This window comes from Patella vulgata, chromosome 4 (genome assembly GCF_932274485.2).
Source record: "Patella vulgata chromosome 4, xgPatVulg1.2, whole genome shotgun sequence".
Lineage (NCBI taxonomy): Eukaryota > Metazoa > Mollusca > Gastropoda > Patellidae > Patella > Patella vulgata.
In genome coordinates, this window is record NC_065882.2 from 69,585,285 (window position 1) to 69,714,335 (window position 129,051).

Here is a 129,051-nt window from a genome sequence, read left to right on the forward strand (position 1 = left end):
CTCTCTGTAATAGTGTTTTCCAACATCCCTGTATGTAACTGTTTATTAATAATACAAAACTTTGATTTAGTGTGTGGTTTAATATTTGTGTATTTCCTTCTTTACTTAAACATACATTATACAAGAGCTAACTCTGCCTATTGTAGGTATTTCTTTAGACCTGGGCGGGTTGGATGGCCGAAGGGTTAGCACGTGCTAACCATAATTAACTCTCGGTGCTATCTTATGTGTCCGACTTTCATTGGATTTGAATCCGATCTGCTGTTCAACGCCCACTGATGATTAAACGCAAGAATGGATAATCGAGACTTTGTTAATTAGAGTGACAGCGGTAATAATGACAAACGAGACTACATTGATTTTAAAATAAAGTTTTCTCGGCTTATATTCCCTTTACATTATCTAGTTTTTAACTATTATAGTGAGAACAGCCAGCTCTTTATCTATGTCTTACATAAGGCATCTTCAATCAATATCATTAAAGCTGCGTTATGCTAGAGCTAAATCATGCTATTGCAGGTCTTGTTCTGGCTTCAAATTTTATACAAATTATTATTTAGACATTTACTTTTTCACATGACAGGTCCAACATCAACTCTCTAGAACATTGGACGGCTGAGTCATTAAGTGGATTAGACCATGTCTGCCATATTTTCGCTAATCGAGACTTCGAAGCGTTTATTATCCTAGTAATGGTTCTTGACAATCGAGACTGTTTATGTTGTTTCTTGCCAAAACTTCAAACATTTATAACTTCGATCAGAATAAAGTAATTGATCTGAAATCCTTAGTATATTCATTTTTAATTATATGTACTCTTCAAAAAAAAGTAGGGGATATTCAGAAACAATACAAAACTGCAGAAATGCACTGCTGTTTTTATTAGAGGTGACCTGTGTATGTTAATAACAGGCCAATTGCCTACACATGAACATAAACAATTCATATGGGCGGCTTATCTGACGGCCCCATTTCACTCCAAAGAGAAACACCGTCAAAAGTGAAAATGGACGTTTTTGATTTTTGTCTTAATAATGAGTAATTGCTCCACCAATCCTCAGACATTCAGCAATTCGTCGTGGCATGCTCCTAATCAACCGTCCAATCACGATTTGGGGCAATCTGACCCACTCCTCTTGCAGTGCCACGGCCAATTCTTGCAGTGTTGTCGGTTGACGTTGGCGTCGACGAACACGTCTCCCGATCAAATTAAACGTAAAACACTAAAGTAAAGATACACTAAACAGTAAATCGTATGCATGAACCGATAGGAACGCAAACATGGATAGATAAAGCAGAACGCGTTTTTTTTCGTCAACCCTTCCTTGAAGTGACAAATTTGACAATGAACCCCTCCCACGTGTATGGCGCTATTGCGTGTCGCATGTGCAGCACAGTGGTTCTGTTGGCGCGATAAGTTCTTCATCTGTGAACATACTCTCAAAGCATGTCAAGTGTCCATGACCATCATATCACAATCTGCATAGGTATTTGCATAGGTATCCCCTACTTTTTTTGAAGAGTATATTTAGATTTTAGTTACAATTGCTTGCGCTCGCGCAGTGCACATTTTTGGTGCAGGCATTTAGGGTGTAAATAAATACGCGTCGGAACTTAAGGCTGTTGATAGGTTGAACTAGTGGTTACAATATCAATGGGGAGAGTTTCATACGTTGTATCATGTTTTCACATGGTCGGACAGTCGTAGAGAGATGAAGTAAATTATTGGGATGAGTTTATTCGTTTGGAAATGTATCGGTAGATTGGCCTTTAACTTGCCGCTTTCGTGACCTTGGCATTTGATTTACTAGCAGGCTGGAAATAAAGTGTATCGAAGAACTAAATTTCGTTTGTTTTTTTTTTAGGTTTTTTTTTTGTATTTTGGATGACAGAAACTACTGAGAATCATTTACAAACATAATTATGATATTTCTCGGTATGTTTCGGGAATTTGTAAAACATGATTAATATTTTTAAAAGATGAATGAACGGAGCATAGCGATGGGAGGTCCTACTTTGAAACTAATCCAACAAATAGCCTTTGTTCCGATGCCTAGATTTAAAAATGTAATCCCCATATTCCCTTTTAAGGATACTTCGGAAATGACAAAGTGCCACACCCCTTTTTGGATTTGGGCCTATTTATCTTACTCAATTACTAGCCTGGAGGTCGGGTGTTCGATCCCTGCATTGGCCGAGAAAGTTCATCCAGATTTTCCGGCGTGGTTCTCCCTTGTCAGTGATGCAGGACGGAGGGGCTGACAAGGAAAGCTGTCTAGTCGTTCGGATGGGACAAAAAACCGAGGTCCCGTGTACACGTAAAAGATCCCTTGGCAGTTGGAATTCAATATAAGAGTAGGCCGTAGCGCCGCTGCCCGGGCAAAATTTCCTTCATAGCACATTGTATGGCGTATGCCCGTCTTCATTAGCCCAGGTTAGGAGCAGAAAAGTAGGACGTTAAACCCCATTTCATTTCTTACTCAATTAAAATGATTTTTTCCCCAATAAAAAATACTTCTAATTTTGTGCTTCTTTGATTTATGTAATATAAACGTAAGCCTTCGTTAAGTAATAATAATAAATTTAAGATATTAAAATTTAATTTCAGATAGGCCTATAAGATTTTTCAATAACAATTTGAGTCTTTGATTTTTATTTCCAAGATAAAATGCCTCCAGTTCGAACACTGTTTCACTGTGTGCTTTATGATTTATGTTCAGTTAATTAAAAAAGGTATCATTTTTAAAAAATAAATAATGAATTATATTAAAATTGAATTTCAAATAGGCCTAGGCCAATAACATTTTTCAATGAACAGATATGGGCTGTTTGGTTTATTTTTTTACAAATAATCTTAACCCACAAACCAGATAAGAGTGAATACTTTGCATATGGCATGTCTTATATTGTAGGCCTTTAGGCCTTCTAATACCTAGATATGACATTGACCATTTTTGTCTGTTAATTATTTTAAATATGGTATTATTTATACTTAAATCATTATCTGTCGCAATAGGTCTAACAAGTAAGCACTAATCAATGTTTGTTAATTTCGTGATTTTAAGTTATGAAAGGGAGACGGCTGTCCTAACTTAAAATTAAATTTAGTTAAAATTGTCCCTAAAATGGTTTGTGAAACACTACTATTGTTAGTAAAGATAAAATTTTAACATAAAAATAAAATATTATTTTAATGGAATTTATCTAAATTGCTTAAAATCGATTTGTGAAACACTACTATTGTTAGTAAAGATAAAATTTTAACATAAAATATTATTTTAATGGAATTTAGCTAAATTGCTTAAAATCGATTTGTGAACTATCTTAAGTTAGATGAAATTTTAATTTAAGACGATTTTAAGGGGATTTAGGTTTTTGTGAAACAGGGCCCAGCTCTTTATATAATTCTTACATAATGCATCTTTAAGTTCGCATCATTTGTTGCTGAAAGAAATAAGGTACAGAGCCAAACCTCAAACCTGGAACCAAGTCAAATCACAACATCGGAGGAAATGGGAGGGGTTTAACGTTCTACTGTTCTACGCCGACTAGGGTAATAACGATGAGCACGGGACCTCGGCGGTTTTTTGTCCCATACGTTGTCCTTTGTCAGGTCCTCCATCCTGTACCCCTGACAATGGGGGGAGTATGTTGGAAAATCCCGATGAACTCTCTTGGCCAACACCAGGTTCGAACACGGGACCTCAAGGTTACCGAGCCAACGTCTTAATCATCGAACCACCGAGACTCCCAACATCGGTGGAACTGATAGATGTTGGTATCATAATCATGATGATAGATACGTCTATCTAATCAACAAGTACATTACCAGATAAAACCGCTATTGATGAACTGCGGAAAATATATAATTCGAGTTAATAATGAAATTATTTTATTTATTTGAGAACATTCTCATCTTGGAGGAAATCTATTAAGATTTAATATCCTATATCTGATTAAGATTGCTTCAAGGATTCCATTTTAACTAAAAGATCGCATTCTTTTGTTACCGGAAGACTAATAATATTAAGCTTCACATGCCAAGGGTCAAGTTGTAATAGCTGAAAAAGAGAATGAGAATCTTATGTCTGGCAGTAAAACTGAAAAGCGGCAGAAGGGAAATCAGCCGACTGGACCTTACGTCATCTCATTCAATCTGACTTTGTTGAGATGTTAGCTGGTAGCGTTAAGTCAAGATTGTCCTTTACACTGGTTAGATGAACAAATAACCGGTGGTGAAAATTAAAGTCATTTACCAACCTTCCTTGTCTCGGTGTTCTTAATCTTTTAATACTGTATGTGTATAATTGAAAGGCCTAGACTATTATTGATTATGTATATACCACATCAACAGAGACGACCACTACATATCGTTTGTCAAGCCCTTTACCACAATATTGAGTCAGACGAAGAACCATATTTCAATATTATGACGATATTTGCCGAACAAAGCCGGAGAAAGGCAACCGTAAACGTGAAAGGGCGAAAAGTCTCTGTATGACACATTAAGAAATTGATGGAGTTTCCATTCAATGTTGAGGGTATAAATTTATCTCGGTGTATTAACACAAGCGTGTCATTCGTATAAAATAACTGGGCGCTATTCAGCCAGGAAACATTCTTACTAATTGGCCTCTCGGTCCATCCCATAACAGTTGCTTATTGATTACAGGGTTTCATTCCATTTGTCGGAGAGTTTTACAGCGCGCTATTATTCTTACCAAAACCAAGAAACGTTAGCACTTTTTCAAACTTCTAAGTGTTGCTTATTGTCCCTAAGGGGATCCTAAATCCCGAAAAGCCTGAATTCGATGAACGGCTTACAACACCCAAAAGACCATCTGAATTTGGTAAAATGTATTTGCGCCCATCAAGAACTCCTTCTGGTAACTAACTGTTAAAGATTTAAGAAAAAGATCGTTGATACTGAAATGTTTCCCTAAAATCAATAGACAGTACGGTAACTATTGAATAAACAGTGAATTTCATTACCAACAAAATAAAGTCCGCGACAGTTTATTACTATGACTTTTTTCTGTTGGTTTTATCAATAGTAGATTAAGATTCAATCTCGTAAATTTTAAAATGAGTACTAAGCTAAAGCCTTAATATTCACAGCTTTTTGCACTAATCTAATCTGTAAAAGTTGTCAGGTCTCTATCGATAAGATCGAGTTAAAATTAAGTCAAATTAAAGATCGGGGAGCTTATAAAGTTTGAATACCTTAATCTTGGTTAACCATAATAACCATAATCTCCTCTCGTAAAATTAAACGCGATATTATTTGAAAATAATCTACGAAATATCCGAAGGCGCTTATGAGAGGACACTAGGCGAAGGATATGTTTATTCATCAGATCTGTCATACATATAACAAAACAAAAATTGTAATTTCGCGCTTTTTCAAAAATGATCTATGCTAATTAAAATGGTTGACGTGTTAATTTTCAAATTTGTAAATAATTTATAAGAGTTGATACTACCTTAGTACTAAAATATAGTGAATTTTCAAATTCATATAATATATAATTTGGAAGAGCTGATACTACCATAATACTGGAATGTAGTGAATTTTCAAATTCATATATTTGAAAGAGCTAAAACTATATTAGTACTGGAATATTATTCTCAACGAATTGTCATTTTATATATCCTTCGGGATGTATTGTAGCAATAAATCTATATTTTGGCTTTTTGTTTTAAAAATTTATTGCGTTCAGACAGTTCGGTACCGGATCGTATCTTCAGATACTAGCTAAAATTAATTAGCACTCAATTTATTTAGCAAAAAAAAAAACGGAGAGTGGGTGTTTGTTTCAAACTTCAGGATATTGCAGACGCGGGGGGTTAAAGGTGGTCAAATCTATTTTATGGACTTTTATTGAATAAAAAGAAACGAAAATCTTGAAAAGACACAGATAACTTTAAAACGTGAATGGTTTTATCTTGCCTTATTTGAATTCTAAATAGCTATTGGCGTTAAAGAAGGCCAACAAAAAACAATATGGATGGGATAGTCATAGTTTACATTCTGTTGATTGAAACGGGATTTAATTTCCGTTAACTAACAAAGAAATGATAAATGTAAACGTTGTCTTCGATGTATGTCTAGATTGAAATCAATTGTGATGCATCAATAATATTTAATTAATTAACTCCTGTTCACTGAATTCTATATAATATGTCTGTAGACGTAGAGTGGATATAGATATATATCTTTGGTTATTCAGAACGTATTTTAATGGTTCATTAGATTTAATCATTTGGCTTTTTAGAAAATGAATGATTGAGTGTATTTATTTTTATAATACGAACAATTTATATTACGACCCCTTCATTTACTCTTATTTCTATCAATTTTTGCATAGTTATATATATGTTTCGGTCTGGTAGACATTTCAGGACTTCCATAACTCAGACAATACAGTATAGAGAGCACAAATGTCAAAACTAAACAGGAGCTGCGGTTTCTCATTTGGACCTGGGTTCGATCCAGGTCGTGGCCTAGAAAGTTCTCGGGATTTTCAAGGATCGCAAGGACAGTGTCTAGTCGTACGAATGGGACGAAAAATCGAAGTCCCGTGTACACATTGGCTTGCACGTAAACTAAATGAAATGAAATGGTGTTTAACACCCTACTGTCCGGAAAATATTTACCCCCTAGTACACTGCTTGATGAAATTTAAAATGACTGGTAAAATAAGTAAAACTTAAATTCAAAGACAATACAACCTATTCAAACGAGAAGTGGTACCTAGTGTTCAATAAGAGTCGACATACCCGTTATTGCTTATAGAGAATGTCACAAAATGCATGATGATCGACCTCATTTTCACCAATGTGAACCAGATCTTCACTAATGAGATTTTTATCGAGACAATATCCTTTTTAAATCATATATGGTTAGCCGAGTTTCTCAATTACAAATGTTTGCATATTATCAACCAGTGTGAGGATTCTAAGATTAAAGAAAATATTTTATCAGACCAACCTACATATTCCAAAGTAACCAGTTCATCAGTTACACGAAGCATACGTAACTTCGTAAACGATAAAATTGTTGCACCAAAGCTACGGTAACCTTAAAGTTTGGCCATAAACGAAGATTTAAATATAAAAATTGGTGTTACTTTCATCCAGGTAAATAGTTCATGGGAATAGTTTTTGATCTAAGGTATTTTATTTCAGTTGACGGTATGTGCCTAGGTTTTAACGTAGAGATCCACACCCATCCAATAGATATTTCACCCTGTCTGAAATATTTTTATACTGTCTATTGTTTTGCTAACAACCTTTCGATGCTGATTTTAGTAATGGAAGTTTACTTCTTGGGATTTTTAGTCTGCATGTCACCATTGTTTATTTTCAAAACGCATTGCAATGAAGGAGAAATGTCTTATCGTTCGTTACATCATTAACCCTAAAATAACATTATTTAAGATTATAGAAGATTTTTTAAAATGTTGCATTGCCAAAACTGAGATATACTTATTTTATATGACAAACAAATCTTAACATGGCATCTATGTTACATTTAATTCAGCTACGTGAGCAAACTAGCGTTTACATTCAAGATATTTTCCTGATGCAAGTAACTCGGTACAAGGGTTGAAGTGTCGAACAGAAGTCGATGAATCCAACATCGGGCGAAGCGTATTGGGTGTCCAGTAGTCTTCAACTTACTACCGAGGGATTTCCGTGATGTCATTTTCAACACGACACAAATCGTTACATAGTCGGAGCCATAATTGCAATCCGAATCCCGGTGCCCCATCGCCAGACCAGTGGTTCGAGATAAGATGGTAATGCGTAAATATGGGAAATATTAGCCAAAATAACCGCATATTGCACATTTATTTGCAGTACAAGCACTTAATATAATATATTTGAAATTAGGTCTTAATTTTGTAGTAATCGTTTGTCGATAACACTTAAGGTGATGGAAAAGTGCCACCATCTTGTTACAAACTAGATCTAACACCTGCAGAGGTGAAGGCAAATAGAGAATGGTGGTTCTTGAATACCAAGGTCCAAAATAAAATAAATCTCTCGCAATACAATTTTCCCGTTTAAATCGAACGACAGCGTGTCACTATCTTGTCCCATTGTAGTAACACCATAGATAAAGCGATAAAAATATCGGAGATATAGCTATCATTTTCTCAAGTACTAGTGGGATTCATGTAGCACTGTAGTCGAGAAATATATTTTCGACAAGCCTTCTTGTTTTCATGTTGAGTTCAACTTGAATATTTCTTTTCATGATTCAGAGAACTATCTGTCAACTAACGATGCAAACAATCATCAAACTGACAACGCTGACTGGAAAATGATATCGATAGCCAATGTTTTCATTTACCATAATTATACACAACTATGTCAAATATCTGTAAGTATTAAAAGCATTGGTACATTTTATAAGCGTTAACATATTGCAGACCAACTGTATCAACGAGTAAAGTACTAATTTATATATATATGTATATATATTTGTTTTTAATTCATTGAAAACAACTGTGAATTCGTAATATTAAAAAAAAATCATTCATTAACATATTGATGTAAGAATCACTTCCCAGTGGCGTGCAGGAGTTTGGTGATGTCTTGTATCAACTCCTTAATTGCATATCCGCATATCTAGAGCATAGTGAGAAAGGAGGCATTTTCAATATGTAAAAAAATTATAATTCATATTACGTTGGGCAGCTTGTACAATAAAGTTAACAATAATGATTCAAATTTCCAAGATCACTTTTTGATTGGATGCCTCCATGAAATCGATGCCCGTAGCCGTCTCACCCATTTCCCCCTCCGCTCGCCAGTGCCGTTTCCTGAGAAGCCTTAAAACGAAATGGAGAGTTAATTAAAGATGCACTACTTATTTTATCCCTTATTCTGTCGACACCATCGACAGACCGGGTGACATATCTTAATGGAATAGGTCATTTGCCTTCTTTTGCAAGGACAGTCACTTCCTTCAGCATCTTGATTATCCATCTGGAGAACTTCAAAATCGATTAAACGATATGTCAACATAGAAAACCATGATGGCTACCGGTTTCAAGTGGTAGCAAATGTCTTATAAAATATGTGTTCGTACATTTTGTAAAGATTATTACTTATTTATATAAACAAAAGTATTCTGGGAGTTGGTATAGAATTTGTTAGCTTAGTATTATAAGATTTGGGGATCACGGTGGCTAAGTAGGTAAGACGCTTGCTCGCTAGCCAGGAGGTTGGGTGTTCGATCCCTGCATTGGCCTAGAAAGTTTATCCAGATTTTCCCTCGTGGTTCATCCTTGTCTAGTCATTCGGATGGGACGAAAAACCGAGGTACCGTGTACATATTGGCGTGCACGTAAAAGATCCCTTGACAGTTGGAATTCGATATAACAGTAGGCCGTAGTGCCGCTGTCCGGACAAAATTTCCCTCATAGTAGAACAGTACTACGTTAAACCCCATTTCATTTACTTTAATTTCATTATAAGATTTGTGAGGCAACGGGGTTTCCCCACATTAATTATTAGGCCTAGTATGTGTGCTGTTGGTCCAAAATTTAAAAACAAAAACATGCATTAAATTGATTTGATATTTATTGGGGGGTTTTCTTGCAATGTCTGTGTAGTTTGTCTTGTCCGCGGGTTTGTCTTATTGGTTTTGTTTCCGTATAGCGCGTACGGTCCTTCTGCACTTACTAATATAGAGTAAACGAAGTCGTGTCTTGACTTTAGAATGTTTATTGTATCTTAAATATTGGATATTGGGATCTCATGTTTTCCCTGTAGTATAAAAACATCAATATGGATTTAAATAGACCATTATTGAATTCTAATTCGTATTTTTAAAATTTCGATTATGGAAAATATTGAATTAAGCGGTTTAGCTGCTTTAAGTCAAATGATGTTGTTTGTGGTACTCTTTACCAAAAGAGTATTAGAAAAACTTGAAGACTTGTTAATTATTGTAGGGGAGCCACGGTGGCTAGGTGGGTAAGGCACTGGCTCGCTAGCCTGGAGGTCGGGCGTTCGATCCCTGCATTGGCCGAGAAAGTTCATCCCGATTTTCCGACGTGGTTTCCCCTTGTCAGTGATGCAGGACGGAGGGCCTGACAAGGACAGCTGACAAGGACAGCTGTCTAGTCCTTCGGATGAGACAAAAAACCGAGGTCCCGTGTAAACACTGGAATGCACGTAAAAGATCCCTTGGCAGTTGGAATTCGATATAAGAGTAGGCGATAGTGCCGCTGCCCGGGCAAAATTTCCCTCATAGCACACTGTATGGCGTATGCCCGTCTTCATTAGCCCAGTATAGGAGCAGAACAGTAGGACGTTAAACCCCATTTCATTTCATTTTGTTAATTGTAGTGTGTGGATTCATCTATGTAAGAGTTTTGATATTTCCCATGTTGTGTTGATTACAGTCATTATTTTAGATTTTCATTTTTTATTGTTTTTTATAGATACAATGTGCCTTTTTCGGTGTATTCCCACGAAGGCGCAGTTACAGAGCGTGACCAAAATTAATCCTTCCCGTGAAGGCGCAGATATCGACTTGTCGGCTTTCGTTTGAAGAGAGGCATGTTGCTTTTAGGACCCAATTAACGGTGTTAAAGATTTTATGAATTTATGTTCACTCTGAACCAACAACACTCTGGAAGGATGGCATGCAAGAATCAAGAAGCTAGTTGGAAAAGCCCATCCGAATGGTTTTGAAATGATCACATTTTTACAACAAGAACAAAATATTAACCACCAAGGAAGAGATGTAAAATATGCTCAAATCCAAAGCCAGCTGAAGGAATTAAAAGGAAGACACGAAGAAGAGGAATTGACTTTAGTCGAGTATTTAGACAAGGTGTCTTATTTGGCGAAATTAAATTATTTTTTGTTATAGTGTAATTATGTTTTCATTTCTTATGCCGAAAATGATGCTAAACTGTTGGTTGATTAGTTACATTGGGGATTATGAAAGTGTAAATTCTTATCATAACGATCTATAACACCATTGTTACGATTTTAATCCATTTTAATCCCTAGATGCTGGATTCCCACGAAGTCGTCGAACACGACCTAGTTTAATCCGTTACGGTCAATAACTGCGCCTTCGTGGGAATAAACCCCTTTTTCATGAACCCTTCTTTCAAGTTTCGTCACAAGATAGTGCCACCTTAGTGTTATATATTACAAAAAGCGCATGAAAACTAAGTCAAACAGTGTTGAATTGTATTCATAATTTTAAAGGTTAACTAATCGCAGGTAGGGCAGCTCGCCCGAAGTGAAGGCTAAGTCAATGTTCGGCACACTCCCTTCAATGTTTTGTTCTCATTCGATTGACCATTCTTTTGTAACAGTTGCCGCATCTATTCTATTAAACATCTATTTTTCCAGGGTCTTCTTTTAAAGGAACTTGCTCCAATATAATTTTTGCTTTTCAGTAAGTGGCCATGTGAGATATTCCCGTCTTGGTAATCTTGTCAGTAAAATGTTTTAGCGGATGAATGAGAATTACCGATATTACTAGATATATATTTGTTCGGATGTGACGAGGTATCGATTACAAATATTGTGGCATTTGGTATCAAAACGTGGGGTTATACCGTGTACACGTTGTATTACACGTAAAAAGAATCCCTGTCAGATTGAGTTCCATACCGATGAGGTGAAAACGGCGCTGTCTGGACAAAATTTCCCTCATAGCACAGCGTATGCAATTTTTCACTATCCCAATTGGTTTAGAACGTAGGGACGTTAAACCCCATTTATATGCGTCATTTGCATTATTCGGACAATATTAAATATTTAATCCACGCTCAAATGTACTTAGAGTGATTATTTTAATAAAGACATCAAAATCAAAATATTAACGGCAGGAAATCTCCCAGCTTCGATTCGATCGCATCAAAAGAATGTTTATAAGAGACGATTGCAGATTATAGCTTTTGTTTGATCATATTTCGCTTATATTGTCTGCATATCGTGGATATGTGTAACCGCTTAGCATTTCGAATGAAACATATTACATAACGCGTAAACCCAATTGCATTTTGGCCGGTTAGAATACAGATTGCAACAGCACTGCTTAGAGTAACAAACTGCGCTAAACACTGCAATTGCTATGTTCAGTGCACCACTGCCTGTGCTAAGCGTTTGTATTATACCAAAATTAATACGTTTTACAAGCTTGTTGCATCCTCCGAGCATGATTCATTCTTTAACAAATCCATGGAATATAATTGGTTAATCAGTGATTTAACCCCGTGCTCCTACAATATAGATTAGGTTTATATTCCAAAATAAAATAAAATCTAATTTGTAAAAGATCCTATGCATATTTAACGATCGGTGCATGTTATTCTATTATTTAATCTCCAAGTAGTTTTATTACCTCCCCCTGCTGTGTTTGATTGACGCCTATTCCATTGTACAACTTAACAACAAAAAACATATTAGAGTTCTCTGCCTTGTGCCATTTTCAGACAATCAAATCCAATATGTCGACTAATTTATTTATCTTCAATTTGTATATCCTCCTAATTGGCTATTTCTACGATATTGACATTGAAAAGATTCTGTAAAGAACGGAATGATTTGCCAATTACACGGGACTACTTTCTCTCTTTGTGCTCGCGGATTAAACCAGTAATTGACTCATTGAGACGACGGATGAATATATATTAGTTCATATATATCTTTTGTTCTGTGATAATGACTAGATATGCGAGACTGTGTATATACAGGCTTGAATTAATTTCTTCCAGAGACACAATTGGTAATAGTAAACATCAAATACATCTGCATATTATATCACATTACATTACTTTGTTAAAGGCACAACATGTCAGACCGTTAATATGTAATTGAAAATTTAATATGTATTATTTTCATATAAAGAAGGGTGCTATCATGTGATTAGGCACATCTGATTACCAAAGATGGCGTAAAATCAATATAAACCCATGTCAACTTGACCATATAACTTTAAGTTACACATGGTCGAAATGAGCCGCGGTGGCTCAGTGAGTAAGACGTTGGCTCGTGTCTCGTGTTCGGACCCGATGTTGTCCGGGAAAGTTTATCGGAATTTCCCGGCATGGTTCGTTCCCCTTGTTAGCGGTGCAGAACGTATAGTCATTAGAATGGGACAAAAACCGAGGTCCGGTGTATACATTGATAGTAAAAGATCCCTTGACAGTTGAAATTCAAATAAGACTGTTTTTACAGTGCACAAAACTCGTACCATTAAAGTGGAGATAGGCATAATCCCATAAAAAAAGAAAAATAGATTTACTTGCTGAGATCATTGTTGATTTAACAAAGATGGTTGCAGATATACAGGTCGAACCGGAAAGGATGTCATATGTTCCGAAGAAGGTTTTTATTTCCGGGCGAGGCACAACGTGTCCTCCTGTTCTTTGATAAGATTGATAACAATCCCACACAACCCAGTATTAGAAAGGGTATCAAATTTAATTTTCAACTTAAATATTTTTACCGTTCTCTTGTCTGATTTGCCCCTACACACAAGATAAACAGATAAAGGTTAAGAATACTCAGTCTGATTAACAGATTATATTTCGTTTCGGCTTTTGACCCTATGACGTCAGACATTGATTAATCAATCAGCGTTGACGTTTCTAGTTGTTTACCCACAGGTCCATGCATCGCACGCCAAGAAGTCGCCGGAACAGATGGTTTCATTGGCTAATCCTACACGCCATCCAGAATGCAGGTTTTATAACACCTCTTCCAGATCCTAGCGTAGTACAGACAAATAAAACGAAATTCTGAACTATATAAAAAAAACGAAATAGGATCTGCGTTTTAATCAGATTGAAAAATACTTTTTTAAAAACTTGGTCGGAAGAAATGCCATTCCTGTTTATTTTGACTCGAGAATAGTGCAACTTGACTGGCAGTCGTAAAAATCAGATATCTCGCTTAAATATTGATCTTATCGCCCTTTGTCTAAAAGTCGAAGACATGCGAGTCTAGTTTAATATAGAAGACAAATGTGTCCATTTATCCCAAAAATAAAACAAAATGATTTGTGTCAGGGTAGAATACAATGTATTTATTAAATGACCAATTATTGTTCTTTAGATAAACGCACACAACGAAACGTTTCGTGAACTCCTTAAATAAATGAGAAATGACATCAGATGTTCCATAAGGTTGTATCAACTCAGTGCCTATAAGTAAACGTGACTGTCCATTGATCAATAATGCCACACTATATTTTTGAACATTATCGACGGTTACTGAAGTCGAGTTTATGGCGCCGTTTTACATAATAATAAAACTATGGGAAACCAGTAAAAATTGATGGCGTGTGTCGCCTATGTTCGGAGATAAAACTGGTAAGTTGGTGTCATAACTTAGATTTTCCAATTCCGCGGTAGTATTACGTGACTTCTAAATAACATGAAACAGAATTTAACCCTTTACTTCTCTGCATCAGGGAGCCACGGTGGCTAGGTGGGTAAGGCGCTGGCTCGCTAGCCTGGAGGTCGGGTGTTCAATCCCTGCATTGGCCGAGAAAGTTTATCCCGATTTTCCAGCGTGGTTCCCCCTTGTCAGTGATGCAGGACGGAGGGCCTGACAAGGACAACTGTCTAGTCCTTCGGATGATACGAAAAACCGAGGTCCCGTGTAAACATTGGAATGCACGTAAAAGATCCCTTGGCAGTTGGAATTCGATATAAGGGTAGGCGATGGTGTCGCTGCCCGGGCAAAATTTCCCTCATAGCACACTGTATGGCGTATGCCCGTCTTCATTACCCCAGTATAGGAGCAGAACAGTAGGACGTTAAACCCCATTTCATTTCATTCCATTTCATTTCATTTCATTTCTCTGCATCAACTGGGCTGGTAAGGACGGGCATACTCTATTCAGTTTGTTATTTTGCCCAGACAACGACGTTTCGTCGGATTCTAATTGTGATCTGGGACTAGTGAAATGAAATTTGGTTTAACGTCATACTTTTCTGAACCATCAGGGATAATGACGACGGATGGGACTAGTTATGGACGGTCAATACTAAGTTGGGATACACTCATGTCACCCGCGTTGTTAAAGTATGTCTTAGTCCTTACCAAATAGCCCAATTGAAACTATTAACCCGGTTTTAAAGATGTACATGTGTTTGGTTAAATAATATTTAATATGTCATTCGTCTTAAATACATTAACGTATTAGTGAACGCGTATTCTCATGTTTATAGCATACAAGTGTCGTGGTTTAACTCGGTACCCGGTTTGGTTTTGTATCAAATAGATGCATAACCGATGTAGTTTTTACGGAATACCATGTGCAAAGGACCGAATTAACCCGGACTATGTTTCCACCGATACAGTTAGCTATTAGCTGTGATGGTTGATAGGTGTCATGTGCGAGGCAGTGTGTGCTCACATGATACTACTTCGTATTTGAAGAGTTCATATAACTAATAGATTTATGCTGTAGTATTGTGTTTCTAAGCGGCATATTGCTTTGTTTGAGAGAACTTTATTTCGTGTTAAAAAGTGATTATAAAAACGAAAAACAAGACAAACAGTAATTTTTAAATCTGTTAGAAAATAATATCTATTTGTGAACTATAACCTAAGGAAAGGTGTCACCATGATCAATACTTCCAATAGGAAGTGGCATCAGATGTTTAGAAACAGTGGCAAATCATTTCTCGTTAGTAGCACTACTGAGCTATAGCGGTAGAGACGACACCCTTGGGTCCTATAAATCCTCAAACACGACCATCTATCAACTTATTCAAATATTGGAGTACCTGAAAAATCAAACGGGTCAAAAATAACAAAAAGGGTGAAAAGTTCCAAAAGGCCCAAGTGGCATGTAGTTCTTATTCGTTATTTAAGTTTCCATCGAAGTCCATTCAATTACATGTTCTTATGTCGTTGGTTCGTGGGAGGAGAAGTGGGTAGGGTTTGGATTTGTCACAAGAACACAAATATTTCATTTCTGCTTGACCTACATGTATATCTAACTACTTCTTTAAATGAAGACTATCAATTCCGAATCCGAAGGTATGAATCTGCGAATAAAACTAGTACTAGTAACAATTGTGGATTCTCCAGGCACCAAATGGTGGTCATTTAACCACAGAGCATGTCGGTCTTTACAAGAATCTGTGAATTAGCCGAGTGGTATGGAATCTTTGAATTTTTAATGCTGGTCATTCACTGGGCATACACTGGGCGCAGGCTGTCTCTGTGTGACTCTTAATCTGGAACGATTTGGATTTGAATTCTTGGCAATCAACCACGCCATATGACATCAGCGACACACTCGTTTGATCTATGTGGTAGTTATCTTGTTTGATACACCATGGGCTTATGGAATAACTCGAGTCTATAATTTTATTTTTCATATTCGCTACACATATCATATAAATATATGGTTAATGGGTCGAACAAATAACATAGTTATCCTCGTAAATCAACCGACAATTCGGTTTGGACGCACCTGGACTTTGTAATTGTTGTTTGTCTTGATCCTGGGCTTACATTTGTTACTGAAAAGCTTACCATACTAGAATTATAAAATGGGGTTTGCAATCTGTATTTGGACCCAAAGGCTTCAAAACTACAAACGTCAAATCACAGATAAAATTGAAGTCGACACTCGACCCACAGTCAGCTTATCTCTCTCGTCATAGAAGAACCGAAACAGCATTACTGTGTGTGCCTGATGCTGTAAAATCTATAATGTTGATTCGAAATAGATAATAATATGAGTGTTGGTTTTTTTGGATCGGTCATCAGGTTTCGATACCCAATAGATTCTTGGATCTGGTCCATTCTAAAATTGTTTTCAGCATTTCTCATTTGTGGAAGGTGTCAACAGCTAGCATGTGGTCTCCCACAAGGATCTGCTTTGGGCCATATGATCTTCACTATACATACTAAATCTTAGGGTCGAAAACTGCTGATGACTTCTGGCTTACTGACACATTCATTCCGGTTGATTAAGATAGTTTTGAAAATAAATTTTGACATCGGATATCTTCCAGCATGATGAAACTCAACAATGGAACAACTGCACCCTAAATCTATCAATATTTAAAAAAAACCACACAATTCCAGTGTCTACAACCGTAAATAATATTTGGGATTTTTTAGACTATCTTTTTAGATTTGAAGATCATGTGAACAACATCTCTAAAATATGACATTACTATCTATGAAGGATCGGGGCCGTGTGTCATCTCACAACAAGAGATAATGCTGCTGCCCAGAATTGACTGCTGTAATTCTTTACTAACTGTAATATTAGTCACAAACAAGTATTGGTCCTGTGTTTGAAGAGGGATTTAGTTTGAAATTGTATCTTTAACTTAACGATCTATTAACAAATCTGCTCCAGGTTACTGCCTTCGATAATATTGTCTACAGAGATATTATACAATAAATATCTTTTTATCATGATTTCCTGCTTAAATAGCCCATAAAAGGTTTTGACATTTGATAGGGTCTTAATATGTAAATAATGCGATGTAATTAGTGCTTTTATTCTACTGCCAATGGTTGATGTGCTGTCATCGTAATGTAGCTTAACTCCCGCTGGACTTTAGTTAATATAAAACCATACGGCCGTAGACATCTTTCTCTCTATAATTGTGACAACTAGTGATTGATTCTTTATCACAAAGATTTAACAAGATGCAGTTTTCTTCCTTTTACAATATGGGTTTGCAGGTCGAAATTTACGAACATTCTCAAACTATAGTCATACGGGCACATATCTTCAACTTGGCTATCTAATCTATTTCTTCCTCAAATCCTCTACGGTCGGAAAATGTTACCTCGTTTGGTTTAAGAATCAGTTTTGGAGTATATTTATGTTATTTACGGTCACCGCTCAAGGGATTTGAGAGACATTTTAGTAGGACATGACCAACGTGGAGATTAATGAAGTTTCTGCATGTTAAGACCGTCAGATTTGTAGCTGAAAAGAAAATACAAATCGTCTGATTTACATACTTTTTGTAGACAGCAGTATTATTTTGATGCAAGTCGACCGTTTTAAAGTTGAGACTGTCAATTCAAATAAAGATATATTTTTATATGTATTTATCGAAAGTAAACATGGAATTACTGGTACTTTATATACTTTAATCTCTGTGTGTATAGACTTATGGCTGGTAAAAACGCGATGAAAGGTATAAATAATATTTTTACAGAGAAAGTGTTGGGTAATTTTTGTGCACGGCTTAACTCTCTACGGAGTAACTTCCATATCCGAAATGTAAGATATTATACTAGTTCGAATCATTGCTTAATTAATAGTTGAGAAAAATAAAAGAAATAAAGAAATAACTAATTGCCGTACAAATTACACTGCAATCAAAACTATTAATTAAATTCATACATCCAGATGTTGCCAATCAAAAGTACTAATTACGATCGTATCGCTAAGTGACATAAATCAAACGTAAATTGTTTTTGGGGTATATACTCACATAACTTTTAACCGTTAATTTTATATTGTACATCAAACGGTTTTAATTTCCGTTCGTTGTGTTTAAAACAAGATTAATGCAAAAGTTAGTCAATGGCAAACAATGTGCATCCAGCTCTGTGTCATGTGCATCTAAGAGAATTTCTCAAAGGTTACATCTAAGAAAATTATTCTCAAAAAACATAATTTTACTGCCAATCTGACAAACTTCTAAAGTCAAATTTATATTGTGTTTGGTGTTATTATTCCCTTGCGTTTCGTATCATAATTGTTTGATTTCATAAAGAATGTATTATCAGATTTTTAACACTCCAGCAGAAATTTTTTGATCTTTGAACGGAAACATGGAAGTTCGATTACTTTATTTCACACTAAAATCGTGAAATTGACAAGGGAATGCTTATCATCGATTTCAATATCTAAGGTTTAAAGATTTTTAACCCATCGGGCCAAAACTCCGCAAAGGGATATCTAATTGAAAGGGTTGCTCTTGTTGTTTCTAACGGTTTTCTCTATCAAATGGCACCACGCTGAACAACTTACTGTGGCATGCAGCTTTTTTTTTGTTTTTAGGTTGAAATCTCATCAAATATTCCATTGATATTCATTATTTTTCTGCTGTACGAAGTGTTTTGATGCTATTTGATGACACTATCTTTCAATGCATTTATCGTCAAATGTTTGATGAAAGTGAACACAAGACCCATAAGACCCTATCGCCAGGGGGTTGGTTCAATAAAGAAAAAAATAGACTATATTTCAATTGATCTCTGTTTTCAATGGATAACTAACATTTCTTCTGTCCATTTCCATCAAACATCACTCTTTTAATTTGTATTTCTATTGACCCATATTTCCTAAGAAAATCTTGTTTCCTCTGATCGAACTTGCCCCTCGCTTTTCTTCATTTCTATCCGCATAGAATTACACCGCTTAATCGTTAGATGGCGCCAGCGGCTTACACGCGTGTGGAAATCGACTAAATGTTCACTTGATTGAGCGAGCCCATACCAGTAAGGTAAAAAGGCCGGTCTTAGTGTGTAATAATGCTTTAGTATCGTAAACATGTGGAAAACTGCCCCAATAAGTATCATAATACTTACTTTGGGGACTTTCTTAAAGCAATGCTCCACCAACGACAATGCAAAACGACTTTACGATGACTTGTTGAGGAAAAGGGGCTACAACAAACTCATCAGACCCGTTGGTAACAACAGCGATAAACTTACTGTCAAGCTAAGTATTCGACTTTCGCAGCTTATAGATGTGGTAAGTAAAACGATATATATACTTTATTTACATTATGTACACAAAAACTTCAAAATCTGTGTTTTTGTTTTTGTAAAAATTTGTGTAAAGAAATCCTATACTTTTATCGATCAGAACAAATACTGTACCATAACAACTAACACGTGCAGGGCCACATATGTATAGTATATATTAATAAATGTGGTATTTTTAGAAACGGTAGCATATTGTATATCTATTAGAAACATGTAAGAGAAGATATTCTTTAAAATGTAGTTATTTTGTTATACAAGTTACAATAGAAAACTTGTTTACATTTTGTTATTGTGTTATTACCCATATCTTATTGTCAGCTATGTTTGTAAATATAAACTTTTCTTATATAACAGATTTGTAAAAAGTTTATGTAAATATCTTTCATATTGATTAATTAAGTCTCCCATTATATAGCAGAGGGTGAAATTTGATTATAACTAATACATTTATACATTTATAGTTGCAGTAACATATTGTAGACTGGGGCGTGTCTTCCATTTGTTCTATATAATAAAGTAATTATGCCCCTTTATTCAATTACATAAAGTATGTTAAAATTTGGTTATAACTTATATCCATATATAGTTACAGTTATATGTTTTGAGTTTTTCCATGATTATAATCATGTAATTGTGTCCCTTGGGGTTATTTTTGTTATTAGTTTTAATTTGTTTATGTGCATGAAAGGCAAAACCCATGAATCAATTTTAATAAATCAAAATAATGACAGCAAGGTAATAATAAACATCAACTACAAATAAAGCAAATTAAAAGTAAATATTATTTTGTACACAGGTTAACACATTAACATTAACTCTCTGTGTGTAAAATAAATACAAAGTATAAAGTTGTCATTGTAATGCATTAAACAGAGCTATACAAACTTTCGTTTTATATTTAAAAATGTGCTGTGGCATCATTCTTAAATTGATTTGACATAGATTTAAGTTATAAAGTCACACAATATTTAACTTAAGTTATGGTGGACATAAATATATGTAAGGTTTCAAATTATTACCAAATTGATTTGATATACATTTATGTTATAAAGTCACACCATATTTAACTTAAGTTATATATATGTAATGTTTCAGATTATTACTAAATTGTGGGGAAAATTGGAATTGGTGAAGATATACACGTTTCTCGATATTTCGAAAATTAATTGCTCAGTAATGACGTTATTTATTAAGCTTATGTAATTGACGAATCAGTGCTAATTAAAATTAATAATGACAGAAACAAATAATACTAATTTCAATTAGTATAATTGTTAGTCATTGTGTTAAATATAAACAATCAGTGTTTAAAGTCTTATATCTGTTAATCTTAAGTAATAGTTTTAATAGAATACAGAAGAATAACCGATCAATACACATGACTAATCTTTGATCATAACAACAGTTATCTAATTCAATATTTGTTATTTATCGGTGGATTAATCAATTAAGCGGTTCTAGTCATGTGTTAATCCACGAAGGCGCCAAATCTATTAATAGAAGCTTAAACACGTGGTACTAATTATATTTTACTAATACATAGATTAAAGTCTAGATTTACAATAATCGGTTCAAGTGGATGTTATGAATAAACAAGTTTTAACTCGAAATATCAAACAAAACAGTTCTTTAAGAATCGAAATCTTTTTGACTTGAACAACTATTATTAAAGTTATTATGAAGTAATTTGTTTTTACATAACGTCAGATGAGTTATTACGTTTACAGTTTTTGCATATAACGTCAGTTGGGCTATTATGTTTACGATCTTTGCATGGAACTGGACTGAAATGAAACTGGGTTTAACGCCATACTGTTCTGCACCGACTGGGCATACACCATACCGTGGACTTTGACGGAAATTTTGCCAGGATAGCGGCGCTGTGGCCTACTTTTATTCCGAATTCCAACTGCTAAGGGATATTTTACGTGCACGCCAATACGTACACGCATGGTACCTCGTTTTGTCGTCAATCTGAACGACTAGACACACTTCCTTGCCAGGCCTTCCGTTCTGCACCACTGACAAGAGGAAATCACGCCAGAAAAATCCGGAGAAACACATTGCATATAACGTCATTTGGGCTTTTACGTTAAAATTTTAAAGCCCCCGTCTCAGTTCAATATAGCATACATTTCGAAATGTATATAATTTTAAAGACCATAGTTCATATTTGTTACGAGTAATGACACATGTCGTCCACGAGGCGGAGTATGCTTATTCATATACAATGCGTTATATCACTTCTTATTAGAATAGTTAATCTCAGCGTACATTCTTACCCCTGGAATAAATTCAGTGCAGCGCTTAAAATACGTTTCATCAAGATCAAAAGATACTTCCATCAAGTGTTATCAAGTTTACATCAACTGCTTTATATATTATATTGCTTGATTAAATTTTAAACTATATTACAAATTGCTAGGGTTGTTAGATGATTAAAGATAGTACAACTCCTCAACCATAGTCGTGCTGCATCCTAAGGTCTGTCATTGAGTCAACTGGCGTGGTTTCGATTCCCCGGTTGTACGTGACAAGCAGTAGGGTCGCCTGTCAAACCTCGTGGGTTTCCCCCAGCCCCCCCCCCCCAACTGCTAGTCCCGAAATGGCCTAGTTTGTGTCGAGTTGACGTTAAACCCGATTTCTCACTCTTTATCCACCATAGTGTAAAATGACGTCACTTCAGTTCCATTATGGGTATCGTCAAGAGTTTATATGAAATTTGGCATACTCTTCCGAATCACGCAAAACTGTCATGAAAGTAAACACATTGTTGGTATATACCTAGAGATGGCGGGGACAGTGTCTTGTCCCTATATTTTGAAAGTAATTTGATTTATTAATGTCGTGATACACATTTATATCCTTATTCATCTTCAAATGACCTTGGCAAAACCCTGCTGATCTGTCATTATACGACAATTAAGCAGCAATTTAAGTATCAATCCATTTCCTCTTGGATGGTATCTATTTCCTATTTTAAGAAAAGATTTATAAGATAAAAGGTGTGTTTTGAAATACACTAGATGATCAACCCATCATCATTAGGTAATAATAGCTCAGGAAGTCCAAAACAATAGGAATTCGGATTGATTTACTTCCCAGCGAACCACTGACTACCTTCGGAATTAAAGTGTCAATCTCGATGATATTTTGGAGAATAAAACTGCTTAAAGTTGCAATTTCATATTATTAAGTTATATTTTTAAAATGTATTAAAATAAAGCCTTAAAATAGATGGTATCTATAAACAGTCCTACCTTGTTAAAGAATAATCCTATTAATCCTATAATTCACTATTGCCAGTTGAGAAATTGGCAAAAATATCATTTTCATCGACAAATTCAAACGTTTGAAGTTAGCTACTCCATGGTGGAGAATAGAAAACAAGGGAGGTAATTGTGTTATTATTTCCGGTGTAAATGAGTTTTAAGTGTGAGAATGACACCTATGATCGTATAATAGTGAGTTGACAACCTATTAAGCAAAAGACATAGAAAAAATTATGTTTTGACTTTCTTAGAAAATATGAAATTGTAACTTTAATGTTGTGTTAAAAGCCCTTAGAACCCTCTACCTTAGTGCCGAGGAATTAACGCAATATACGCGATACGTTTTCAAACATCTTTAACCCGTCCGTCTTCATCTAGTGCCCCAGGTTGTATTATACGGTGTCTGGATAAAACCAAAATTTTATTTTATAAAAATAACGTGTAGGTGGAATTTACCTTTGGCTATCATGTACAGCACGTGGGTAATGCACTGTATATGCCTCTAAAAGAATGGCAATAGATTATCGGGTCACCCAACAAAAAAATTGATCCGAAATATTAAAAGGGTTTCGTGTCCGGATAAACGGTTTTGAAGTTCACGTTCAAACAACTCAATATTTTGAGCTGAAATTTTGAGAAAAGGTAAATATACCATTCCTCTATAGTTCGGCGCTTAAATTCCATACATACATGGACATTTATTTCCGATACTCAGTTAAAATCGGAATGGTCCCTTTAATGTATACTGCCAATTTATATTTCCGAATCTGTGGTTAGGTATCAGAAGGCAGAGATTCTTAAATTCCCAAGTTCTATTAAATTCCCTAGTTCTATTAACTTTCCTATAAATTCCCTAGTTCTATTAAATTCCCAAGTTGTATTAAATTCTACCTCAATGACTAAAGCATAGAAATTCATACTCACTAATAATTTGAAAAAAAAACCAACTAATTTTTATTTTGATTGGCTTTGACTGTAATCATAGCAGCGAACGGAAAGTAATGAACTTTTTGACTGACTGGCATTAATCTTTCAAAAGACCGAAAGTCTGATGTTTTTGCCTTGGTTTTTATTAAGTTCTAAATGTACATGTGGTATATTAACTATTTCGTGTTCTTATATTGCCTACCAAACCAATAACCAAATGCTTACGTGTGATCCGGCAACCTACACTATTTACACAAATATATTGATACAGATTCAATATCAAGATTGGGATCCCTCCATTTGCATCTGTCAATCACATTGTCGTGGAAATGTCTTTTGATTCCAACCACTTAAAAAATAATCTAGATGAAGCAAGCTGGCTGTGCTGTTTGATTGATCTATCGAGATGGAACACTCACGACGAGTAAGAATGGTTGGAGATTAGAGAAATCGTATAACTGTGCCACTGACAGATTTTGTGTGGTTCAAATCATCGACCTATAACAAACAAAGAATTAGCCATTTTTAAGTATTCCCTAAGTAACCATCACTGATTCTTGTCGTTACTTTGACATTTTTCAGAAATGGCTGCCAAACACAAGCTTCTGAAAATAACGGTCATCAAAAGACCAATGAACTACACGCCATCAGTTTAGTGTTTCTTATGAAAGCTTTTTGGCTTTATATATAACACACCATGATATACTTAATTGTCAGAAATGTATTTTTTATTTCTATCATTTTTGCCGGGATGTGTGTTGGGCATCTTTGGTTTACGAGCTACAATCTATGTATGGAAGCCTGGACGTCTGGTGTTGGATCCCATGCAGTGTTGGCTGAGAAAGTTCAGAAGGGAGACCCTGCAAGGAACAGCGTCTTATGTTTCGAATGGCACAAACACCCAGCGTTCAGTGTACACGTTTGCGTGAATCTAAAGATACTGTTGGAATTAAAAAATAAGAGAATGTCGTAGCGCCACTATAGGCGAAACATTTTCCTCACAGACACTACATTAACGTTTAACCCAATTTCATTTCGAGGGCGACACTTCTTGGGGGCGGCAAATCATGTAAGTGCATACCAGAAATGCCCTTATAATATTTATGGACTAGCCCCCTTGGAGACGTAGTTACTAAATCACTGCTCCTTCCCCAAAACCTGTTTAAACCAGTTCATATTTCAGCAAATAGAGAGGGTAGAATTCTGATTTTTCCAGGATATATTATAGGATTTTTTTTATCAAATGGAGGGGTGAAGGGGAAATAAACATAGCAATTTTACATATATAAGTTGATTTAATAAATGGTTATTTAGATAAAGTGTTATAAGTATAAAGGATTGTATTTTTAAATTTCTTTAATCACAAAAAGTCAAATAAATGAGCGGAGGCACTGAACAAAGCAGTTACAGTATACAGGGGTTGGATTCACTGAAACCTTTGCCCTGGGGCGCCGCATGGGCTTGTGACGGGCCCTGTTTGTTAGTCCAAAATGACCTAGTTTGTGTCTAGTGAACGTTAAACTATCTCTCTCTCTCTCTGTCTCTCTCTCTCTCTCTCTCTCTAAAGAAAACAATCAAATGAAATGAAGAGGTTTGTAAACATTCAATACAGAAACATAGCAAGTACCAAAGATGCATTTAAACATGTCCAATGAAATTAAGAAATACTGTTTTAATATTGAATTCAAATGTGGGATCATAAAATACAGCTGTCGGAGTGAAAAGTTCCAATCACTTTGGCTTGCAAAATAGAGGAAAATGGGATTCCATACTTCATATAATTCCGACGATAAACGAAACCTTTCTAACTAACGGTAAACACTTAAACAATCGTGCCAACGGTGAACTTTTTTTCTGGAGTTATCCATATAAAATGATTAAACACGTAGAAATCCAGATAAAAAAACTATTTGGAACTCAATTTCTCCAATTATTTACTGGGAACCGACAGGAAGGTATGGTTTATAGAAATATGTTTTTATGGCGTTATGATGATTGACAGTAACGTGTTGATTATAAAAAAGATAGTAGCAAGAGATAATCACTATTCACCACTTCTAATAGCTGTTCAAATATCCAAATTATATCGTTAGAAACCACTAAAGGTGGCAAGTAGGCGGAGAAGATGATACGGTTGCCAACACCGATAGTTTCAAGAGTTTTATAAGTTTCACTCTGCCGTTTTACACAAAGTATAGAGTTCTACGCATATTTGAAGATTCATTGAATTGTTGTTATTCGATCGATTCTGTTATTGTAAAAGATTTAGACACAAGATAAAGAAGAGATTTACTATTTTATTTATGAACATTACAAGATTCACAGCAGAACATTTTAGGTATCTAGACCCATTTTTTTTAAATAGTGCCCGAAAGAGTAAGGATGTCTTGACATAATATGCGATCACATAATTCGCTTGACCGCATGTGAAGTGTGTGGCTAAGACGGCCGGGATAGAGGTGAGTAGATTCCCCGAGGTTTGGCATATGACCCTCCCCCTTACATACAAACCTGTAATAGAGAGCCCCCCCCCACACACACACACACACATTAAACAATTTTTAAGCCACCAAACTTTACCAATGGCATATCTGATTACAGCATAAAATAGACTACAGATGTACTGATCATCAAATTATTCACCCTTGACCCAGACGAAGAGTTACCGTACTGCTAGTCGCTACAGACACGAACAATGTCAACAACAGTGATGGTGGAGCGGCCATGTTGGATGAATGGCTTTACAATAAAATTAATAAATATACATGTAATAAAGAAGTGCAGCAGAAACGGTACGCCCCGGAGAAAATGGTCAACATAAAGAAGGGGCAGAACATGGACTCTTTGTCATTGGTAGAAAAAAATACCCTTTTCAGCAGATCCACATCGTCAAAAAAGAGATGTGCGATCTTTTGGGCTGCGGGACCGACGAGAGAGAACCTGATCAACATTTCGGTAGCGGCTATTGGTGCCCAACGATATGGCGACGGAGTTGAAAGGGGAGACTGGAAACGAGAACGATAGAAGAGACGGAAACTGAGGACTTTCGGGTATATCTTGTTTGTGGTAATAAAAGTGAATTGTTACTATTATTTTGGGGCGTTAGACACTGTCGGTTACGTGGGTATTTATTTAGGAAATAATTAGGGTAAAGCAATATTTTGTGGAATATGGTTGGTAAGGAACGGTTCTGGTTGGAACATTGCTTGGTTTTGTCTGACACGTGAGGAATTGTTACCGGTTAAACATTGCCCGCGAGGAATGGTTTAGGTGTATCATTATCCGTGACGAATGATTCAGGTTCAAGCATTCGCCGCCGAGGTGTGGTTTAAGTCCGTGATTCTATTTTTCTTTTCCCTTTTCAACCAACCAAACTTTCCCCACACAATGAGATCATAAAGGCCGAGTGGCGGTATGCACAGGAATAGGGATATTAGTCAAATATCAAAATGGCAGTTTGGGTGGTTCTCCATTCAATCAGGTAACGCGTTTTCCGATAGTTTTGGTGAACTAATCCTTACACTGAAAGAGACCATCTCTACCCCCCCCCCCCCGGCTCCAATCCCCGAACTCTCACTGATTGGAAACCACTGTTTAAGCCAAGCTTTTTCAAACTGAATCATTGCCTGTGAGAAATGATTGAGGAGGAGCATGCGGCTATGAGAAATGGTTTTAGGTGAATCATTACTTGTGAGGACTGAATGGGGTGGGAAACATTGCCTATGAGGAATGTTTTTATAGATGAAGCATTGTTTGTGATAAATGTGTGTTGGGTGAAATATGTATTGCGAGGGAAAAATATATATTTCAATATGATGGTTTTAAGAAAAAGAAAAATATAAAGATTATGTTGGCTTTTGTTGTATTATTAACGAAGTTGTGGTGGTGGGTTGGGGGTGTAACCGGGACAGAGAACCTTGCATATTGTGTCCAAGTACATACATCTACAGCGTAAGGGTGGATACTTAGAATAGAAATGCGTCTTTAATTTATAATATTCACAAAGTCAAGATGTTATCAATATTGCCATGATCACATGGAATCGATTTACAGATCTCTAGAACTTCTGAACCCCCTTCATCATGTTTTCTGATATTTGACAAAAGATATGACTTGAATAACTATCTATTGACATCAATAATCAGAATGTCTGGATTTGTGTTTTAGTCTATTTGAACATGTACCGTGTGTAGGTGGATTAAGATATTATCGATATTAACTCCTTTGCACTCATATTGATACGAAAATAAATAGTGTACTATTGAATAAATCGTTGTTCCTACACATATATTTTTTTCTTAAAGCCAACAGAAATATGAGTTTTGCGTTGTACACCTATTATCTAGATTATAAAACCAAGTAGAAAATGTGTGGACAAAAAAATAATTAACAACGGCAACTATTTGAAATACAGACTCATGGATTGCAATGTGATAACGTCAACATAAAGTAGGAAAATGGCGGGAAAAGGGATTATTCTGCTGTTTAACGGAAGTTAGAAGAGTGATAACTGTCTCGTTTTTAAACCACTTTCTGTTGACCTTTCACAGATTACACACATAAATCTTCTTTACCTTGATATATTTGATTTTCCACTTTGTTCGTCGGTCCGGGAAATAACTGAATATATCTAAACATACAAAAGATGTTGTGCATTCTATAGAGAATTGCTTCCGAAAAAGATTGTTTTGCAACATTATCACAAATTGATAACGCTAACGACTTCTTGGGAATAATTCGTACATTTGAATTACATGATTTTGGGGTCTTTTGTTTTTAACAATACAAGGAATAAATTTCAAAATGATTTTATACTAATAGGAAAAGAAACCCCAACATATTTTAGAATTGCTGCAGCAAGTAATTTTCATATCATCAAGATGAGGATTATGATGCTGATAATGGTCATCATGATTGTGATGGATAGTCACACATTGTGGCTACTGACAAGTTCTTAATAGGAATAAAAATAATTAGTGTGATGATGATAATTAATGGCGAACAAAACATATTGAATACATGACTCTTGTGACCACGTCAGTCGTTAATCATCCGCCATCTTTATACAACATGGCGGCCGATTAACGGGGGAGCGTTCATTAAGTTAAAATGCCTTTGATTGCTGGTCCCCAAACTCAATTTGATGATCACCATAGATCTAATCAAATGCCACATTCAATATTGGAATCTGGTCTCAGTAGGATATCGTTGGTTCTATCGCTAGTGCCACTTTTCATTTCAATCTTAATAAAGGAAGCGAGCGTCTGATGGCGTAAACAAGGCTATCTTTATTCACCAACTTACTCAGCCTTGTACAGAAGACGACTAGCTTAACTATAATTGCATATAGTCTATAAATAGTCAATATTAGCATCATGATGATCTCAGTTTCTGCAGATTTACGATGCCCTTTGTTTTTTGCCGTCATTTAATTAACCGCGGACTAAAATAAAGACGACTTCAATTTAGAAACATGTTTTTGTCTCCCAGAAAATCTCTCTTCGCTTAATTGATGAATATGGAATGAGAAATAAAAAAGGGAAGAAGTTCGGATTCACTTGAATTTCGTTATCTTTATTGTTATTCCCTGGCGAATAAAGCTTAGGTAGTGGCATATTCTGATATTTAAGTGCCGTAAAGATTACCGGAGTAATATAACGTTATATAATTAATAGTACTAATACAGTAATATGCTCATTTATGGAGCAAATGCGTCGTACATGTAAATTGGACGTTTTAAAACAGAAAAATCCTTCTTCGAGGCCCGCAAAGTCTCTATTTCCTTTGGAGACTGGCATATATATCTGTAATCCCACGCTGACGAAAGGGTATTCCGCCATTGAATGCCAAATGCTAAAAATCCAGAAACTATTTTTAAAAGATCAGATACTGGTAAAACAAATCCCAACTAAACTAAGTCATACATGGGCAAAGAGCGTGCGGATAGGAAATTCAAATTTAAACAAAAATAACATTAAATGCGCCATGTGTCAATATTACAATCAACACTGTCAAGATGGATGGATTTGTCTGGGAACACTACAGGAAACAAAGAATGAAGAAAGGTTATATTATAGTATTACATTATTCTGTGGGGAATACGCAAGAAGCGCACGAATTCATGAAATATACTATAACCAGCCACCAGGTGAAAGTGAATACACCTCTTTAATAAAGATTTATCCTATGTATATTTTCTCTATGGCAAGATTTAAGACAAATGTCTAGGAATATGAAGTAAATTGTTCTTTTAATCAATTGGACATAAAATCTGGTGGGATTTTACGTCTATTTAATATCTTTAGCAAATCTTTGTTCGACGACATATGTTGCTGATTATAAGTCTAAACCCAGTATTATCGGAGTTCTTTTTCGGTACAGGACGACAGATCAGATGGCCTAATTCGTAGTCAACGCGATTTATTTTCTATTGGTAAAGATTCTTGTCTCCGGCCTAGAAATTAGAATGGTGGAATCGTATCATAAGACATCGGTCTAATCATATTCTGTTAAAGTATTCTTTTTCTTGAGAGGTATTGGCTGTCACGAGTAAACAGGATAACTAGTAGAGTTACATTTGACTAAAACCCAACACCTACTTGGACCGACTCTACATCTCTTGGTACTTGTAATCCATCAAATTCACCATTGATTTAATCTCTGTTTTCAATCTGTTCAATACTAAAACCAATTTCGCGGGGTCAACCACGAGCGTTACTCTGACCACATTTACAACCTAGAGTTTATTGCACTCCTTTCAGTAAGTTGATATTTGAAGACACCAATTGGTCTTTTTATAATTTATCAACCTTTTCGTAATTTCTCATCTGTTCTGTTGCCATAGTTGATGGCCCATAAAAAAAATCCGTACAGCTGAGATCTGAATAATTATTCTAAATCAGACGGAATCTTTAATCTTAGTGTTGACATCAGACACGTTGTAGTTTGCAGCCCCTTTGAAAGTGACAATTTAAGCATATATAGCTATTTTAGTTTGATTTATCAACACGTTTCCAATGGTTGCCCGTAAACGTTTTTACAATCCAGATCTGAGTAATTGTAGAGCGTCAATTTCTCTCACTTGTTACACTAACCTTGTGAAACTTGCATTTAAGTAAATTGAAGAACTGTTCACAAAAGATATTTATTTTTCACACAAAAGTTATAAATCTTAGAAAACGAATTAGCTAATGGAGGTGTGTACTTTATTACAAGAGTTAGGACCACTTGTTGGTGACAAGATCTTTTGTATACCAGGACCAGAAAGCATTACATTACGATTCCTTAACAAAATTTGCAAATTTATCATTGAATAAAATATTTATTTTGTAAAAAATTAATTCATCTGTTGACAGGGAATTTTCCCCTAAAATTTTCTTATTTTATCTGAATTAGAACTTACACATTTAAAACTATCCAACCTTCTAAAACACTCTGAAATTTAAACGGATATGTACGATCGTTTAGGCCATCTGATACCACATCTCATATGAGGCGTTCCTATGTACATTAGTATTAGATTAAATTGATGGCTACCATCTTCTGAAATATGTTTTAGAACACCGGATACCACTTCCCACGCCAGGTGTGGTTTAGGATTAGATCATCCCCAAATCGCGTAATACATATCGAAAGAAAACATGGTTTAAACGTATGCTAATGATATATTACGGGTGGGTGGGTGGTATAGTGGTTTAACGCGTGTGCGTGAAATCAAAAGATCTGTCATCGAGTCAAGCGGCTTGGTTTCGATTCTCCGGGAGTAGTATCGCCTGTCTAACCTCATGGTTTTTCTCTGGGTCCTTCGGTTTCCTCCCAATGCTAGATACCCCTACCCGCAAGCGAATTATTGAAATAAATTTGTTAGTCCCGAAATGACCTATAGTGTTGTCGTATTCTTATCAAAACAGGGGGGTTGAATGGCCGAATGATTAGTGCGTGTGCGCTGTATCATAAGGTCTGTCATTGAGTCAACTGGCGTGGTTTCGATTCCCCGGTTGTACATGACAAGAAGTAGGATCGCCTGTCCAACCTCTCTCTCTCTTAACAAAGCCGTTTAAAACTATGAAAACTTCAGACACGGCACTAACGGATTCTGTTGACAAGAAAGACATATTAGATATATCCCAATGATCCATGCATGTAATAGTTTTCATCTAGCCGCCATTATCTTCTAATGTCTCAACTACCTCTTAACTTTCTTACCGATCATCTGAAGAAGTTGGAACTTTCTTATAATACCACCTCAGACGGACCATGATACTACATTGTGAGTTCCTCTCTTACTAAGTTAAACCTTTCTGTTAATTGACTTAATTGATTTTTCATCCATCTTTTGTATGTTAACATGTCTTCATAGTATTCTTATTAACCATGAAATAAAGCCATTTGATGTAAATGAATACTTTGAATATCACTTGAAGCTAAATATCTGTGATTTAGGTCAACTAAAATGATGGAACATGTTGAACTGATTTCATATTTCGGTTGCCCATTTTAGAATCGTTTTCGGCTTAAGCTGTCGACTGTGGGACATTGGATCCGCCAGTGGTTTTTTTGCTTTTAAATGTAGACAGATACATATTCCGCAAAACAAATCACTAACAGTTTATGTTTTACTTGTGTATACCGAATTAAAATAAAGTTATATACCATATACTTCATTAAAATAAAGGGGTATACTGTATTATAATAAAGTTATAGACCCTATACTTCATTAAGATAAAGCGGTATACTGTATTATAATAAAGCGGTATACTGTATTAAAATAAAGGATAGACCCTATACTTCATTAAGATAAAGCGGTATACTGTATTAAAATAAAGTGGTATACTGCATTAAAATAAAGGATAAACCCTATACTTCATTAAGATAAAGCGGTATACTGTATTAAAATAAAGTGGTATACTGCATTAAAATAAAGGATAGACCCTATACTTCATTAAGATAAAGCGGTATACAGTATTAAAATAAAGTGGTATACTGCATTAAAATATAGCCAGTTGTTGTATACAGTCATTTGATGTATATAAATACTGTAATCGCCATGTAAAATAGAATGATTTGAGGTACATAAATAAAGGTATATAGTGTATGTATCCCACAGTAAAATAAAGTCCGTTGATATAAATTTATGTCAATTTATGTGATATTTGAAATAGTTTGAGGATATAAATAAATACTGTTGATGTAAATACTAGGAAATACTGTAGTGACGTAGAATAGAGTCAGTTGATGTAAAACGAACTGGCGGTATCTGTTGATATCATGTAAATTAGATTCCGTTCTTCAACCCAGATGTCGCTAGGTATTGATAAAACAGCATAAGTCTCGTTATTCATCCAATCAGCCACTATAACAATCAATAAACCCATTTTATTTTTCCTTTTCTTCTTTCTTAAAGTCACTTCTTTTACACAGAATTCGGGTCCACTTGATGAAATATGTCCACTCAACGCCTCTCCTTATTTCGTCCATCTATTTATTTACAGTTTGCGTGGATCTACTCGTCCTGTAGTATGGACTCTAGTATTAGCTCTTGAGGATAATTTGTCAATGTTGATTGCCATATTCTTTCTGTATCGCCTCACTTTTAAATAAGTTCCTTTGATATATTTGGGGCGATGAAATTAAGTAGATCAACATAAATTTTTCAAAATCTATCCAACAATTATCGATTAACATTGTCAAGTTTCCGTATCAAACCCGTGATGACGTTTAACGAGGGCAAATCTGGTGTTGAGAATCACGACGAAAGCGTGTTAAATTGAACAGTTGTTGAGCGAATTATCCCACACGTCAATGTGTAACACTGTCAAATTGTTGGGCGAATTATCTTACATGTCAATATGTAACACTGTCAAATTGGTGAAGCTACATGATAGACGAATATTTGCTAACACATGTGCTACGAAATGAAATGTCATCTCGTCCCATGATAATTATACTCGTATAAAACCGATCACAGATGTGACCGGCTGCCATCAGATATATAAAGTCGATTCTCACTTTAAGTCAATCAATCTACACAATAAAGTTTATTTTGGGTAAATTCGTCGGTTTTCTGATTAAACATGCAATGTGTATTTACAACTTTGAAATAACTACACACACCATCAACTAACAATTACAAATTTCACAAGTCATGTCAAACGGTGAAGCCATATTCGTATCTGGAGAGCATGCGCAATAAATACTATCGGTGTAGACTGGAATAACCAGATGCTAGAGATTGCCATTTAATTGTTGAGACTTCTGACGTATTTCGCCGAACATAACTGATTTGAAATTAGAGTAAAAACGGAAACGATTGAATGTAAATCAGTTTATATACAATCATATTACATTATTATATGCGTCGCAACCCATTTGTGTCACTTTCTAGGTCGCAAATATTAGCGATTTAGCTCATTTAAAATTACATAATAGCAATAGTAATTGTCACCATTTTTGAGTTAATGTAAGTATGAATGATTTTCTGTTGAAGTAACTTCTTTGATTGGCATTTAGTAACTGAACATATTAACACAAGGTACAATTTTATGGATACACAATTATTTAGTATTAAACTCAATAATTGTCTATCAGTAAAAGTGTTTTTGTGTTACGATAAATAAGTTTCGTATTTGAGATACATATAATTTTGTAAGTATTTGACTGCAAAAAGTAGAAGTGGGGCTGACTGAACCACAGTACTTTTCATTCCAGTAAATCCTAGTATATGTATTCAAATATTATACCGACATGTATTACCCATTAAAATATTATTTTCAACATTATGCAAATTAAATTCCGCAAACTTCACATCCTCCATTTTTTATTTTATAAAAAAACAGACGCTCTTAATTTTAGGTTGTTAAGCAACAGTGGGGAATATTTGGACTATTTCGACTATGACCCTAAAAGCAATAGTAGAAATATATTTTGACTATGGCCCTAAAAGTAACAGTATGAAATATTTTGACTATGACCCTAAAAGTATCCATAGGAAATATCTTGACTATGACCTTATAAGTAATAGTAGGAAACATTTTGACTATGATCCTAAAAGTAACAGTAGTAGCAGTTGGCAATATTTCGAGTCATGACCCCTAAAAGTCATGCAAAGTGTAAGGACATGTCGGATGGACAGCTTAAAGTAATTAGCTGGTCATGAAGAAATATATGTGTTGTTTTTGTAATTTCGATCTTGTCTACATTTTTGACATAGCTTTCTGAAGAATCGCAATCAGTTAGATAAACCCAAAGAAGAACTTCCTGTATCAATCACATCCTTGTCTTTTCATTAAATGATAATATCTTCCAATTTTAGTTCTGCTCGTTCTAGTGGTTTTTTTTTGTTTTTTGGGGTTTTTTTTTTGTTTTGTTTTTTAAAATATGATTCACCATGGCATTGCCCTTAATGCAGTCATCTCAATTAACACGGACAGTCGCCACAATCCATACCACTGACGTATCTGATAAGCAATAGTCGAAAGCATAGAATACAAACTTTAAAGGGCCCATCCCGATTTTAACAGAGTGTCAGAAATAAAAGTCTATGTACGTTAGAATTTTAAGCGCCAAACTATAGAGGAATGGTATATTTATCTTGTCTCAAAATTTCAGCTCAAAATATTGAGTCGTTTGGACGTGATGCCAAAACCGCTTATCCGGACACGTAATCCTTTAAAGTTTTCGGGCCAGTTTTTTCGTAGGGTGACCTGGTAATCTATTGACGTTCCTTTAGAGACATATACAGTGCATGACCAACGTGCTGTACTTGACAGCGAAAGGCAAATTTCACCTACACGTTATTTTTATAAGATAAAAGTCTGTTTTTTCCAGACACCGTATAATACAGCTTGAGACACGTATCACGTATATTGATTTGGTTCTTCGCCCTAAGGTAGATGATTTTAAGGGCTTTTAAAACAAAATTAAGCGCTTCTATTCTCCAAAATATAAACGAGATTGGCCCTGTAAGTTACGCATGTGTAAGCTAAATAGATCTATATAGTACCCGTGTTTCTTAAAGTAATATGTGATCAGGATCTGTAATATCTTGGGAAATTGTAGGAGGCGGATATATTTTTTTTATTTCGGGGATGGGAAGGGTATTTACTAAAACTGAAATTTGTGAGTAGAGTTTTCGTTTACTTAAACACTGAAATGAAATGGGGTGTAACGTCCAACTTGTCGGCACCGACTGGTTTGCATAAACAAATTGTTGTGTGCTTTACTATTTGATACACATGAACAAATACACTTGTTACTATTTGATACATATGCACAAATACATTTGTTACTATTTCATACACATGCACAAATACATTTGTTACTATTTGATGCACATGAACAAACCCGTTAGATTCAAAACATTAAGCAAAGAAATATCTTATATAAAAATCTATGTTTTTCAGCACGAGAAGGATCAGGTGATGACAACTAATGTATGGCTGAGACAGGTGAGTTTTTCTGTACAGTAATCACAGGTGAAAACAGGAACACAACTCTTCCAAGATAGCTACCAGTCATCGTCTAATTAACGCGTTTCTCGTCATCACGTTTGTCAGGGAGTCTTCACACCAGATAAATAACATCTTAGAATGGGTTTATGTTTTATAGAAAATGAGTTTCATCGATAAGTGTGAGGGGTTACCGGTAACTTTGTGTAGTATTTATGATACCAATTAAATCTAGGACGTCTTTTGAAAATGTCGTAGTTGTAAATAATTTGCTTAAAGGGGCATTATGTAAGATTAGATAAAGGGCTGGCAGCTTTCGCTATAATAGATCAAAATTGATAATGAAAAGAGAATATGGTGAAAATTTCAGTCAAATTACTCGCTCTGAGCCAATTTATCGCCTTTACAGTAACAGAATCTGTTTACAATATAGAGTGTCCGGTGGCATCGAAAGTTGGTTATGATCTTGGCAAGTTAATTAATGTCTAATTAATAATTTATATAACATTTGACGCATAAAGAAAGACCTGCAATAGGCAAATTTAGATCTTGCATAATGCCTGTTTAATAAAGGAGCAGTTTACTTATTAGTATTTTTTATTTGGATAACGTTGGTCTGGAAGCCGTTGGACAAGATAAATACCATGTGCGAACAGGGTAGCAATTTAATTTGGAGGTTTAAAATTTCAGTTCTTTGAAAACGTCGCTGTTGTAAATAAAGAAGCAAGTACGTTAATTCGATCTGACAAAATATAAAGAATTAAACCCGATGAGCTTAATTCGATCTGACAAAATATAAAGAATTAAACCCGATGAGCTTTAAAGCATAAAGCTTGTCCGAGTTTAAAATCTATATCATTTAATTCAGTACACATACGGATTTTTTGTTTATTTCTTTTTAAGATTTCTACTTTTATCGGACAAAACCAAAACTACGACATTTTACTAAATATATTTACAAATCAAAATCAACCGAATCAAACCAAATCAAATCAAATCAAATCAAATCAAATACATAAATCCACAAGCAGGTGCACATTTTTCGATTTGGTATAGCAATTAAAAACAGTTTTCTATTCATCAGACTACTAGTTTGTCTATAAGTTAATTAGTATTTTATTTGATTAACAACATAACTTCAGCACAAATGTTCCACTCAATACCATCCTGATTTCAATCTTGTTTTTCTCTTCGCGATTTAATAGATTACTTCATAGTCGTATATTTACATTCCATTTGCCATTATATCTAATTACGAAGTTCATTTAAACAAGCTCTCAAACTTTTTTCAAAGATCTAATAAACTTCGAGTGCATTATAATGTCAAACGATCCGTTTTTCATAAAAACACATGACCCAAAAAATCAGTCTTTTCAAATTTCTCGTCTTTGGTGATGTAAAAGCTTTTGGGTTTGTTTGCTTAACACTGTTCTGATGTCTTTTCATGAATTATTTATCCATTCTACAGAAAATTATTTAACTTTATCAATATCATTTTGTTGCTTATGAAAATACACCCCAAGTCGTGTTTCTCGATTTTCTATAACTGACATAAAACCCGTGGTTCTTTTAGTGTTTGGAGGCCATTTTAAATCTATACCGAAGCTTTATATTGGCGGGGTTTTGGCACCATTCTGCAAGTTGTAGAAAATCTTTCCTCGATTTTCAGATAGTTGATCTGGTCATGTGATTGATTTGTGTTGTTAGTCTTTGCTCTTGTTACATGAAAACTATCAAACGATATTATCAAAACTTCAGATCAGTCATTAACATTATGTTATCGTGAAGATGTCTGATAGCAAGGGTTCAATATTTCCTTCCCTATAACATGAGATGTCTGATATTGAATCCTGTCGTAAATGCAATATTTTTTTTTCATGCCAAACATCACCTTATCAATATACGATATGGCTTCCAGCACGTAAATATGGTAGCATTGGCTCCGATTACTTGCGCTACAATTGATTGGGAACTGACTGTCACACTAGTGAATTTATTACTGCCTTGTGGCACAATTTTTAGAATCTGCTTTGACAGTAAAAGAATAAACGGATATTTGGCCTGTGAATTTTGAGATTAGTACTGGTAGCTATCCTGAAGGAGCCTCGAGATGAGATTGCCTGTCGTCTGTAGTAGGCCACGGTTGATTAAACATTAATCTCCTTGGTAAAACTACATTCATGAAATCAGTTAACCTGTCAGGAATCGAACAATGGCCGCTGCTGCCGAAAATAAGTTATTTAGGTTATAACATTGACGAAGTGAGGCATGTAATGAGGGTACATTCAGCTCACGATGAGTTCAAAATGCGAACACTGTGTACCTGTTTCTGGTACCATCACCTAAATTTAAAACTTGGTGAAATCAGAAGATTCTTTTAATAACAATGAAATTTGGGTTAATAATATATTTTCTGTTTCATAAGTACATTTATTAATGGAATATATCAAATGTATTTTATAATATTATGCTGTTTATATTTTATGTAATTTTATTTTGTAACCCTAGCCGGTTATTTATATTTTATATATAAACATGGCTGTTAACATTTAATTTGATTTGATTTTACATTTAAACTACGAAATATCTCCCAGAACCAAATATTACATATACAATTGGGAGAATTTAGCCGCCATTTTAAATGTCCCCATCTTGGATTTTTGCGGTGTTATAAACCGTATAAATGATATAACAAGATCTAAAAATATCGGCAAGTTGGGATGATTTTTGGCCCTAATTGTTAAGTTCAGAAACACCTTAAACCGTACATATATAACAAGATCTGAAAAATGTTCTAAAATCGTATCCGGCGATCAAGATGATTAGATAAATGTCAAGTTGTGACACCCATGATAAAAGATATTATCTGAAACAAATCAGAGCTATTAACTTCGGATTTTATAACCAAGGGTATATATATGTATTGTGATTATGAGAGATATTGCATGTTTTGTATGTGAAAAAAAAATTGAAAACATTATTATACATGAAGGTCTGAACACCTTGTCCACATTCACATTATATGAAGTGTGCTTTTTTTTATGGTCGAGATGACTACTTTCTTTAATAGAGGACAGTGCCACATTGCCTGGGATGGTTCATTTAATTAGTAATATGTTATGGATTAATTAAAGATGCATTATGTAAGATTTAAATAAAATTTGGCAGTTCTTGCTATATTAGTTTAAAAATAGATAATGAAAAATGAATATAGTGAAAATTGCATTTAAATTACTTTATTTTGAGCGAAATTATGACTGTTTGAGGATGTAGCATAGATTGTTTAGCAACGGTACTTGACATTCAAGACTAGCAACGGTACTTGCCATTCGAGACTAAGTCTCGATTATCCATTTTATAGTTAATTTTTTTTTAAATCTTGCGCTTATTTTAATCCGTATAAATCACGTCCATCCAATAGCCTAGAGAGCTGATTATAGGCTTGTCACGTAAGTTATAATTTTTATAACATGTGAAGCCCAAATGAAGACCTGCAGTGGGCAGATTTAGCTCTTAGGTAATGCATCTTTAATGAAAGTCCTTCATGTAATATGAAAGGATGCAGTACAAGTATTATGTTGTATTGCATCTTCATATAGTTATTATCAATACTTGAACAGCTTGTATATTTGTATATAAACAACATTGGCACTGTCCTTGTTTTCAGTTGTTATAAGTATTTGAATTGTTTGAATGATGTTTTCATATATTTTTTGAGGTTATGGCTTGATTACTAACTCTTTTTCTTTTCTATTTTATCTGCATGTATTAACCACCTATGCTTGCTTTTATTTCTACCACGCTCTCCTCCTCATTCTCCTCCTACTAGGAATGGTATGATAACACTTTAGTTTGGTCTCCAAGTGAATATGGTGGCGTCAACAGGTTGTATGTACCATCCCGGGAAATCTGGCTACCCGACATAGTTCTCTATAATAAGTAAGTTAGGGTGAACAACAGTAGGTTGGTTTGAACAGTGTCATTCGGTGTCCTAACGTATGACGATAGCAAATTAATTAATTTCTTTAATTTGATAGTTAATGTCCAATAACAAGGAGATCATTGCTTCGTCCGAGCCAAATGATTTCAATTTTCGCTCTGTGGATAACATATTGATCGATTTGTTCCCTTGTTGCTATTTGGCCAGCTTTATTGGATTCTTTTAAATTTTGGTGTCGGAATATGAATATTCATGATGTGACATTGTACTCTGCCAACCGTCTTTTGTATTTTTAGCCCTTTGGTTTGGTTTCTTTTTTTATATAACGCACGTGGTTTGTTGGTATCTCTGTAACGCTTTACTAATCAACACTGGAGTGCCCTTTACTACTTGAACTTCAAACCTTAGTAGGCACTTCAGCCATAATGCCGTTTGGGCTTCTTTTTGCAAAGGAATGGCATGACATAAGTCTTCAGTGGGACCCGTATGAATACGGCGGTGTCGGACAACTTGAAGTGCCGGTGGATGATCTTTGGAGTCCGGATGTAGTCTTGTATAACAAGTGAGTTATTTAAACAGAGCACTGTTAACGTCAAAATGTCATAAATAATATATATATGTAACTATCCGCGAAGCCGTTTAATATCCTACATAAGAACACCATGAAAGCCCGAATATTTTTCTGGTTAGGATTTTTGATTGGATCTAGTGTATTATATGGATGATTAGACCCTAGACCGAAGTGGATAAGATTGAGAATCATAATCAACTTCCGATAATGAAATATAGTTGACTTGATGCGGTATAATGTTTGTCCCACGTAAATAGAAACACTATAAGAAGACCTATTTTAAAACATTTGTTCAGTCCTTGCTTGTCTTTTTAATTTGGAACCACGGTGGCTAAGTGGGTAAGACGCTGGCTCGCTAGCCCGGAGGTCGCGTGTTCGATCCCTGCATTGGCCAAAAAAGTTCATCGGGTTGTCAGGACGGAGGACCTGGCAAGGACAGCTGTCTATTTGCCTAGTCGTTCGGATGGGACGAGGACCTGGCAAGGACAGCTGTCTATTTGCCTAGTCGTTCGGATGGGACGAAAAACCGAGGTCCCGTGTATACATTGACATGCAGGTAATAGATCCCTAGGCAGTTGGAATTCGATATAAGAGTAGGTAATAGTGTCGCTGCCCGGGCAAAATTTTCCTAATAGCACACTGCCCAGTAGGACATTAAATCCCATTTCATTTCATTTTTTTTTAAATTTCGTTAAGAATTACCTTACTTAACCCTATGACCATAAGAAATATACATTTTGCGAGGTGGTGGGGCGTACCGTCCTGATCTGGTCGACATTATACCGTTGGTTAATTTTGTATTACGCTCAGAAGGCAGGCCTTCATTTTTATTATTGTTTAGGTAAATGATTTTTGTCTCTGACAATTAGTTAACGCGTGCTGGATTTTAGTTTAATCATTGTGGGATGTTCAGCCGAAGGTTCGGTGTCTTCCACTTCGAACTCCGCCAACTCCCAACGCCAAGGAAACGGCAAAGAGACGAAAACGATCAAATTGCAAACAGAATAGTCAATTCTTCTTGAAACAAGCTACTTGGCTATATTCGTTATACGCCACATCATAATGTGTTACGCTTGGTGAAACCATATTATATCCCAATATCAGTACTGGGCGCTTTCACACCTAGATGACTTCAATCCGACAGTAATAATATATCTGGTTATATGAATCATTTTATATGCTTTACCAATATATAATGCTTGATTACATAATATAACATACTGACTTTAACGTTTACCACATCGGTTATATGCAGGCCTTGTCTGATACTGGGGGATTGGATGGACGAATGGTTAACACGTGCGTGCTGTATTATACGTCTGTCATTGAGTCAACTGGCGGAGTTTCGATTCCCCGGTTCTACGTGACAAGGAGTAGGGTCGCCTGTCCAACCTCGTGGGTTTTCTTCGGGTCCTCTGGTTCCCTCCCACTGCTAAAGACCCCTAAATAACCTAGTTTGTGTCGAGTGGACGTTAAACCACATTTCTCTCTCTGTCTGATACTCCGTACGTGTAGGATGCAGGTATTACCGTCGACCAGAGCGCCATATTGAAATGTTTACACCTCATGTATCACGCTTGTTATCTTGATTTTGATAAAGGGCGGGATATTGTAAAATCAGGTCACTACCTCCCAATGCCCGTTCCCACCATATATACGTTACGTCGGCTGAAAACATGTTGATTTAAAATGGTTTATCCCATTGCATATTTAACAACGATTTACAAGGATTTAAAACTACTAAGTTGTTCAGTGGAAGACATATCTCGCTGAATTCAATAACAACTCCTGATTCACAGAAATAATGATTTTTGATATCATTGAAAATCAGCATAAGATTAATTTAACTTTTACCAATGTTTTCCAGTGCCGACGGAAATTACGAAGTCACCCTGATGACAAAAGTTACCTTACATCCAACTGGAAAGGTTGTCTGGGAACCTCCGGCCATCTATAAAAGCTCGTGTACGATCAATGTTGAGTTCTTTCCCTTTGATGTGCAGACATGTTCCATGAAATTTGGTTCATGGACATACGATGGCTACCAAGTGGACCTCGTTCATTTATGTGATGAGATGGCGGAACCGGAAGTACCAATAAAACCTGGTATCGACATACGAGACTTCTACCCTAGTGTAGAATGGGATTTGTTACAAGTTTATGCTCAGAAAAATGTGCGCAAATATCTTTGTTGTCCAGAGCCTTATCCTGATATAACATTCTTCATTGAAATGAGACGCAAAACATTATTCTATACCGTTAATCTTATAATACCATGTGTAGCAATATCATTCTTGACTGTTTTGGTATTTTATTTACCGTCCGACTCTGGTGAAAAAGTGACATTATGTATATCCATCCTTTTGTCATTGACTGTGTTCTTTCTCCTTTTAGCGGAGATTATTCCTCCCACGTCTATAGTGGTGCCTTTGGTAGGCAAATATCTCTTATTTACTATGATACTTGTGACACTCTCTATTATAGTGACTGTAGTTGTTTTAAATGTTCATTTTCGGTCACCTTCAACACATGTAATGTCCCCTTGGGTGAGAAGGGTTTTCTTAACAATTTTACCTAAACTCTTGGTAATGCGTCGACCACATCTAGAACCCGAGAAGCCACAGAAAGCCATGATAAGGACTTGTAATGGAATGGAATTTCGAGATAATCGACCAGAGTCGGGCTATCAACACACCCAATCAGCAGGTTTCAGACGTTCCATGCATGAACAAGAACTATTACCAAGCAGTGAAGAAACTGCTGCCAATGCTTTATTTAGAAATAAATACTATACAGCGGAGGTTGTAGACGCCATTGAATCAGTGACGTTTATAGCTGAACACTTGAAGAATGAGGATAAGACTTCTGCTGTAAGTATTGAGATTGATATTTGGCATCGGTGTCTACTAAATAAGATATATTGATGGCAGACCGGTCGTCATATTGTTCATCATGCTTTGATTCGGATATAATTTTTTGACAAGTGTCCGCCAAATGAACTTGATAACAATACATCTTTTGTGATAGGTTTTGATAGTTCCATTCTTCACATTTACATGTGTGGTGGTATTCATGTTCTCTTAATTCTGATATATATAATATCATGGATCATACTGATAAACTGTCACGTCCATGTGAGGAATATAGTTCGCCTTCCATTTAACTAAATTAAAAGACCTTGGTTCAAAATTGCAACAGTGTAGACAAGTAGTCAAGGGCGACTGCTGTGTTTCACAAACAAGGTATAGTTTTTCGAGTTCTTGGCGTTCCTTCCACAAGAGTCCTACCCGAAAGCCAAGTCATGAAAATGAGCTTTTACCATACGTTCATCTAGAAATGAACATTTTGGATTGATTGCATCTCATTTCATGCACATTTATATTAAAAACATAAGCATAATTGGTCCAGCTGATATAACGTAATTGACAGACAGCCTTCCGCTGGGTCCGTTTCCAATGATACACTAACCTTTAGACTAGATCTAATTATGCACTAAATAAAGAATATCAATTGCTTTACTGTATATATATTGAACATACATATTTCAAGGAAAACTTTGTCTATAACGAATTATAGTCTTTAAATGGGCAATTAGTGACGTTTCAACTTCTTTTGCGGTTGAAGATCGTATCTGCGATTACACAATTTGTAGTAATGCTTATTATATGTTTATTTCATATTCACATTCTATCATTCCAGATCATTGAAGATTGGAAATATGTTGCTATGGTTTTAGACAGAGTATTTCTGTGGATTTTCACAACTGCTTGTGTTGTTGGTACTTTTGGTATAATCTTACAGGCACCAACTCTATATGATGGTAAAGAACCAATCAACCTGGATAAATATACCACCTATTGTTCTGGGATATTATAATGTAATGAATTTATGACTTGGGTGGCGATTATTGTCTTGAATATTTCATCCTAATTTATGACACTACCCTTCAATATCAAATATTATGATATTACCCTTCAATATCAAATATTGAATCCTTATATTAAAATCAACGGAAACTAATATTGCTTTCGTTACACATTCAATCATTGCCATCTATTCTTAGTGATAATCATCACAACTTTTAAAATCCTAAGAATTGTAAGGAACTGTGTCGAAATTTCAGTCCTCTTACACATACTTGTAATTGTCTGTAATAATGTCAACTTAATATTACAGTATTCATATTTAAATATTGAACAGTTGTAAAAATTAAATACATGCTGTTTCGGGAAAAGACAAATCAATCCTATGGATTGTTGTTCAGCACAATAAATCAATAAATACAAATGGAAATATTTTATTGAATACATTCAATATGTAGTAAATTATAAATGAGTATACTTTACGTAGTCAATCATAAAAATTGATTGTCATTTGGACTAGTGATGCCCCCAGACCCTTACTGGAGTACCCGGGCTCCACCCCTTATATGATTCCATGCTGTGAAATCAGGAATTCTGAAAGGAAACCACCACAGTCCATACATGCATACACATTTATGTTGCTGAATTAATTAGGTATGTAAGCCAATATAATATCAAAAAGAGATTATTTTTTTATTATATTGACAGGAAAAGTCTACTTTTATTCAACTCTGTAAATTTTTTAATTCCTTACTTAAATTTTAAATTCTTACATGATAGCAAATCACATATACGTTGCATTTTCCTGTAGACATAACTTGTCTAATCGGTCTAAAATATGTGTTGATTTTAATTCAAAAAGGGTTTAAAATTTAAGTCAAAATCCCATCTCCGCGAAACAAAGAGTTTCCTATGCTTAAACTTACAAAACGAGTCATATTAATTTATTATGAAGTTTTAAATATCATATTTATTATGTTTTACGATGATGTTAACGAAGGAGTTAATTAATGTGTATATGTTACTATTGATTTTGTGATTTTTGTTTTTTGTTTGGAAATAAAGCAAAATTTAATTTTGTGTTTTAAGACTTTGTTAAAGTTAGTATTTTGTATGTTTTATGTACTTTGTTGATATCTGAACAAAATATTTTATCAAAGAAATGATGCCTCATTGTAAGTTAAATGAAGACAAACTTTTACTGAATGTTTGTTTTATTAATGATGTGTTTCCACCAGGTTTCTGCAAAATGAGTAAATATATTAGGTTAGTGTCTTGAAAGGAATGCAATCAATTTTCTAATCCTTTTTCCTGTCCTGGGCTTTGTCACTTCTGTTTGACCAACTCGACACTGGACCACTAAATAATATTGAATGCTTAAAATCCATTCTTAGTTTAAATGCGTTACATGCTGACTTTCCCTTGAAGGGTAAAAAAAATGAAATTGTACTATGTGTGTATACCTGGTTGATATGCTTTGAATCAATATTGACCCGAAGCACACTTTTCTAAAAGTTCTACAAGTTTAAAGCTGTAATGTTACGTGTAACAAAGGGAGCTGGTAACTCCTGAAGACCAAATGTCAATAAAGATACAGCGAAAGTCTGGGATTGGAACAAGACGTATAGTCCGATAATAACTTTATGTCCATATTGAGCCAATATCACCTCGGAGACTCACAGCCTCAAATCTCTCGTTCAAACAATTAAGCACGGAATCCTCTAGACATTACTGTTAGATCGATGTTCAGCGATTCCCCTCTTCCCGACTTACACGGTTAACATTGTAGACATAGTTGTTCACTGCTTCTCCTACAGACAATTGTCTTCGGGCAACTATATTTTTTTTAAAATACACGGTCCTTTCCTTGATGTTCCTACATTGGTTTTGAAATTCAGTGAAAAAAAAATAGCGGCATCCAGAAGCATGGGTAAAATTAACTCTTAAATAATTACCGTTAGTTTCATTTCATTTGGGGAGCAAAACATTAATTCTTAAATGGATATAAGTTAGTTCGATTTCAGTGAACAGCGTTTAATTTTCATTTTCTAATTTTATTCAAAAGAAAAATAAGAACATTATTTAATATTTTATGAACAGCGTTTAATTTTCATTTTCCAATTTTATTCCAAAGAATAATAGGAAAATTATTTAATATTTTCTGAATTTTGTGTCGCTTGAAAGAATTAAGAGCAAATACCCACATAAAACAGTTGAATATGAAAGCCACATGACACGTGAAGAATGCCAGTAGATAAAAGTAGTCTAAAGTTGAAGTCATTGTGTTCGATGTAGCAAACTTTTATACACTATTTCTAACGCTGATTACTACTAAGGTATATTAATAAACTTTGATTATATACGTCAGTTTTGCGGGAAACATATTCTTAAATTAATACTTTAATTTCGCTACTTTTAAAGAGGACGAAATATCAGAAAAATAAACTAATAACCATTCCCGTACAATGTTATTCTCCGACAACTCGGAATCTTTTTCCTTGATTACGCCCGTCAAGACATTGATAGAAGACCTGCACTGTAAGCATCTATTGCAAAACATGTGACAAAATCTTTAAATAGACAGAGACAAATGAGGTGTAAACTATATACGACTTGGACTACATTATTCATAATTCACTAACGACCTCTGAGCCGGGAAAAGGACAGCAGACGCCAGAAGCAGACGTGGAGGATTCTGAGGTAAGGGAAATAAATCCTACTACACCTAAAATGATATATAGACACATCTTCCAGTGACAAATACACACATGTTAAATATATGTATAACGACAATAGGTTAACAATATTCTTTATATCACAAGACATTCATTAATTACATATCTTCAATAAAGATGGGGGGGGGGGTGGCTGAATGGTTAGCGTGCGCGCTGTATCATAAAGTCTGTCATTGAGTCGACTGGCGTGGTTTCGAATCCCCGGTTGTACGTGGCAAGGATTAGGGTCGCCTGTCCAACCTCGTGGGTTTTCTCCGGGTCCTCCGGTTTCCTCCCACTGCTAAAGACCCCTACGCGCAAACGAATTATGTAAATAAAATTAAACCATGTGTTAGTCCCGATATGACCTAGTTTGTGTCGAGTGGACGTTAAACCCCATTTCTCTCTCTCTCTCTCTCGTTCTTTCGGAAATAAGCATTCTCTGCACACGACATAGGCCTACATGAAATATGGTCAATACAAGCCAGCGCCACCTGTTTTAGACTGAATCCAATCCGGCTGATTATTTACTGTTTATTTGTTTTTCTTCTTTTTAAATTAAAGTTAAATAATCTATTTGAGTATATTTTAGCGTCATAAAAGCCATGCAGATTTCGATAAAGTCAGCGGCTGTAATTAAGAAATACACATTCAGATATAAAATAAACGTGCAGCTCAAATAAAGCAAGCAAGGGTGACGTTGGTATAGGCATAGGCCGTATGTATTCCAAACAGATTGCATTAGTTATTATTATGAAAAGACAACCTTTTTTATAACTGTTATAATATAGGCTGCGATCCCTTTTTTTCTTCCTCACCCTGGCCCAGGAAATATTTGTCTACAATATTGCCCTGGGCGGAAGCGGACGTAAATCTTTAGCTTAGTATTAGAATTCCAGAGGAGAGGATTTTACTGCTCTGTCCCGACTGAGCTAATGAAGATGGACTAGAGAACCATAGCAAGTAAGTTTACATGTGCCGAGGAATGTGGCTTAAAAGTGCATAGACATTTATGTAATCATTATTAAGTATAATTAGGCTATATTATCATCTATCCTATTACTATACACTTCTCATTTACGACAATAAAAAAGGAACAGAAAATACATCAGCAGTAATTCCATTCGTAAATGCACATCATCAATCAGAGAAGATGACATGGATGAAGACGACAGCCGTGGATTAACTAATAGACAAAAAAGGAGCATATATTTTGTGTTTCTATGGGGACGCGATTGAATCATTAAAAGTGTCTTCGCGTTTCGTTCTAATAAATGACCAACTATTTCATAAAAAGCAAAGTGCTTGGATTGGCTGAGTTCTAAATTGCAATAGCGCAATGAGCAGTTCCACCAAGATTATTTTGAGTACAGATTTTGTTGACAGTACTTTTATACTAAAACAGTTAAACTGAAATAAATCTATGATTGGTATCTTGTTTTGCAGCTGTAAACGCTTGAATTTAAATAGGGATTCCCATACCCGCAGCGTAAATACCATTAATTAAAACTTTGAAAAATCCATTGAGAACTACAGTACGTGGCATACGTCGTATTTACGATCCCAAAGGCGATAACATCAAGGGCATCGGTATTTATTATGTCGCAAATTCGCAATAAGGAAGTACAACTGTTGGAATTCTCTCTTGTAACTTATTTGAGAAGAAGAAAAACCCAACATAATACTTAGTACCTTGTTTAGACCCGAGTGTTTGTCTCTCTCCATAGTCTTTTTTATGGCTGAATTGTGAGGGTTGGTGTGAGATTTTGCAAGGAAGAGGGGCTAGGGAGTATATGTTTACAGGACACTGATGATAAACCGACCAAAACGGCATAGACGGGCAAAATTTTGCCGGACAGCGGCGGTAGGGCCCTACTTATTTCGAATTCCAAATGACAGGGGTTCCTTTACATACACGCCTACGTGTACACGTGACCAGGCCCTGACAAAAAGAAACCACGCTGGAATCTTCCGTGGATCTTATCCGGTCAACTGCGGATCGAACCCCGGACCTCCCGTTTAGTGTGCTAGAGCCTTACTCACGCGGCCACCGTGGCGCCAATGCCATTTGATAACATGCATAATGCCATTATTGTGCCTTGAAAATAGTCCATTTCCTGACTAATATGCAGTACAATATTATTTCAATAACTGGCTTGCCCCGGGGGGATCGGTGGGGGTGGGGGCGTTTAATGTACCCCCAAACATACACGATGCGTATTGTACAATTTTATTTCAGTAATATTCGTTTCCGCGTAAGGGTCTTTAGCAATGGGAGGAAACAGGAAATCTTGGAGCACTTATCGCCGTTGAATGCCTCCTTTTGTAAGCGATCCTCAAAATGTCTGGCTGGTGAGGATGATTGAAAAAAACTTAACAAATATACTAGACGTTATCAACTGGTATGTCCTTTTATCATTGATTTAAAATAGCCGCCATCATCGATCATGATCAACCAATACCCGCTATACATCTTCACATAGAAAACAATGAATAGTAAGAAAGATACTTACTCGCTCAATAAATGATATCAATATTTGACTAAATGATGACTTTTACCAAAATACTAATCATTTACTATCTATAAAGTACAGTATTTACTCTGACTTTTTATCTTTGATTACTGATCACAGAAAGTGCTTGAAATAACACATCATCGCTAACGACGGCCAGGTCCATCATTCTCATTCACTATTGATAAGTGTTCGAAATAGCACCACATCGCTAACGACGGTCAGGTCTATCATTCCCATTCACTATTGATAAGTGTTCGAATAGCACCCCATCGCTATTGACGGTCAGGTCCATCATACCCATTCACTACTGATAAGTATTCGAAATAACACATTATCGCTATTGACGGTCAGGTCCATCAGTCCCATTCACTATTGGTAAGTGTTCGAAATAACACATCATCGCTATTGACGGTCATTTCCATCATTCCCATTCACTATTGATAAGTGTTCGAAATAGCACCTCATCGCTATTGACGGTCAGTTCCATCATACCAATTCACTATATAATTAAGTATTCGAAATAGCACATCATCGCTAACGACGGTCAGGTCCATCATTTCCGTCACTATTGATAAGTGTTCAAAATAGCACCTCATCGCTGATGACAATCAATCAGGTCCATCATATCCATTCACTATTGATAAGTGTTCGAAATAGCACCTCGTCGCTATTGACAGTCAGGTCCATCATTCGCATTCACTATTGATAAGTGTTCGAAATAGCAAATAGCACATTATCGCTATTGACGGTCAGGTCCATCATACCCATTCACTATATAATTAAGTGTTTGAAATGGCACATCATCGCTAACGACGGCCAGATCCATCATACCCATTTAGATACGTATTCGAAATAGTACATCATCGCTATTGAAGACATTAAGTGCGCGTTATATAGTGTGATATGGTCAGCAATTGACTTCGGTATTTCGTCCCATTCGAAAGACAGTTTTGCAGATTTAAAAAAATAAATTAGCCTACAGATAAAGCTGTGACCTATAAATACATATAACCTTCGTTTCAACAGATATTCGATATCTAGCTCAATCACGGTAAACCCTGAAAAAGTAGAAAATATAAATGACCACTCACCAAACTAGCCCACCCTGGTAGAAATGTCTAGTAATTTGCCCTTGAGTGGGTCTTGTCACGCGACGAATATCCAGTCTTAAAGCCAAATGGGAAATCACCCTTTCCGGGTGCACAATGTCCGAGAACAAATTCCAGTACGCCGGAAATGACGGGGATTTATCGAAAAATGTTGACTGCACTTCGACTACAACGAATATAAAAAGCAGCCATTATGAACGTGGTTGTTCGTATTGTTGTTCAGGATTTTGCCGTTAAATTTGACATTTTGAATTGTCTGTTTAGTTCTGTGTTTTTATTGGGTAGTTATTGATGTGCTGTCAATTAAAACACGACGCACAAAGTAAAATAAAAGTACAAAAAATTGTGTCCAGGTGGCCTAACACGTATCATAAAATCTTTGTCATCATACAAAAAAATAACTTTTCTTGCACACACCTACACATCCACCAGCACCCACACGCACACCCACCAGCACATACACAACCACCCACAACCACAAATACACAATAGTAAACTGTTTAATTGCACACAATATTGTAACACTACATATTATATGATCGTTGTTATGTTCAGTTGGAAATAGATGATGCATGTAAAAACTGTTCTCCGCCTGGCAAGGTACAGCGTATAGTCGTCCGGGTGGGGTGAAAAATCGAGGTTCTGTGTACACTCACAACACGGTCTTTCTTAGCCCAGTCGGTGTAAAAAAATAGGACATTTAACCCCTATTTATATCAGTTAACTAATTGTCCAATTGTTTAATTAATGTTTGTGGCTATACCTACACTTGAATTTTGGTACATTATGGGAGTCACCGAGCTTAGTGGGTATGACGCTGGTTCACTAACCTGGAGGTAGCGGGTTCGATCACCTTGTTGGCCGAGAAAGTTCATCGGGATTTTCCGGCGTGGTTTCAGGACTGTTGGCCTGAATTGGACAGCTGTCTAATCATTGGGATGGGACAAAAAACCGGGGTCCCGTGTACAAATTGGCGTGCACGTAAAAGATCCCTTGGCAGTTGAAATTTGATATAAGAGTAGGCCGTAGCGCTACTATGCGGGCAAAATTTTCCCTCACAGCACACTGCGTGGTGTATGCCATCATCATTAGCCCAGTCGAAGCAGAACAGTAGGACGTTAAACCCCATTTCATTTGATTTGGTACCTTATGAATGAACCATGGACCAGTTGCTATATAAGGAATATATCCACTGAGATAAATGAGGACCAATATGGGCAAAATTCATTTAAGTACATAATTTATATAGTTTATTGTTCGCAGACCAAATTAGAACTACTTATTAATCCTCGCTGTAGACAAGCACTACAATCATTTAATCCAAAGATAGAACATTTATAAAGGCATATCAATAGAGACTGTAGTTCCTGAAAATAGATTCCTGTATATGTTTGGCAGTTTATATCTGTATTGTAACTTCTATCGTGTTGTCCAGTAATATCTTCCATGTTTTAGTTATGGGTCGTATAGCTCTAATTCAATTGTACATACGAACTAGAATTTAATATTGGTTAATTTCAATCAATATTGATAGTTATCCTGCAGTTAAACTACCGGCTCTTTGAGGTTCGTCGAGGTTAAGTTTGCAAAGATTAGAACTATATACACACCCTTTAAAACAGTCGTGACTGTTTATTCGCGCAGTACAAGAGAATGTGTATGCGATGCCACAACTTTTCTTAATTTGAGACAACAGTTGGATATAGTAATCTAAACTAAGATGACACAAAATGACCAAAAAAATGTTACAAATAAAATTAAATGGGTATAACGCCCTACTGTTTTACTCCGACTGAGCTAATGAAGACGGGCATCTAGTGTGGGAAATCTTTATTCCAGTTTCATAAATTATTTACATATTTAATGGTGTTAGCGACTTATCTGCAGTTTTTGTGACTAATCAAAAGCGAGGACTATAAGAGACGTGAGCGGAAATAATATTTTGAGATCAAATATCCCCACCCCACCCCCACTAGTCTCTGTTACACTAACCAAGATGCGGGTGTAATATCGTTAGACAGTAATACTTCGTCATTGGATATCAATTCTGGAGGGCATGTTACCACTTCTCCGTTTAAACAGCCATACGCCTCAGAAATTTCTGCCAGGATCGTGGCGTTTCCACCTACTCGTCAAGGGCTTCTTTTACGGTTACGTCAACGTGTACGCGAGACCTCGGTTCCCGCCCACTGGAACGACTAGACGCTGTTCCTTGCCAGTTCATCTGGTCTACACCACTGACAAGGGGAACCACTCTGAAAAATTCGAGGAACCGCCCGATGTGAACGTTGGATCATGTGGTTAGTGAGCCAGCGCCTTACTAACTGTGCAACCATGTCTACCCTTTAAATACAATAATGGCATAATATGAAATAATTAATTCAAGCAACTGTCGACTCTCTAGGTGAAGTCAGTCGAAAACATTGGTCTGCAAATGCAAAGACGATTTCCAAACCTGAGAAAAGAAACGAAATGAAATGGGGTTTTGCGTCCAACTGTTCTGTCCATGCAGATGGACATACGCCATATACAGTGTCTACAAGAGACCTCATCTTATTTCCAAGTCTGTTTAAATATTTAATGCATCATTTCCCAAACACTTACACCTTTTGTAAAATGCTTCCTACGTAAAGGTGATAAAATTGATAATGAAATATTATTTTAGTTTTTCATACAAAATCCTTAGGGAGCCATTATTCTGCTCGAGATCCACAGCGAATAATAGATTTGTTATTTTTGAAAATATATTACACGATAAATCACCTTTTCATTAAACGGTCTTAAAAACAGACAGATGTGTCAAGCCGGTTTGAACGTTTAAAAAAATTATAATAAATTGGATGTGGTCTATCCACAGACAAGATAAACGACCATTTTGTTTCACCATTTTGATTTTTTGTTCACGGATAAAGTGAATGAAAAGTGACGTAAGGTAACACATTAGATCAATACCATTCATAAAATGACTCGCGTGTCTTACTTTGAAAATAATTTCTAAATGACATTTTATTTTTTACCCCTCAATTCTGTGAGGAGAATCAATCTTTAAATCTGGGAGTGATCCTTCAAAAATTCTTCAACTCTTTAAGATCCAATGTAGCGTAATAAAAGACTATCATTTTGTTTAATCCTCAAAATTGTTGTTTATTGCAAAATTTTAAAATGGTGTGTGGCTAGGGTCAAACGGTGGCTCCGTACTATTCTACAACTCATAGTATAAAACCCCATATATTGGAATTTTAAATTAATTTCATCAAAATCACATGTAATTCAGAACTAGGAAAAGGAACAAATCACGTCTAGTCAAAGGAAAGAAATGGGTACATGCATGTACTCGTTAGTGTGTACTTGAAAGATCCTCTGACAGTTGGACCTCGATGACGAGTGGGTGGAAACATCGCTGTCAGGGCAAAATTTCTCCCAGTACCTGCAGAAACGTATAGGACGATGAACTCCACTTTAATGTCAACTACAGTTCCGCCTTAACAGACACACTATTAAGAATTTTAAGGTATATTTTTTCGATCTTATTTATTGTTCGTCTGAACGACCAGACACCACCAATTGCCACCCCGACAAGCAGTTTAAATAGGAAATGATTTGGATGGTGTGACAGGTTCTGTTTAGACCTTGGTGATGATGCACATAATTTGAAACTTGATGACGATGCACATAACCCTTGAACTTCACTGTGATCATACACACAACTCTTGAACTTCCTTGGGATCATACACATAAACTTTGAACTTACTTGTAATCATACACATTACTCTTGAACTTCCTTGTGATCATACACATAACACTTGAACTAAATTGTGATTATACACATAACCTTTGAACTTCCCTGTGATCATACACATAACCCTTAAACTAAATTGTTGTTATACACATAAACGTTGACCAAGATTGTGACCATACACATAACATTGTGGTCATACATATAACCCTTGAACTAAATTGTGATCATGCACATAACCCCTTGATCAACATTGATTCGGTGTCTTATCTCGCGATTATCCAGTTTCTTTTAACCATCCTAATATTGGGTTAGACAGATTTGTGGGGTATTTTAATGATTAACAGTCAAGTCATATAATCGTGCTTCTCATTATACTTATTGTAGATAAAGGTTTATTATTGCTTATAAGGCGGTTGCATGCTTTATTCTGTATTAGCAGTCAAATATGACATATGTTATTGGAAAAGAAAATTGATTCTTCGCTCCCTCTAGAGAACATGTAATAATCTTATCTCAGTATGAATTTCTCTTCTTCTAACTTTATTCTAAATGATGAAGACAAGCCACTTTGTCAGTAATCTCATCAATTATCACAACCTCACCCAGGCGTCTCTCGCAATAACATCAGACTCGTGCGTCGTCAAGGGCAACAACTCCTCGGATCAAAGGTCATGGTAGTAAACAGAAATAACAGAAGGAACTGCCAGCAGTAATAAAGAATTCAATCGAGGAGATAAATGCTTAAAAATATTAAAGAAACTCGTTCACGAGGAATAAAAACTACATGTCTGCTCATCAAAGCTGTAAAAGTTGGAGCTTAAAATGAATATAACATAATACTTAGATGGTTTCCAGGTGCTGACATTAATAAGTGGTATTTTATGGCTTGAAACTTCTAAACTAAAATTTTATAGCATAGCGTTAACATTACATAACACTAATGATTCCGTCAATATTAACTTTTATAACTTTGGCGGCTTTCAGAAAGCTCTAAAGAACTAAACATTTTAAAATGAGTAGTGGCGTATATGGGATTTCCGAAAGAGGTTGATGTGGCCCAAAATTGATATTAAAGGGGTGTATTGCGGTAAAATTAGTTATATATGGTGTATGGGGTAAAATTAGTTATATTAGTAGTTATATATGGTTATAGCAATAATAATATTCAACGGTTCAAAGAAGGGGTTGGGGAGGGGGCAAGATATTTTACAAGGTACATCCCCCGACCCCAAACACACACACCAAACTACCTAGCCCAGTCCGATCCCACACCACACGTACGAAACAATTACACACAGACTGGAGACACGGTCTGACGTTACAGCAGCCAGAGTTGTTTTATCCTTAGTTTACTCTGACTGTTTATTTATAATTATCGTGATTATGCATCAGTATTCGTGAATATATTATAGAGAATAACACACCTTAGATATAGCTTAAAGGTTCCTCGTGCCATCATTTTCATAAATTTCGTAGTTTTATCAGAAAGTTGGTTTCCGAAAAAAATTTAATACTGGTATTTTATTTATATCCAATAAATAATTCCTGACATTATCAGTAGGTTGGTTTACGAAAATAAATTTTCGTAAATTTCGTAGTTCTATCAGAAGGTCGGTTTCAGAAAATAAATTTAATACTGGTATTTTATTTGTATCCAATAAATCATTACTGACATTATCAGTACGTTGGTTTACGAATATACATTTAATACTGGTATTGTAATAATATCCAATAAATGATTCTGATATAATCATTATCCACATCTCAACAAGAGATATGGAAATGAATAGTTTAAAAAAACATCTGATAAAGCAAGTTATCACCATGGGAAGAATGGAAAACGCGTTTTCTTTGAAGATGGGAATCGAAGACAATCACGAATCGTATGATATGAAAACCTATCTGGACTCATCAGTACATCATATTTATCTCATTCAGAACCCTCAAGGTAACTACTTTAAGACGTTCTACTTAAAAGTCATAAAGCAAAGACTGCTAACACTGTTGACTTAAGTAAAGCAATTTCCTGTTCCTAACGATTGTCGTTCACCGGAATTCTAATGAATTAGAGGAAAGCGTTAACCCCGTGTTGTTCCTAACTAGATTATGTTTTTTCTGATGAAATTTCTAGCCATAGAAATTGTTAAAATTTAAAATGTTGTAGACGAGACCCTGGTGGTTTGATGAAAACGTAGGTTGTTTACCCAACGATCTATAAAGTTATAGGTAATAAAACTTGTGAAGAAAAGGAACTTTTTTATAATTTCTACATTGTAATATGTGTAAAGTTTGGAGACATATCGACTATTTCATAAGATAGTGATAAATTCGGCGGTTTTTATCACTTTGACCATCTCTGTCAGGCGTTAAACGGGGTGATGTATAGGAGAGAAAGTTTCTGAAGGATTTAATCTTTAAAACTGCTGTCTGAGTCGGAGAGATGAATGAGTTCCAATATTCCTATTCTCCTTCCCCTAAACCTGAATACAATCAATATAGGTGCATTATGACCAGTTTTAACGGCAAGCCGATCCTTCTCCCATCTTACACCAGCTGTTGTTAATCGATGCTAGGCTTTCTCAGATGGTTTCTGCAATACCGCCGCCGAAAATTAATACCGTACACAAGTTGAGTTCAGAATTACTAACCAACGCTGCCCTCCCGCGTAGAGAACATTCAAAGACTCTTGTAGCATTCAAGATACGATTATTACATTCCCTTGGGCAAGTAAAAAAAATCTCTTTGGGTTCTGAGCCGTATTTTCGTATCCAAGTACATTTTATTAGGAAAAGTGTAAAGTGTGCTTTCTAAATGTTCTATTTTTTTTTTCTTTAAAAAAATATATCACGTTATTTTTCACTTGTGAATCGCCTTGCGTAAACGGCTATAAGTCCAAATTAGCCGCTTTGAAAATCTCACTCACTAAACCAAGTGAAGCGAATTTTACTCGAGGGGGATATAAGATAAAGTACTCTTCCCCTAGCCAATATATTTCTTTTTAACATGTCAATATGTGATGATATTTATTGACAATGGCGACGCCGTGAGATATATGAACTGCGAAAGAAGGGTTTTATTATTGACCAGATATTAAAGCAATGTAAATCCCTTCTGCTGCCATCACACCAACAATAGAGATATCCTTGTTGTCTGGAGCTCTGAAAAAAATTAAACCATTATTCATGATGTAAACCCGTTGTAATCAATATATGTCTTATTTTAACTTGTACAACCCTTTATTTATCTCCACCTATGTAATTGTAGACGTCGAGAAATCATATTATATACGCTCCTTTACATATTCAGACATAGATATATTATACTTATATTGGCAGCTTGTTGGTCAGGGATTATTACATACACCCAGTCGATTGTATAGAACCTTTTCGTGTTTTTCTAATATCTTATATCATTGGAACAAGGATTTCTTTATTTGTTCGATAGAGGTTAAGAACTATTTCAAGAAAACCACCGTTGGTAAATATATTGTATAAAGAGATTAAATTTATTGAATAATATTGCACATTGTGACATAGCTGTAGATATCAATCCGTATAGAAAGTGGGTGTGACGTGGGCGGCTTCATCATTAAAACGAGAGAAAGAGAGAGAAATGGTGTTTAACGTCCACTCGACACAAACTAGGTCATTTCGGGACTAACACATGGTTCAATTTTATTTCAATAATGCGCTTGCGCGTAGGGGTCTTTAGCAGTGGGAGGAAACCGGAGAACCCGGAGAAAACTCTCGAGGTTGGACAGACAACTTACTCCTTGTCACGTACAACCGGGGAATAGAAATCACACCACGCGCTAACCATTCAGCCAGCCATTCCCTCCCTCATCATTGAAACAAACAAACCTTAAGAAAGTTTAAAAATCAAATACATAATTTGATTGCGGTTTTGTTTATTTTTTAGAACCGGAACTGAATTAAAAACTATATATATTTAGGCCACATTTACCGAAAAGTTGTTATAGGTCGCTTTAATAAATTTAATGATTCCGCTTTATATTTACTTAAGTTTACGTTTACGGGGTATTAACTATGGCTTTTGAAATCATCCCATTTAACATGCAGATAGACTTGCGAACCCCTAGCAAATTTATCACGTATCTAAGTATAGTCTACACCCAGACTGGGATTCTCTTTAGTTGTCGATAGTTCTCTGTTTCCTTTTATTACATTGAAAGAGTTGGTAGGTAATGAAATAAAATTGGGTTTAATTTCTTACTTTTACGTGCACGATATCGAGTACTCGGGTGGACCTCGGTTTTCGTACAGTCCGAACAACTAGACGCTTTTGTTTGGAAAATCCCAGTGAACGTTTTTGGTCAACAGCGGGATCGACCCCTGGACCTGCGTTCGTAGGAATAACACAGAAAATATTTTGATTGACTTCACTAGCGTACATTTACACACACCAAATTAATTAACAAATGAGAAGACATCTCACGTTGTAGATTTCAAATCATAATTTCACTCGAACCATGTGTCACTCACAATTTTAGGTTAAATGAGGATTTGTCAAAGGTTCGGGCATATGTCAAGAGTACATGTACGTGGTAACTTTAATAATTCTTCATATCAATCGAATACAAAATATTTGATGAGGCTGATTACCATAATCTCAATCAAAATGAACACATACACAAAACAAATGTGGTAGATTTTCGGTAAAGACGTTTGGTGGTAATTGACAAATGAAATGTGCTATTGGCAAACCTTAGTTCCTAAAATATAATACGCAAAACCTAATCCTAAAATATAATACGCAAAACCTAATCCTAAACGATAATACAGAACCTTGATCCTAAAATATAATACACAAAACCTAATCCTAAAAGATAATACAAAACCTTGATTCTAAAATATAGTACAAAACCTTGATCCTAAACAATAATACAAAACCCTTATCTTAAACTATGATACAAAACCTTGATCCTATGAAATGAAATGAAATGGAGTTTAACGTCCTACTGTTCTGCTCCGAACTGGGCTAATGAAGATGGGCATACGCCATACAGTGTGCTATGAGGGAAATTTTGCCCGGACAGCGGCACTACGGCCTACTCTGATATCAAATTGCAACTGCCAAGGGATCTTTTACGTGCACGCCAATGTGTACACCGGACCTCGTTTTTTTCGTGCCATCCGAACGACTAGACAGCTGTCCTTGTCAGGCCCTCCGTCCTGCATCACTGACAAGGGGTAACCACGCCGGAAAATCTGGATGAACTTTCTCGACCAATGCAAGGATCGAACACCCGACCTCCAGGCTAGCGAGTTAGCGTCTAACCCACTTAGCCACCCTGGACCCCCCCCCCCCCCCTAAACCATGATACAAGGACCTTGATCCTAAACTATAGTACAAAACCTTGATCCTAAACTATGATACAAAACCTTAAAACCTTAATCCTAAACTATGATACAAGACCTTGATCCTAAACTATGATACAAAGCCTTGAAACTAGGTGCGTGTCATATTGTGTTTGCTGAAAATTATTGATTTCGTTTCTTATTTTCTACAATCCCATTTATAAACAATTACATGATTAACTGTGTGATTAAGATAAATGGATGCTCAAAAGTTTATTGACTTTTAGTTACGATCGGGGCTGAATACAATTAAATAAATAATATAGCTGGTTGATTGTGCGAATATGAGAATAATTGCAGTTAAGACTCGTAAATTAAATAATTTGCTAAATCATCACAGGTTTATGAAAAAAAATCAGTACCGACTACTCGTTGATTGAATGATACCGATTAAGTAGTAACAGATGCATAATTTAAAACAAAAATCATTGTCTTGCCAGAAATATTGTCTACATTTTTAAAATGATTTCGGCAATTAAAAGTTCATGACCGGAAATATTTCATGAAATCAATTTTATGATAGAGATGGGTTAAAAGGAAGGTTAAGTATATACGTACACCTGATTCTGATAGCAGGCGTAGAGTGAAATATTGATAGTGTGTTTATAGGACTTGGAGTGTATGTTGATTAACATGTACATGTGCACTTTCTTCTGGTTTAAATCAAATTTCAGGCGGATCCAAGTAGCGTATGGCAACCATTCAAACTGCCAGGAACTAAGAAACATTCTACACACATCAACTACTTAAAAAGAAAATGGAGAAATGATGTTGTGTTTACTAGACTCGGGCAACATGATAAAACATTCAATACACATATAATTCCAGACGAAGGGTTAATTTTTCCACTGGTATTGGTTTTCCTCGTAACCTTAAGTGTTGATTTCACACAATGGTAGCACGCTGGCGACATCTGGTGTCATATCTGGTTGTATACTTCATCTTAGCCAATCATATCATCTAAATCAAATAAACTACAAACTGACATGTTGTCATATTACACCGGAAATAACTAGATTAATCTAGACTATTTGCACGTAACGGATAGTCTCCCAGTCCAGTGCCATAATGTAACAAATTAACAGCACGCTGTATAACTTGAGAATATGATATGAATATTGTGGCCATAATAAATATGTTTGTGTTACGTGATACAAATACATCCTGGCAAACCTGGCAAAAGCCAAAACAAAATCTTGTATGTCTACCTTTTACCATATTGTTGCACTTAGCACCCATATCTGAATCTAAAGTCATTACCGCTATATTAGTACATGTACATGATAACTCTGGGCTTTTTTTAAATATTTTTTTTTTCAACACAATTATAAATCAGGTAAAGTACAAGTACTGATTTATAATATTCGATGGTAGACAATCAGACCCTGTCGATGAGTAGACATGATTATGTGTTCTGTTCTATTTTAATATTATTTTCCATCTGGTGCGTTTAACATTACTTTCCATCTTGTGCGTTTAACATTATTTTCCATCTTGTGCGGTTAACATTATTTTCCATCTTGTGCGTTTAACATTACTTTCCATCTTGTGCGTTTAACATTATTTTCCATCTTGTGCGGTTAACATTATTTTCCATCTTGTGCGTTTAATAATCTTTGCGTTATCAGGGTTGTGCATGTAATAGCGTATTCTACCGCATCTGGAAATCCTTATACCAATTGTTCATTAACAATTAGACTTTCTATACCTTTCGTGTTTTGGGCTGTGTATAAAAGTGGCCATTTCAGTCTGCGATAGTTCTATGGTTTATACTAATGCTAATAAAAAGAGAAACACACAACTCAAATAAAGAAAACACGACCAATTTAATTCATTTTAGAGCTAAATTTGATTTTTCTTAATTAAGGATTTACTTGTGAGTGTGTTTTGCAATAAATAAATAATGAGCAACAAACCTTTGCTAAAACAGTTAATCTGGTGTTGAAATATGATTAAGATGGTGTATAAAATTTTATGACTACTTAGCTTGAGATAAATTTATATAACATCATAACATCTAAAACACGGCTATTTACCTCGAAAATCATGCCAAGCTAAAAAATCTCCATTCACAAACTCTTGTGATAAAATGGATACATTCAGTTTAGATTTCTCTGTGCGATTTGATATAATGTATCTGATATTTGTGACAGGAAGTGCCAGCTCTCAAAGTTCATCATATATATACATATTAAAATTGGTTACAAGGACATCTAGAAAAATGATTTTCAGATATTCTGGTGTTATTCGAGTATTGGACAAATCGACATCTCCGTTTTCTTTAATGTCTGTCTGTGAGGTGGGGGAGTTGGTCGGAGAGGGGGTATACACGAACACAGTTCTTCTGGCCTGGAAGTGAGATGGAATTGAATATACCAGTCACTTGTTGAGTCCCCAATTGGAAAGTCCACATAATATTCAAATTCTTCATTATTTTCTAATTCTGTACTAGTTATTCTGTATCCCATAACCATTTAGAAAATTAGCGATATCCACAATTTTCAAAATGTAAAAATCTTCAAATTAACTTGAATTGTTATAACCCTTGTATTCTGATATACAAATTCTACATTATGAAAATAGGTCAGTTCAATGGCTGTAAATCAGGTCATACAACATAATATATCATAGAGAGGTATCAATATGATGGATGAAAATATTTCTAGTGCCAATTCTCTTTCTTACATTTATCATAATATTAATCTTAGAATGCAACCTCATTGTTCAGATCTTTTAGCACATCTCTCTATTTATCATATGGTAGATATTTTACAATATAATTATATCAAAAAGTTTCATATAAATATTTTTCGTCTTTTAAACAGTCCCGAATTAGGGTCTTTAGAGGCCCAAAGCAATGAAAAGATCAGTATGTCGCCCGCCCCCGAACATATACCCACCCATATAGATGTAATTCATCATATAAATGATACTAAATTTAAAAGATAGAAATCTTAGATATCAAATTCCAAAATTATTATATTTCTAAGTTAATAAGGTTACATTAACTGTTCAATACTACTTGTATAATAATATTAATACTGAAATGAAATTAAATAAAATTGGGTTTAAGATCCTATTTTTCTGCACTGACTGGGCTCACGAAAACAGGCATACGCCATACTGTTTTGGCTGGACAGCGGTACTACTACCTACTCTTATATCGATTTCGAACACGGGACTTCGGTTTTCGATCAATTCGAACGACAAGACACTCTCCTTGCCAAATCCTCCATCCTGCACCACTAAGGGGGAAAGTACGCTGGAAAATTCGGAGAACTTTCTCGGATAACATCAGCATCCAACCCCGGACCTCCTGGTTAGCGAGCCTTCGTCTTACTCACTGAGCATTACGGTACCTGAAAATTGACAATCTTTGGATGAGAATTAACGTGTAAATACTGAAAATATATTGTTCAATACGGTGTGCGAAAAGACTAAAGTCCCCCAAAATAAAATCTGATCTTAGTAATTCATCTCAAAGCTAGGCTAATGTATTAAGTAAAGATGGATTTTGTGAAATGAAATGAAATGAAATGGGATTAAACGTCCTACTGTTCTGCTCCTATACTGGGCTAATGAAGACGGGCGTACGCCATACAGTGTGCTATGAGGGAAATTTTGCCCGGGCAGCGGCACTATCGCCTACTCTTATATCGAATTCCAACTGCCAGGGGATCTTTTACGTGCATTCCAATGTATACACGAGACCTTGGGTTTTCGTCTCATCCGAAGGACTAGACAGCTGTCCTTGTCAGGCCCTCCGTCCTGCATCACTGACAAGGGGGGGACCACGCCGGAAAATCTGGAGGAACTTACTCGGCCAATGCAGGGATCGAACACCCGACCTCAAGACTAGCGAGCCAGCGTCTTACCCACTTGTAAATTGTTGTATATTGTATATTGAGAAATAAAAATCGTTGCATGTTGTCTTTTCTTATCTCATATATTTGGCAGATAAAATATTTGGTTTGGCGGGGAAAAAATATGAACATTTTTTCATATAAAAATTATTTTTCATTTTGGCGGAAACAAATTGAAATCCAGTGTGAGCCCTGTTCATAGCAAAGAGAAAGTGGGGCTATCACGTCTCGTATCGCACATTACCTTAGCGACCAAGGGGGGCCTTTCGTTACCAGATAAGCTATGGAAGGGTCGACCTGAAATGCTACGGGCGGAAGAGTATCGCAACTTCTACGTCACCAGAAACGTTTATAAGGTGAAGGTGTCTTTCTCGTTGAGTCACTTGCCTGAAATGTTATAAGGGGGTATCCGTCTAACCCCGTTGTATCCATGATAAGCGTGGGCAGGTGTACCAATCTCGTTTCGTCTATAGAAGGGATTTGGGACTTAATAAAGTCGTTCCAGACAATAAAATAAGCCAATATTATGATTTACAACACGATTGGTCATGTAAGGCAGCTATTCACTAATTCGACAGAAGATCTTTGATTGATGATGGTATACTGATATATTATTTACTGCACGAAAGGGTGGTTATTTTGTCCTGCTAGGCCCATCTAAAGTATCCAAATCACATGTCGAATTAATCAATTTACTTTGATCATTCTGTAATTTTCCCTTGACGAAGACAGAAAACGATGTATATTAGAGATTTAAGTAGTGGCTACGTGAAAGCAGGGTTAAATTGATGAGAAAGATCAATTATACTTTCTCCGTTCTTTAGCCTGATAAATGTTAATACCCTATTTACTAATGCGCCATATAATGTCCTTTCCACACCTACCAGATGCCTGGCTTCACAGATCGTACTTAACTATTTCACATCCACTCTAGGATTTATACCTGACCTTGAACTTGATCCAAGAAACGAGAAGAAATTTGCATTAAATGATGTATTACCTATAACCTTCCCCTCGTTTTAGAACAAAAGCACGTAGTTTTCGTCTACATCGATAGTCAGATAGATGTTCAGTTCAATACTCAGCTTTAGCAGTACACCATCAATTTGAAGACAAGCAACATCTATTTCACAACTTTAAGCGTCATTTTATTTTGGTGAGTCCAAATAAAACACAGATCTAAATTCAGTTTCATTCTTTTTAAATACTTTTCGATGACTTCCACTCCATTTTGATTTTTCCGGTTTGTGAGGACTACAGGTGAGAGGTCACTTATCTGAATGTAGATTATTTGTGTTTTCTTTTGTTTTCTATATATGTCTGCCGCAATCCAGAGCTCACCCCGCGTATAATTCGACCAAACAGAGAAGTTTATTGGCAGTGCCAGTCTGGGACCACCTGTCCACCTGTCCGTGGGCCTAAGCTCATTAAAAAAATTGGGCCTATGCCTATAAAGAAAAAAGAAATAGAAAAAAGAAAAGAGAAAGAAAGGAGAGGGTGGGGAAAGAAAAAAAAGAAGGAAGGAGAGGACAGGAGACAGGACAGGAGAAAGGAAAGATAGGAAAAAAATGACTGACAAACAACACAAAAAAAGAAGTGTACTAGAATTCTCAAATTCATCTAATAATAGTGCTCTTAGGTCATTCTGTTATCTAATTGTATCAGGAAATCATTCATTTGCCTACTTCTGCTTTGGTCTGAAATGCCTGGAAAATTGGTTTGCGGTTGTCAATTTTCAAAATTTTCCTGGGGGGAGAGCCCCAAAGACCCCCTGTGGTACTTGTGTAGGCCTTGGTCAATGACCAGTCCGGCACTGTTTATTGGTTTATCCTCCACACCAAACAGACAGGAGGTTATTTTCCAGATCCGTCCTTCATGGAACCAATTAAAACACATTTTCAATATGATCTGTGTTTTAATCAGATTGTATTTTAATTGGTGAGCCCAAGCCGTTATTGAACTTACATAACTAACCTTTTGAAAATTCAAATGTTTTAAGTAGTCGATAAATGATTTTGTATTGCTTACAATATAGATTTGCTTGATCTTTCTTAAAGGTTTGCTGTTGCTTAAAGAGCAAGGGAGGATATAGAGCTCCTTTATTTCTGAAGACGATTACCATTAACAAAAATATTTTATTTTATTCACTGAAAAATAAATTAATAGAGATATCAATTCTCAATTTTCTTACAGTTTTGGTTTGCTTATTGTTACAAATATAGGTTGTCCCTTTAGTAATTTGTATACAAAGCCTATGCCAGGCATAAACATTAAATGTTACATTCTATTCAGACAAAATTCTTTGTTTTGGCAAATAAAAGATCTTTTCTTAGAAACAGATCATTAGAGCAAATGGTGTTGAAATTACAATAGATTTAGCTGTTTCTCTCGCTCCTTCAAATAAAGTTGATAGATAATGTCGATGCGTCGTTCTGTCTCGTCTTTGTCTAATGAATTCTCTGTGAGCCTCTTTAATCGGGAACATCTGCGATAAGGAATCTGCTTAGAGAATTAATGATGGGTCTGTGTACTAACATATTTATATACAGATTTAGAACCTACTTTTCTTACATTAGTACGTTTACCTAGACGATTCTTGAGACGAGAATTTAACCCCTATGATTCGTTAATATATCTTTAAGTACTGTTATTATGTAGATTTCTCTCCAATTATAGAGTGTTGGTTTTGTCTTGTTATCAGTTATATAATATAATATGTAATAAACTAATACACTGACGGGTTTCTATAGTTGATGCGTTATGTTTAAGGTCTTTTTTAAAAAAAATGTGGATGGTGTACTGCGGGTTTTAGGAATATCACCAAGTAATACAGTGGAATACGAAACGTGTGGTTTTCCAGTTTCCGCCACCGATTCAGAGCCAATCACCAAGCTCATATCTGTAATTAAGAATTATAATATGATAGTCCCGAAATGACCAATTTATGATATGACCAAGTTGTGTTAATTGCTGTTAATATCTGTTTCCTTTTATCCGTAAACATATATGACTTTCGTATATACAAATTCACCTAAATCTGTTTTATCTGTTGTTGTTGTTGTTGTTGTTGTTGTTGTTGTTGTTGTTGTTGTTGTTGTTGTTGTTGGTGGTGGTGGTGGTGGTGGTGGTGGTGGTTGTTGTTGTTGTTGTTAGAACTTGGCTAAAGGGTGTAAGACTGGTTGGTCGTAAAACATGAGACTAAATTTGCAAGACCAACATCAAAATAAATATGCATGCTCAAATGTATCAAGGGTAGTTGGACTAGTGAAGTAGAACATTATAAGTTTCGAGTTTATGTTGTACCGTTATAAGATATATTAGTTGGCTTATTCTTCGTCTAAGAAATGATATTTGTTAAAAGTGCTCAAATGTATCAAGGGTAGTTGGACTAGTGAAGTAGAACATAATAAGTTTCGAGTTTATGTTGTACCGTTATAAGATATATTAGTTGGCTTATTCTTCGTCTAAGAAATGATATTTGTTAAAAGTGACAAGAGGAAGAAGATTTGATTAGATATTTTATACGCGAAGAATGTTAATCATACTTGGTTTAAAGTGGGGGTATAATGATAAATGGGCTTGGTTTGATAACGGTAAGAGGCTTTTCTGTGATACGATATCAGCTAAACACCTATAAGATATCAGCTCTCAGTAGAGTTGAGACATGGCTATTATATTAATCATATCGGTTAATCAAGTAGAATAATAAGGCAACAATGTAATTATTTATGCATTATCTTTCTAATTATACTGTCAATATTATTCCTTTAAAATAAACATGATAAATAATGGTTTCTGGAATCAAAATGGATTTACCGTTAAATGCATGTTATAATTATTAAAATATAGATTCTGTAGTGATATTATATTTCGACAAATTCCATCCATTATGGGACATTAAGGATGCACCGACGATAGAAATAAGGCGGTTATAAGAAAAATACGTTTTACAAACAATGTTATATAAATGCAATTCGTACAGTTTATACCACAATACTGTATTCAGTCCTAATGTATATTATTAATACTAGACAGTATGCAGTTCTAGCGCATATTATTAATACTAGACATATTAGCAGTAATGATGTATATTATTAATACTGGACTGTATAAAGTCCTAGCGTATGTTAATAATACTAGACTGTATATAATCCTAGCGCATATTATTAATACTAGACAGTATAAGGCCCTAGTGTACATGTATATTATTAATACTAGACTGTATACGGCCATAACGCATATTATTAATATTAGACTGTTTACAGTCCTAATGTATATATATTATTAATACTAGACGGAATACGGTTCTAACGTATATTATTAATAGACTGTAAACAGCCCTATTATAACCTTTACACTAGACTGTATACAGCCATAACGTATGTTATTAATACTAGGCTGTATACAGCCCTAACGTATATTGTTAATACTGGGTTTTATTTTTGTGTCGTAAATTCTCGCTAAGGACTGTAAAATCATTTAAATAACGGTGGTTTTTGACTGTCTAATTTATTCTATTAGTTAATGTGTGTAACTGATAGTATTTTGGCCAGCCCCTGTCCTGTTGTTAATGGCAGGTCGGTGCTAGGGAAAATAAACAAGTTGTCTCTTTCACAAGTCGCAAACTCGTTATAAGAAATAAGCTTGTAAAGTTGGCAAAAGAAATGACAAAAGAAGAGTATTATCGGTCACAGTTATATATAATGACTATACCGACCACTTCATTGGAGCCCCTTTCAACAAAATATATTTGGGTTGAAGTTACCAACTTGCGATGCAAAATAACATTGAATATATATAAATTATACATAAATGTATCATCTTACTTGATATATTTAACACGTACATGTTGACATTAAATAAAACTATTGATTCGGTACTTTTTGTTCAGTGCAGATGCCAGGTTGCAACAGTAGATCGTGGAAAGGTGAAGCTGACAGCTTATCATTAACTCTGGAAGGCTCCGCGCAGGATTTGAGGTCTACTGTTCCGATCTAGTCTATGGAGCAAAAACTAAAACTGGCGGGAAAAAACCAAATGATAATGATGAAATAGATTTTCCCTAAAAAAATTTTAACCTCACAACAGAAAACATTGTCTAGATAGTCTTCCTACGTCACTGTAACGTCTTCATAACAAAATACCACATCACGTTGAAATCCCCGGCAATGCATTTTATTAGCAAATATTGCTGAGGTTCAAGTTCAGTGCCAATTCACAGTTCCCATTCCCCAAGTCGCGATAGGCCTATACAAAATTCTTGTATTCAATGGGGGGCAATATAAAGGGTCAATATATAACTATGATTCATTCGTTCTTTTAAAAAGATAACAAAAACACTAGTACTATTAATTCATTGGTTTTAAAGATTGAAATAAGATTTTCCTACGATCTTTTGGTAACAGATGTAAAATAATGAATGAATGGTTGGTTTTATGGTTTATATTTAGAAGATATATCTGTAGATGTTTTAGTATTCCTATATCCTATACATATCCCATGGGAACGGTTTTCATGTATACACGATAAAAGCAATATGACTTATTTTATTGTCCAACATCAATTCTGTCTAGACATCAAGAATTTTAAAAGAATATCAATCAGATTTATAACAGATTCAATTCATGTCTACCTTTGATGGAAATAGTTTATAATTTATTTAACAAATGTCACTTATGATTTGTTAAGTTAATAAGAAGAATTTATTTTAGACAACATTGTCACCGATACCCCAAGGAATAATAAAGAAACATAGGCTACTTTGAAGTTATTCTAGGATGAATTGTGAATAAGTATATTCAAATAAAGTTATATGAATTGTATTTGTACTATGGATAATTAATTACCTATTCATGTTTTCTTTGTACATGACTTCATTGCATACTTTCTGACTTCTCTACACCCGAAAAAGTAGGACGTTAAACCCCATCTAATTCATTCATTAGAGAACCTCAGTCGAATCTTGTCAGCCCAGTCCTCGTCGGATCGTCGTTACAAATAATCTCCCAAATAACTTGATTCGTTTTATTTGTCATGTTTTTTTTTTAACTAAAGATACATTTTGGGAGATTAGATAAAGAGCTGTCAGTTCTCAGTATAATAGTTAAAAATTAGATAATGTAAAGGGAATTTGCTTAAAATTTCAGTCAAATTGGTCCACTCTGAACCGCGATTTTAGCGATTGAATTTTCGGCCTAGCCTCAATTATCACTACTAAAGTCGGTACGATAAAAAAAATATAGTCTCGATTTCCATTTCATGATTAAATCATGACTGGAAATCGAACCGCAAATCGGAACCTAATCCAACAAACATCACAGGCTAGCGATGACATCGAGAGTTGAACTGGATCAGTTCATTAATGTCAAATTATTAATTTAGATAACATTTCAGGCCTAAATAAAGACCTGCAATAGGCAGATTTAGCTCTTGCATCATGTATGTTTAATACTGTGATATTTTAGACGATTTAAAACATTTATCAATTTGATTGGAGTATAATCTAATATTAACATCTAATGGATTTGTTGTTTTGAAGTTTGTCTTGTGTTTTGTTTTGTTTTATTTCTGTATACATAAATCAGGAACAATGTGTGGCAATTTTAATATCACCAAATTGCGTGCCAAATCTTGAACGTTTAAACTGTAAATAAAGAGCGCATACAACAATTTCTGTTATAAGGAAGGATAATATAGGCTTATGTTGATTTGAATTATAAGAGAGACATTTGACTTAAGTCTAGTCAACAGATAATATTATTATATGTTAATACACACGAGTCGTTGATGAAAGGATAATCTAACGTTCATTAATTTCATGTAACAGTGATCTAACAAGCTGTGTGAACCAACCTTTAAAAATCTCAACATCTTTGGCAATTAGTACATTATTGCCCCAATGAACAGTTTATATAGATCTATATACACTAACGTTATTTATCATATAAATAAAGGTGAAACTGTTTATTTCCCATATGTTACCAAAATTAACTGTTTACAAACTAACACTTCACCTTCCTTTAATTGTCAGCCAGTCGTTAAAATACGCATATATTTATTTATGGTGTTTTTATGTCTAGTGTATCCAACATGGCCTATTAGCATTGATTCGGTTTATTTTTATACTTACTTCATATCTGCATATTGATCATACTGTTATATAATTAGTAACAATTATATCAAATCTGAGACATATAATTGCACCTATATGTAAAAAGAATATATAAAAGTAATAATTGAATATTAATTTCGCCCTCTACATTACCCTCCTTTACCACGTTGATTTAATAATTTGCGAAGTTTTTTCACTCGGTACCGATTTTGATAGGAAAATGTAAAACCAACTTTTAAAGATGCTTTATGTAAGATTTAGATAAAGGGCTGATCGTTCTGGCTATAATAGTTCAAAAATAGATAATGAAAAATGAAAATATTGTAAATTTCATTCAAATTACTTTATTCTGAGCGAAGTTATGATAGTTTAAAAATATAACGTAGATTGTTAATTATCGCAGCAATGATATTTGATAATAGAAACTAAGTTTCGATTTTATCGTTAAATTTTTAAATCTCACGGGTGTTCTAATCCATTTAATTATCGGTCATCCGATGGCTAGATAGTTGATTATAGGCTTGTCATGTGAATGAATGTCTAAACAATAGTTTATGTAACATTTAAAGCCAAAATAAAGTCATGCAATATGCAGATTTAGCTCTTACATAATGCATCTTTGACCAAAACATCCCCGTAAGTTCTCATCAAAGAACCATTCTTTGAATATGGATACTTTAATGTATAAATAAATAATATGGCATATGACGTCACTCGACAAACAAATGTTGTAACGAAACACAATTTCCATAAACTGCCTCTAAGGACAACGTATAAATTTCAATTAACATATTAAATGTTTTTATTTCAAAAGAACCAATTCGATGTGAGTTTTGATCTGTCAAAGAGTTCATTTTGTGGTAATCAGATGAATGTATTTACATATCGTCCTCGGTAAAGATAATTGAAGCTATTGCTATGGGACTTGGTGTTAATTTTACATGTTATTCACCGCATTGCAATGATTAGAATGGTTCAATGTCATTTGACGGCTATCGACTTTTTTTGTCTTTTAGCTCATAGATTGTATTCTAGAGAGTTGTTGTATAGTACAGCCTATAGACCAGCTGTTACTGTAATATAATTTGAGTGTAGTCTGTGTCTGTTTTCAAGTGTTTTCTAGTTACTATATACTTCTTGTTCTACTTTTTCCTACACGAGGGGTGTTCTCGCGCACGTGAGTTCTAAAAATACACCCTCAGCTGTCGTTTGCGAAACTTCAAGTTTCCTGTTGAAGACGGCCGTAGAGAAATGTTCTTCGTCTGAAAGAACGTCATAAGATCGATACCGTATAGCGTTATCGAAGGACTAAAGTCTGTTGTTAGTATCAAGCTATGGACTTACAGCCTAACGCCAATCTATGTCGTTTCTACGTTTACTTTTTTGACTTTTTTCACAACAAATGAAGCATGTAGCGGCCAGACCAGTATCAAAGCATTCAGCGATAAAGATAGACGACGAAGAGAAGCGACTATACGAGGTTTTAACGGCGGTGAGAGGTTTAAACTATTATCAAGAGACACGTCTCTAATGAGATTACTTTTATTCTACGTGTATTAACAGATAATCCACCAGTGTTGTGTTTTGTTCGATAATCGGCTTAAAGCCTATTAAAACAGGTGCCCGACAGGATTTGTTGCCGCACGTTTTCGGATGTGTTTTAACATATTTAATTGTTGTGTAAAGTTTGTAGCCGGTCGCTCGGTTTATTAATAAGGGTATGATAATGGTTCGTGAAAGATAAGGCACTGATAGGTGGAAAGGATCGCTGTATGAAGAATTTCGCAAATTCATCAGTTTATGTATATTTTTGGACGTCATCGAAAACATGGCTCCCTGGTATTTTATCGTTGTTGTGATGCTGTCAGGATGGGTTTCCATTGTTTCTCTAGAGGAATTTGCTGACTTTAAGGCCACTGCTGCTCCCACGGAACCCGCTGCCAAGGCATTGCATTTTGATATCATGAAGAAACGTAATTACAACAAACTAATAAAGCCATCAAGTGGACCTCAGAGTAAGCTGACAGTAAAATTAGGCCTGCGACTGTCTCAGTTGATTGACGTGGTAAGTAATCAACCCCACTTTCTTATATGGATTCATTGACTAACTATATATCATATAACTTATGACATATTGATATTAATTAATCAACATATTTACGATAATTGTTTAATTGTTTTGATTATCGACCTACAGGGTATCGATATCTTTTATTGTTGATTAATATTAGAGCAAACATCTTATTTTGTCAGTGATCTAACTGATTTGGAAACAAATGAAAAGGAACTAAACGAATCATACTGTTATATGTGCACGTAAACTCAATACATTAATGAATTCTAAAATAGATAATTCAAATTTCACATGATTAACACATGCCTGTATGAACACCTGAGCGTCAGAGTGTTATTAATTATAAAAATACACTGATGGTCATTGTTTTGACACTAAATAATCTATCAACAGTTTATTTCGTGGACCATGTTCTGGAATCGAAAAGATTTCAAGTATTTAATATTTATATCAAAGCTCATTTGTATTACGGCCTACCCAAATTTGGATCGCAATCCGTGTTGTTTATTTTTTTAAAAATATATCTCACCCGTATATTTTGGCTTCCATGATTATATATTTACTTTATTCATTGCTCATCCGTTTTCATTACCCATATATCCAATTGGCTGGAACCCCTTCGTTAAGCCGGATATTGAATCATTCACGTGCCATTGAACACCAGTCACTGGAAATAATATGATTTTTACCAAACAAACATTAAATCCCTATTCAATATTTTCATTGAAGCGGATTTGATATGATTTCATAAGTCTATAAATAGACCGAGATTTATTTCTTATATGTAATCCATGTATTAATTATGTGTGTAAACAGTTAGAACTGTAAAGAGCATGCGTGTTAATTACAATGTTCCCTTGGTGTAATGAATATTCGTGTTAATTAATTGTTCAAATAGAGACCTGTTGATTACCATAACACATTTACACGATATTGACATGTGTTATGTAATGATGATAACCAACGACAAAACATTAACACTTAATAACTATAAATGTCTAAAAATTGTAAATTATATTTGTATTTTAATAGGGTTAGGATATATTTACCTAATTTCGCTTGTTCGTTATATAAACTTTTATTTTGATCAAGTGATATCAAATATTATATGTTATATTTTATTACATTAATTGATATACCGATCCTAAATTTAAAAATCGCATGTATATAATTCCTATAATTTAATAAAAGAGATTCAATGCACATATGTTGCCATTACAACAATAGACATATTTCTATTGATATTATTTCAAAAGAAGCTCTGAACTACATTTCTTTCTTATTGATCAAATGAAAACCCAAAAAGGGCCTCTTCTCAACGCCACGAATATGTCTATTATGTATTTATTTATTTATTTCAAATTTCAAAATCGTATTCAAAATTCATTATAGCCTATTTTTGGTTATTAATATACGTAATCTACACAAGTCTATAAGATTGTAATATTATGCTAATGTGGTATAGAAACAGAATACATGTATATGTTCATTTTGAACCTTAAGTAAATGGGTAGAATCTATAGTTAAATATCTCAATATGAGTTGGAATTGGTTGAATACCAGGAGATTAAGTAGAGCAATAACATTCCTGTTATTCCTGCTAATATTACCCATTTTGCAATGGTCCTGGGGCGGCCATATTATTACTTGTATTGATTTCAAATAGATCACTGACCTGACCATATGACATTGGTACATGTGGCTTAGCATCTTCACCGACCTTCAAATATAATATTGTATATACAGCGAAACGTTTAACGTCACAAAACTTTTCAGTTTCTATTTGTTAACCTGTTTGTTGTTTAAGATTCCCACAAATTTCAAATATAGATAAAGAAAAGCAAGAGGATTGTCTTAATTTAATTTGATCTATTTCATTTAGTGATAAATTAATTATTTTGGTAAAAAAATAGTTTCCATGGTTACGCCACCATGTGCTTAAACAGACCTAATTTGTTGTTGAAATATGAGTGTCGTGTAATATAAGACTTTCACTGGTTATCATTGATTATGTTTGATTTTTTATTTTGAAATATTAATGTGTAAATATTGTACGATTTTGGGGGATTTATTTTACACAAGCTTTGTTTATTCTGTGCCTGAGATCTTCATTCTAACATATTACAGCAACAGGGTCATATCAGACATAATAACAAATATTAGGTTTCAAATATAGAAATATAACAACATAACACGCACTTAACGTTGGCTGCACCAACACTTAAAATATCTTTCATTTGATGCATTAAGTGCCCGAATTCTTATCGTTCAATATTTATTAAAATAATGAAATACAGAGATATAGAAATTGCGAAATGTTTGATAGTAATATCACTCGTTGTACTCAAGATCACCATGACGTTATATAATACCCAATAACGAAAGTAAATAGAAAATTAAATGTGAACTTCCAACATAAATTTTAATGAGAAGTGGTATCAGGTGTTACGATTTATATGTAAGCGAGAATAGTCGATACTTAGTCACAATCTCTTTTCCAAATTCATGCACGTTTTCCATACTTGAAAAGCTTATTTTTACGTCGTGGGTAAATTCCAACCTTCAGAATACTTCTAATATGCAGTTATCGATGTTTTTCTATAAGAATAGATACCCAATTGCCAAGTGCGCAGATGTTAGAAAAATATATATTAAATGATGATATTATTGTAAATATATTTATTACAAATTTATTATATTCATCATAAGAAATGAAATAGGGTTTACAGCCCTACTATTCTGCACCAACCGGATTAATAAAGACGGAATTTTCACCATTAACGCATTCCGCCACATATCACCATTAATTTCCGCATTGACTTTAACTGTTAATTCTCGTCTCTTTGACCGGCTCTAACTTTTCCTCAAATTTTCGTGGGATTGAACGCTTTCTGCCATGGATGGGAAACATGGAAAACGTGAGATACACAAACTGGAAGTAGCATACGGATAAATACATGCAACTCTGTTATCCTTCCGCTTCAAAATCACCAATATTCACCAACACCTGGCAGAAAATGTATATTCAAACCCTTTTCTTCGATTTAACACCAAAAAGTCCACAAAAATCGCCATGGGAAAGAGAAAGGGGGAGAAAGACTAAAAATAACCTTGGCACTTAATTCGTAATTATTGGTGAGCAGTGTCCATTCTTTAGCCTGTCATATTTATACAATTGCATTTCTCTCTCATCCTTCCAAAGGCTGTGTAGTGATTACTATTCCGTTCAACATCAAATTGTAAATATACAAATCATATCATTCTCTCTATACGTTTCTGTACCACCAGGGTCACGGATGTTTCGATCAGTAGGTTTGGAGATTTGTTTCATTCGGTTATATACAATACCATGGTAGTATTTTTTTCTGGATTGTTTGTCTGTAGGCGATAATAGGCCCTAATGATTTATGGACATAAAGAGTGCAATGACACCGTACAAAGATCTACTTCCGCTTTTCCGATCTGTATGTGTTTCCTTACAATGCCTCCCTATGGTATTGTATCAAAGACACGGTCTGCTAATGTTGACACAGAAAGTGAAACCTCTTCTTACATAGATTTTAGTTAACATTTCATTCAGATTCTATAGATAATCGACATATTGAAGTCAATGGTTAATAAACAGTTGGCACAATCTGCCTTTAACAGTCTTCAATCAGTAGTAAAATGTAACAGTCAGAACAGCCATTGTGTTTGATCTCGTCAATAACATAATAATCATTTGTCATGATTGGTTGTCCAATTAAAATTATTTACCCCTATAATCCGTCATATGTATATTGCCTTTGATCATGTTGTTTTTTAATCCTTTGATCTTGTTGTTGTCATGCATGGTTTCTGAATTGTTGTTATTGCTTGTCCACATATAATTGCTCTACACACTTGTTACTGTACTTGCTTGAAAACGTTGAGAGAATACTCTTCGAAACGTCGCCCAAATAAATCAGTAATTGTTCTTCCATAAGTATGTGTTATAGTTTATAATAATATTCCGGATATTACGTATGGTATTTAGTGTACTTTTGCTCGGCCATGCGCCCGTGAATGTGTATAGTTAAGGGTATATCAAAAGTCAACAATATGCCCTATTTTAAATGTAAAGCCTGTTGTTATTACGTAATTAATCACATTTGTGTATAAAAAGACTTGCACGAAAACAGTAACACGGCTATTATTACTATGTTTGTGTGCGATAAATAAAGATGGTGAAGCGAAATCAATATAAACAAATGTAAACTTAAAATGGCCGTAACTTCACTTAGAATTGGTCGATTTGAACACCTGTTGGACCAAATTGTTGTTTTTTAATAAAAGTACCTTTGATTTCATTGTGTGTGGTCTTAACCACGATATTCAATCTATATTGTGGCAGGTTGCATCTTCAATAGAAGGCTTAGTAGCGCGTTAACTCAGTACACTTTACCAAGGCCTTCACGTAATACACTATAATTTTCGTCACTAATTTCAATTGTCTAGGACCCAGGTCTAGACCTCTCAGATTCATCGGTAGAATATCAAGTCTCTCGGTTTCCAACTGAAATATCTATCTGTGATAACCGAGTTGCAAAGTTCACGGTTCGCTCAATGTTAAGGGTTTTTCGCTATGATTATGTTATGAACCACTTCGCATCTTAGTCCAAACCTTTCTAATTTACTTTTCTGGGGGGTTTTTTTCCATTATGCTAGTAGGTTTGCTTTTCTTCGGTTATCCGTGAGGTTTTCAACGAACAGAAAACTTCAATGGCTGTAAATTGTGTGAAACAGCTTTATTTAACGTCCACTTCCATCGAAGTGATATCGCAGAAAAAATGGCTGTAAATGTATATATTCCTTTATAAAAGAAATGTGTTTGTATCACGACCTCTGATTGGACAACGTTATTGTTCACGTATCTGCGGTAAAGGGGGATAACGTACCTAAAAGTTCGAAAAGTTTATACTAATCTAGCAACGGCTTGTACAACTCGCGGTCGTTGCTTCGGGAACATGGGCAGGTTGGGGATTTAAAGGTTAAAATAAAGTAGTGATGTGTTATTTCATGAGATTTGGCGAAGTAGGTTTACTAATTTTAGTGGGATTGCTAACCCATCACAACATTCATATCTTCCCTAAGTCAAGCAAAATATTCCTACATTGCTTTTAGGGGCGTTTCTTACTCTGACCAAAGATTATGTGTTGGACACTGACAACGTAGTCCCCACCACACCCCTACATAACAAGTCTACTCTATTTCAGCTTGTTGCTGTGTCTCAACTCACTTTATTTAATGTATTATTAAAAAAAAGTATTAATTTATATTTTAATTTCTTTAATTCAATTTCGCCTGAATACGAATCTGTGTTTATTACATATTTGAAGTGTGGTTTCATTTCTCGGTGGTCACGTGTTTAATCCTGAATATCATGACATTTCAAATTTAATGACCATTTCGCCTGGTTTTGATCTAACAATCATAGAATCCACTGACGAAAAGCCAAAATCTACCAATCTGGTGTGTTCTGAAATTGATAAATGTAATTTGTCAGAGTAGTAGTATTACATTTTATAGCTAAATGAAGTATCAACTGTAACCTGTAGCAAGGCGTTTATATCATCTAGTGAAACCGTTACTTTTACTTTTGACCAGGGTGTTAATTTAAGATGTGCTATTGACATATAATGCCATCATCCTCCTCAGACTCCGGCATGTTGTCATATCTAAAGCCCTGTTCATGCGGAGATATTTTGTATATTTTCACACGTATGCAAATGTACACACTTGTGCAAAAAATATTTTTGAAATGCGTTCATACACACTTTTAATACCATGAGTATGTTTGTAGCGAACAATAGAAGTCATATTCATGGAAAGGTTAAGACACAGAACGATCCCTTATATACTTGGTATAGACCTTGTTCTGGCTCTCTCAAAAGATAGGAGAGTTGGGCGGAAAGCAAGGCCATTAGAATGGTTTGACTATATTGTTTTGCAACATTTTGAGGACCCAGACTGGCTAGAAAACTTTAGGGTAAGGAAGGAAACATTTAGAAGACTGGGAGATGAGCTGCAGCCTTCCCAAATTACGACGGCGAGCCTTTGGGGTGCAAAAGAAGGTGGCGATAGCAATCTATTGGCTTGCATCATCGACTGAGTACAGAACAATCGGTAATCTATCACTTTGGCGTTGTAAAGTCAACAGTGCAACGTGCTTATCGTGTGTAAATTTGATATGCGTTCATACGGCCAGATTTGTACAGGTAGCAAGAAAAAATGCTTTTACTCAGCAGATCTACATATATGTAAAAAATATAAACACCTGTGCAAATCTCGCCATGTGAACGGGGCTTAAGTCACCAAAAATCTTGTTCTTGCTTTAATCTAAAACGCACTAAAGGGGAGGAGGTATATACATGTACAAGGCAATACTTTTCTAAAGGATTTTAATGAAACGGCTTTAAAAAGCAGACGTCGTTAGAACATTAATGCCCGAAGGATGATTGACCCTAAAGGCTGAATAGGGATTAATATTTTCTGAAATACCGAATCCAGCAAATTTGATTTTTTTATTCAAACTAATTCTGCATTTAAATCCTAGTAGAATTATGAAGTGACGGCTTACGGCAAATTTAAGTTGGTAAGAATTATTGTGAAAATGTCGTGTTTACTTAAGCGTTTTACTTAAATTAAATGGGATAGAAATTTAATCACAACTCGTTTCGTATACAATGCTAAAAATACAAAATGTAAACATTAACAATTTAGTAGTTTTGATTTGAAGTTCTGTGTAAATTTTGTGACACTGAGCATTATTTCTGACGAGTTTAGTTGATATGCCTGAAGAAAATCCAGTATAAAGCAATAGCACTATGTACCGAAAAGTACGAAAGTGCGGTTCAGGGTGAACTAACTCAACGCTATGGGGCGAACTGGGGATCTAAATAGTTTAATAATTAGAATGTCGAATGCTCTTATAGCTACGCTAACCTGCTACATGAAAACATCTTTTTCATTTAACGAAACTTGAAATTACCACGAAGTCCTTTAATGAACGAGAAAAATATTCGTTTGTCTGGCAATGAATTTAAACGCAGGTAATAAGCCACAGAACACAGTAACTCGTAAGATTATCAGAAATAAGAAATCGAAATTTTTATGGAAATATTTGCGCCCATGTGCAGTTAATTAAAGTGAGTATAGCAGTTGCTGTCTCATACCTAAATATCTTACACTTGAACCGTTTCAATCCACATAGTAATACGCTGGGGAACATTATAGAACCAATAATTGTTCATGCAACACTTTGTCTTTATAGTGAAAAATTGCGTTTACTTTGGATGCAAATGAACCTTGATAATCGTAATAAATCCAAAACCTATTAGATTTTGTATAGTCTCTGGCATGGCGACGGAGTATAGAAATGATACTAATAATAATTTGAACAGAAGGAACAATAATCATCAGGAGTTGATAGAAAATGTCAGTTGTATTTTTCTCCAGCAAAACAATTTTCATGCCAAGACATTATCTACATGTTTCTTACTTATATTTTGTATATTTTCATGTTTATTAAGATTTACATGTTCAGCCCATTTTCTACATGGTTCTTTTATTAAGTGCAGCTCTTGTTCCTGTGGTATATAATGCAACATGAAGATCAGGGTCTTTCCTTGGTATTATATACATGGATGTCTAACATTTTCAACAAAAAGTCAGAATAATGTATTAAAGAACGAAGATGTTTGAGATACAGTAGCATCTGCTATATGACTACAGCATGTATGTATGTCTTCCAGGGAGGCCTGCTATATCATTTAAATATGGAATGTACAAAACCCGTGCCAAGAAATGCCAATAATGAACTGTTAATTACAAATTTACTACCAAACATGTATTTGAAAAAGCGGTGTTTAATTGTTGGCTAGTCTCTGGGTTGTGTATGATAGTATAGGGACACCGTTTGAGTGATTGGACAATATTGGACTGTTATTGATTAGGCCAGCCAAACCTAACTCATTGATTCCCTATTTCGATGCATAATTCGTTGTTGCCTACAGGTCAATGGGCCAGCTCCATACAATGGATGAGATTTCAATTCGATATGGCGAGCTTGATGACTTTTCCTCATTTGCATGTTGCTAACAGAGGCTATTTCCTCTCTGTCTTTCAAAATGGAATAAAGCCTTTTACTTTCTCGCCACCAGGCAATTACAGAATAGTTTATAGCCATGATGTTGTTATTATTATTACCGATGATTATGTAAGATGACAGTTAGAAGATGTTTTGGGTGAATATTTTGTGTGATTTATACGCGAGTAGGTTTCGAGAGTACAATAAGAAGAGTTTTCAGCGGTTAATAATATTATGTTATGTTGCCAAGAAGTCTTGTGATGCTCATACTTTCTGGGTATTAATTTACAGATCACGTCACAGTAAGACTGATGGTTTAAAGTGAATTTGAATTTAATGATATATTCAGTATAATTTGTCATTTATACACCGGGCATGCTTTTCATGGTTTTGTTTTAAGATTCAAAAATTACCGTCTCCAAATATACTCTTCGAATTTCACTTTATTTAAATTTAAAAAAGAACGTGTTCTTTAGATAGTAATCTAGATGATTAAAACATAAAACGTGGGTTGGAAATGAAATATCATTCAGGAATCGGCAAATGTTCTTAGAAAAATAGAAATGGTGACATACCAATGTGAACTTTAGAAAGCTATTGGTCGATTGGTCAATTCGAAAATATGCTTTCGGTAAAGACTGGTTTCTGTTGTGTATGGTTTGAAAGTCTATATTTGCTTTAACTTGCCGAATTATTTGATTTTACATATAATAAACATTGTCGGGATTACAGTTTGAAGGGAACACAAGAAATTACATAGCATATTAATTTGGAAAAATAACGTTGTCGTTTATCTGTTTGATGTAGGATACGTCGTTATAGATGAACATCCGTTTCTTGGATACTTGGTAATAAAGGGGGTCTCTGTTTTATTAATGGAAATAAAAAGTCATTAATGCAGACAATCTAATATATGGCAATAAGAGTATAACAAAGTTATTGAATAGACCGTTGTAATTATATTATGTTAAGTATTCTGAATCCAGACAACAAATCATACATAGGTAAATTAACTCCCATAATTAAATAAATATATTTACATAATTGTTCTATTGACATTTAATTAAACATACATTATGCAAGAGCTAAATCTGTCTATTGCATGTCTTTCTTTAGGCCTGAAACGTTATCTAAAATATTAATTAGACATTAATTAACCTATCCAGACGATAATTAACTCTAGATGGCATCGCTAGCCTGCGATCTTTAGTGGATTATGAGTCGATTTACTGCATAACTTTCCTTCACGATTTAACGATTAAACGGATAATCGAGACTATGCTGTTCATCGTACTGACTTTAGTAATGACGATCGAGGCTAGGCGGAAATTTCCATCGCTTAGTTCTCGGTTCATAGTGGATCAATTTGAATGAAATTTTCAGCAAATTGCCTTTACATTATGATTCTCTAGCTTTTAACTATTATAGTGAGAACTGCCAACTCGTTATCGAATCTCCCATAATGTATCTTTAATTTCCTCACTTCTGTATGGTTCTATTGTCAAATTATACCAGGAGGACTATGCAAATTAATGAAAGGTTAAGTTTTATTATAGCCAGATGTCTATGAACGTTTATTTTATCTCATTATTCCTATATTGGCCATTGTCAAACTATACCAGGAAGACTATGTACATTAATGTCATGCTATGTATTATATACTTTTAACCTTTTTTTGTACATTACCTAATATTATTTATAATCCATTGTCATGGAAATCTATTATTCTAAGAATGTATATATGTATCGTATTTGTAATATTTTGTAAATATTATTAATATCTGAAGATGCCCATAGAAGGCAGACAGCTAGCTTATATGATTTAATGTATGTCAGAATGAAGTAAAATGGAGAGGTTTTTTACCTGGACGTATTTTTTATTTATTTATGAATTTATCTACCGTAAACAAAGACGTACTTGTACTTTATCTACTTTAATATATATATATATATATATACACAAATAACAATGTATGGCATTGACAATTGACATATTTATAAAATATCTATGTATAGTAAAATAATTATAAACACATTTTTAATACTTATTCATAAATGTTTAATACTCCTTTTATAGGTCTGGTTTATTATGACAAAACATGCTCCAAAAATGATCTGAATTTTTATTTCATGTATGAAATTAAAATTCCTCTATAGTTTTCATAACAAAAAATAAGATTTATGTTTTCCATTGAATTAACTAGGGACAGTAATCCGCGAATTACAGTGTTTACTGTTCGTTATTAAAAATCTCAAAATAATCTATAATTTAATATATATTGGTACATTATGAGGTACATGTACAAGCCAATATTGAATACAGCCCAGTGATTGATATTATTGGGAGTTTTCTTTAACACAAGAAATGAGTTGTTTGTATTCACGAAACACGGTATGTGAGAACATGAAGTAAATATGTTTTTTCTAGGTGCAAAGAGTACAAGTTGAAATATGATAGGACATGTCGAAAATAGCACTAATATAATATACATACTCAAATAGAATACCCATTGTTAATCACGGTGTGTTTCCTGATCCCCGTTAATAAGGTTCTGAATAATAAGTAGGAGTTATAAGACATTATCCTTATCCTTTACACCACAGACGATAAAATAAGATATGGAGAATTCTCATCATGATATCTATTATTTACAATCTGATTAAAATACAGATCTATATTTCGTTTCGTGTTTTTTATATATATAATTTCGATGACCTCCACTGAATGCAAGTAAAACGAAATTTTGAATTATAAAAAACGAAACGAAATAGATTATATAATTTAATACAAAGAATATTGGTTGGCGTTATTCCTACCCAAATCGATAAATTATGTTCATTTTAAGAACAAGATAAGTGTTTGAACTTTAGTGAGCTTTCTAAATACATGAGAACTAGTATAAAGAGTTCTGTAAAGGATAATTATAGCCTATCCAGATCGTTTACGGTACTCGTCGGTTCTTTTTTTTCAGCTGATGGTGCTTTAGTTATGTCTTGGATTTCAGCCTTTAAGTGAAATATTGCATGTTATATAACATTTTTTTTATTCTAATTATTGAATATTTTTAGAGACCGTTTTACAGAATTTAGAACAAAAATGTTATCTGAACACGGACTTGTATTTTCGGAGGCAGCTATCTTAGTGCATTAATTGAATTACAGATGTTGAAGATGCGGACTTTTTCGTTCTCTTTTTTTATTGATGCTGAAGATAAAGATAAAGAATTTCAATTAAACCTCGAAGAATGATAACAAAAAATGTCGATTTGTTTTTTTGCCGAAGAAGATAAGCTAATCTTTCAATTAACTATCACGTCACAATCAATTCTATTAAAAACCTTTTTACTGTCTAATAAATTTTATGAACATAAATGTGGCATCACGAGAATAATATTCTTTAAATTCAAAGAAATTGATTGAAAGAGACATTTCCTGATAATGTCTTTCCAGTAGTTAGTCTTTTTCTAATTCTGTTGATCCAGGAACCAATATATTGACATATGGTTGAGTTCAGAAACCGACCCATTACAACGGCTAATCGTTTAATTAGGTCGACATTGTCTTTAAACCTACAGTTACATAAATTTATAACAACTAGATTTTGATTGAAAATATATCTAACGCACACGTGCGATTTTTCCCCTTGATGACGGAACGGACAATTGTTTGGCAACCAACAATGTTGTCGAAATCACGTGAACGCGTACAATCATATTCAAGTTACGGTAACTTGTCAAATGGCGGCGCCCATGGGCCGAAATCTAAAAATGGCGCACCGCCATTATATATGATCACCTGATATTCCATCTTGCGATCATTGGTCAATATGGGAACAATTAAAATCGCTTATAAAGTGCCTAAGAAAATTTAACGTGTGTGCTCGGGTATTAACTCTCTCAAATGTGTTGGTGGTAGTGAAAAGCTATCGAGGTGAAAGCATTTTCCGATTCAACTTATACCAACCCCAGACAAAACATATTGTGAAGTTTGTAAAATGCAAAAACACAAAAAGGGTTTCCTTTTTAAATTTTGAAGTCTGTGATGTTTTGTTTTAAGATTATTGACCCCTAAAAAACCTTCACCAAGAAATAGAAAGTAATTTATCTATTACAGACTATTTCGCATAACTTGCGGAATATGTTGGCAGCCATTTGTTGAATTTATTCGTATGATTGATGAAGACGCTGGGTAGATCCATCAAACGCAACACATGGTCTATGATGGCAGTTAGTGTTACTTGGTTCGTTAAGGTACTGGCCACTGAACCTGCCATTCAAGCACATGAGTTCAAGAAGAATCCGGGATTAGGGTCTATTTGTCATTTGCGCGTGGTTTTTACCCATTATGCGTCATCTGAATGAAACACATTAATTCGGCATTAAAAGTAGAAGATTCTAAAAAAAAAATATAAATGGTACTGGAATATTCTAATGGAACAGCCAAATGTAATGGTTAGGCACGAAACTTAACAGCACATTCATAACTACTAGTATATTGTGCTATTTGATGGGAGATGGGCTGGGGGAGTATGGCACTGGCCTAGAATGTTCTTTGGGATTTTCTGGAGCGGTGTTCCTATGTCAGTGGTGCAGGAAGGGGGGTCTGGCATAACAGGTCTAGTCGTTCAGATGGGACATAAAAGACCGAGGTCCCATGTACACTTTGACGTTAGCGTAAAAAAGATCCTTGGTAGTTGAAATTCAAAATAAGAGACATGAACGTAGCGCCGCTGTGTGGCGTTTGTTCTTCTTCATTAGCCCAAGTACAGCAGAAAAGTAGGACGCTAAACCTCATTTCATTTCATTTCACGATTCAATGGAGCTAGAAATTCTATCAAAATTAATTTTTTGCTGCAAAAATTTGATATACATGCATGATAGTGGATATAGATATATTATACACGTTAAACATTACTTTTAATTTTGATAGAATTTCTAGCTCCATTGAATCGATAAACTTAAAAGTTTATTTCTGAGAATGATTTAGTATTTGCTCCACAATGTTTAAATACAACGTATTATTTCTTCATATATCGAATAAACAAACCGTCGCCACGGTATTCCAAATGTCACTTCATAAGAATTGAATTGCCGGATTGGAGCAAGTAGTAAATGTTTCAATTATTCCGACAGGAAATCAATTTAAGATACAGGCCCCCCTTGCTGCTAGTAATACAATCTGTTGATTGTCTTCAAGTAACCAACAGACGGCAAATCAACTTGCAAATCACCACATCTATTTCACTCATACATCAAATGTAGCAGGCGACAGGACAGGTTTACGTCTCTTTTCAAATATCTCCCAACAAGTTTTTCTGCTTCCTTCATTTTATTTCTTCACGTTAAATCGATATCATGTTCGATACAAAACCAAATCCGCAGATGGGATTTGCCGCTCATTTTTTAGTCAAGCATTATAAAGCACAATGAAGCAGAAACAAGGGATGTATGCTGCGAGACGAGCAGCGTTTGGCTTCTTCAATCATGTCCTTTTTTATCCAAAGGGAGAAGGATGAAAAATATGTCGATGCTGCAATATGTACCGTAGGCGCAACACGATCACCAATTCTGAAACCATGAAACACGCAATGTGTCATGTCACACTTGGATGTTAGGGGTAGAATGTAACATGCAAAATCCATATAACGACTGGTTAATGTTTCAAAATGACGTATAATCCGGATCTCCTGTCCTAACTTAAGATCTGGTATAATTGAGACTAATGGCTGTGCTTTCCATTAGGCTACTCTTTTCTAATGACCAAACAATATGGCGAGGGTATTGCCGATACATGTTGAAGGTATTGAATCAAGACTCGTTGATGTGAGTATAAAAAGTTTAACCTGGTGTAGAAATTGCAGATTCATTAATCTGACAACTTGGGAGACAGATGTTTTTCTTTCCATTAAGGCGTGACAGTTATCTCACTATAATTGCTTCTGATTTGACCTTTCGCTTCTGACCTTATCATTTTGTTGCAGGAACATGAAGAGGGGTTGGACGCCCTGTTCTAGTCAATAAAGCCAATCTACTAATGAGTGAGTCAACTCTAGATCCTCACCGATAACGAAAAATCAATAAAACATCAATCACATTCTCCTCTTATATTTCGTTTCATTTTTTCCCGGTTTCCCGAATATTGATCTCCGGAAGTGAATTATGATGAGTTATGAAAGACCCGGATGTAATAAATTCTATACCAACATTTTGCCTAATGGAGGTTGATAAACGATGCTTAATCCGAACCAATGCCATGTTTGTCGTGGTTCTGTCGGTTAAAGGCATAGCTTGACAGTCTTTTTGTCTGGAATTATTTCTAAACCTTTCTTTAACTAAGGACCCTTCACTAATTGCGCGCCTTTCATCTGATTCTTTTCAATTATCAGTAGGAGAGGAATTTAAACATAAACATTTCACTATATTTATTTTCCCGTCTCAACAAATTGCACACGCGAATGTTTTGGCAGTGGATTTAGTAATTATAAATAATGAGGTATTCGTAGGATAAGAAGCCAATCAGAAATTTAATTCTGTAACCTCGCAACTGCATGTTCAATGCGTAGATTGTCATACACTTTGTCGACAAAGAGCATCTGCCGGAGTAAAACGTGGTATTGAATAAATTTATAAATTCCAAGCTCTTATAACTGTTTAGGTTTTTACATACGCTTTCACTGGGTGTCTGTGTGTGGCGGGGTGGGGTGATATCTCAGACCTGGTTAAGTTGCATAGCCATGGCCTTTTAAGGGGTTTGTGGGTAAGAAGTTCCTAAGTTCCAGATACTGATATACATGCCAGTTGTTGACCTACTAAGTCCGGAAGTAAGACGCGAATATCGCATTATACTCCATTTCCTTTATATTTTCCCATTTCGTAAAGACACGAAAGAACTAGGATAGATACAAGAGTTGTGGAAAGTAGAACGGCCCTCGGAACTTTCTTCTCCATGTTGTAAACAAACTCTAAGGACAAAAGTAAAAAAAACATCGCTAACCTCTTAAAGATATTTTTAATATGTTTTTGTGTTATGACGATTTAACGTTCATGTATATGTAGTGTTATAATTAATCAAATTGTATCGGAGATAGACATAAAGGATGTTAGGTCCGAATTGTGAGTAGACCTAAAAACCCATGTCTATAAGGATGTTAGGTCCGAATTGTGAGTAAACCTAAAACCCCATGTCTCTTTCTATCTCCGATAAAATTTGAATAATTACAACACTACATATAGACCCTACACAAGGACGTTAAATTATCCCATGTTATATATATAACATCACATGGTCATATTACAGTGAAAACACTTAGGAAAAACCAGACCACTCACGATCGCATTGGTAAAAAATCAAAATCTGCATCACAACGATTTACGTAATCAATTATCCAATAGAAAAATGTTTTAGTCAGTTTTAAAGGAGTTAAATCGCTTATATTTGGGACTTAGAATTTGACACAAATGGGTCGCAACGCATATAATAATGTAATATGAATGTATATAAACTGATTAACATTCAATCGTTTCCGTTTTTACTCAAATTTCAAATCAGCTATGTTCGGCGAAATACGCCAAAAGTCTCAATCGAATGGCAACTTCTGGCGTCTGGTTATTCCAGTCTACACCGATAGTATTTATTGCGCATATTCTCCAGATAAGAATACGACGCCACCGTTTGACATGACTTGTGGAATGTGTCTAGTCTCGTTTTCGAGATCCTTGTTACAAATAGCGCTGAAACGCATTATGTTACACGAATCGTGTACCAATGGCAAAAGGTTTATTTTCCTGGTAAGATCACAGAATCAAAGTTGATTTAAATTGACAAATAATTCGTGTTTTCAATGTCAAAGACTTTGGATGATATTGAGTTAGAGACTTAGCTACTTTAAAGGTTTTTCGACAGTTTCACATTTTCCCCCAATCCTATCTGTTTCATGTCTATAAGCATAATATATTTACTGCTAAAGACAGATGTTTTATGAGTCACCATATGAATAATGTTTATTTTACTTTAAAGAACATATGAGTGATATTGTGTTTTATTGTATAATCTATATACCTTTATGATAAATATATCTATCATTTATAAAGACAGCTGTTGTAGGTAATATATGTTCGTGTTAAAAGACATATTTGAAGGTAACATGTGTTTTGGTGACGTTCTGAAATGTGTTGTACTGTTTACCGAGAAAATCAAAATTTATTGTCAATAACAGTTATGTGTTTTTGGTGACGTTCAGATGAAGAGTGTGCTGTTTATCAAGAAAATCAAAGTCTACTGTCAATAAAGGTTATGGCTATTGAACTGGTCTTGGCGATCGTAATCAGAAATCTAGACAAATATGCTCTACTTCTTATTATCTAATAACTGACTGCACTCTTGAATATCACATAAAGCTTTCAATATTAAGTGCAATTTCCCAACAAATAGAAACAAAGAATTTCTCCAGAACACCTGGGGTTGGTTCTGTTAAGACGTATCGATTACTTGGTCATTTATCTTAGTTTGGGAATTGATCTTAGCATTTAGTTGGCTGTCACCTGTTTTAATTTTTTAAGCACAATATGCATGTTCCTTGAGAAATTAGTAAATTTTATATCAAATCTTTTATCGTCGATTTAACAACATGGGGTCCCATCACGTGATTTTATCGTGTTCATATTCATATTCAACCATTATTCTTTTAAATAATTGTTTGTTTACTAAAGTTAAAGGCAGTACTCACAAGCAGCTTAAAATAATCTACACTGTCACTGTAATGAGTTTGTTGGGTTCTAAGTGTGGGCTTAGGCGGGGTGTTGTTTCATATTCAGTTAGATTACTATTACCACACCATAACTTTTGATGTTAATATCGTAACATGTTACGCATGTGCCCACACTTTCATTATGATTTATTTTTAAATTTTTCGCTGTAATGAGTAGTTTATTTAGGCTCTAGATGAACTAAATTTGTTGGATCCTCGGGGTGGCCTGGGGGTATTGTTTCATATTCAGACAACTATTACCGTACAATTGCCATATATGTAACATGTATGTATTTGCCTACATTTATGTTGCAATTCCCTTTTTTAATGCTTCAAAAACGAAAAATTTATTGAGTGGCTATCTTTGAGAAATCTTAAATATATGTTGAATGGGTTAATTTAATCTAAAGACCTCATCTGTTATTGTAACAAATTTTGAAGATTAAACTAAGGGCAAATTATAAAAAAGACCCAAAATATTGAAACATCGTGCGAAGTAAAGATAGATGTGGTCCACTGACAAGTTCAAACAACCTCCATTCATTTTAAAGATAGAAAACTTTGGTTTTATTTACTGGTAATTAATTAACGGCCTGATGCATTGACAGATTTATGAATGGGTGTTGTATATGGGTCAGTGGATATGTGTGGTGAATGAAAGCCCTATATATCATAACCCCCAAAACAATATTTACACAGGATGTAATATATTAGCCAATATTCAACTCGGAATAAAGTAAGTCAATGCACCGTGTCATTTCTCTTGAAGGAACCAAATTCCGGAAAATTTAGAGTAAACAGATTTTTTTAGTTACCTTTATATGAAAAGAGTGCGTACACGTATCAATTTAGTGCTCAACTGACATCGGGACAGGGAATCGATGCCTTCTGCAAATATCACAAAATGAGCACGGCTGATAAAGGCCGTGTTATGATTGTGAATCTAAATGAAAATAGTTTACCATGTCTGCCGTTTGGGTCAGATTTGCTTACTTTTGTTGACTTCTGCTTTTCCAGAACCATTTTAATCATGACCAAATATTATAGATATCCTATCTACGTCTGGAGGTTTAATGAATCGACTTGGTCGCACTTGATTATTCTATCTTTCTACTTCGTAGTCCTCTTCAATAATCAAGACGTACGCGTATGAATATTGACAACCCCCACATTGTGTCTCAATAGTTGCATTGAAATATGTGGTTCGTTCTGATCATAACTTGGTGATCTCTCATGAATACCAAATACTTATATTGTAGTAACCCCAACCTAGAGACCCGCTAAACAACCAACGTAAAATGGCTCATCTTGATGGATTCCAATGGCGTATGAATATTCAATTAATTGCTTTCTTTGCAAGGCATCTCTAGGCAGTTGGTTCTCCGTGGAAGCACCATTCAATCATAGGTCCAATGTCAAAATAATAACCCATTACCAACAAAATAGGGCAATACGACCTTTTACTAGCAGGACGACGATAATCCAGAAGGGAAATGAAGCAATGAGAATGGTATTGTGTTGGAATACACAAAAACTGATTACGTCGTCAACAACGAAGCTCACAAATCAAGTAGTCCACGGGGAGTGTCGTTAAGGTGTTCGACGTGCTAGAAAATGTTGACATGCCTTTAGCTGAAATAAATGTTAAAAAGTTTTTGTCTTGTTTAGAAAATGACGATACACACGGTGGTCATAAATAATGAAATTGTGATTCTTGTCAATATTCGGAAAATTATTGTCTTAAAACACTTTATACAAACCTTTTTTCTAATAATAAAATCATATTTTTTGTAAGACACCGACAACTACAGGCTTTGTAAAAGGATGTGGTGAAATGATATGTAAACTGCACAAGATTGCACATTCATCTCGACAGATCGATATGCAATTAAATAAACGCTTTAGCAAGTACTCACATTTCATGCTCAGTAAAACATCTTAATCAAACGTTTGCTCTCTTGAACAGATCTTTTACGACTGTTAGGATGGTCTTCACATTTTTTGGACATATTTGACAAGAAATCTTTATCCTAATGCCATGTTTTCGATAAAACATATCATAAATCAGACATTGTGTGTGTCTGTCGGGTTTTTCGTCGGATTTCTTGTATATCTGTGTTTAAAAATAAACATATGATATAATAACACCAGAATAGACAATTTGTAGTTGGAAAATAAATACGTATTATATGAAAAATGAAAAATTATGTATTTAAGTTTTGCACATGGGATGCATTGAAACATATATTTTAAGATTTTGAAACATATCTGTTTACAGAAAACATTCTACAGAAATAAATGATATGTTCTATTAATATCAGTTGACGAATGTAAAGATCTATTTATGTTCACTACGTCACAATATTTGCGTTGTTTCAATTACTGTGATATATAAAGGGTTGGCTATTCTAAGATTTGACCCATGGTGGAAGTGGACGTAAACTGCCAGGAACGAACGAACGAACCAGATTTGATGTAGAGAATTAATAGAAGATGTCAATGGAAAATCATTAATAGAGTCTTGTAGTCCACTAATTACTTAGTATATCAACACTGTCACCCACTTGTTCGCCAAGATGATAACATGGAGCGAGGTTAAGACATCATTTAATCCAACATATTGGCACATTGAATTTACTCGAGACCATTTTGTCGTGCAGTATGTTATTAATGTGCTTTCTTTGATGAGATTTGGTTCTATTTAAGACAAGTATTTGCTCCTAGATTGAACACTGGTCAAAGGTTTCCCCTTCAAAACAAAAACTGACATCGCTGTCAGCCTTCTCTTTATTCAACTTGATGGTGTGTGTTCAATCAGGTTTACAACTCTTTTTGTACTCAAATAAATGTAGTCCATCAATTGTTGTTACAGTCTTAGTAACAATGGTCATTTTGATCATCTGAAAAAATTATATTCCCTGTATGTTGGTCTTGTTGTGATAAATATATATGTGTAACTTATTTATTAGGGTTGTATAATAGTTGCAGATGTACATTAACCGTGTACTTTTAGTCTAAAGCTGTTGTCTGTTACAAACGACCAATTGTTCAGAACTCGCTTATTGGGATTTTGAATAGTATAAGATGTACATTGACCTTACTTGTAGTCTATTGTCTGTTGCATTTTACAATTTTACATTTCATTGGGGTTTTGAATAGTTTCTGGTGTACTTGTAGTTTAAAGCTGTTGTGTCTTACAGTTGACGCAATGTTCAGCTCAGTTTTCTGATAAAGACTTTGTCAACACCTTAACACTATCAAAGGAAAGGGTAGGTTCATAGGATTTCGTTTCGATTATTTTAAAACTGGATAGGAATAGGAATAAGACAGAAATTTAGATTTGGAGATACTCAAATTTGAAATACCTTCATTCATGCTCTTGAAGGATTACTCAATTTTAGTATTTCATCGGCAACGAATCACAAAGAAAGTTGAAACCAAGCTGAAAATAGAAAGACACCGAGATTTTGGCATCGTGTCATAAAACCAAAATACTAGTATCGTTACAAAACTAATATATAAGTTGTACTGCATTTACCAATGCAGACTTCGTTGGTGTCATTCGTATACACAAGACGGTGTTAACTTGACACTTAATAAGAGTGTAGGAGTTATTTATCTTTGTATGTTTTGTAAAGTGTCTGGGTTGAGAGCACATGGTGTAAATGTCTCATATAATTTAGAACCAGATAATACCGTGTAAAGTTCGTGTCTATTCTCTGTAAAAGCTAATCGCCATGTTGTCAAGTTAACTATAATTAACCCCCGATATTATGCCACTTAACAGTTGTACATGCTAAATCTATAAATGCTAGAGCCAGCAACAATCGTCCAAAGTCACATCGGGGGTTGTATACAGAAAACCAACATCGACCCAGGCTTTCTGGACGGAGATGTAGGAATAAACGTAGCCTCACATCCCAGCATCCGATCAATTAGAAAAACTAGAAGCTAATATTTCTGATCCTGGAATAATCAAGCGATGAGCGAGAGATAAATTTCACTAAGCCATAACGTTATAGACGGAATAAATGTAGCTTAACATGAAACGAAATTTGAGAAGTGAAGTAAATGGTAATCTTGTAAAAGGTTGTTTTTATCTGTGTTTTCTTCACAAGGCTATCTGACGTGCCATGATAAGGGTGTTTATGATGTTTTTAGTAGCCTTCTCAGTTCATCATTCTTCTCACAGACTAGATAAAACTTTGAAACTGAGCTCAAAATCGCCATTTTATTTGGCACTATTTGGCTTGAAGGTAGTAATTTTATTTACCGTTTAATTCCATTGATGTAAGATTGTAATTTTTTCTTCCTACTTGGCTGGAACTATTGAACGGTAAACACGTTTTCCTGAAACTATGTTAGAACATGTGACCGAAGCATGTTAGGCAGGTTTTAATTTAATAGTTCCCGCATGTAATCTGAGGTCATTTCCGCTTCAGGTACTGTTCTTATTTAGCTGACGAAAGCTACTGTTCTCTTATGTCAGAGATGCGAAAGATAATTATAAGATATTATCTGATTAAGATGGATGACTTCTCCGTTAGATGAAAAGTACAAACAAAACCTGTGGGAGGGGGTCTTTCAATAAAACCACTGAGGAATTTTTAATCTTTAGGACTATTTATTATCCAAAACATTGTAATACCGTTCAGTATTTACAAGGATTTGATTAAATGAAAATTTAGTAGCATTCGCCATTCTTTGCAAGCGATTTAAACACGCTTGCGTCACCTATAGTGTTAAGTTAAATCTTTAGATAGGTCGCTTTAATCCGAATGAGAAAGAGATAGAGGGGAGGAGAGGAGAGAGAGAAAAACGGGATTTAACGTCCACTCGACACAAACTAAGTCATTTCGGGACTAACATATTGTTCAATTTTAATTCAATAATTCGCTTCGCGTTGGGGTCTTTAGCAGTGGGAGGAGACCGGAGGACCTGAAGAAAACCCACAAGGTTGGACAGGCCCACAGGCGACCTTACTCCTTGTTCCGTACAACCGGGGAATCGAAACCACGCCAGTTGACTCAGTGATAGACCTTATGATACAACGCGCACACGCTAACCATTCGGCTATCCATCCCCACCCCCTTTAATCCGAATGAATCCATGCAGATAGAATATCAACGGCTCATACTTTGGTTGTAAATAACCTATCTGGGCAGTAGATTTTAGCGGGTGAAAAAAGAAACTTCGATATTTTCTTGGGTGTTGGTTCCAGTTCTTTGCAGTTTCATTTTCTGACTTTGTGTTGCTGTTGGAATGATGGAGACGCGCGTCGCTAATTGTTAAACATATATTACGCAAGAGCTAAATCTTAAATGTTATATAAATTATTAATTAGATATTTATCAACATGACAAGACCATGCCATCTGATGCTTCCGATTTTCATTAGATTTGAATCAGATCTACCGTTCATCAGCAATTGGTGATTAAACTCAAAAGTGGATAATCGAGACTTTTTTTTATTTTCGTCACTACGGCAACAATGGCATTTGAGGCTGCAAGGTTTTTAAAATGAGTATTTATCGGCTTAGAATGAAGTAATTTGACTGATATTTTCCAAATATCCCAGTTACATTATCTTTAACTATTATAGTGAGAACTGTCAGCTCTTTATCAATGTAACTGGGAGTAAAATGGTAAATAAATCGAATAAGATTGTTTAAACTAGCAGAATATGATTTATTTAGTTCGTAAATACAATTACTAATCATTGTGGGTTAAAATTGATACACGCATACACATAGTTTGAATTTTCTCAAATAACGTGTCTACCAGAATTATAACAAACATCACTGGGATGTCATTGGACATGCTGCAAAAATTAAGAGGTAATTTTGATGGACGTTGTGGGAAATCAGGCAATTAATGACCAATTTAACCTCACTGTTAAAAGTCACTTCTTTTCTTCCTATTTCCTTCATCTTAAAATATCGTTCATTCACGATGCTTGTTGAATTTCCTTAAGATGCATTTTCTAAGAAGAAAAAAACCCTAATATTGCTTTATAAAAAGAGTAAACGATTGAGAATGTGTTCTCGTAATTCATTATTTAAAGGATCTAGTGAATGGCAAATGCTGTGAATCTAAAGAAGCGATGCAAGTCACTCATTAACTAAGTGATCAATGTTAAATTTATCCCTAGTTAGATCGATTAGATCTGTTCGTCCAATAAAACTAGTGTTTTCCCCCAGGCCTTTCCCCCCATTTGAACTGTTGCGCGTTTCGTTGTGATTATTAGCGTAATTTAAGCCCCTTTGATTACCCTACTAAATGTTCTCCGCTAGATTCTTTTTTACGTCATAAATCTAACTTGTTGCAAGTTCATTTGAATAACGAGTAGTCTTAGTACCTGTGACCTGCAGCAGGACGAGATAATCTAATAGACCTATCGCTGCATTATTTAATTTTTAAAGACTATTTTATATTGAACATCTGGGTATGCGTTCTTGTTTCTTGATGTCACTTGCAAATAAAATAAGTTCGAACTGTAATATATAGTCTCTTAAAAATACACCAATTGTGGTTGTACTTGAATATATAAAAAAAATCCCGAATCGGAATTTGGTCCTTTGTTTGGATTTTGACAATGTATTGTAAGATTGGTCCCCTTCTCTAATTTGTGGAGATTCCACATGAGATTTTTTCAACGTAAACAAAACCTTGAAAATGAAATTTGCGGAGCCGTTTTGCTTGAGATCTGATTTAGATTCAGTTAATGTGTATATATCACTATGAGTTGTTTCAGTCTTTGTTTATAACAAAGAATTGATTGCTCGAACGTTTAAATGTACCGGGATTGCTCAAATGACTAATCAAAATAAAACAGCTTTATCGAATCAAATCGTTTTCACATAAATGAAAAAGATTCGGTTGCTACAAGATCGAACATCATTTCTACTGGTGAACACTGATCTAACACTACCATAAGTGTCAATTTAACTGTGTTTCTAGTATGTTAGGAGCCGGTCGACATCGTAGCCCTTTGAGCGAGATTCTTTATGTGAGAACTATTCTGTTATTCTTTTATTATCAGTAAAACAAACTGGGTCGTTTCTGATATTGAAATTTTATGGCGATCTTTAGGACAACGGCAGTAAAATTGGGAAAATTAATCAGATCGTATATTTCCACTTGACTGATTTTGTCAAATGAGGTGTCTATTTTTATGGCTAACAATAATTAGTATAATTTGGTAATATACTACAGTCCAATATTTACTATATCACGCGTAAAAAAAACAGCCATTAAGATAAAACAAAAAAATATCTAAGACCGTTTTTCTTTTCCATGATTAACTTATTACCGATTACAACCGAAAGGAGAAAAGATATCATGTTCAAAACTAGCTGTTTTATATGATAATAAGCCTACTTGTTAGGGTAATTTGTTTCGTTGGCGTTCATTAGACCGTAGTGGATCAATGAACACTTTTGTTACAAATCTCAATGAATATTTAGTCAGGAAAAGGAATACTATGTTTATTAACGGTAATGCCAGAATCGATAATCTTCCATCGAACACCGGTTATACGACTTACAGTCATCTTAATACCATTCGTTTAATGATAATAACCATATATGATAGCCTATTTATGCTTCTTTCATCACTAAAGCTGTCATAATTTTGCACATTAGGTGTTGGACAAATCACCATGTTATTAAATTAATATATGTTATAGTTGATTCAAGATTGCAGCCAGACTATGGGAGGAATGTAAATGGGTTGGAAAAGTGGAGAAAAAGATTATTCCGTTATCTGCATTTTCCTTAATTCATGTAAATTAAGAGAACTCGATAAAATAGCACACACTAGCACATAAATAAGTGTTGTATAGATATTAGAGAACATAGTACACCTTACAGAATAATACACCTTATCGTCTTTCTGAGTAATAAACATTTAATGTATAGATAACGGCGAATATTTTCAGATTATAATTCAGTTTCTTTACTTAGAATAGTTAAACTAAAGAATGTTCGAACATTAGTTGAAATATGAAAGTAGACCTAATAATCATGATGAAAGGCAGTTTTTTTCTCTATTGTTAATGTTCTCGTACCTTTCGACTATACCATGTATGATTCCCAAAACTATTAAATAACAAACCTTAAAACCTCTTTCCACTATACCATTATGATTCCCTAAACATTTAATAACAAACCTTAAAACCTCTTTCAACTATACCATTATGATTCACTGAACATTTAATAACAAATCTTAAAACCTCTTTCAACTATACCATGTATGATTCCCTAAACATTTTCAAATGTTTTAAGAGGTTTTAAGGTTTGTTATTAAAATAACAAACCTTAAAACCTCTTTCAACAATACAATGTATGATTCACTGAACATTTAATAACAAATCTTAAAAGCTCTTTCAACTATACCATAACAAACATTAATAACAAACATTAAAACCTCGTTCAACTGTACAATGTATGTTGAAATAAACGTTTGATAACAAACATTAAAGGCTCTTTCATCTAATACCATGTATGATTGGGTAAACTTTGATAACAGTCAGAAAATAAACCTTTTCAACTGTATCATGTATGATTCAATAAACATTAAAAGCCATACTATACTATGTTTGATGAACCTCGTTCAACTGTACAATGTATGTTGAAATAAACGTTTGATAACAAACATTAAAGGCTCTTTCATCTAATACCATGTATGATTGGGTAAACTTTGATAACAGTCAGAAAATAAACCTTTTCAACTGTATCATGTATGATTCAATAAACATTAAAAGCCATACTATACTATGTTTGATGAAATAAACGTTTGATGACAACCATTACCGCCCCATCCTCACCTTTCTTCACTAAGGTAGAAACACCAGACATTGTATTTCTAATCTTTGAATGACTTTAGCAATTGAGCACCTTAAAAACACAATGACCATATGGAATTCAATGGCTACTTTGTTATAGCACGACGTTTCGGTGTCTCTTATCGTTTTCAGGCACAATAACACTTGTCGAAACATCGCAACGAGTGGTTCTATTTCATAAAGTTTTTTGTGTTTTTAAATTCTGGTTAACCAAAGCTACGCTTCTATCATCCAAACATCCAGGCATGCCTTTTTGAACTTGTATGGGATTTTAATGTAGTTTTTATCTTTATTCCAGAGTGAAAAGAATCAGATTATGATAATCAGTGTGTGGTTGAGACATGTAAGTAAATCTTTTATTAAGATTAAACAAATCATGTTATTTACTTTGTGCCAGGGGCGAAAGGGGGTAGGGCATAATGGCGCACTTTGTGTCATGGGTTTAGTGTTTCTGTGGTTACTCTCAAATGACAAAAAGAATCACGTGATTTCAATGGATTTTCTCGCCTGGGACTCTTTGTGCTCGTCTGGAATTTTTGACATAAACTTTCATGTGCAGATTCAGATCTTCATTACTTTATAATCGTATCTCAACCAGTGTCAAATATATATTACCGCTCATACGTGCTACAAATAGAATGTAGGATGTTCCACGCCTCCTAACGATATAAATGTTGCCCCCATAGTATCTTGTTCCTCATGCAAGATCAGCATTCAACACCCCACCCCACCTCCTCCCGAAATTCGGGTTTTTCTCTGTTGGGAAATGTCGAGCTAGAAAGATGACGAACACTGTCACAAAGTATTCAACCACCGTGATGGAAAATATACGTGAAATTTGTATTGAGTGTGTCCTATCTAAACGACAACTTGAGAAGTCGTTATGACCCTTAACCCTTCATACAGCCCCTATTTATTCCTTGGAGTTCAAAAACTTGTATCTTTTCTGCTAGCAAGGAAACTATCTCTATATAAATCACCAAACCACTAATAAGTGTTCTTGTTATTTGGTTTTACCAAGTAGAAAATGAAATATGACACCATTAGCAGGTGCATTAAAAGAGAGCGATGCATTTTTCTCAAGAAAGTGTTTTTATAATGGCAATTCTCTCGATAAGCCAGCCAACGAGATCGGTATCAATGCACAGCTCTTCTGGGAATACTTTAAGAGAGTATGCATATTGTAAATGTCTTCTTTCTCCCAGGTGAAAAGCTCCAAACATTTAGTCTGAACAAACTATTGATTAAGGTTCATTAAAGAGCTACATGTGTTGGGCACCGAGTCAGAGTGAAATGAAATAAAGTTCACCATGTGTTGCAAATTCAAAATAATAAATCAATTTAATTAATACAGGAGGCTAATATAATGACATTAATTAAAGAACGTCTATGTGCTAGTACTTTACGCAAAATTAGAATTCAAAACATAGCATTTCTCATTAACTTAAAACAGAACAAATAGAAACAGCAGGAGGCTATTTCATTACAGAAACTGTAACTATTAACATTTAAGAAACGAAACTAAGTTAAGAAGGCGCGCAGTATAACGGAAGTTTGTATGCTGGTTCTATTAACTTATATCCCATCCCACTCTTTAGATTAATATGAAAGTGTTAAAGGGATTCTTGACTATAGGGTTCATTTTATATAAGACAGAAACAGTGCATCACCCGTTCAAGTGATTAAAATTGATGATGCATTTTAGAAAATGATGCATTTCGTCAAAATAAGTCCATGTGTTATCAAGGGATTTAGCTTTCGCAATGAACACTTCACATTATTTCTGACTGAAGAATAAACTTACAAGTTTGCACACCTCACTAGAAGTTCATTTTACAAGATGTTCGAAGTTATCTTTTTTTTTTTTTAAAGAATGCTCCATTTTATTCATCTATGAAACTTACAACGTCACTTTAAAGGTGCAATAGGCTACATTTCGTTCATATATAGTTCTAAATTCCAAATTATATGCTATTTTTAATGTAATGACTGTGGTTATAAAGCAATTAAGCAAATCAATTAGAATGGGCTGGCATGTAAGAACGATAAAAAATGGTGTTGTGAAATCAATAGAAGGCAATTTAAAAATAAATGGTTATAACTTAAGTGGAATTGGGTAGATTCGATTAAAATAAAAAATAATTTCTTGTTTTTGGTTTTAAAAGAATATTTGTGATTGTACATGGCGTTAAAATCTATATTGAACCTTTATTCTGGTATGTTGGGGCTTTAAGTGGTACCAATAAGCATTTAGTGCTTATAGACTGAACCAGGTCTAAACCCTTTAATGTGAACAGCGAAAATTGGCAACGGGTAAAAAATAGTCAAAATATACATAGAGAGATTGTCGACAGGTGATTTAAATTAGAACGAAATAATACCAATTCGTTTCGCTAAAAAATGTTGTGCTTATTTAACTTACAAGATAATAGTTGGTAAATTAGATGTAATGGAGCATAAACGCCGACATGTTTTAAACTGAAATGGATGCGTTTCGGAATTGAAATAAAATGGCTTCCATGATGACATGGAAACAAGACAGTAAATATGATAGATGTTTATATTATATATAGATTATGTAGCATGAGATTTACAGGCTAATGTTTTCTTGATATGATCAGGAATGGTATGATGGAAGATTGAAATGGAACCCTGATGATTATGGTGGTGTAGATAAATTACATATTCCATCAGATGATCTGTGGAGACCTGACATACTTCTATACAATAAGTAAGAATAGCTTTTATATTTATGTTTAGTAGGTGTATAACTGGAAATAGAAATCTGCAATACATAAATGCAACGGATTGTCCTGAACCTCTACGGAGATTTTTTAATTTGTACTAAGTACACTTTTGAAATATAGGGTCCAAGAACAGATATGAACTGTGGATTTCGATACTTGATTGTTCATTCAAATCTTTTAATATTAATAAAGAATATGTTCAAATGAACCCCATACCCACTTTTATAGTAAGAAGGTATAAATCTTTTCTTTTTTCTTTTTGCATTCTCAATATTTTTGACATTAAGCAACTAAATCACCATCAAAATTTGCTAACCTAAACTTTGTTCTATTTTATTCTCTATTTCCAGTGCTGATGGTGATTTTGTGATAACGTTATTAACTAAAGCTACCGTATATAATACGGGTAGAATAGTCTGGGAACCGCCCGGTATTTATAAAAGTTACTGCCCAATTGCCATGGCTTACTTTCCTTTTGACATGCAAGAATGCTTTCTCAAGTTTGGTTCCTGGTCATATGACGGTACGGAAGTGGATTTACAACATTTCTGTGATGGAATCGAACAGCCTGGAGGTGAAAAAATAATCCTGAAGGGAATAGACATCAAAGATTTCTATTTCAATGTTGAGTGGGATATAATAAATGTTACGGCCAGACGAAAAGTGAAATTTTATCCTTGTTGCCCCGAGCCTTATCCGGATATAACGTTTAACGTTACTATAAAAAGGCGAACCCTCTTCTACACTTTAAACCTTATAATGCCATGTATATCAATATCTTGTTTGACAATATTGGTGTTTTATTTACCTTCCGACAGTGGAGAAAAAATTACATTATCTATCAGTATTTTACTGGCATTAACTGTGTTCTTCCTTTTACTTTCTGATATTAATCCGCCAACATCATTAGAGATTCCGTTAATAGGAAAGTATTTATTGTTTATTATGTTAGTAGTGACTATGTCTATATTTTTGACGGTCTATACGTTACACATACATTTTAAAACTCCGACAACACATAAAATGTCGCCTTGGGTTCGGAGAGTGTTTACTGATATTCTTCCACGGATTCTGCTCATGCGCAGACCGGAATTTAATCGCAAAAAAGGGAAAGTAGCAGTTCGAACGTGTAATGGTATAGAAATGAGAGAGACCGAATCACGCGAATGGAACACCTTTGAAAATGTTCATCCGCCACCACCTGAGCTGGAACCTGACTTCAGTGTGGATGTTAATTGTACCAGTAAGTATTCACCTGGTGTCATGGAGGCCTTGACTGGTGTAAAGACAATAGCAGATAATTTAAGAAAAGCAGATGAAGAAAATGCGGTAAGTATATTTCAGATTTCACAGGGTAACTACTAATAAAAGTTGTTTTTATTATATTCAAGTCAAAGGCCAAATTGTAAAGATGTGAGTTAGTTACCAGCTATGAAAGTTTCATATCGAACCGCTCTGAAATAATCTGCAGATTTGCTTAACGGGCTTAGGTAATTCATTAAAGACATTTCATTGGTGAATTGCATGAGTAACTTGATAATCGCGGCGATAACTTACCAATATACAGACACGGTCATCCAGAAACACATTTAAATGGTTTTATTTACAAAGATTTTCCTTAGGGGTCCATTTTGAATTTAAAAAGTTATATGAATATGCCGTCCCTGTTGATTTTTCATTGACAATAATATACACTAATTGCCTAAATAGCTACCTATCCATTAATCAACGCAGTTTGATGACTAAACACAACATAACGCATGCAATAGTCGGCAGTAACAGAAACCCACTGTTTCGTACCACTCGAACGTCTAAACGCTTTCTAAATCCCTAAATCACTGACAAGGAGATACCATACTGGAAAAGCCCAAGGAACCTTCTGGGCCAACACCGGTCATGTTCTCGGGATTTCTTGATTAGTGAGCGTGGTATCAAGTAAGCCCACACTGTCCCCTTCATGGCACTCGTGGTGTTTTATACATATAGACAAAATATTAACTATTTATTGGTAAAGAGTTGGGCATAAATCATGTGACGAAATCATGTTTCTTCCATATGGTGATGATTTTCAATAAAAGATTATCGTGTGTCTCGACCTGGAGAAATCAGATTGAGCTCGGCGTTGCGATTGTTTGATGTAAGAAGTATAATTACTGAGAGAGATGTGTGATTGGCACCTACCAGACATCTACAGGCTTTCACTTCTGTCTCAAATCTTTTAAGAATATTACGTGGCGGACTTCTTTTTTCTTAATAAGATTCCATTAGATTTTAAAGAATGACCAGCCACTTGAGGACATGTCTGTAGCAGACGTGTGTATCTATTGAAGCAGACACATCAATACTATATTGACTATTGATGGACTATCAGGTTTTAGAAGAAAGACCTACATGTTGGTAACATGTAGTCACAATGGAAACAAAGCTTCTAAATTATTTCTTTTAAATTCCGAAAGAAAACAGAAGCCCCAAAGTACCCGAGGTTGTTGTTTTATGATCAATTTCTGTCAGGAAGTTCAGCTATTTCTTTAAGCTTGAATCTGACGCCCAAAATAAGTTTATCTTTAAAAGTTATTTAGCACCGCATCCCATACGTGCGAATGAATCTCCCATAGGCCTTTTATGCCAAGCCGCTTACGAGTAATCCTCGGTATCCCCAGACACATCGTTCCGTTTAACTCTACTAACCACTGGGTCCATCCACGGGGGAAATACATAGTCAAATTATTCGTCCTTGATATTTCTGGGTTTTTTATCGACCAATCAAAAATTCGATAAATAGAGAGTGAGTGGGCGAATCGCCGAATCTTTGTTGTAAACTTTATTAAAATATGTTAGGAAATGTTTTTGTGTACATGTCACCTTTTCGATATCAAATTTCTTCCAAACTTTCTCATAATCCAGCGTAGAAGTTGCTGTATTGTGATGAACGTAAACAATGGTGTCAAGACTGGTATGTAAACTGTTTTTTGATTGGTTGGCGGAATCAAACTACCTGGCCAATGAAATGATCAAGGGCCGACAATTAGAATTCATGAATACCCCACGAATGGACCTAGAAGTTAGTGGCGTAGAGCGGAACGATGGCACTGGTGACACCGGGGATGTGTACGGGTCGTCTATGTCAAATCTGCAACCTTTGCTAAAGACAGCTCGGCGCTAACAACATAAATGGCAACACTATATAATTCAAGCCTAATTTTCGATTTTTCACGACTGGTCACGTAATCTAAATATAGGATATCTAATTTAAAATGCCACCTTCCATTCATTTTGTGTAAGCGTTGCACATTTTGTTTGGGTTTCGGGGGAAATGGGGTCATGTTAAATCGATTCATTTGATATGGTTTTAATGTCATAAATTAACTCAAACTATATCTGCATAATTTGACTTAACAGGCCTAAATCTCCGATATTTGCAGATTGGGTAGAATCGTTTTTAATCAGAATACATTAGATTACAGGTCATTTCGGGACTAACATATGATTTAATTTTATTTCAATAATTCGCATGCGCGTGGGGATTTTTAGCAGTGGGAGGAAACCGGAGGACCGGGTGAAAACCCACGAGGATGGACAGTCGACCTTACTCCTTGTCACGTACAACCGGGGAATCGAAACCACGCCAGTTGACTCAATAACAGACCTAATGATACAGCGCGACGTGCTAACCATTCAGCCATGCCCCCCCCCCCCCCCTGTGTCTAGTAACGAAATAATACTATTACAAACACATCTAAAGCACCCACCGTCTTTTACAACTTCTATGTTTGCACGAACATCAAATCTGGTTTAGTACTTTGTATTTAGATCATGTCTTTGCAAATCTCAACTACCACTCTTTTTTATCCAATACACTAGAACTTATTTGTTTTCTCGACTTGATTAAATTTTCCTAATAAAGTTCTATTATACGATACTAGTCTTGTAAGAGTCCAACGAATGTTTCTACCGTTATTCTCACTAATAAAATAACGCCTGTTTTGGCCGTTAGTCGTTCTCATTATCTAATAACACATCCCAGTTGGCGGGAAAAAATAAACTTGTTAAATTAGATTTGTTTATCGACAGAAAACGGGTTGAGCTCGATCTAATCAGTCAAGTTTTTACAATCAGTCAACTCAACCAGTTGGTGGACAAATTGACAGCCGAGTTGCCGCTTCCCTGATTTCTAAGGTACCGGACAAGTTAATTAGGCGGGAAATTCGCATGTTTTTCTCTCTAGCTATGTAGAGTGGAGGGGATAAAAAAAAGTTTGAGCTAGGCTGGTATCGATTGGGTATAAACACGTAACCTGACAACAAGTAACAACTTGATTGAAGACTTGGCTAAAAGTAAAGAAAACGATAATTCAATGAGGCAAACAATAGTCTAGTAAAGGAACTTCTACTTGCTGGATGATGATGCCAAATGACGACGGTGGTGCCAATTTTGGTTCCCGTTTTTGTGATTAGTATCGATTTCTATGACAGCTTGTCAATCACATCTGAGGACTGATTGGGTTTAAGGGACAAAGGGAACGTAAAACGCGCGACAAATTCGCGTCATATGACAATAAGTATGACTAGTAATCCGAAAATCAAAAATGTGATGATAGCTAACTGAATTGTACCCGTTCAGTTTAGCTTCAATTATGGTTTCTTTGATCATAGAATTAAGTTAATATTGTGCAATAAAATTCCCTGGAGTCTCTTGGCGATTGAATGCTTCAGGAAATTCGTCTAATAACGTGCAGTAGAAAAAGGCTACTCGTGTCAGTTAAAACCAAAGTACAGCATAATGCCGTTAATAAGCAGACAAAATGTAAAATGTATTTAGATCAAAAAAAGGGTAGACATAAATAATTCAATAAAAAGGCCTATGGATTTGACTGAATTGATCTGGTTTCTCGTTACCCCGAGAGAACCCCTCTCCTTAATTGTCCTGATTATTTCTAATTTACTTAAAAATTCGTATCATCAGCAAGAAAGCGTGGATGTAAATTTGATTCATGGATAAATCACTATTGGTCTAAAATTACATAACATCTCTGTATCCAATAAAGACTATTCATTTTGAAAGTGCCAAAAGCGGAATCATGATGCAATGATGCACACAGTAGTGTAATGTTTTGAGCTTCCAACGAGGTATGTTAATAGCTACCGTTACTCAAACTCATTAGTTGCTTTTTCGTGTTCTTCAATGCTGTATCGAAATCGTAGAGGCGTCTTGTTTTAATTAGCTAAATATAAATAATATGATATGAAGATCATTTTTTCAGTATTTTTACTATTATTATAATATGTCTATTGCAGGCAAATACAACGGTGACCATGGCTTACTTACCTGGGAAGTCCTGTTCGATCGCTGTGTCAACCGAGACACTTTCTCTGGATTATCCAGTATCTCTCACGTTGTAAAATTACTAATTTGCGTAGCCCTATATGCATGCTAAAACAATTAAATTTCCACTCTATATTTTATTCTGAAGCAAAACGACAATAGAAACAGTCCTAACCGTGAGACAAACAGATTAATAACATAAACTTCATAAAAAAATGCTCAGCAGTTGATGTTCAAAATAATATATTAATTATACAAAGATATATAAATATATCAAAGTTACTGCATATTTGTTAGATGTCCTTAATCTAATATGAAATAAGGGTAATTAAGTACTTAACTAAGGATCCTAGTAATATATTTCTCTATGAACACTATAGCTACATTATATTCTTTCTAAATATATTAACTAGAGCACGTGGCAAACTTTCTTGAAATATAAGTCTAGCATATTTTACATGTAGATAATTAAGGTTAAGATTATAAACAGCTTGTCTATGATATTGACTCTAGAAGTAACAGGTGTTACTGGGTGTTATTGATTTTGTATAGTGTAATATTTGTGTCATTTTAAACCGGTTGTTTTGGGTATTAAAAGTATATGGATCGATATCGCGTATCTAATATTTACTTTCATATTTAACGGCGACTTTAAAATATTTGGATAAGGCAGAGAGTTTTATGTTGGAATTGCGAATTGGTCCCAGGTATCATCCATTGTAATAGATTGTTTAACTCGGTACTGATACCTGGCTGGATAGAGACCACCAATAATTCCTCTCAATTAGTAGGCCACGAATTGTAGATCCTTTTGTCTGCGATATCACCTTCTGTTGAAGTGGACATTAATCATTATTTTATCTACTCCTGCTGCAGTTCCGTATATTTATAGCCTTCCTCTCCCTGAGAAGGACCCCTATCTAGTCGTTCGGATGTCACAAAAATCCGAGGTCCCGTGTATACATTGGCATGCACGTAAATCCCTTAGAAGTTGGAATTCGATATAAGAGTAGGCCATAGTGCCGCTGCCCGGGAAAAATTTCCCTCCTAACACACTGGATGACGTATGCCCATCTTCATTAGCCCAATCTGAACAGAACAGTAGGACGTTAAACCCCATTCCATTTCATTTACATATTTTGACTTTTTGCGAGAAAATCGGAGAAAGGTATTTGAATTTGCATTTTCTACTAAGTTTTAGTGGTTCCAGATTTTGAGGCGGAAGGATAACATACATGTAGTTAAGAGTTTGGTTATGTTGAAATCTGAACTCATTTATGTCTTTAAATTAAATGTATTCATATTAATTTAACCACAGTACCTATGGGTTAATAGAAAATCTTCTTGGTTTTTAGTTATTTAGATCGTGTATAAGTAAACGTGAAGTAAGCCTCAGTCCGAACATTACCCGGTTTGGTGATCACCATGACTATAAATTCTCGTTAAGTTAACCCTCAATGAGCTTGAATGTGTCTACGCGCTTAATTATTCTCCTCGGAATCCTCCTATATTCTCCTTGTTCGTGTTGTGTGGCTGTATTCTTTATAGTATACAATACTTTACTAAAACAGGACGCCCAGGGAAATGCTGGTACTATGATAAAAGGTCAACATACGGCATTTACAGGCATTGTAATCCTACAATCGGCTATTTTCTTGAGCATCATTGCGGTTTTTATTTGGTTTTGTTGCCAACTGTGCAATTGCAAGTGCTTTTTCTGTTAAAGACATGATGCAACTGAGTTTGTTTATTGTAGTGATAGTCGCACGCATCAAGACTTAGAGAACATATGCCACGGCAAGGAAAATCAGTGATGAATATTCTTTGCGTTGCAAGGGTGAAAAAAAATCCCTTTTTCTGACAACCATAATGAGAGGGGTTCACTAGTCCGCAGGTGCACTAGTCCGTCCCTATAAGAATTACTATAATATGGGCATCAATAACCCTAATAATAGATATCGGTGGACCAACCCTACCCAATAGATATCGGTGGACTAATGAACCCTGCAGACTAATAAACCCGCGGACTAGTGAGCATTTCCCACCATAATGACGTAATAATCATTAATGACCAATCAGATCATTAAATACAGTACTAAATTTAAATTCCATTTACACCTTGGTTATTATGGAGTTGTTTTAAAATGTATAAGTTCAGATGATCGGTATCCGATAGCGAACAGACAAGTACAAACAAACTCTGTCTTTTGTAAGCTCTTTTGAAAACAGAAGATAAATGGTGGTTAAACATGTCGCCTACGTACACAATTATTGTATCCTATGACTGAAGGTCTGTTCCGGTTTTGAATTTCAATATAGATATATGTATATCTTGGCAATTTGTTTTGTTTAATAGTTTCTCTATAGCTGGGAGCCACGTTGGCTCAGTGAGTAAGAGAAGTTGCTAGCTAACCCGGAGGTCCCGTATTCGTTCTCGGTGTTCGCCCTTGTCGGTGACGCAGGGCCGGGCCTGGCAAGTGACAACGTATAGTCGTCCGGATGGGACGGAAAACCTAGGCCCCGTGTACATATTGGAGTGTACGCAAAAGAACCCTTGGCGGTCGGAATTAGATATAATAGTATGCTAAATTCTCTTTATAGCACACTGTATGGCGTATGCCCGTCTCCATTAGCCCAGGCTTCGTTAAACCTCATTTCATTTCTCCCGATGGCTTGGGGTAGTTTCTTTAGGGCGATAATATAAGACATTTAAATCATCTTTACTTGCCGACAGCACGACTGACTAACATACCAAATGTCACTCAGTCTTAGAAATTATCTATTTTTTGATCTGTTAGTTCTGCTAACAGTAAAACCACTATGACCGCACTACACAAGCACACACTAAACATGACAGCCAGTGAGACGAAATACCCACTCAAATTAAATACCCACTTAGCTAAAATACTCTCCCGATAAAATACCCACTAATACAAAATACCCACTCAGACAAAATACCTACTCCGACAAACGTATAGGTGAACTGAGAATGACGAAAATTGCACAATTTTGTAGAATATCAGCTTCATCATTCGCCATAAACTTGTTTAAATGAATGAAATTTATGTATTTTTTCTGATTTTATCGTTTCAGGAAGTAAGAGATTGGAAGTATATTGCTATGGTGATGGATAGATTATTTTTATATATATTTACAACAGCGTGTTTTACTGGAACACTTAGTATATTTCTTTATGCCCCATCTCTATACGATCCCAGATTACCTTTAAATACCTCCGATACATCGGGAATATGTGTGTATTAATATGTGTATATTAATATGTGTATATTAATAAACTTTCTTTTAACCACGAGTGTTCGATTTAACAGATGTATCATGTTCAATTTATTACTGAAACAGATAACAATGAGATGAAGATTTTGTAAAGAAAAAAAAAAGTTTTTTTGGTTCAAAATTTCAGGGATTTTAGCTTAAACAAGCATTGCATTTGAACACCCATGGTTATCAGTCTTACCAGCAGGTCGATATTGTTAAATTTTTTGATAAATTATTAAGAATTCGGATTAAAATCGCTAAAAACAATACTTTTGTGCTCACACAAATTACCAATGTTCTAAACATGTTTTATTAATTTATTATTATTATGGGGTGGGGTATTGTTTTTGTTTAAAAATGTTTGCCAAATCTGTACCACTATATATATTAAGCTGATAATATTATATAGCACTATTCTTCTGTAATTATTTGATATTTGCTGCCGGTTTTGTCGAGTCGAATCCCGTATGGAACAGCATGCTTGGAATTTCTAATAAGTCGTTAAGGACACGGTGTAATGGGTTCTTTATATCTAGAATATTGAATTCGTAAATGGTCACCAATAATTTCTTGGTCACCCACTAACCGATTTTCATTTCCATATTAAAAGTGGATTGCCTATCGCCTACTAGTCTACTACGTCACTTAATGTTCTCGGAATACAATAAGGGCCATGGGATCATATTTTGTGACACGTTTAATGCATTTGGTTAGCGTAATCAACTGATTGGGTATATTTACGAAGAATAAGATGGTGGGTATTATTAAGAACCCCAGTTATATGAACATAATGAAGACGGGTATCTACAATATGACGAGATGGAACTTGAACCCCTTCAAACCTAATCGATTGTTCCGGGATTGATTTAGACAACACAATCGACAAACCGAGATCAATATCGTATCTTTTATTTAATTTGGCTGAAAACTGACTTTAGCATCATTTGTCTATATTTCCATTTCTCATCATCTTTATATATAAACATAAATGAACTGTATTTATATATTATTTGTATATTAACAATATTTATTTGTAAAGTGATAATATGTAAATGATAAAGGATATATTTGTTATTTAAATTATTACCAAATCAATACAGTTATTTATTAAACCATTTTAATATAATGTTAGAGATATGGAACCCAGTTTTTGTTTGCTGCTGACTTATATATGCTGTACGAATTGCTTTGTCATTATCCGAATGCTTATTTTAATTGTACAGAATCACAACATCGCCTTTTAAGATGGTGTTCAGCAAAGTATTGAAACTCTGCAGAAGAATAATTCCATACGTATAATAAGCAATGTTGCACATAAATTTATATTTCACACTTTTTGAATATTCAGATATTTTTTCATTAAAAGGTATCTTTTTTGGTTGGTAAAGGGAGACTTTTGGTTACCATTTGTAATGGGTGAATCCCAAGGGTATATATAGTCTCTGTACGTCATTTGCATTTTTCGGATTAATTCACGTTAAATTGTACTCAAATTGATTATTTAACATTTAGTTAAGAAAAATATCAACGGTTAATAATCTCCAGGCTTGAATTCAATCTGATTAAAAAAGAGGCCCATCAAAAGATTTTAGCAGAGATTATATAGGTGGTGCTGCCTTTGACATATCCCGTATACATCGTGTGCAGGGGGTGGCGAATGTTGACAAATTTCATTTCATCAGAACTTTTTAACTGTTATTCCTTTTAAAGACCCAACTTTCACAATATTGTAGTTTGCAAGTGATTCCCGAATCCCTCAAATGACGTTCAGAGACTCTATCGTATGTGCTTAGAAAATAGAAAATGGCATAAGATTTAAAGAACTATATTATGTGTTTGAATGAACGATCGAATTATCTTGGGTATTACATTAAGAAAATTCCGTTTATTTGACTTAAACCATGCACATAATAATCCTTAAGTGTGAGTGGGGATCTCAATATGCTTCTGTCAAAATATTCAAATTCGGGTGGCAGTTGTCGTACGATATGCAGGCTTAACCAAAATACCCGATACCTCTTCTATCGTCTAGCCTAATCCGCTTCATAGACATAACTTGGTGGGGTTCCTCCTATATTTCGATTTAATCTGCTTGTGATCGATTGCTAATGGATTTTAAAAGTTAAACGTACGATAAACAATTAAAATTTCCTTATTCGTTCTTTTATTTAAGAAATTCCAATCTGTATTTCTTTCTCTCAGTAAAATAGTCAAACTAATGGACTTTACAGTCATTTGTTATCATTGCAGTTCGGTGGTAGACATATTGTTATAATGCTGCTTTAATGAGTTCTGTACCATTAAACCTCCAAGCTTTCTAGCAAAGGCGGTTTAATTATCTGTGGATGTTGTCCTTAAAGGCAATCCGTGACCGAGAGTTGTATGGTGCTTCCATGTTTAATAAAGTTTTGTTATAATATGCAAATAAAGTATTATTAGTTATTTCAAATATTGGTTATTAAATTTTGTTGGCATTCGGTCATAAACCTTTCAACAGCAGAAATTAAAGAATGGTGGGTTGGTTCTTTATAACAATTCGTCTATAGGCCCTACTCTTAAACATTGAAGCTGGGCTTACCGGTGGTCGAAAAAGTGTACACGTCCGCCAGTAGCACTTTGAAGGATGGCTTTCAAGTTGTCAGGGGCTATGCATAATATTGATGAACAAGTCTTAATTTCTCAGCATGATTAACCGAATAATCCCAGCAAGTAAAGCAGGCGAACAACCCCAGCAAGTAAAGCAAGCAATCAATCCAAGCAAACAATCCCGCAAGTAAAGTAGGGAAAGAACCACAGAAAGTGAAGTAGGGAAACAACCACAGGAAGTAAAGTGGGGAAACAACCACAGCAAGTAAAGTAGGCAATATATCCCAGCAAATAACGTAGGGAAACAACCCTAGCTGCTAAAGTAAGGAAATGTCCCCAGCAAGTAAAGTAGACAAACAATCCTAACAAGTAAAGTATGGAAATGACCCCAACACGTAAAGTAGGGAAATGACCCCAGCAAGTAAAGTAGACAACAACCCCAAAAAGTAAAGTAGGGAAACAACCACAGCATATAAAGTAGGCGAACAACACAGAAAGTAAAGCAGACAAGAGTAATTGTTCATCCGAACACTCGTTCAAATATGTCATGCATTAGGCTATGATCAGAGAAGTCTGTGGTTATTTCTATCAGATATTCTTCAAAATTGACCACATTTGTTTGCGGGGGGGGGGGGGGGTTGGTGAAAGTCCTTTTTAATATCAACTATTTTAACACCATGATTGATTAAAGAAGGGTAGTTGGATGGCTGAATGGTTAGGGCATGCGCGCTGTAGCATAAGGTCTCTCATTGAGTCATCTGGCGTAGTTTCGATTCCCCAATTGTACGCGACAAGGAGTATAGTCGCCTGTCCAACCTCGTGGGTTTTCTCCAGGTCATTCGGTTTCCTCTCACTGATAAAGGCTCCTACTCGTAAGCGAATTAGTGAAATAAAATTGAACCATGTGTTAGTCCCGAAATGACCTAGTTTTTGTCGAGTGGACGTTAAACTCTCTCTCGCTCTCCCTCCCCTCTCTCTCTCTCTCTCTCTCTCTCTCTGATTATAGACGATTTCTCAGAGAAATACCAATTTGTCGGTGTTTCGCCAAATCTTGAATTTGTCACATGTCATGTTTTATTGATTAGTTAGTTATAAACCTTAACGAAACGCCTCTTCACTAATTAAGTCAACTGCAAACTACTTGTAAAAATTGAATTTTACAAGACAATATTGTACCGCTTCCCTTCATTCTGCCATGTCTTCGTGACGTGAATAAAACTGGATTTCTGATAGAGTTATCTGTCCTTGGCTTTTGTGAAGATTTAAGTCGTCTAATGGAAAAAGTAAGTGTCAATTAATAAATAACTGGAACTGAATGCAACTGTGTGTAAGTAAATACCTCTCAAGTAAAGTTCACGCCGTGGACCTCGGTATTCAAATGTCTTCACCATAAATCATGCGAATTGTCATGAATAGACTGGCAAGGAAAGAGACCGGAGGGGAAATACGTTTCGTGGAACGAGGGTCGATGCTATGTTATCCAGCAAGTATAGATATTGAACTAAGGGAGACGGTTTCCAATGTTTACTTGGCGAGATGTTGGTGATATTTCCCCTTCTTGTTAACTTGCTATTCACTGGGTCGCCGGCATCATTTCTAAAGACTTTACTAGATTAGATAGTGAATGGTGTAAGGACATTCTTCACAAGTCTAACATTTCTTTAGTAAATTTCCTGGCCGCGTTATGTAATTATGGATTATTTTATCTCAGTTCAATAACGTGTGTTTTCACAGCAAACCATGTCTTCGTGGATTTCAAACACAATATTTGATGGCACACAATATAAGCATTTGCTTAATACTACTTTTATGGGGGAGATTTGAATCATTTCCAAAATTTGAACACGAATTTATTTCACAATCTTTGAACTTAAAGAAGTTTTTTGGGATTTATTTCGTGTGAAATAAAGATATTTTCTATTAGATTTTCACCTATCCCGATCTCGTTTTTGTCTAACATGAATATGGCGTATTAAACTCAAATGTTTCACAGAGAAGACTTCCTATGGGGTCTTTTCATACCTATCTGAAGATCATGGTTTGAACTTTTTACGTGCAGCAACTTTGAAAAGAGGGATGCACTGTAAAAACGACCACTGTGATAGTGTTGGCAACTAGATCTTCTCAGAAATTGTTACGTATCTAAGTTCTCAAATACGAAGTGGTATCAGGGCCCTTATTCACGAAAATTTAAACTAAGATAAAATCGAAATTTTAAGAAATACTGCAACTTCATTGGATATATGTAAATTGATTTTACCGGTCAGCCAATCGAATTGCAGTATTTCTTAAAATTTCGATTTTATCTTAGTGTAAGAATACGTAAGACCACCCTTCCTCGTGCACGACACATGGACAATAATTTCCAATATATATATGCAGCTATCATTTAGTTTAAGAATGATAGTTTCATCCCATTTTATTTATATTGATGTTTTCCGGTATTAATTAGTTTTAAAGATTATTCCAGAGTGTATTTATTCTACACTAGTCCATGTTCAATAAAACAAACCTTTCATTATGTAAAATAACACATTTTCACATTAAATGTGTTTAATTTTGATTGATTTGCTATACTCAGATTTCTAAAATTAAGTTTCAAAAATTGTTCACTGTCCCTTCCCTTCTGTAAACAAACCACAATAAGGGCCAGCCCTGGTTAGCACTGTCCGGCGGCAGCACTTTTTGTCTCCAGCATTGAAAAAAGTTTGTCTGCTGGGACTGTAGAAGAATACAAGTCGAGTGGTGTTCTTGTCACAATTTACAGTTTAAGTAAGTTTGATGTATGTTGTGCTTTGTCACAATTTACAGTTTAAGTATGTTTGATGTATGTTGTGTTTTGTTTCTCGTAGAGTTTTAAACGCAATGACCACCCCTGGCAAACTTAACTGTAGCTAACTGTAAAATCTTTAATCAAAACACATACGAGTACATAAAAACCTTCAAAAATTTGCTAGACACTTTAATGTGGCTCTTTGTTTTAATTAGCCCCGATAGACAGGTGAACTCGAGTACAGCCGTTCAAATGATGACAATCAGCAACGTACTGAACCCACCAACTACTTCCAGTTAGTGTTATTTTTAACAAGAACACTGGGCAACTGTTAGATATTTCTGTAAGATTTAATCTGAAAGTTTTATCAGATATTATCTAGTATGATATGATAAAAACAGCTGAATAAATATTGATAAATGCTATTGGCTAGTTAGGTGTGACTACGGGAGAAACATGCCTCGATGTTTTATAAACAAAGGGATGCTGCATCAACGATTAGCGCATCATCACTTCAGTAAAACCTGATGTTATCTTCCTTCTTTATTACTTGCTGTCTGGCTGTTTATCATCATCGTATGCCATTAAATACCATTTGTTATTTGTTCCTTTTAACGAAACCAAAATGATGGAGTTACTTTGGTTTTCGAAGATGCGTTTTCTTACAGTCTGACTGATCCCATCAAAGAGAGAGCGAGAGGGGGGGGGGTTAACGTCCACTCGACACAAACTAGGTCATTTCGGGACTAACATGTGGTTCAATTTTATTTCAATAATTCGCTCGCTAGAGGAGGAAACCGGAGGACCGGGAGAAGACCCAAGAGGTTAGACAGGCGACCCTACTTCTTGTCACGTACAACCGGAGTAAGCGTCCGAAATAGAAATGAAATCAAATTGGGTTCAACACCCTAGTGTTATGCTCCAACTGGGCTACAGGCTACGACCTACTCTTATATCAATCCCATTTGCAAAAGGATCTTTTACGTGCACGCCAATGTGTACACGAGACTTCGGTCCTGCACCACTGACAAGAAGGAACCACGTCGGAAAATCCCAATGAACTTTCTCGGCCAACGTCTTACTCACTGAGCCACCGTGGCTCCCCGTTCGAAATAGCCATTTTAAAAAATATGTTTTTCGAAGATGCTGCCATAAACCTCTGTTATTGGTTTTCATTTGGATGAGTTTTGAATTTGATGGATGAGCAATCATTGTACTTGAAAGGGCAATAAGAGTCGTGAATTTTTTATCACTATCCTTGCGGGACAGCGTTTATAATTCTACACAACATGCATTAGTCATAAAAAGACAGTGCAAAAGAAATTGGGTTTTGTGTTAACATTATTATTGGCAGGATGGCTTTTTTTCCAATACAAGATGAATACAAACTGCAGCTAAACAAGGTCGTGAATTCTGGACCAAGATAGTATCATACAAAGAATTACACGATTCTTTATTGCATAATATCATACAGAAATATACCGCTTGGATTATCCACATTACATTAAGGAATAGATTGATGCATTTAAACGAGGTATTTGTTGTCATCAAATCTTGTAGAGGCGATGTTTTACTGCTGCGTAACAGAACGTTATTTGAATACAAAACATAGAAAACACTTGACCAGAATTAGGGACATGACACGTGTTGCAATTCAGACGTTGACTTCTCTAAGAAGATGAAATACTAATATCATTGTTTTGCACGGGGAATTTTGTTGACTTTTTGGTGTAGAAACGAAAAAAGGGGTTTGAGTTTGCATTGTTTGCCTGGGGACTATTCATGTTTTATAGCAATGAAATGAAATGAAATGGGGTTTAACACCCTACTGTTCTGCTCCGAACTGGGCTAATGAAAACGGGTATACCCATACAGTGTGCTATGAGGGAAGTTTTGCTCGGACAGCGGCACTACGGCCTACTCTTATATCGAATTCCAACTGTCAAGGGATTTCTACGTGCACGCCAATGTGTACACGGGACCTTGGTTTTGTGTACCATCCGAAAGACTAGACGGCTGTCCTTGTCAGGCCCTCCGTCCCTCATCACTGACAAGGGGGAGCGGCGCCGGAAAATCTGGATGAACTTTCTCGGCCAATGCAAGGATTGAACAACCGACCTCCGGGCTAGCGAGCATGTTTTATAGAGGCGGAGGGATTGGTTATGGGGAAATGTATGGTGAATAGTCACATGTTTACTAATATGCTACTTAAGTTTGTGTATATCCCAGAATTAACATAACAAACCTCATACAATGTCATGCTTTTGAGCAAGACGTTGCCACATGCCGCTTCATCTGTGGTAGTAAGTATTCAAGCGAACGAATATTTGGGAAAATCTATATGAACTGGGGCCACAATGCTACTATCACCAACGCCGTGTCCGGCAGTCATAACAAAATCATTTTGACAAATATTGACAAGTGTTGACAAATATGTAAAATCTATTTCAAATTCTATTTAATCACCGATTTCAATTGCTGGGCGAATGTAAGTGTTGTTCTAGAATACGGTATGACCTAGAAAAATATGGGTTGATTCCCAGGTGAATTTTAAAATTTCCAGAAGATCAGATTTAATCATAGAGTTATAAGGTAAACGAGTTTCTCTATCTTGACGTCTGAGGCACAGTATATAAACTTTTGTAATAGAGAATATGGATAAAGACCACTAGTTAGCTTTATCTCGTCGACTCTAATTAGAAATATTTATACACAATCTGACGGGGCACCAGTCAAGGGAAATTATTTATATTCAATCACAATATTCTAAGCTTCACAGGGTTCGCTCATTTAATCCAGCGCCAGATTTGGGTGAATTTGTTTCTGTCTTATATTTTGTGATTTATCGATTCACTGATTACAGAATCAACTTCTTATTCACCCTGTACCCATCCCTTCCTAAGTTCCCTCGAGCTTGTTCTGAAGGGTAGACACTGAGTTAATTTGTTAAATTAAGGTTAGTTTTAGGAGCTGTTTATCAAATACTTACTAAAACACCCACGCACAATCAAACACCCTGTCGCAAGCAACAGCTTTTACTGGCAGAATACAATTTTCTGTGAAGAAAATAAAACAAAAAACGAATGGCAAATGGCCGAACGAGTTTGAACAGATATGATAAATGGCACAGACAACCAGTGAAATCGAACCGCAATTTGTATTTGAGTATCCAAGAAAAGAAATGTTTATCTCAAATGATATATTACCCCTCCATCCCTTGTTCAACTTTTATTAAATGCGCAGACAGATGTGTGTTAATTAAACCCCAGAACCTATACCGGTTTGATAAATGAGAATATTCGATTGAAAACTATATATTATAGTCATTTTAAACTACCCGATATATAGCCTTCAATGATGGATCTATAACCGTTGATATATACGTATATTCATTTGCCTCTCATAGAACAATTTATTTTACAAGTTGCAGGTGGTTTAAACTTTTCAATTTCTATGTGTAATTTAACTTAAATAGTGTGCATTACATACGCGTAGGGATCCTCAATTGTCTTAATTTGACTGTGAGTACTCATCAGATAGTCAAAGAACCTGCTAAATTTAAAATCACATGTTTTTCATTTCACTTTTCGCTTTCTTTCGTTTTATATTTTGTATTCTATTTTCTACCGGAGACAATTTACTTAACATCTTATCATTATGTCATGTCCTTATATGTTTACCGTAAAGACGTCAGCCATTGATCTATTTATAAACTCATTGGAGTCTCGTGCATAACGCAGTCTAAGCCAGACGTGTAAACGTGGTCGTTCTGAAGATTATGCAGTGTAGAATTAAGACTAATCGAAATTAAGATATAATTCTAATTAGGTTGTTCCGACACATTCACTATTTCCCATAAAAATATTAATTTAGTAAGATATGCCAGGACAAGGTAGGGGGTAGACGTTTTGTGAGTTTTTGTCCGGTAAATAGAAGATTTGAATGAATATGTCTGTATATAGTCTGGACTTTTGTATCAGATAAAAAAAATTCAATAATATAGTTGTATTGAGGTAAAGACGTGTAATATGAAGAACTAATCGGTGCGGTCGAATTCATATAACAAAATCGAATATTTTCATATCCCGCTATAAAAGCCCAAGCCGCCAAATTTCACAGTTTGGTGATTAAGTGTCCTTAATATGATGACCTGTCAATTCTGAAATGTTAAACTGTTCATCATGCTGGTCGTGTAATACTTCATTTAACCTAATTCACATTCCCGGGGCAGGAGAGATACTACGGAACTATATGAAGTCATCTAAGCAGAAACTTCGATAACTTGCACTGATTTACAGAAGCTCATAGAAGTGTTCATCAAGTGTATAAACTTACTAGCCCCAAAACACATGGTTAAATTGAATAAACAAGAGATTTTATTGTGATGATGATCGCCGTTGGCTTTTCTCATCTCTATCTTCAACTATTAATATCGAAGTAAAGCACACAACTATTAATGTTTGTTCTAAAAGCAATACAATAACCAATAAAGGCATCCTATTTAATTAAAGTCGGTTATTTAACGACCACCACTTTCGAACAGATTGCTAATGCTATTGGACATCTCTTGTTTTTAAACAAAACAATCAAGCACACTCAGTCCCCAAAATTCATCAAAATCAATGGAAACAAGTGAACTGTTTGGTTTATAATCGTATACCTTTATTTATAACGGATATGAACAACGAAATTGAAATGGGGTTAATGCCCAACCTTTCTGCACCAATCGGGGCTAATGCAAAAGACATGAAGTGTGCTGTGGGGAAAACCTGGACATGGCAAGTATTCTCCACGTGGACCGCGGAGTTTCATTATATCTGGACCAATCTAATTAAAACGCAGATCCTATTTCGTTTCGTTTTTTATAGTTCAAAATTTCGTTTTACTTGTCTTGTCGGCCATCGAAAGTATAAAAAACGAAACGAAATATAGATCTGTATTTTACTCAGATTCTATCTGGACGACGGGAAGCCTTTCTTCGCCAGGCCCTACTGATCAGCACTACTAACACAGAAAACAAATGGATTGTTTGATTCATAAAACAAGAACCAAATTCTTTTACTTCTAATATATATAGACAATGGATACAAACCCTTACACTATATCAATTACTTGTATGTGATAATTAAAAAAATGGGAGTCTGTGCATTAATTTTCCAACAGTTAGCAAAATACAGCGCAGTCGAACAGGGGAATAATGGTGAGAAACAGGAACACATTATGTGATGTTATTTACCTTGTCTTATTTTACCTACAAACATTCTTTATCTATGTTTTATCTACGTCTATAGAACATCACTTAAACTACTTGTATTACCCCGAGAAACAAAGAACCTGACAAAACAACTGACAATGCAAAAGATGGCTGATTATTTCCTTTCTGCCCGAAAGCCAATAGTGGAAGAATAGGAAGTTTTGTTTGGCACCCTAACAAGGCGGTTTTTTGAGTGGTATGGCGGCTGTTGCCAGGTGTTAAGTAAAGTAGATATACATGTAAAAGACTTTCAGGTTGCACTCCTCATTCCTACGCTACTTCAACACAGATTGGGTTTCCACCATTCTCGATAAACATCGAGGGCATGTAGTACTCCCAATTGATGTCTTTAACGCGGTTAAGGCATACCTTTAGAGACAATCATATCTATAACATCTATGGCATGCATCCATCGCATACCGGCTACGTATATAAAGCAATAATATAGCTAGTCAAGAGGCAGAACCATATTTCTTATTCTTGTCGCTAGGGGGAGTGTGAGGTATAAGTATGGTCCCCACGAGGCAATCAACAACAATAACATAATCTCTTCAACACATATTGTTCCTGTAAATAAACAATTGATGCGATGGTAATAGACAAGATAACATAAATAGGTGGGTGTTATATTAAGACCATCTGGTAGGACTGTTGTACATCAACCTTCATCTGGTACTAATATTTCATTAAGATACACTCAAACCTTATGTCTCTACTGACTCGATTAATACAATTTAAAAAGAATTACTAGTATTTGCTGATTTATCTAGCCTCAATTCCTAACAGGATAAAAGACCTACCAGTTTATAAGACATCGCTGGTATGTTTTCCACCTGCACAGAGTGCAAATTACGCTCCCTAACCACACACATCAAAGAAACGATTTAAAATATTTTAAGCAGTGTCGGATTTACCTTGGCAAGCCGAAACCTAGAGTGTAAAGATCTAGGGAGCCTCCGACGAATGTGTTTAATAACTATTTACACTGCCATAAGCCTGTCTTACGCGCACTGCAGTAGTCTTAAACATCATCATCATCCTCAACTTTACTCAACTGTATTTAAAACACACTTTCATTTTTCCTCTAGTCGTGAGGGTGTGGTGATTGGGTGAGGGTCTCTTAAGTAGAATAGCCCAGTTCCTCTCTTCATATAAAGCCCACAGTGATTATAAGGCAATCCTATTTTATATATTAAAGAAAGCTTAGGGGTTCAGTATACCTAATAATAATAATAATAAGTAAAAAGGAAAATATATAAAGATTTGAATTGTTGAAAATCTTTCTGGAAGAGCGTTTCACCAAGGCAGTGAAAAATAGGTACCATGCTAAATATTTACAAAGCTGTGTAAAAATATGAACTAATAAGGTAAAATAATCAAATGTATATTAGATAACCGTGTCCCTATAACTATCTAGAAGAAAAGATGTACGCGTATCTGATTTTAAATGTGAAGTTGGTTGTTTTTCATCTATAGTGTATCTAATGCCAAGGCTTGAAAATTGCAGGAAACATTGCTTTGGGTGGTTTATTTCGGCAAGAATAAGTTTAAAAGTATCCATTTGCATATTCGGTTAATTTCACCAACGATGCCTCCACACAAGCTTGAAAACAACTTTATTGTACTGAGATCAAACACAAGTGTAAGAGCCAATACGCCGCCATCGGGGGTGAAATCATCTACATGATGTCATGTTTCTTCGCTAATGTCCATGGGGATTCAGTGAGTTTCAAATGGAAACTATAAAACTTCATTATGCTGACCTGGAAATTATTTTTTCGTATTTGGCCTATCTTAACCGGGCCCTATTCTCGACTATCCATTTCAGAGGTCTGAGAATCTCAAGGCATAGACGATTGCCTGTGAAAATGTTCAAGGTTGCATGGTGCTATACCCTGTTCATTCCATGTCTACCATATTGAACCGTACATGTTAATGTGTCATATTCGAATAGAAGTATCTTACAGGTTTTAGTGACAAATGAAATGAACTGAAATGGGGTTTAACGTCCTACTATTCTGCTCCGACTGGGCGAATAAAGACGAGCATACGCCATACAGTGTGCTATGGGGAAAATTTTGCACGGGCAGTGGCACTATGGCCTACTCTTATATCGAATTCCAATTGGCAATTGATCTTTTACGTGCACGCCAATGTATACACGGGTCCTTGTCCTGCCCCACTGACAAAGGGAAACCACACCGGGATGTTTTAGTGACAGTCGCTGCCAAAATGAATTGTAAGTAGTTAAAATCAAATATATGGGGTTTAACATCCAGTTGTTCTGCATACATAGAATAGAAACTTAACCCTTGCCCCGTTTCTTTCATTACCTTAAACATACATTATGCAAGAGCTAAATCTGCCTATTGCAGGTCTTTCTTTGGGCCTGAAATGTTTTCAAAATTATTAATTAGACATTAATTAACTTATCCAGGCCATAATCAACTCTCGATGCCATCGGATTTTTCTGATATTAAATAGATTAGAACAGTTCAGCCATATTTTGATTTAAGCTAAATATGAAGGAGCGAGATTTAGCTTCGAAGTACAGTGGTTAAAATTATTGCACACGTCTTGACAAACCTTTAAAGGCTAATATCTTCGCTTGCAATAGAGTAATTTGAATGAAATTTTCAAATTATTCATTTGAGGGTAATTTTTGTTGAAATTGAATATTCACAAAAACTTGTTGGATCCGACCGTAACATAAATTGACAACCACTTAAACAGAATTAGCATAACAAATAACATTTTCGCACATTTTTGGAATTTACTCTCAATGGATCGCTAATTATATCATATGACACATAAGTATCAGAGTAGTGCATACCCATTTGTAAACAAGGATAGTTTTTGGCAGTGAAATTCAATCTGGTTAAAACACAGATCCTATTTCGTTTCGTTTTTATAGTTCAAAATTTCGTTTTACTTGTCTTTACAACACTTGGATCTGGAAGAGTTGTTATTTAACTCGTGTTCTGAATGGTGTCGGGAATAAGCCAATGAAACGGTCTGTTATGGCGAGCTTTAGGCGTGTTTTTCACGGAACTGTGGGTAATCCACTAGTAACATCAATGCTGATTGGTTAATCAAATGTCTGACGTCATAGGGTCATAAGTCGGTCTTTTGACCCCTGACGTGACATATCACTATAACTTGTCAGATCTTCATGTAGTGTAGCCCATCCAAAGTATAAAAAACGAAACGAAATATAGATCTGTATTTTAATCAGATAGTGAAATTTGACAAAGCAGTAAAATGGTCAACCTGGCGTAATAATTTCCAACCACAGGTCAATGTCCGTGTAGTCCCTCTGTACTGTATATATAAAGCCAGATTATCATTGAGTATATTGATTCACTTGATACACGTCTTCAAATATTACATTTACATTTTCCTAGTCCAGACCCAATTTATTTAAAGTGGTTCATTTGAATAGAAATATTGAATGAAAGCTTCTAAATGCACGAACAATATCCGTATATCACAAATAAAACACCGTTTGTATCAATAAAAGTCAGTTAAGATAAGAAAATTGCCTTTCGCCTGCGTCCTGCTACTAATAACTGCAGGTGCGACTAGAGGTCGTAGGTTTGGATTACAGACGACAAGACTATTGCTATAAATATTCATTAAGTACCGACTTTAACCTACATAACTATTGTAGCAACTGTAGAACTCGAGTCAAATTGATGCTAATCAAAAGAATCCTGCCTTGAACACGTGTTACTGGGATTGTATGGAGAAGCAAGTGGCGTGGAAAGACGGGCTATGTGGCTGTGGCTTATTCCTGTCCCATAAATATCTATCTGCTGACAAATCTAAGCAATAAATGCTTTTATTGGCACTCTCTGGGGGTTATATCGTCTTCGCGCGTGTAGGGTGAAATTGAACACCATGTAATCGGTGGCGGGGCGTGTGGTATCAATCAACGTTTGTACCTAGTGCCAATATTTCCCGTCGACCAAGACCTGTATACTAACTACACTCAAAACACTAATAAATGCTAGAAAATGAGCAACTGAAATAGAAAATTTCTGTTGGTTTTTTTTAACGTTCTTAGTTGTATGCAAAATTAGGAAAGTAAAAATAGTTTCGTGATGTGTGTTTTTTTTTTGGTTTTTTTAACCGGAAATGATGTGTAGTGGAATAATGTTATGGTAGTTATCAGTAACCATGGTTTCCCCACTAACCTGGTTTGTTAGGGAAAAGTCCAAATGATATACATACATATTTAATTATGTTACTTCAATGCTGCCTGTCTTAATGGGTACCATGGATAATGAAGATGGATATACGCTATGAGAGAAATGTTGCCTACTCTTCATTTAATTCCAACTGTTAAGGGATCTTTTACACGGAACATCGATTTGACGTCTCGTCGGAGACTTTTCCAGATTTTCCTTCCTGTGCAACGGACACGTAGAAACCAGGATTGGAAATCCTTTACTCACTGAGCTAGTAGTAGTAGTAGTAGTAGTAGCGTGGTTCTTTTACGTCTGCTTCCACTAAAGTGATATTGTAGACAAAATCTAGGGGAGCAATCTTTCCATTTACGGCCTTAAGCCATGGAGTGGTTTAGTGGGAAGTTCTTCCCTTTATTTAACAGCATTTATATGCGTTTCTTCTCTGGATTGGTATATATCATCTTTGTCGGCTACCGTGATTCTATTCTTATATAGGAGTCTCAATTAGGAATGAATATAACAGTGAAATGAAATGGGGTTTAATGTCCTACTGTTTTATTTCGTCTGGGATAATGAAGACGGGCATACGCAATACAGTGTGCAATGAGGGAAATTTTGCCCGGACAGCGGCACTACGGCCTACTCTTATATCGAATTCCAACTGTCAAGGGGTCTTTTACGTGCACGCCAATGTGCACATGGGAACTCGCTTTTTCGTCCCATCCTAACGACTAGACAGCTGTCCTTGTCAGGCCCTCCGTCCTGCATCACTGACAGGGGAACCACGCCGGAAAATATGGATGAACTTTCTCGGCCAATGCAGGGATCGAACACCCGACCTCCAACCGAGCGAGTCATATCAGTGACATATAAACGTCTGTTTCTATGCCATTCTATAAATATTTACCAATAAAATAAAAATACAAAATTATTCCAATTTATTCGGGTATTATTGTCAGTGGACATATTCTAAAATGTCAATCCTCTATAATATGGTTGAAAATAAATTAGATATACATTGAAGATTAACGTCAATAATTTGATCATTTGGGAGATAACATTTGATCATTTCTAAGGTTACGGTACGTTTGCAATATTTTCTGTGCGTTTTATGCAGTATGCCATGTGGTATTTCCGCCTATACACTTCACCAAAGCTTTTTTTTTTAACGTTCTAAGTTGTATGCAAAATTAGGAAAGTAAAAATAGTTTCGTGATGTGTGTTTTTTGGGGTTTTTTTTAACCGGAAATGATGTGTAGTGGAATAATGTTATGGTAGTTATCAGTAACCATGGTTTCCCCACTAACCTGGTTTGTTAGGGAAAAGTCCAAATGATATACATACATATTTAATTATGTTACTTCAATGCTGCCTGTCTTAATGGGGACCATGGATAATGAAGATGGATATACGCTATGAGAGAAATGTTGCCTACTCTTCATTTAATTCCAACTGTTAGGGGATCTTTTACACGGAACATCGATTTGACGTCTCGTCGGAGACTTTTCCAGATTTTCCTTCCTGTGCAACGGACACGTAGAAACCAGGATTGGAAATCCTTTACTCACTGAGCTAGTAGTAGTAGTAGTAGTAGCGTGGTTCTTTTACGTCTGCTTCCACTAAAGTGATATTGTAGACAAAATCTAGGGGAGCAATCTTTCCATTTACGGCCTTAAGCCATGGAGTGGTTTAGTGGGAAGTTCTTCCCTTTATTTAACAGCATTTATATGCGTTTCTTCTCTGGATTGGTATATATCATCTTTGTCGGCTACCGTGATTCTATTCTTATATAGGAGTCTCAATTAGGAATGAATATAACAGTGAAATGAAATGGGGTTTAATGTCCTACTGTTTTATTTCGTCTGGGATAATGAAGACGGGCATACGCAATACAGTGTGCTATGAGGGAAATTTTGCCCGGACAGCGGCACTACGGCCTACTCTTATATCGAATTCCAACTGTCAAGGGATCTTTTACGTGCACATGGGAACTCGCTTTTTCGTCCCATCCTAACGACTAGACAGCTGTCCTTGTCAGGCCCTCCGTCCTGCATCACTGACAGGGGAACCACGCCGGAAAATATGGATGAACTTTCTCGGGCAATGCAGGGATCGAACACCCGACCTCCAACCGAGTGAGTCATATCAGTGACATATAAACGTCTGTTTCTATGCCATTCTATAAATATTTACCAATAAAATAAAAATACAAAATTATTCCATTTTAATCGGGTATTATTGTCAGTGGACATATTCTAAAATGTCAATCCTCTATAATATGGCTGAAAGTAAATTAGATATACATTGAAGATTAACGTCAATAATTTGATCATTTGGGAGATAACATTTGATCATTTCTAAGGTTACGGTACGTTTGTAATATTTTCTATGCGTTTTATGCAGTATGCCATGTGGTATTTCCGTCTATACACTTCACCAAAGCTGCGAACGGTTCTTTTACGTGCACGCCAACCATTTTCCCGTCTGAAGGACTAGAGCAAATCCTGAGGAACCTTTCTGCCTCAACATGGCTGATCGGTTTCAATTGGCAAGGATTCATCGAACGGATGTACCTCGGCAACTACCTGGGTCGTACCCGAGACATCCTTCTTAGGGAACCAACGTTACATTTACTAGGCCACCATGAAACTACCAGAAAATAAACGTTGTTAAAAGAAGTCAAAACGTTCATGGGAATACATGATTTCTGAAAACGGTGTGCTAATAAAATTATTGTGTAGTGCAGTGGACCCTTTCTAAAGAACGTAGCGTATTACTGATTATTTTTTTACTGTTTACGTTTTCCATAAGGCGTATTCAAATCGTTGTATGGACCGAATTACTTAGTAGTAATTGAAAATGTGTTTTGGCGAAGGAAGTTAATAATATTGACACTGGAATATATCCTATCTTAAAGCAACGTGGCTAATCTAACTTTTTGCTATTACTTACCATGATAATGGCGTATATAAATATTGGCCCATATCCTAACACACCTTACAATGGCTGATTAAACTTTATTTAAAAATTACTGAACAATCTATTTTAAAAGATAGTGTGAATGTGCGGCTTTAAGAATAAACAGCCCATTGAAAAGTCTCATTAAAACGCCATTACAAAGTTTAGATTACCCTTACGGTCAAAGAAAACATGGCGAGAAATTGGTTCGGGGCAGACACAGAAACCATATTGGGAAAACTTTTTTTCCCGCTTTAAAATGGCTCTGTTAATTGAAAGTGCAAACAAGAATGTCTGGTAGTATGTTTGTGAGGAACCTTAAGGCGATTGTAAGATTGAGATAATATTATAAGTGTAAATTGGATTCGATTGAAAACTAACAAAAGGTCAAGATGTTGTGGTACTAATTTTACAACTCAATTCAACATGTAGATCATTTTATAGAGTTCGTGTTCACTGTGTACCTCTTCAATAAGTGGGTGTCTATTTCAAGTCAATCATTTTCTGTGGTGCATTTAAACTGAATGTTTATCTAAAATATCAGTTGTAAAATGAAATTGGTTTAAGCATGTTTTGAAACTAAAATGTAATTTATTTTTATGTTTACGCGTGCGATGCATAGAACTATTCGCTTTATCAAATACTGTATTTACATCAATAGTAATTCCTTGGTAACGATTTTCTAAGAAACGCCAATTAATGCCACACGGTGCCAGAATAATAGTTAAAGTACGGACAAGCTAATACACAGAACGCGACAAGCTAAAACACCGTTCTGGACAAGCTAATAAACAGTACTGGACAAGCTAATACACTAACGGTGTATAAAGGTTGTCATTTTTTTTTTAAATGTTATGAAATTTGTAAAAAATGTTTTTGTACTGGACAAATGAAAACCGTACGCGTAAGCGAACACAGAACAGAAAATCAAAAAAGTCTAAACTGTCCGCCACGTGAACATGCCGCTGGA

The 129,051-nt window shown here is 35.2% G+C and overlaps 2 protein-coding genes across 3 annotated transcripts; both read left to right on the forward strand.

Moving 5' to 3' along the window:
• The first annotated feature begins 19,447 nt into the window (after positions 1-19,447).
• Positions 19,448-45,867, forward strand: LOC126818192 (acetylcholine receptor subunit alpha-like). Of its 2 annotated transcripts, none has more exons than XM_050545459.2 (5): positions 19,448-19,741; positions 36,356-36,400; positions 40,230-40,339; positions 42,779-43,781; positions 44,611-45,867. In XM_050545459.2, the coding sequence occupies exons 1-5, from the start codon at positions 19,538-19,540 to the stop codon at positions 44,785-44,787; spliced, it is 1,539 nt and encodes a 512-aa protein (XP_050401416.1). In that variant the 5' UTR covers positions 19,448-19,537; the 3' UTR covers positions 44,788-45,867. The 2 variants fall into 2 exon arrangements, with proteins under 2 accessions (XP_050401416.1, XP_050401415.1); XM_050545458.2 differs by lacking the exon at positions 40,230-40,339 and adding an exon at positions 40,793-40,902.
• Positions 45,868-72,252: 26,385 nt separating this feature from the next.
• On the forward strand, positions 72,253-112,769 carry LOC126818190 (acetylcholine receptor subunit alpha-like). The gene is made up of 5 exons (XM_050545456.2): positions 72,253-73,269; positions 99,274-99,318; positions 101,597-101,706; positions 102,073-103,051; positions 110,138-112,769. Exons 1-5 carry the CDS (start codon positions 73,033-73,035, stop codon positions 110,306-110,308), a joined length of 1,542 nt encoding a protein of 513 aa, XP_050401413.1. The 5' UTR covers positions 72,253-73,032; the 3' UTR covers positions 110,309-112,769.
• The last annotated feature ends 16,282 nt before the right edge of the window (positions 112,770-129,051 follow it).

Coding starts and splice junctions, on each gene's coding strand:
- LOC126818192 (XM_050545459.2), top strand. CDS start 19,538: ATGTGGAAAACTGCCCCAATAAGTATCATAATACTTACTTTGGGGACT. Junction 36,401..40,229: donor CTAATGTATGGCTGAGACAG/GTGAGTTTTTCT, acceptor TCCTCCTACTAG/GAATGGTATGATAACACTTT. Junction 43,782..44,610: donor ATGAGGATAAGACTTCTGCT/GTAAGTATTGAG, acceptor CTATCATTCCAG/ATCATTGAAGATTGGAAATA.
- LOC126818190 (XM_050545456.2), top strand. CDS start 73,033: ATGGCTCCCTGGTATTTTATCGTTGTTGTGATGCTGTCAGGATGGGTT. Junction 99,319..101,596: donor TCAGTGTGTGGTTGAGACAT/GTAAGTAAATCT, acceptor TGATATGATCAG/GAATGGTATGATGGAAGATT. Junction 103,052..110,137: donor AAGCAGATGAAGAAAATGCG/GTAAGTATATTT, acceptor TTATCGTTTCAG/GAAGTAAGAGATTGGAAGTA.